Genomic DNA, 144,179 nt, shown 5'->3' on the forward strand with positions numbered 1-144,179 from the left:
ATTCTTTCTCAAAATAACGCCCACGGTGTGATAGACATTTCTCGTGCCGTTTTACCCATGCATTGATCACATTGCTGAACCATTCTTGTCCAAGTGATCTGTTGACACTTCACGACGAATTTCGGTCACATTTAGAAATCTTTATCCTCGCAAATGTCTTTTTCAAGGCAGGAAAATCCAGAGGAGCGAGATCTGGCGAGTAGGGCGGAAGTTTGAGTCTCCGAAATCCAAAGAGGTCTAATTCCAGTTCCGTGACTTGGAGCATTGTCTTGATGATAAATCAACTCTTCCGTGCTGTTTGCCAAAACCGGCCTTTTTTCCGCAATGGAGAAAATCAGGGCGGACAACCTGAATAAATAATATTCATGATAAAGATTTCTGCCTATCAATTTTCAGTGACCTTAAAAAGGATACAAGTTTCTTTCATAAAACTGCATCATTTATTAATTCTTAGTTTAACAATCTTAATTTTTTCTTTTACCAATGTCCTTTCCTTTTCTTGAAAATCTCTGTTGCCATCTCCGCACAGCCAATCAGAATCAAGAAAATATTGTCCGCCATTACCTCCGACAAAAGTATCAAGTCGGACATAGACGCTATGTAAATTTTAAAAACAATTTGAAAGAATGGTGAAGACCTGTGCTTATGGAAAGTGCAACAGTGATACCAGGTATCCCGAGAGGATACAAGGGGTTCGTTTTATTCCCTTTCCAAAGCCCAAGACTCAGAAAGACAAGTGTTTGCGATGGATAAGGGCCTGCGGGAGACCTCACTACCAGCTCAACGAAAGCAGGATCGATCGTCATACCTTTATCTGCACAAAAGTAATTCTATTTGATATAACATTTCCTAGTCATTTACATTTAAAGTGAAGAATCATTATGAATATGCAGGCATGCTTGTAGCCATATGGATTAAAAATAAAAGGAGAGTACGCTTTGACAGTTAACGTTAGGCCTATCTGTCAACTTGAGGTCCTACACGACGCGGTGTTATATTTTGATTTGTCGTTTTCTCCTAGTCCACAATCTGAACATTTCGTATCATATATGCCTTTATATTGATCTTGATTGTACATGTTTACAGTTGTATGACCATGATTGATGCTTGGTATTCTAATTCAGAATAAATTTTGTAGCATTTCATGGATTCTAGTGGCCCAACGGGGGAATATCCAGATCCAGTACCATGCGATGGTTCAGTTATTAAAAAAAGCAGACGTCACTGGAGAGAGAGGAGCAGGTTGGATTATTTTTAAGTAAAAATGAACAGAGTCAATCTGTGGCACATTTTCATTTTAGCACTTGTCAATGAGAAAATGATGCACCATTACTGGTACATGTACATATGAAAAATTTAGACCATTTATCTATGAAAATGCCCTGCCACAAATATGGACAGGACATAAAGTGTTTATTGTGATTGTGGTGTGTCACACGCACAGTTACAAGCTGCAATACAAATGTATATATTTACAATCGCTGTGTTTTTCTAGTAAGCTTACTGTGAAATTGATTTGAAAATCATTTTCGTGTATACTCACGCGTAGAAATATACCGGACAAATATGGACAGGTCACATAAAGTTGTTTGCAACGATATTGAAATTCAAATATTTAGCATATTTTAGTTGCTTCCAAACATGTGAAATGTGGTTTTTCAGTTTAGTGTGAATTATTGGTGTGTGTCACACCTGCACAGCATATTTCATGAAGCGCGCTAGCGCTTCATGAAAAATATGCCTACGTGCAAGTCTGTGTGATTCACACACCAATAATTCACACAAAACTGAAAAACATTCCTTAATTGTTATTCATGTCTGTAGGACATATTGTATTGTAATTATAATGATTTAAAGTCAATTCACTGAATTCAAAACTGTCAGATAATGTTCAAATCAAACTTTAGTTTAGATTAACCCTGTACCAGTTCTCTCTGTCAAATTTAGAATATAAGCAGCTCATGTTCAGAAAAATGATATTTTAATATGAATATATTTTAATATACATTGATATATTTTATATATATGATATTTTGATATAAATATATAACTTCAACATTTTGAAAACAGTCAAGTACTGCAATACAAAGAAATAAGGTAATTCATTAAACCTTTCAGACAAATCCATGAACATGATGAACAACAGAAAACGTGTACTGAAACGTCCATGGGCTTAAATCAGGCTGCTGCAACATCTGTGGGGTTACCGGTAAATCAGGCTACTGAAGATGAACTAAATCCAATTGAAATTGATTCATCATTACTTGCAGGTAATATGCCTCTGTAAAATGCAGGATTAAAATATTGATCTCGGATTTAAAAAAAAAAAAAAAAAAAAAAAAAAGCCCCAAAAGAGAGAAAAACAAACAAACACTAAATTCAAAAGGGGCCCCTAAAGTTTTTGTTAATTGATATTCACAAATACAAAAAAACTTCATGTTGTACTTGAGACTTTTTGGATGATTTTTCTTGTATAAACAGAAAAAGAAATTTACACGTTATCAGCAACATAATAAATACTAGTGCAGGGTGTACATGTACTTGAAAATCAAATTTTGAATCATTGTTCATTACATTTAGTTTTGAGGAGTTGGGAGTGGGGGTCTTTGGGGAGGATTTTTTTTCAGTCATTAAATTAGGATCTTTTGCTTAAGAAGGGAACAGCATAGTATTTATAAAAGTAGGACAGTTTCAAAAGCATGTCTGTCATGAATGGAGCATCTGGGTGAATTCGTTCGACAAACATGTCTTTGGAGGTGTATACTACAAAGTCACACCAAGGTGCACCAGACACAAGTAATTGACCCTGCACCTGTACATAATGATCATGAGTTCTGTTCATTGTTATCTGGCCATTTTCTTCTTTTAACATGAAATTTTTAATATTTACACAAGCTTCAGAGATAGAGAGATCTCTAGCCAAGTAGGGACATTTGATTTCTACGATTCCACACTCGCCATTTTCACAGCATTTACCATCAGGAGTGGCTGCAAGGAATGGAAACTGGTTGTTGATAATCAGTCCACAATCATGAAGATGTGAATTGTTCAATGATATTTGTTTGACCAATTTCTCTCGTGCAAGCTTTTCCCTACTTAGGCCATAATCTGTAGCTGCACATCTTGCAAAAGATTTATTTTGAAATAGGGAACCTAAAAGCAATTCATTTGGTAGCTTTTTTCTTTTGACAACACGATGCATCTGTGATGCTGTGATACGATTTGCCCTGTATTTAAACCATTCAGGATTTTCATACTGGTTTCTAGTTGTTTTTTCTATGCCCTCAGGATTAGAGGTTATAAGCTCTTCTGTAAGCAATTCATTGTACCATGGGGGAAGTTTTACCAAGGCTGTCTGTGGAAAGATGGTATCGCCACAATACATCAAAACCCCCTCATGCACACATAATCCTTTAGATTTTGACTGAAATTGATAAGGATAAAAAATGCAATTAAAAGATATGATTTCTCAAAGAAAAAAAAATTGAAATCATAAAAATAAAAAAAAAATGATATCAACTGGCCCTATTTATTATTAGCATGTAATAAGAAACAAACATTTTTTTTTTTTATTTGGCCTAATGCAATCAAAAATTATAATTTTGTGGTTTATATCAATGATAACTAATGAAGATGGAAGTTTTTATGTGACATATTAGACTTGTTGAGAAATTTTGTATATTCATGAAAAGTTAATATGTGTTTGTTTTGTTTTGTTTTTTTTTCAATCTAATGCATACACAGCATCAAGCCACAGAAAAACTAAGTTCAGGCTAATTTTATTATCCATGGTTTAATTAAATGACATATTGGCTTTGAATTTGAAAAATTCATAACCTGCAATTTTCACAGTGACTAAAGTTAACTGCTCTTTTATTACAGGATCATTAGATTTACTGACTGCTGCAGCACAAGTACAAGAACTGCAAGATAGCCTTAAATCAACGGTTGAGACTCTCCATCAGCAGAGAATTTTAAATCATCACCTGCAGCTTCAATTATCCGCAACATCTCAACACTGTACTGATCCAGAGCCTGAATTTACCGTTGAAAAAATTCTTCAACAAGAGAAAAAAAATCCTGGATTATTTCTTTATTATACCAACTTGAAGTACTGTACATTTGTCACTCTGTTAGAATTTTTGACCTCTCAACAGTTACCAGAATATGCAAAAAAGAGAAAAGAAATCAAGAGGATGAATGCAGCATCGCAACTCTTGTTAACACTGATGAGACTCAGACATAACTTCGGCCTAAAGGATTTGGCGGCACGATTTTGTATTTCTAAACAATCTGTCAGTGAAGTATTTAATGCATGGGTTGATCATATGTATATGATGTTGGGTGCAGTACCAATATGGCCTCATCGTGACCATGTCATTAGTAATATGCCATTACAGTTCAGATCTGAATTTCCAAGAACCATTGCTATTGTTGACTGCACAGAATTGAAAACACAAAAACCATCATCTTTAAAGTTACAATCACAAATGTATTCTGATTATAAATCGGGAACAACTTTAAAAGGACTGGTAGCTTGTGATCCAATGGGTAATATTGTGTTTGTCAGTGAGCTATTTACAGGGTCCATGTCAGATGTGGTTATCACTCAGAAAAGTGGATTTTATAAACTCCTACGTCAACTTTTGGAGGCAGGCTACATTCTGCAAGGTGACTGTATCATGGCGGATAAAGGATTCACCATTGAATCAGATTTGAAATCTTTGGGGTTACACCTAAACTTGCCATCATTTGTAAGTAGTGGAACACAGATGCCTCAATCTGATGTTGACTTGACACAGAAAATTGCAGCTCATCGCATACATGTAGAACGAGCTATTCGTAAAATAAGAACTTTTAAGATCGTATCACATTGTATTCCAACCAGCATATTTGGCTCAATCAACAAGGTATGGACTGTGTGTGCTTTACTCACCCTTTGGCAAGATCCAGTATTGAAAAAGAAGTAAAAATGTACAAGTGGTGTAAAGAGTAAATGTACATGTATTTTGCTAGTTTTTATACATGTATAAGTAAAGTAACAGCCTATAATTTTTTTGATTTTAGAAATGCACTTAATGATGTTAAATATTATGGTATCTGTGTTGTGAATCTAAAACTTAGCTCATCATTTTTTATGTGAATGACCAATGGACTAAAACCCTTGATTATGAACTTGTGGAACTCTGGAAAACTTAATAGAAAAAGAAAGGTCTCTACATTTGATGGAAAAAATTATTTTTAGAATGTGTTGTTCATGAAAATTGACACTTTCAAGTGAGATTGTATGCAAAACTGCATAAATAATTTTCAAGATTTCTACTGTAAATTTTAACTGAGCTACTGGTACATGTATATAGGGAGATTCTGTGAAAATTATTACAAAATGTGAGACATAGCTTTCCTTAATCTGATCAAACACTAAAATGAATAACTTTTGATGAACCATTGTTGTACTGATTTGCCTTTGCTTTGACTTTCATGATTGAAATTTTATAAACCCCCCCAACCCAAACCCATTGTTAAATGTTAATACACACCTGATAACTTAGTGTTGATCCAAGCTTTACATCACCAAATTCACTGCTTATATTTGGGACTTGTGATGTAATTAATTGTGATATTGGTGATCCTTCCACTGACTTCAACAAGTGAAACGACTTATCACTTAACTCTGGGACTCTGTTAGTGTATCAATGATATCAAATATGAAATTTTATGGATTTTTTTCCCTTAAATTTGTTAAATGAAGTTGCATGTATTCCCAAAGTACAGTGAATTTTAAAACAAATAAGTTTTTATAAAATGTTTATTCATCATTATATAGAATCAGTATGAAACTTTGTTCATTTATAATAAGTAAAAACATTAAACATTTATTCTGTACCTGGACTTGATTTCTTTTGGCAATATAGGGACTTTTTTGTGGATTTCTTTTGATTTTACAACTATAATTTCATTCACAGATGCAGGGTTGATCTTGTTTCCTCTAGGAATGTGCCATTGTTGGGGAAGGCTTGTTCAGTCCCAGCAGTTTAAACTGCTGGATACACTTAACCAAACCAACAATGTGTGAGCACTTGCCAGAGACCCTACAAGGCGTTGCATTCACATATTGTAGCTCCTTATAATCATGCATCAAATGAACTTGTAGTTTTATTAATCATTACGTTTACTTATAAATTATATAGATAATAATTTCTGTGTCTTTTTATGTCATGATGAATTTTATAGATAATGAGTAGTCTCTTACTGTTTAAACATGAATGTATTAGATCCAGTATGAGAATGGAAATGGAATACATGATAATGGAAACAAAAATTGATAAATTCTTCCAGCAAATAAACATGACAAAGGCCAATATCTGAATCATCATGTTGGCTGAAGAAGGAGAATACGCAGTTAGACTCAAAGTGAACAAAATATCTGGTTAACGATAGAACACTCAATGCAAGTGTCAGTTGAAGTGGTTTAATGCAATCATTGAAAACAAAAATAAATAAGTAATTATTAAAATATCAATTTATTAACCAACAATAACGTCTGAACGCATTCAAAACGAACTAGTTTTTTACCCGGCTGTGCATGAACAATAGGCATCTGTAACTACAGACTCCGCTAAATCTATATGTAATCGATGTGGTGCCTCTCCCTTCCTCATGCTCCGATAGCATCTCGCAGCAATAATTACAGTGCTACCTGCGTTTTTGGATACAGTGATATTATGAATGTATCCCTCTTTATAATAAATTAAGCCTTTTGATTGACTCTTCTGTGAAAAATTGAAATTAAATGAACTAAGAGTAAATTCATCCGGTACAAGTTGTAAATCACCCGCCATGATGTTTACATTCTGTTGTCGGAGGTGCGGGTCACGTGATTTTCGTTGCCATCGGTGGGCGGAGCGTGGAAGCGTGAATTCCGATTATGTCATCGACTTCACGGACAGTTAGTCGTTGGTCTTCTTGAATGACGTCAAAAACGAGACTCTTTTTGTTGGTCTTCCCCGCAACTCTTTCATCGGATCACAAGTCCAACCTTTCTGGAATCTTTTGTGCCACGTATACTTGTAAACTAGAGTCCTAGACAAGTGTTTGTGTTTTATTGTTTCCATCTCCCTTTTTAGTCTGTTTAGGGACGAGTCATACCTTGCTCAACGCAGGATTGAATAATAATGCGACGTGACATGTTGTGAATTGTGTATCTACTGCCACCGGGTAAATTTAAAATTTACATGACAATTCGCTGATGTTGCCATTTTTGACAATATTAAAAGGTGAGTTTTTGGATAAATAACGTCATATTATTGCCGTTTATTAAGTCATTTTAATGAATTTTCACAGTTAAGGTAGGATTCTTCTCTGGTTTCTGAGTAGATGAAATATTCAATGTATATTTGCTTATAAGTCGTATAAATTTAGGTGAAAGAGATTTAAAAGACCATATTTTTCTTTTCTCATCACAATTGCACAACTTAAAATAGAAATGGTAAATTGTGTTCGAAAACTAACAGGGACTATATTTTTGGCGGAATGGTGGCGTATGAAAATATCTTCTTTTCTGCCTCTCAAAATTATTATAGAACAACAAATTTGGTTATAATTTTTAAATAATCAAAGACTTGAAGAATTTTTCAAATGTTAGCTAAATTAAAAATAACGGTCTAAAGTTTTAAAATATATCAAATAAATATGATTTTCCAAACAAACTACAATTATGTTAGCATTTAAAAGCTTCCAATCTAAGTACAGATATGAGCAAAAAATCTGTAGAAAGTGTTTTTACTCTCTTACTAAACGGTCAAAACTTTTCGTTTTTAAATCAATTTCTATCTTTATATGACTTCTTTACCATATGTGAAAATAAGACAAGAGGCCCACGGGCCTTATAGGTCACCTGAGTATTGTGCAACAACTTTCAAACAATTAAATTTGGTTCGTGTTTTAAACCAGAGGCCATGAAATTCGCAATTCAAAATTTTGAAAGAGGCACCATTGTTTATCATAATTATAGACTTAGCATGCTTACTCTATCTACCTAATACCCAGATGTAGATCAGAGTAACATTTTAAGAGAAAATGCACTTCCACTTTATAACCAGTTGTACACCTCATCCCAAAGGACCCACTGACCCTGGGGCCACATATTTCAAAATTTTGCAAATTTTATCATAAAATGGTTGATTAATACCAAAGAGCAGATTTCAAAGCATTAATTTATTTTCAGACTATGTACCCCCCACCCCCACCCCCGACCCATAAGGGGGCATAATAAATAACCATTTTGCTAGATGCACCTTTCTTAATCATAAATATATATACTTGGATCATTGGCATAAACCCGGGAGCAAAGGAAACATTTTCAAAGAATTAATGTATGTTCACTGTATAATCAATAGAGCCCCGCCCTAACACCAGAGCCCATGACCCTGGGGTCATAAAATTCACAATTTTGGAAGAGGCACTCTTGCTTATCATAACTATGTACTTAGTTTATTTAATACCCAGGAGCAGAGAAGAAGATTTTCAAAGAATTACTGCATTTTCACTTTATGATCAATAGAGCCCCGCCCAACACCAGAACCCATGACCCTGCAGCCATAAAATTCACAATTTTGGAAGAGGCTCTCTTGTTCATCATAACTATGTGTTTGGTTAGTTTATTTAATGCCAAGGAGCAGAGAAGAAGACTCTCAAAGAATTAATGCATTTTCACTATATGATCAATAGAGCCCCGCCCTAACACCAGAACCCATGACCTTGGGTCATAAAATTCACAATTTTGAAAGAGGCACTCTTGTTCATCATAACTATATGCTTGGTTAGTTTACTTAATACCCAGGAGCAGAGAAGAAGATTTTCAAAGAAATCATGCATTTTCATTATATAATCTCTATAGACCCACCCTAACACTAGAACCCCTGACCCTGGGGCCATGAATTTCACAATTTTAGTAGAGGACTCAATGTTTTCATTACATTCATGCCAACAGTTTGCCTGCTTGATGTCCAGGAGTAAAGAAGAAGATTTTTTAAAGATTGCAATAATTTTAGTGGTTTTGGCCCCACCCCTCAGGCCCCGGGGGGGGGGGGGCGGGGACCATGAAATTCATAATTTTTGTTTCCCTTCACCCATAGATGCTGTATACCAAATTTGGTTGAAATTGGTTAAGTGGTTTCAGAGAAGAAGCTGAAAATGTTCAAATGTTAACACACGACGACGGACGAAAACGGATAGCAATTGGTCACCTGAGTTACTCAGGTGACCTAAAAAAATTTAAATATAGGGTGCATATAAAAATAACTTAAATGTCCTAAAAATTTAAGAAAAAATAGAGAAAATTTGGATTAGCCAAACTCCATTTTTGTTAATCTATTTGTGTCAATTTGGTAATATCATCTTATAGACCATATATGGTAATATCTTTATATGCAAAAAGAAAAACATTTAATCTTTTGAAATAGAAGACCCCATCGCATGATTGAATGCAGTGATTTTTATTCTTAATGTCCAGGGAAAAGGTAATGACCTTGACCTGACCTTGACTCTAATACAGAACGGTCAAAAGTAATCTAACTGATACCATCATATAGTAATACTGTCATCTTGATTCTGTGAAAATTTCATTAATTTTTAAATACAAGAAATGTTTTGTGAGAGAAGAATCCTACCTTAAGTGTGCGAGATTGAATAGTTTTATTGATATTAATTTTCATTGAGAGTATCATCATAAACCAGTAATAAACAAAACAAAAAAGAACGTTGACGATAATTTTGCTCTGATTGAAAAGATTGCCGTGGGCCCACAACCAATATCTAAAACTCTTTAAATGGGTGCTAGACAACATAAAATGATTTTTTTGTTTTCATGAAGAAAAAAAATATTTTCCATCATCATACGAAAAATGAAAAAAAAAATGATTTGTAGTTTTTGAAATATTGAAAAAGTTTGCGTTTTTCAGGGACAACCCTCGTACATGTATGTGAATACGTACAAATTTGGCTAATACATAGCCCTTAAGAAATTAAAGTCATTGGACCCCTTTAATTTGAAGTGTGACGTAGTACCTGATGCGTTTTGGTTATGGCCTGATGGTAAAGGGGACACTGACCAAGCCATAATTCTTGGTCAACATTGCCCCAGGGTATTGTCGGATCTAGGCTTCTACGAAGTCTGAACTGCTTGTCGTAGTTTTTCCAACCTAGTCTCCCATTCCGAGGTGCCCTCAATCTAACATCATGCACAAAGCCCTTGTACTGGCTGAATAAGAACAGATCAATAAATGGTGCTGTATATTATGAAAGCGTCTGTCCATTTGTAAATACTGTCTAAGGCAGAAGGTTTAGACGCGTCTCTAGTAACCAATTATCCCTTCTCATTATTATAAATTGTTTTCTCAGTGGAAGGTTTTGCATATAAGTACTTTCCACCAATAATGCTAAATCTATGTATGCAGAAAATAAGAATTGTTGCTTTGAATGCGAAACATTAACCGCAAGCTTAATGTTAAAAGTTTACAATACTTGAGGTGCTTCTTCATAGTTGGTACCTGTCGTAGTCGTGGTCTCACTAACAGGGATGGCTACAGCCTGCTGCTCCTGCTCGGTGTGATCATCATACTCCCGTAGAGAGACAGCATCCTGTGCAGTTTTGGATAGCTCTCCTTTCGTCTTTTTAGCTCACCTGAGCCGAAGGCTCAAGTGAGCTTTTCTGATCACATCTTGTCCGGCGTCCGTCTGTCTGTAAACTTTTCACATTTTCGACTTCTTCTCAAGAATCGCTGGGCCAATTTCAACCGAACTTGCCATAAAGCATCCTTGGGTGAAGGGGATTCAAGTTCGTTCAAATGAAGGGCCACGCCCTCATTCAAAGGAAGATAATTGGGAATTAATCAAAATTTGGTGGCATGTTTTAAAAATCTTCTTCTCAAGAACCACTGTGCCAGGAAAAATGAAACTTATGGGGAAACATCGTCAGGTAGTGTAGATTCAAGTTTTTCAAATCATGACCCCCGGGGGTAGGGCGGGGCCAAATTGGCCGACCAAAGTTTTACATAGAAATATATAGGAAATTTCTTTAAAAATCTTCTTCTCAAGAATAGTAAAGCCATAGTGGATCATATTTATATGGAAGCATCCTCATGTTGTGTAGATTCAAGTTTGTTCAAATCATAACCCCCGGGGGTAGGGCGGGGCCAAAATGACCGGCCAAAGTTTTACATAGAAATATATAGGAAAATTCTTTAAAAAATCATCTTCTCAAGAATAGCATAACCATTATTATGGATCATATTTATATGGAAGCATCCTCAGGTAGTGTAGATTCAAGTTTGTTCAAATCATGACCGCCAGGGATAGGACAGGGCCACAGTGGCCGATCAAAGTTTTACATGGACATATATAGGAAAATTCTTGAAAAATCGTCTTCTCAAGAATAGCAAAGCCATGACTGGTCATGGAACTACTTTTGGATTTAAACTTTTCATTAATAAACCAATTTCTACTTTTCCTATCGACAGTGCTCAGGTGAGCGATGTGGCCCATGGGCCTCTTATTTGTGGATGTTATAGTTTTGGTCTCCTTACGCTTTCTTGAGGAACTACCGGACTTTTCCCGGGGCATAACTACCTCGTTTCCCTTCTGACCACGTGTCCCCAGTTTCTATCTAAACACGCATGACGCAAAAAACTCCAATTAATTAAGAAATATTGATTCAATTATATCAATCAATTTAATGTTATTTTAAAATGATTTATTTTTCAATGAGAAAATTATATGTATACAATTATTCCGTGAGATGTTAGCAATTATTTTTCTAGATAGCCTCTTAAAAATTCATTCAAGGAGTGCGGTGAAATTAACAATGTGCCTACTGGGAAAAAAACATGGTCAAAATACCTGGGATTTTAACATAAAATTGGGTGCAGGTATTGGATTTATTAAGAACAATTTATTATTTAAGTCAAAATTTATAAAAAGAAATAGTCATAAAGATAAAATTTTATAAATTTCGAGATATATTCTGATTGTTTTGTAATCAGAACTCGACTTTCAGCTGTACTTTTTTGTAGCCAAGGAGAGCTCGAGATGATAATAATAATTTTCTTGCCACTCTTAATCATCAGTGACTTTTGAGCGACGAAAGAGAGAGGTTGGTGATGTTTCTGAAGCCATAGCTAATGAAACATAAAATGATGCTCTAATCGAGGAAAAGAATAGGTAAGAAGGCTATGTAAATGAATTATGTATAAAATTAGTTTAAGCAGAGAATGTAATTGTCATATAAATTTAGATCACAAGATCCTGAAAATCATTCTGTGTTCTTTGATGCTGGATGGCATACCAATGGAAGTGGACGAAGATATGCAAGTTTATCAGGTAACAGCTATATCTGACTGCTTCTTATTTTATCAAACAACATCCAATATACTAGAATACACAATATTTGATTATCATAACTTTTAAAAACATTTAATTGATTTTTGTAGTTGAACTTGTAATTCCGTCTTCATTTCATCTTTCAAGGACATGCAAGTACGATTGGAAAAAAAACACAGGAAATATTCTTTCATATGCTGTTCGTTGCAAGAAATGCAGGTATTGGCTATATGTGATTTTAATACTATAATACTTTTAAATTTATTTGTGTATTTGTTAACGTGTACTTATCAACCATTTTTATGCTTCTGTAATCAGGGATTTTAAAGCAGACTCATAAGTTACCGAACATGATTGTCAAAGAAATTCGGAAAAATCTTCCAAAGCGATGGAATGTGATTTGGCCTCAGAAATGCTACAAGACTTGAAAGCACGCAATTCCCAAGTAAAAACTTTCATCAATGATAATTACTCGACAACCTTAGCAAAGGCAAAAGTATTTTAATCATACGTAAACAATTTTGCAGGTAAATTATATGACATGAAGAAAGAGAAGAAGTATCATTTTTAGGTCCAAAACCAATTCCACATTTACTGAAATGTTTTTCGTATAGGCAGTGAAATCCTACAAGGACAGGACACACGTAGAAACCATACCTTCTCATGTATTTGGAGACCATAAGGTCTGTGAAAGTGAATGGTGCAAATATCTTCAGGACCCAGACAACTACAAACCATTACACTTGCCTTATGGGAAGTATCTGTCTGGTATGGATTTATACAAAGATTTGAATAAAGTATTTACAGATATGGCTAAAAATGCAAGCAAACTTTCAAATCTTGGAAGCACACAAGCCAATGAAAACTTCAACAGAACTGTGGCTTGCAAGAACCCAAAGCACATATATTTTGGTGGTTCTGAAAGAACAGCATTTAGAGTAGCTGCTGCTGTAGAATATTGGACACATGGCTATTGAAAAGGTATTGCTTTCAAAGACTGAAATTTAATTACAGGTTATATGTCAGCATATAAAATTTTATTCCATATATATGTACTTATAATTTTCTGGGAAATACATGTACAAGTCTTTCTGCACATTTATATTCATTTGACTTTGTTTTTAGGTATATGATACTTTGATGCTTTCACCAGGACTGCACACAAAGGTACATGAGAGGAGAATGGCCAATAGGAGAGACAAAGATAAATCGAGAAAAAGCAGTGTTGAATACAAGAAACGTCGCGAACTAAAGAAAATGAAATCAAGCCATGTAAGTTTAAATGTTTACATTTCTACCTTATATATACAGGATTAATTTGATATTTTCTATCTTTTAACAATTTAATATTAATTTTCTATATCAAAATATTAATTATAATTCAGAGAAGAAATGTGCGAAAATAAAGCCAACACATCAGTTTTGTCAGCCCGTGCTCAGTGGTGTGTGCAGAGTTTAACAATTGAACACTGAGCACGAGCTGACACGGGTGTGATCAATTTGTTCAACTCTGTACACAACATTGAGCAGTAGCTGACATTACAAGGGAATGGGTTTAACAGTACGACATTTAACTCGGAACACGACATAGGCCAGACTTTTTACTACCATTTCTAATTATATCCAAAATATCTGTATATCACTTGGTGGGGTTTCTTAGCAGTATTTCACGGTCTCATGTTGAACTCGCAAACATTTCCACTTCTAAAGATATGAAGTCCTAAAACTCAGAATCCCATGGGAGAATGGTGGGATTTTAAGTCCCACCAACTATCCCACGTTTCTCCCATGGGAGAAAAATGTTAGATGGGATATTTTCTCCTAGGGGATTTTTTCTCCCACAAATTTGTTTAAATGGGATAAATCCCTTCTATATCGAAAGATATGACCAAGGTTCAAGTTTTTTGAAAAGTAGGCCAGACTTCAATGTCACGAAGTCAAAATTTATAGTATATTGAAGAAGGTCTTGTCTAATATGAAAGCCCTATCTCTTCTCGTTCAAAAGTTATGGCCAATTAAAAGTAATGTTTAAATTTTTAAAAAACGGGTCAAACGTCAAGGTCACGGGGTCAAAAATCAAAGTCTATATGGAAAGGTCTTGTCACAAACAATTTACATGTGTAATATGAATATCCTATCTCTTCTCATTCAAAAGATAGAACAAGGTTAAAGTTTTTGTGACGGGCGGACAGACTGAAAGACTGACAGACGAATGAGATTTAATGTTCCCTCGCTTTCGCCTAGTGATAGGGACTCGGAAAAAAAATCAGAATCGATTATCGGTAATAATCGGCTGGGCATAATCGATTAATAATCGATTATAATCGAAATTTTGAACTTTAATGAAATTAATATAGAAATGTTTAAACTAAATATAACAAGCAAATTCAAAGAATTGTGGTCCCCCGCTTTCGGTTTCTTTCTGGGTGAGATGTCCTTTTTATGACATATTTAGTCTAATATGAACACCCTATCAAATGTCATTTATTTAGAAATTATCACTGAAGTTGATTTTTTTTTAAATAAGGTCAATTGTGCATATCAAGGTCAAGGGGTAAGAAATCATAGCATGCTCGGAAATATCTTGTCACAGGTAATGCACATGTCAAATATAAAAGCCCAATCTCTTCTCAATATAGGGAACAAAATGTGTTTGTGAAACAATGTAGACCCCGTATGGCAACATAACGAAGATTTAACTTTTCTTAAATGCAAATAAAATTTATTATTACCCAAAGTAGGGTTTTCAGACAAGAAATACGATTGTGAAATACAAAATCCCTAGCACCACCTGTTCAAAAGTTATCGTCAAGGATATTTTTTTGAAAGGTAGGTCAAACTTCAAGGTGAAAGGTTCAGAGTTGTTGATTTCTTAAGAAAGTCACAAGTAATACATAAGTGAAGGATGAAAACCCTAATCGTTCAATACTTATGGCTAAGGTCAAAGTTTTTTAAAGTAGGTCAATCTCCAAGGTCAAGGTCAAAGTTCTTGGTATCTAATGAAAGGCCTTTTGGCAAGAATTACATCTGTGAAGTATAAAAGCCCTAGCCCTTACCGTTCAAAAGTTATGGTCAAGGTTAAAGTTTTTTCAAAAGTACGGAAATCTCCAAGGTCAAGGTCAAAAGGTCATAGTTGTTAGTATCCAGTGAAAGGTCTTGCCACAAGAAATACATATGTGAAATATGAAAGTCCTAGTTTCTACCATTTAAAAGATATGGTCAAAGTAAAAGTTCGGAATTTTTGTGTAAAAGTGGGTCAAACTCCAAGGTCAAGGTCAAAAGATCAAATATGGTGGTACCCAAAGAAAGGTCTTGTCACAAGGGATACACATGTGAAATATGAAAGTCATAGCTCCACTAAATCAAAAGTTATGAGCAAGGTTAAAGTTTTTGTGACGGACGGACAGACGGACAGACTGACAGACTGACGGACAGACGAATGAGATTTAATGTCCCCTCGCTTTCGCGAAAGCGGGGGACAATAATACTTTGTTCACTTCAAACAATGTAGGACTATTGAAACAGAATGACTAATTATGTTTTCCTTTGTGTAGTAAAACCTTGCAATATCACCGTTTCCTGGTTTTAGTCTAACCCCAAATTTAATCATTGCGGTAAAAGTATCAACAAGACACGGAATCCTTCCATGTTTTCCACATTCATCACCACTTTTATGCTTTTTGCACTTGAATTTGATAATAAATTAAAGTATGACAATTTAATTTTTCGACAATCGTTCCATCACTACTTTTGCGAAAGCAGGGGACAACAATATGTGTTTGTGAAACACTGAAGCCCCTGTATGGCAACTTAAAACGAAGTTTTAACTTTCTCATATGCAGATCAAATTGAAATATGTTGGTACTCAAAGGGAGGTCTTCTCACAAGAAATATACTTGTGAAATATGAAAGCCCTAACACCACTTGTTCAAATGTGAGGGCCATAGTTAAAGTTTTTAAATTTTAAACTATTGAAAGGTTTTTTCACAATGAATACCCATGTGACGTATGAAAACTGTAGCACCAACAGTTTAAAAGTTATGACCAATGTTAAAGTTTATATTTCTATGTAAAAGTGGGTCAAACTCCAAGGTCAAGAGTTTAATTTGGTGGTATCAATAGAAAGGTCTTGTCACAAGGAATGCACCTGTGAAATATGAAAGACATAGCTCCCTCCATTCAAAAGTTAAGAGCAAGGTTAATGTTTTTTGCGGACAAACAGACGGAAGTATATACCTCCGAATCTTAAATTACTGGAGCATGAAAAGTCGATCAAACTCCTAGGTCAAGATCTAAGGGTTTGGTACACAATGGAAGGTCTTTTCACACGGCTCAAGTATGTGAAGAATTAACGTCCTCGACGTTAAAAAGTTACCGGTATGTTGAGGGTTAAAGTTGTGTAAAAATTTGCAAAACGGGGTAGTCTAAGGTCAAGGACAGATTTGATGGTGCCATAAAAAGGTCTTTGTCATAAGGAATAAGAAAGCCATAGGCTCAACCAATCAAAAGTTATGAACATGGTTACAATTCTTGCGGAAAAAACAGACCGATTAAGAGACAAACAGGGCAAAAAAAATATACCCCCGAATCTTCAATTTTGGGGGCGGCATAAATTTTGTTAAGGTTATATATGAAAGGCTGTTCAAAATTCTTTCATACTGAGCTAAACACAAAGTGTGACAGACTGGAAGACGGACATGACAAACTATATCCCGGTTAAATTCAAAATTCATTTTATCAGACGATAGGAGCGCTGATGTTGGCAGCATACAAGCAGCACAGCACTGTTTTTTTTTATTTAGGAAATAGCGGTACAAGACAACCTCACAAGAAAATATAACAGTCGAAACTTAACAATATCTTCAGATCAAGCATATAATTTTCTTGGATTAAAAACCTATACAAAAATCAGTGCCATGTCCAGCTATTTATAATAAATGTACACATTATCAAGCAGGCCTGGAAACCATAAACTGAGAAAAGACTTAAGTCAAACTTTTGATTCTGAATATCTTTTATATGTTCTAAACTTTTGCGATGTATAATGTTCAAATTCCAACAAATTGCGCAAATGTTTCATTATCAATTTTTTTTTCAAATGTATATTGATGTGAAATTTTGACTTAAGTCTGTTCTCAGTTTATGAGTGGTACAAAATATACAGTCATTACTGTCTTAAACTTAATACTGTCTAAACACCTGAAAAAAAAACAACTGACACGTTCATTTTAGACAGAAAGGTGATTTATCGTTCGTAGTAAGGGTGTATACTCCTGTTTTATTTCGATTTCTATCTGCATGATATCCCATGATGGCACACCCACGAGTACCACATGAGTCACATCCGTGATTTCCTAGGAGTTCCATTGTGCAAGGGTTCGACCGGAAATGACATGGTCCATTTATAGACTCTGTAAACAGTCTAAGGACTCGTAGGTGATTGCATATAACCAGGTGCATAAAATCTGAAATACATTTTTAAAAAATACAATAAGAACAGGTACATGTAGTAAAAGAGTTGTTAAATATTCTCGAAGTTGCTTTATGGAAAAGGTAATATCTTGCAGAATACAAAAGACTTGTCTTGAATCACTTTAATACACATAATCGGTAACTTGAGCCACTAAGTCCATAATACACAATCAAATTACATGTATATATATTTAAATAATATCAAAAAACTAATATTTCGCCGAAAAATGTACAGTATACATATTGATGCTTGTCACCGATATGACAATTTAAAGTTCTAATATATTTGATACCTACCATTGAGATGACGAAATGTTTAACTGCTAGTACATCTATTCCAGAAAGCCTAGTTAACACAAATTCCTTTTCGTAAAAAACACAGAACTCTTGCTTTGACTTATCGTAAACCATGAGTTGAACAAACTAAATTCTATCGACCTGATGATACCTGTGACTTTATACACATGTAGCTCCTACATGTAATAGTCATACATTATAAGATTTTTATATATTACTCAGGATCACTACCTTCTATGTTGAAATTATAACAGCTATAACGCACACATTAGACTACTTTTAACAGTGCTTTTCATTTGATTGATTGATTGTATACGGTTTAACGTCCCTCTCCAGAATATTTCACTGATATGGAGACGTCACCATTGCCGGTGAAGGGCTGCAAATTTAGGCCTATGCTTGGCACTTACGGCCTTTGAGCAAGGAGGGATCTTTATGTGCCACACCTGCTGTGACACGGGGCCTCGTTCATATTCATCCGAAGGATCGCCCCATTTAGTCGCCTTTTACGACGAGCAAGGGGGTACTGAGGACCTATTCTAACCCGGATCCCCAGCATGTATCCTTATGTTCTCCCTTGATAAATTTTGTAACTCCTATTATAGATGCATCATGCCACGTGCAGCTTCTTCCTTAATAGTGTCGAAATTTGAATCTACTCTTTTGTTTTTTTTTTTGTTGTTGCCCGCGTCGTGCGGTGGTTTGAGCGTTTGCTCTAAAGTTGGTCCTGGAGTTGATCCTAACGTCGCGGGTTCGAATCTTACTGTGGGACGCGGATACCGGTCCTTAATTCGGAGGAGACCGTATAAACCGAGGTCCCGTGTCACAGTAGGTGCTGGCACGAAAAAGATCCCTCGCTGTTCAATGGCCCTCAGTGCCGAGTATAGCAAACAGCTCTCCATCGGCAAGTGACGGCGTCTCCATATGAGTGATAAATTCTCGAGAGGGACGTTAAACAATACACAATCAATCAATCGTTTAATCTTTTCGGATCTAGTTGTTCCATAGATCAGTTTACGTGTACATAAAGACCGTTTTTATTCTTCGAAAGCACCATCCTTTATAAAGGATTCCCAAACTTCATTAGCTCCATTTGTACCTTGTTCATTTTTGAAGAAAAAATAAAGGGGGAAAAGGGAAAACCTTACCGGTAGTTCACTTGAAGCCTTTGCTTATATCAGCTATTAAATAACGGACTCCAATGGCTTATCAGCATGTTTAAATTCTTACCTGCATTTCCAGAGAAGAATAATTTGAAGTGATCCTGAACGGAATTCGCACAGCCTGGTTGGTTATTTCCGTGGTTTGGGTAAAAATCAATGTCTCCCATTTGCTGTTTGGTCCCAAATCCGGGTTGTAAATCTTTAAAACGAGACAAGTTATATACAAAGGGCTAAAGAGCCCGATATAGGAACCTGTTTATTGGTGGCACTGCAAATTACAAAAGTCTGAAATACACACCTGTATTTATAAGAGAATCAGAATCCGTATGTATTACGTCTACAAAATCTGCATCGGAAGAATCCAGACGGACTTCGGAATCCGTTCCCTCGAATGCAGGGCCAGCTGGATCTAATCCTGTAAATATGACATCGTTTCTTTTAATTTTGAATTCTTTGAATCATTTCATAGATTCCAATTTTATTGATCATTATTCTTTCCCCATATTTACTTATAGATACTAGTATACATGTACAGTGCTTCGAGACGTGTAATTGTAGAATAGCCTAATGTATTACAGTGTATTCGGTTTGGCATGGTATTTGGATCCTGCTGTAATGTTATAGGTTTTGTTTTACAAATTATGTTTTTATTCGTTTTAAAACTCAAAAGAAATTTTTTTTTGGGATGAATGCAGTGAAGAAAATAGGTTTAATATAAAATATTGTCTATTAAAAGAATTTAAACTTTTGAATATGTAATTATTCAATCCTTAAACAATTACCAAGAGCAATAACTCCTTCTCAAGTGTCTTCATTCGGTATTTACCGTTCACGGTAGCTCAGTCGGTAGAGCGCTCCCTCCGTGATCGGGAGGTCGTGAATTCGTATCTCGGCCGCGACAGACCTAGTCGATAAAATGGGTAGCAACTGTTCCTTCGCCATGCGCTCGGCACTTTGAAGTGAAAGTTGCGGGTCCTTCGGATGAGACCTTAAAAACCGAGGCCCCGTGTCAGCGGCAGGCGTTGGCACGATAAAGATCCCTCACTGCTCAATGACCCTGAGGGCCGAGTAAAGGTCAAAATTTGAAGCCCTTCACCGGCATACGGTGACGTCTCCATATATGTGAAAAATTCTCGAGAGGGACGTTAAACAATATACAATCAATCATTCGGTATTTTCTTCATTGTTTTCAAGTCCGTCGGACGGGACGTTAAATGGTGCCCCGTGCCAAGGATAACAACCCCCTTGGCAGGTAAAAGATCGTTTCACTGGAGTTCGAAAAAGAGTAGGCTCAATGGGGGCCGCCAGAGAAACCAAAAACTTTCAAAAACTGATTTAAACTAATGGTCCGCCAAAACATGGCTGAAAGATTGCCGACTTGGCCTTAAACAATATTCAATCAATCAGTCAATCTTCATTGTTTTCTTTATTGTACTTCTTATATAAAATTTAAAGATTCAAATATATGATTTTTGAATGTTTGCATATTAAACACTGTACTTCTGTTTATTTATGTCACACATCCTGAAGAATTCTCGCAACCTCTAAATTTTTAGCGATGATTAGGAAATTGAAACCAATTAGACCAAGTGAACTTTATGTATGACCTTTGGAAAACTTCACAAAGAAGTTTTTCGCCCTTTTCATGTTTCTGCAATTAATGAAAGATAGACAACAAAATGTGTATATACATATAAATGTTACAGTCAATTGGCTTGAAAATTATAAATGAAAATGACCTTTTTATAATGACATTTTACCCGTTATTCGTGCTATTCCAGGGACTCGTTCTCCAATATATCCCGCTATGTGAGCTCCAAGACTATGACCTATGATATGGATCATTGATGGTGCTATATTGTATGTGTAGTTAAGTTTCTCAACCATTAGAGCTGCGATGACCCCCACAAGGCGCGTGTTAGCGGCGGCCTGGAGGTAGTTGAGCGTCATTGCGCCGCGCTTCCAGTCAACTACTACCACGTTCACATCTCCCTGTATAAATCAACAAAAGATGTTTACTGAGCTTCTAATTAACACACAAGGTAGGATTTCCCTCATAGCCAGACTTCACCCCAAAATCTGAAACTGAATGGAAGTATAAATCACAATAGAACTAAATTTTGGTTCCCCCTTATTTTTAATTTGAGCCCCTCTCAGCCCTCATTCAGCCCCTCTTTCATCAATGCAAATCATATTGACAAAATTTGGCAAAAGATTTTCTTAAAAGTCAACTAACTGTTTTAATTAAAATTTTAGTATTTGTTCTCATGAACTGTCAAATTCAGCATGAAATCTCAAAATCGTTGAGTCTCAACCTAAAATTTATATCGTGCACGAAATTTTAAAGAAAATCACACAAGAAATCGAAAGATTCGATATCTCAATACCCTCTTTCGTTGATGCTGTATACTTTTGTCACGAATTGTAAAATATATATCATATTATCGGAAAACCTTAACTGGTTTGATGATTTGTTGTACTGTGAAAGGTGCAATTTATATATCTTTTTATAGGAGTTTGTGCGAAAAGTTTAAAATTTATGTTACTGAAAGGTTCGGCATACTACTTTGTGAGCATTTGAATCGATTAGTTCTTCAAAGAGGAAAATAAAAGGAAAAAAAACAAAACCAAAACCAAGCGATACATAAAAAAAACTCCTGCAACAATCCGTAGCAAAAGCACGTCTCAAACCCAGCATGCTATTATAATATCTCATTTGAAAAAAAGCAGCCACCAAATACTTTGCAAATTCAATTTTTACACATAAATGACTTATTTTTAGTTCGATGGCATCTGTGGCTTTTTAAAAATATTTAAACAACAGGCATTAGGGAAACACATACATCAACATCAAATGTACATGTAGTTTAAAATACATGCGGAGAAAAAAATCCATTTAACATTCTTTTTTGTTTCCATGGATGCTTGTCCAACCGATTATATTGTAAACTTTTTTTAAAGATAAGAAACCATTTTGTCTAGATTTTAGAATAATATGTAGAGTAACTAAGAAAAAATGAAATAGTAAATTTCTTACTTCGTATGGAAATGGTCGCCATTTTAATTTATGGACTCGCCCCCTCCCCCTCATACATAAGTACAACCATGATATTTAAATTTCCTGAAAATTGAATCTGATGTCCACACCCTTAAGTAATTTTTCCATGTGGGAAATCCTATTCTATGAACCAGTTTTCCTTACGGATTTTAGAGGGGAAGCCTTAAATACAAACCTGGTATATCATCAGTATAAACGCTTTCAATGTTCAACTATATTTATATACACCTTGCCTTCGCTATTTTACAATTTTCATTAAGAAATTATATTTCAATAAGCATGATACTACCACCACTTTCATAACGTAAATAGAACTTTATTTATGATGACTGCCTGTTGCGTTTTCTTTTTGGGGTCCAATTTACTTAATGTTTTTTTTTTAAAGAGAATTGAATTTATCTTAATCTCTTTATTATCAGGATTTGAATCGTGCTGTGCGACTGGGCATTAATTGAATTTATAATCGAATTTATAAATATAATAAGAGTAAATCTGTTTTAATATCAATAATTATCTCCTTGATGTGAAGAACATATTATTTTCAGTACTCTGAAAAGAGTTAATAAAAAGTAACAAACATACGTACGTTGATCTGACGATATCATCTCATCATCCCAAAACCTAACCATTTTCAAACGTATCGAAATTCTCTTGACGTCAAACACACTTTAATTCTGAAAACTGATAACGGTGTGGTTTCAATGCAATAAACGCGTCATATTGCAATGGGAAAAAAGAGAACATTTCTTTGCAATAAATCACGTCATATTTTATCAAATAAAAATTATGCATGATTATCAATCTTCTGATGGCAGACATAGATTATATTTCCAAAGGTCACAAAAAGATAACAAGGAACTAAACATGCCCAACAAAAATCTGTCGAAGGATAAAGGAATTTTCAGTACATAAATGGTTGGATAGGAATATATAAAAGTAATGCATCGTCGTGTAATTTCAATGGTAATACTCGGACATGCCAGAAAATATCTTTTAAAGTATTATTTTTCCAATGAAATAAAATAGGACAAGCTGAACATTTTGTGGATATTGACAGGTTGTCCTTTCTTTCACACAAAGAATGGATTCAATGTCTTTGGACTTGGCAAGACTATGGTAATTATAATCAACTTGATACGGGAATGAACATCTTCCCATACAACAACCAGGTTAATTATGATATGTCAGGAAAACCTGAAAATCACCACAATCTACAAAATTTCTCATGTTGACTACTTCTCTTTCTGAAAGATGGAAATACATTGCACGCCTCATTGTAAGGTGCAAAGAGTTCTGAATTTAAAAGTATTTACTTTAACAATAAAATGTTTTCGTTCGTTGTTAGTACAAGAATTAATGTCGCAGCTGTTGCAGAAAAAAAATACATTACCGCGGGTTACTTACGCGGGTTATGTAGTTTTTTTTTTCTACAATAGCTGCGACGTTAATTCCCATATTAACAAAGACATTTTATTGTTTATATTTACATCTGTATAAAAAACATCCATAGTAAAATTTAAGGGGGGATAGGACATATGTCACGACTCAAAAAACCGAAGACGAAAAAGTTCCTGTTGATGTACATGCTAAACGTTATAAAAATCATAAGTTTTTGTATAATTTTAATTTATTCTAAAATTGTTTTGTTTCATCATTTATTACAAAATAATTTAAGAGTTTTTAAAGATTTTGCCAGCATGTATTTATTTTATTATTACAATAAAAACCAGGTCCCCGTAAAAACTCGTATTGAATAAATTCAAACATAAATGAAACTGGCAAAAAAAATCGTAAATCGAAGATTGTATTTTTCAACAAGAGGTACTTTTTCACTTCTCATCTTCATGTTGAAAAAAAAAAGTAATAATACTGACACACGATTACAGTTTATATTTTTGTCAGATTTATTTTTTCTAGAAGATACTGGGAACAGGTGTCTTGACAATCAGTTATACTCGAGGCCATTAACATTATGTAACGTGTAATTTAAGTTTTCTGCTTAGTTTTATTATATTACTCATTTATTTTATATTTTGTGTGTTATCCCTATATACAAAGAGGTAAAAATATTTGTTTGCATGGATGATGTTCGTGTTCTTATTCAATTAAATAATTTGTAAACTGAAAATGTTATTTAAATCATAAAATATTAAAATAAATTAAAAATAAAATATAGAACAAAAGTTGTATGGTGATATTTTTTTCATCAATCAAACCCATTTTATAAGTATTTATATCAAAACAAAAAAGTAGGATGCATTTGATGAACATAAGGTTTACCCTCCAAGAGAGTTAACTATAAATATATAGTATTCCTCTATACAATAGTCAAAGATCAATTCCATCTACTTTTGCCCCAGAGGTGTGCTGAAAATTTCCATTTAAAGTATAAATTATACCAGAAGTTTAAAGGCATTTTTCACGAGTTGAATCTTAAAAGTGATTTACTTACAGATTATTTCCCTTGTCTTTGTTTTGGTTATTTCCCATGTTCTTGATTAACTATGTAACATATTCACCACATATTGATAATATACTGTCTATTGCTTACAAAAAATTGTCTCTTTTGAAAAAATTAAAATTTAAAGTAAATCGAAAAACACTCTCACTATATACATCATTCATAAGACCGCAACTTGAATACGCTTCAGTGGTCTGGGGGTGCTGTCAACAGGGTGATAGTGATAAGTTAGAAAAACTTCAACTTTATGCAGCTAGAATTGTAACAGGGTTAACAACTATAGCTTCCAAAGATTCACTTTATTTTGAAACGGGATGGGAACCGCTTAGTTGTAGAAGACAAGAAGCTAGATTAAAAACAATGTTCAAACTTCATAATAATTTAGTGCCAGAATACTTAATGGACATCCTTCCAAAAATGCGCTGTAACACATCTATCTACTCGACAAGATATTCTCAAAATTATGATATTCCAAAGTGTCGATTACAAACTTATAAGTCTACGTTTATTCCCACTGTAGTTAACGAATGGAACTCCATTCCACTTGAAACTCGAAATTTACAGTCAATGTCGAAATTCAAATCTAAAATTAGTAATAAAAAATCTAAATCTGCCCCACCTTCTTACTTTGATTACGGTAACAGAAGACTTAATGTTCTTCAAACCAGACTACGACATAATTGTGTATTAAATAACGACCTTTATAGATGCAATTTAATATCAAGTCCCTTGTGCACGTGCGGTAAAGTTGAGGACACATATCATTATTTTTTCGTATGTCCAAAGTATGCGAACGCCAGGAATGATTTTTTTACATAATTTTTTACAATTTGATACAATCCACAATCTAGATACACACGTTTTATTATGGGGGGTTGAATCACTGAGTGCTGCAGAGAATGAACATCTCTTTTCTTTAGTTCAAACATTTATTAAGCATTCTGGTAGATTTCCTTGTTAATTACTGTACCAATATTGATATATGAATTTATTTAACTTTTATATATTCATACATATATGCAAAATGCATCATTTTGTTTACTTTTGCAAATTCTGAATACTTTATATAGCATGTTTAACTGTGACAATATAAATGTGTAATTTACATGTATAGGGAGAGGGCGTTATAAGTATTCAGTACTTGTGCTCAATCCCTTTGTAATTATATTACAATAAAATATGTTCAAATCAACATATTCCCCTTGTCTTTTATGAAAACTTACATTTTTGATTATCTCCCTTGTCATTCTTTTCACCCACTCTTTTCGTCCTCGATCAACATAACCGTGAATAATGACTTTGGTCGGTTTAGGAGTGTCTACGTCGAGGTAATCTTCTTTCTTTCCACATCTCCTTAGCTTTTTTGCTTTTCGTGGGTTTTTCCTCGTGTATAGTAGAAAACGAACCCCTAGAGACAGCGGAGTTTGTGGTAAAATTCCCTTCGTGTTGGTATAAGGTGCCTCCGTGCCAAAACAACCATATTTCTTGTAACAAATTTCAGTCGGCGTTGAAGACTTGAATAGTGACAAAAGTCCCCAAGCATCTACAAACAAAACGTTTTATTTGACAAAATATTGAAAATACTCCTTTTAATAGAATAAATTAAAATTTGGAAAAACCAAAGCAACATGTTCTTACCGCCACTTTGAAGAAGTGAACATAAAAAGACTGCTACTGAAATTCCGACACTAAAGCTGACGGCCATGATCAGAAGTGAAAATTAATCCGCTGGATTTCCGGACAGTAAGACGGAAATGTCTGATACTTTGAAAGTTTACACAGCTCCTGTGTTATTACAGAACGACTAATGAGTAGTACTGAATAAAACGTTAAATATTGATACACGCTTTGTTATTATTAGAGCGCAGGCGTACTCGACCTCCAGGAATTGTCAAATTTTCGAAAGATCACTTGCAGACTTTGGATTCGCAGATGTTAAGCCTTTTTTATTGCAATTTTTTTTTGTGAAACATTAAATAAATTGCAGGGTATATGTCTTTATTATCTTGTAGGGTTCTTGAATCAAATGAGAAATGTTTGTAAATGCCACAATCTCAAACGATCAAATCAGTCGGTGCACTTTCATGTTTTCTTCCGTCAAACCACCAGATGTTGATGTTTTCCTATCATCTGAATTCAATAAGGTTTTAAGTCAGTGGAATTTTTTTACGACTGAGGGGTACACTGACACTGATGCAGCGGCACGGAATGAACATCAGGTTAATTAGAACTAGCAAGAATTCTGTTGCGATAATGGGAAAACTATAAGCAAGGTCATAAAATATCTCTTTATGCAGTCTGTTACGTGTATATAGAAAGTCAAATATGTAACACGTCAACACAAACGTCACATTCTGTCGTCTGATTCCCCCAAACTTTGGACGACTACAAACACACACCCTCGCCATGGACGTTAGCTATTCCTTACACCTTTCCAATTAGTCGAATCTACAAGTAACTGTCAGATCTAATGCTTGCAGACTATAAGAAGTTGTACACACCCACTTAGTGATGTCTGGGACATGTAGAGCAAAATGGAATTGGACGCACTGTTTGATAGACGGAGAAATGATCTCTCGATAATTGTTATTTATTTTGTTTTGCATTTCGGCAATTATGTCGTTATTTGTACGCACTGTGAATAAAACGTAAAACAGATAAAAATTTGAACTTCAACACGATATTTATGCTATGAAATATTTTTTTTTAAAAATACGGCATTAGAAAGGTCTCATAATTGTTTATATCTTTGCTCAAATTCTTAATATCTTAATCAAATACAAATTTTGGACGTGGCGATTTACTAGCAATCTGAGGCAAAGAGTCAAAGTTCTGCTAGCTTTAGAAAAACCACTCAAAAGGGATGGAGACTGGGGATATCGATAAATTTGTTTATCATACAATTCATTTTTGTATCAAGCGAACAAGCGACATGTTTGTTTGTTTTTTCAAATATTTAAACAAAAACAAGATACTGGCTGTTAAAATCGTTATTTCATTATTTTCTATTTAAATAATGAAAGCAGAGATCACGAAAGGCAATGTGAATAGAGAGAAGAACAAACACAGACCTCTAAATCTCAGGAGGTATCAGGTGCCATGGAGGAATAATTATCCCATATCTGTACACATTCTGTGTCCTCCCTGTCATAATCGCCGACAATGCAGAGTAAATAATTGTCTAACAATTGGTAGAAGATAACGTAGGTCAGCATTCGACTTAAGGATAGAATGTATTGCTAACAAGTTCATTGTATCGATTTTAGAATTTGATTTGGGAAATGTTGACTTTTAAACGAGACTGATGAAATACGTGTTTGTCAATAGCTTGCCTCCTTACAGGTCCAGCGTATTCATTTGAATCCTCTTGCATATCGAATGAACTGGAAGACATAAACTCTATATGCAAGTGATAAGCATATAATGTTACATAAAATGGGAAAATTGGCGATACAAATGTTGAAGTCACCATGTTATCATAAAGCTTTGTATTTAGGTAATCATTCACGTCGTTTTAGTAAAATATTCAAATATCAAACAGATGTGTCACACTCTGGTAGTTTTTATTTCAAGTTCACTAGAATACATCTAGTCGAGACATATATGGAGGAACTAAAAAATTAATATGTTTTTGATGAAAATACATCAACGATATAGTTGAAGGACGAAGCAAGTTTTTCTTCTTCTCATGTGCAAGTTTTTAAATAAATTCTGCTTCATATAAATACGCTCACCTGAGTTCTGTGCTGGGTAAAAATCAATAAAGTATGAAAAGCTTAAACGCAGAAGTTGTCTCGACCTACCCCTAAAAAGGGTATGTGCATGGGGTGTGGTTGTACATTTGAATTAACTTGAATCCACACACACTAACTAAATGTTTACATTTAACTGTTTTTCCTTATCAGTTTGAACTTTAATTTTCGTTCCACCCTTCCACCAAAGGTCATGAATTTACACTACCTTAGCATGCTTCCTCATAAATATGACCAATCATGGGTTTGCTATTCTTAAGATTAAGATTTAATTTTTCTTTTTACAAAAACTCGAATGTTAATTGTGGCCCCATCCTACCTCCAGGGGTAATGATTTAAACAAACTTGAATCTACACTTCCTAAGGATGCTTCCATAGAAGTTTCAAATTTCCTGACCCAGTGGTTCGTGAGAAGATTTTTTAAAGATGTCATTACTTTTTCACAATATTTTAACTATCACCCTTTGGCCCTTCATTTTTACAAACTTGATTCTCCTTCACCCAAGGTTACTTTGTGGCAAATGGCAAGTTCTAGAGAAAGAAGTAGAAAAATTGAAAAGTTTACAGACAGACGAACAAAAAGACGGTCGCCTGACAAATCTTTATTATCAGATGCTGTTTTATCAGAAAAGCTCAAGTCTGAAGAACCACAGAGATATTGTATTGAATAGAATGTGCAGATGGATATGCCTTACATTGGCTATATCTGTGTCAATTTGATATAGTTCGGCATAGCTTGAGTAGACATACTACATGATTGTTAATTCCTCGTTGTGTCGCCCGCGTGGCGCAGTGGTTAGAGCGTCTGCTCTAGGGTCGCGAAGTAAGGAGTTGATCCTTACGTCGAGGGTTCGAATCCCACTGTAGGACGTGAAGACCGGTCCTTCGGATGAGACCGTATAAACCGAGGTCCCGTGTCGCAGCAGGTGTTGGCACAAAAATAATCACTCCATGATCTATGGCCGTGAGTACCGAGTATAGGACAAACTTTGAAGCTCTCCACCGGCAAGTAGTGGCGCCTCTAATTCTCGAGAGAGACATTAAACAACATACAATCAAGCAATTCCTCGTATTGCTTAATTTACCTGTATTAATTGGAACGAATATTTTACAGTGCCCCCCTGTGACGAGAAAAGAACATGACCTCTAGTTTCCGCCAGGAAGTAGGTATTTATTTATGGTATTTAGCCCTCTGTTGCATCATACACAGAGAAGAGATCTATAAAATTTGCCTTAGTACTGGTAAAGAGAGACGAGACAACAAGAGTTGGGATTCCTCTCACAGAAACATCACCATCACATGGAAATGTGAATAAGAAGATCCCCTCCCTAAAAGTTATTGTGATGATGCACATATCTTCTTAATTATGTATACTAGATGATATTGATATAGAGGCAACACTACATCCATATCTTTATGATGAATAGTTGAATACCACTTATTGCCTGTTATAATCAACTATATTACCAAAACGAAGATAAGCAGTTGTGTTTAATTCTGCTTGTGGTCACAGAGGATCCTTGTAAAATTTTTGAGTGAATCAGAGAAACTGTTGAGTAAGATTAATTTACCAATATGACATCACTGCAGAAGAAAGACAGGCTTGTTGAGACATGTGACCGGTCGGTAGGGGATGCTCACTCTTCCATAGAAGCTGATCCTACCTCTGATGTTTCGGAGGTCCGTGTTTGCTCTGTTACTATTTTGTTGTTTAATGGTCTTTTGAGCTTATATTCAGATAATTTTATCAAGACCTCTTTACAGCTATTGATTTAGACATCGTCACATTTAATATTGTAAAGGGGCAGATTGAATTATCTGATATTATCTTATTTAAGCAGAAATATCGGAGAATACCACCAGCATTAAAGAGGAATTGCTGCCCCATATCAAGGATCTATTTGCTGCTTGGATAATTTGGTTTTAAATCCGGAAAAGTAATGGTTCACTTCTCTTTTGAATTTATTATAGACAACTCTACTCTCGGATCATAAAGGACAATTATACCTATCCTTACCAAGAATTGAGGAAATTTAATATTTACCTAGTCCGGCTATCGTCAGAATGTATACCCCTCATAAACCGCTGCACAGAATATCGTCAGACTTTGTAGTTATTTAGGGATTTCAGGAACCTCCTAGAGGTTATTTTTATAATTTTCTTTACGTCCCATTGTAGAATTTTTAACTCGTATAGAGATGTCACATACTGTTGAAGAACTTCAGACTTTAGACTTAAGCTTTTACTCGGCACTCAGGGTAATTTAACAGTGAGGGATCTTTATCATGCAAACGCTTGCCGTGACACTGGGCCTTCTTTTTTCTTAGGTCTTTCCTGAATGACCCGCGAATTTCACTTCAAAGTACCAAACACATGGGGAAGGAGCTGTGGATACCTAATTTTTTATCGACTAGGGCCAGTCGCGGCCGAGATTCGAACTCAGGACCTTCGATTATGGAGCAAGCGCTCTACCGACTAAGCTACCTAGAATTTGATGAAAGTAACACCATAAAAAGAAAACCGTATTCACAAAATGACCTCTAGAGTTCGACAAATTGAATTCAACAGAAGTTTCGGTTTAGCAAATTTCCCAGTCAGCAGGAAGAATATTTTTTCTCTCACACATCATTTTCACTAGCTCCAAAAGGTTTTTCAATGTATCCGAAATTATGGTCTTTAACTTTTTCCTACAAATGTTCCTTTTTCATGATAAGAGTCAAGTATGTGGCACATACTGTCTCAACAGATGGGATAGGGTCAGACCCAGATAAAATTTCCAAAGGCCAAAACTGGCCAATATCTGCTAGTTTTGAACATGTTAGACAAGTTTTAGGTTTAGCCGGATACTGTAGGCCACTCATGAATGTGATTGTTGACTGTAAGATACCCAAAAACAGAAAACAAATGACACATCAAATGTAATGATGAAACCAGGAGCAACAAACAGAAATAAACAGAAATTGATATTCTGAAGGAAAAGCTGACATTACCCATCCTAGATTATCCGACTTCAGTCAACCATACCAATACGTTCTGTTTCCACCAGGGAAGGGTTATAGTTCTTAATACGCTCTTTCGTGAAAGAGTATGAAAAGGTACACATCTCTCGAGATTTCCTTGGCAAATATAACAACGCATAAACTAAAAAATGTTAACGAAGTGTAGAATTTTCATAACCATAAATGCCAGTGAGACACTGCATTGCTGTTAATTGTACAACAGACAGCAGAAAAGAAACAGATATCAATTTTTATGATTTACTAAAAGTAGAATCTACTCTTTAAAAAAAAGTGTTAAAGAGAGTAAGACGAGAGGAGTTGAATGTCGATCTGACAGTAGACAATCCATAGTCGTCGGATCCGCCCCCATCATCTTTTCTATCTATAGAAAAAACCACAAGTCATAAATTTATTCTTTAATAAATTAGTAATGTTTTTGAAAGCAATAGTTATGTCCAGGCGGCGCAACCCCGAAAACGACTTTTTTCCGACCTAATTGTTACTGAGGAAAACCCGTTTGATATGAACATTTGACATCCAAAAATCCCGTTAATTCAGGTACGTGTTGTAACACTATTGTTCTATAAAATAAGGAATTTTTAACTCATTCTGGAAGTTCTTTAAAAATTTATCGTAATTTTTACATGGAGTGTCTCGAAAAATTAGGCATTGAAAATGAATGTCAAAAAGGAGGAGGGGTTTCCTTTTCCAACATTCTATAACATTCTGTCCCCCCCCCCCCCCCAAAAAAAAAAAAAAAAAAAAAAAACAACTGGTATAGACCTAAGAAATAAAATAAAATTTCCAGCATGTTTTTATTTTTTGTTGTTTTATTTTCCTTTTAAATTTCGAAAGCACAGACTACATAGTACTAAGTTTATAGCCTCAGTCCACGAACATTTTGATAACCCCTCGAACATTCTAGCATAATTTACACTATAATCAATGCTACAAAAATTAATAAAATGTAATTATAGAAACATTGTTCATTTCCACATATTTGATTCATTGTCATTTTAACATTTTCAAGTTCATTTCACAGTGTTTTCATGTCTCAGTTCAGTTTCTTTTCAACTTGCAAAATATCTCAAAGAATTCTCGATCTTGAAGAGGCATAAATTTTAACATTGATTTAAAATCTGCGTTCTTCTCGTTGGACAGAACAGGACTCTTTGTTAGGTATTTTGGCACTGGAAGGGAAAATTCGGGCAGGGATCCTTACTTCTTGTTGTTTGTCCTCTGATGGATACCTCTGTGTACTCTGATTCTGCAAATGACATCTTAAAAAGCGCATGGAAAGGTTTTTCTAACACGTACTCAAGCTCCTTCACCTTTGAGTTTGGCACAGAACTATATTTCAAAGTTGTTGAGAGACTTTATATTGATGAAGATGCTCTACAATAGTGTGTAGGCATCCTCGGGAAAGACTCTATGTTCCCTTATGAGAGTTTTTACATTATACTAGTACTAGTATGTAATTTGTGACTTAGTGTGTTTTCCCCTTTTGTCAGTAAACTCATTTTATGAAACCATTCTATTCTTCTTTGACTTGTATCAAGAGTACTTAAGTAAAATTCTTTGCAAACTCTAACATTTTCCTCGGCCTTAACAAAAAAAATATTTTAATATTTGAGTATTTTATTCTTTATCTCGCAGCCGTAGTCTTTTCTCGTTCCTTCAGTGCTCTTTCTGTAGTTTTTGCATAAAATTTATGTTTTCCATCATCTGATAAATTCCAAAACTCAGAGAAAATAGCATTTCTTTCGTCAGAGGTAATGTTCAAACTGCATCGAAATTAACATTTTCTGTCACAATCTTTCTTGTTCGTTATCTCCCTTTTTAGCTCTACTGGTCAGAGACCAGAAGAGCTTATGCGATAGTAATCTGTCCGTCTGTCTGTAAACAATTTTTCAAAATGCTACTCCTCCTACAGTTTTGGTCTGATTTCAATATAACTTGGCACACAAGTAGACTACACTAAGATACATAATTCTGTTTATCGGTTTTTGATTTCGATGAACGGTGTTGCCGTGGTTACTAAAAATAGAAATTTCTTTGAAAAACATTCAAAATGCTACTCCTCCTACACTTTTGGTCTGATTTCAATTTTACTTGGCACACAAGTAGACTGCACTAAGATTATTTAAATTATCAGTTTTATGTTCTTGATTTTGATGATTGATGTTGCCAGAATAATTTAAATTAAATTGAAAATTTTGTAAAATTTTATTAAAAGCTACTCTTACAGTTGTAGTCTTATTGCAATCTTGCCACAAAAAGAGACGTAATCAAAGATCATTATTCTATCGGTTGCTTTTGTAAAGTTTTAAGTCCCAACTGTAACATTATCGAGAATCATTTTATGTACGAATTGATTTGATTTATGGAAAAGGACTATGTTCTAGGAAAACAAATTAGAGTTGCTGACTCTTTGTCACGCAATTTTGTTGATGAAACATTCCCAAGTCTTTCTAAAGACATGGAAGCCCATGTACACTCTGTAATGGCAAACCTCCCTATCAGTGACAGAAAACTGAAAGAGATTGAGAGAGAATCAAATGCTGATGAACAATTTCAGTTGCTTAAGCACACCATACTTAATGGTTGGCCTGAATGCCGTAGAGACTGCCCCCCTCAAATTATAGAATTCTGGAATCACAGAGATGAACTGACCATCACAGATGGTATCTTGCTTAAGGGTACCAATGTTTTGATTCCCCACTCACTTGGAGCTAAGATACTAGAATGCATAGGTCTTATGGGTATTGAGAAATCACTCAAGACGGCACGCACATCAGTATTTTGGCCCAAAATATCATCTGATATCAATGACTTAGTGTCAAATTGTGATGTATGTCTGAAGAACAGATACTCAAATCCCAAGCAACCCCTCCAACCACACCCGGTGCCTGATTGTCCCTGGCAGATTGTTGCCACAGATTTGTTCTTTTGGAACAACAAAGATATTTTAATTGTCACTGACTACTATAGTCGACACTTTGAAGTCGTCCAGCTTCGAGATACCCAGAGCAAAACAATAATTACGAAGCTTAAAAGCATGTTTGCTAGGTTAGGCATCCCCCAAAAAGTAGTGTCAGACAATGGCCCCCAGTATTCTTCTCAAGAATTTGCAAGTTTTTCAAGAGAGTATGACTTAATTCATGCAACTTCCTCCCCAAGGCATCCTCAGTCAAACGGTTTAGCAGAAAAGTCGGTGTAAATTGCCAAGCGTATTTTCGAGAAAGCCAAACTTGATAACCGTGACCCATATTTAGGTATTCTCGAATATCGAACTATCCCATTAGAGGTTGGTTATTCCCCATCTGAGCTCCTCCAGGGTAGACAATTACGCTCAATCTTACCAACTCTTACTGATCAATTTATTCCAAAGGTCATTGATTACCAAAAGGTCAAGGTCATGTTAACCAAAAACCTTGACAAGCAGTCAAAACCACTTGCCCCTATTGAGATAGGAGATAGTGTTAAGATTTCAACAGGATGACAAAACTTGAAAGGCTGCTACTGTGTTTTCTAAAGTGAATGATAGGTCATACATCATCAATGCCCCTAATGGTGGTACTTACCGTAGGAATAGGCGCCATCTCATGAAAAAAATGAATCTCCTTGCAGTTTTGATGCTAATATGCCTATTCTGGCTGATGCTCAAGCAGATGACTCAGAGTTAAGCCCCATTAAACACACACCAACCAAATCGCCTGCCTCTTCCCCACCTATTCTAAACTTTGAAATGTCCCAATCCAAAAGTGTAAAAAAAAAAAAAAAAACCTTTATTACACGCTCAGGCAGAGTTTGTGTTCCAAAGATCAAACCATCAATGTAATGTTTATTTAATTAAAAACTCTGTACATCAGATAATTCCTAAACTTTTTATTGATTTTCTCTGTTATATCAATTTCGAAAAAAAACATTGGAAAAGGGGAGATGTAACATTATCAATCATTTTATGTACGAATTGATTTGATTTATATAACGAACGTTTTACGTTTTTGGATTGAATAAACGTGGACGCACGCACATGGTGTTCTACTGTTCTTAGAGTCCTACTGGCGGACCTATCATTTAGTATTGAATACCCGATAACAATACACCAACTGCTACCTTTCCTCTTCCATTATTATAAGTATAAACCAGGAGAGCTACAGTCTCGACAGAGACTTCTGGTTCTTTGTACATTTGCCTTCGAGTCCTTGTATTGTTTTCCTGATTGACGACGTTTTCTTATATTTTTTCTCCATTGATCTTCCTTCCTTGTCCGCTTTCTGCTGCTCTTTGTTTCAGTATCCTCTCTGAAATCATTATCCACATTAGAAGCATTTTGTTCAGAATCATCCTCAGTATTGTCATTTGGCTCTGCATTTTCTCCTAAACCAATGTCAAGAAGAGAAACAATTGGTTCAGAACCAGACTCAATGTTATCATCTAATTTTGTATTTTCGGTAAGAAGGATTTGTTCTTCGGTGCTTGTTGTCACTTCTACAGATGCAGCTAGATTGGCCTTACCATCTGAAGAATCACCTGCCTCTTCATTGTATATTATTTTTGGCCTAGAAAAAGTGAACGTATCCCCGAGAGCTGGAAAATGCAATGACTCTGTATTCTTGAAATATTAAAAAATTGTAGAATAAGAAACAGAAGGATTACCTGTAATTTTTAGATCACCTGAGTAAACTCAGGTGACCTATTGCTATCCGTTTTCGTCCGTCGTCGTGCAACGTGCGTTAACATTTGAACATTTTCAGCTTCTTCTCTGAAACCGCTGAACTAATTTAACTAATTTAAGAATATACCATCTATGGGTGAAGGGGAGCAAAAATTGTGAATTTCATGGTCCCTGCCCCTTGGGGGGGGCAAAACCACTAAAATTATTGCTATCTTTAAAAATCTTCTTTACTCCTGGACATCAAGCAGTCAAACTGTTGGCATGATTATTATCAGCATTGAATCCTCTACCAAAATTGTGAAATTCATGGCCCCAGGATCAGGGGTTCCAGTGCTAGGGCGGGGTTATATTGATTATATAGTGAAAATGCATTATTTCTTTGAAAATCTTCTCTGCTCCTGGGTATCAAATAAATTAAGTACCTAGTAATGATTAGCAAGAGTGCATCTACCAAAATTGTGAATCTTATGGCTCCAGGGTCAGGGGTTCTAGTGCTAGGGCGGGGCTCTATTGATTATATAGAAAAAATGCATTAATTCTTTAAAAATCTTCTTTTCTGATCCTGCGTATTAAATAAACAAACGAAGTACATAGTAATGATGAGTAAGAGTGCCTCTTTCAAAATTGTGAATTTTAGTGCCCCAGGGTCAGGGGTTCTGGTGTTAAGCGAGGCTCTAATGATTATATAGTGAAAAATGCATTAGTTCTTTGAAAACCTTTTTCTTTGCTTTTGGGTATTAAATAAAAAAAAATAAGTTCATAGTTATAATGAGTAAATTTTAGGGCCCCAGGGTCAGGGGTTCTGGTGTTAGGGTTCTAGTGCAAGGGCGGGGCTCTATTGATTACATTGTATATAGAAAAAATGCATTAATTCTTTAAAAATCATCTTCTCTGCTCCTGAATTTTAAATTAACCAGTCATTTTTTCTTCTAAAATGTGAAACGGTTTGGGATTCCTGAATCACCAGTTAAACATAGACAAAATAACATTACAGAATCCCGTTCCAATGAAAAATATGTAGTCTAATGAACAAGAGTGCCTCTTCTAAAAATGGATATCTGGCGTCCGGATATCTTAAGGTCCACTGTATATAGAAAAAATGCATTAGTTCTTTTAAAATCTTCTTCTCTGCTCCTGAATTTTAAATAAACTAACTTAGTACATAGTTATGATGAGCAAGAGTGCCTCTTCTAAAATTGTGAATTTATGACCCCAGGGTCAGGGGTTCTGATGTTAAGGCAGGGCTCTGTTGATTATATAGTGAAAATGCATTAATTCTTTGAAAATCTTCTTTTCTGCTTCTGGGTATTAAATGAACTAACTAAATATATAGTAATAATGAGCAAGAGTGCCTCTTCCAAAAATGTGAATTTTATGGCCCCAGTGTCAGGGGTTCTGGTGTTAGGGTGGGGCTCTATTGATTACAAAGTGAAAATGCATTTATTCTTTGAAAATCTTCTTTTCTGCTCCTGAGTATTAAAAACACTATCTAAGTTCATAGTTACGATGAGTAGGAGTGCATATTTTAATATTGTGAATTTTAGGGCTCGAGGGTCAGGGGGTTCTTGTGTTTGAGCGGGGCTCTATTGAATATGTAGTGAAAAATGCATTTATTCTTTGAAAATCTTCTCTGCCCCTGAGTATTAATTAAACTAACTAAGTACATAGTTATGATGAGCAAGAAATCCTCTACCAAAATTATGAATTTCATGGCCCCAGGGTCAGGGGTTCTGGTGTTAGGGCGGGGCTCTATAATGATTTTATAGTGAAAATACATTAATTCTTTGAAAATCTTCTCTGCTCCTGGGTAATAAGCCGATGAACTACCTATATAGTTATGATGTGCAGGGGTTCTTCTTCTTCCAGAAGCAAGTGTGCCTTTTCAAAAATTGTGCAATGTGTGAACCTGGGGTCAGGGGTTCATGTGTGGTAGGGGCACTTCTGATTATTGCTGAATATTATTGATTAGTTGATATGCATTTTGTTCCCCTACCCTGCCTATTGGTATTAAGGAAGCTAAGTAACTAAACTAAGTAATTGCTAAGTTCATAGTTATGATTAGCAATGGTGCCAGCGTCTTTCAAAATTGTGCATGTTGTAGCATCTATCTTAAAACATGAACCAAATTCTATCATTTGAAAGTTGTTGCATGATTCTCGGGTGACCTATAAGGTCCATGGGCCTCTTGTTTAGCTCTACTGGTCAGAGACCAGAAGAGCTTATGCGATAGTAAGGTGTCCGTCGTCCGTCCGTTTGTCTGTCAACAATTTTTCTGCTTCTCCTACAGTTTTGATCTGATTTCAATATAACTTGGCACACAAGTAGACTACACTAAGATACATAAAAAAGTGCATCAGTTTTTTATTTTGATGAACGGTGTTGCCATATATATATATATATATATATATATATATAAAAAAAAAAAAAAAAAAACCTTTAGGCCTTTCATTTATTTATTCAAAATGTCAAATAATCACAACCCGCACTTTAGATAAAAGTTTGAGTTTGTCATTTAAATTTTAATTTTATCTCTATACCAAGGAAAAATAATTTTTTTAATATGCATGTGTATACTTTTCAAAATTGCAACTCTGTTATTTGAAAATGGTGTTTTAAGTTTATGAAAGAAAGAAATAAAAATTTGATGGCAAAAATAAAATTAAGTTTTAACCAGCTCGTACTCCATTTAAATTAAATTGCAAGTAAAATGTTTAATATCTTGCTACATATACATCCACCAATATACAAACCCTAAAGGAAAGAAACAGATACACGATTCCTTTATCGTTTTTTAAAACATGAAAAACATTTTATTTAGAAATAATTAAGAAAAAAAAAGAATTCTTGCGATAGAGTCACTCTTCATCTCTACTCCATATTTAGTGGACACCTGTGCTTTTATCACCTTCAAATACATGTAGTTCCTTTTCAAAAATTTTGTAGTGCATGTTCATGTTTAATTATGTGTTATTGATTGTTGATATGCATTTTTGTTCTACCCTGCCTATCTAGGCTATCGATGCAATTGTTTATTTTGATTAGCAATGGTATATATATATATATATATATATATATATATATATATATATATATATATATATATTGTTATATTTATTTTTTTTTTATATACATATTTAGAAGACTGTGAAAGCAGGCCAATATAACTTGGCACAGTAATTACATAAAATCTATCAGTTTTTTATTTTGATGAACGATGTTGCCATATATATATATATATATATATATATATATATATATATATATATATATATATATATATATATATATATAGAAAATAAACGGGGAAGCCTTCGCCATCTCCAGCTGACTATCCATATCGACACTAATACCCTCCAAAAAAGACAGAACTCGATTCCTGTTCCTTAACCAGTCTATATACAATGTATATAAAAAATCATAAGAGAGAGGGGGGTTTGGGAGAAGGGGGTTAAATGTTGATTTTAAATAAAATGATTTGTTGAATTTCATGTACAACGTGTATTTTGTATAATACCGGCGAGTTTAAGGTCCTGTAGGAAGATGTCAATATTATAGAAATTTCTGTGGTCAAAGGCATCTTTACTCATGGAGGATGAAATCGTCCTACCAATACAATTGCATATTCTTGAAAGGTCCTCCTCTTTAAGATAACCCCTTTCAATGGCATTCAATACGTCCTCGCAAGAAATAGATGATTTTGATGTTGGTTCTGTTTATAAATCAAATAATATTCAAATCAATATAAGAGACACCTTGCAAGTTTGTTTTTTTTATTTTTAACAAAAAATTTCACTTTATACTGAACATATTTTGTACCATTTAGTTTTCTTTTCTTAATTTCCATTAGGTTTTTCTCCGCATTCTCGGCTCATCCTTCACATATATAGACGGATCTATCTGTCAGGGCTCCGCATCCAATAAGACTTCCGATGACATCTTCTTTAAATTACCTAGTATCCACACGGTGGATACGATTACATGAATCTTCCACGTCAGTGCAATATTCTTCATGCCTTATGCAGCAGCATAGTTTCCGTTTTGGAGCGATTGTCTTAACAATGAATGAATAAAGAAATTTTATAAATATTATTTATAGAGTAGATGATATTATACATGTAATTCAGAAGTTAGCACGGTCAAAATACACTACTTTATAGGTCTGTGGGATTTAAATATGTGTTTTATTAGAGGCAAAAAAATTGAAATCGAGAAGGTAAAAAATCTACATGTATATTATAGTTTATACTCTAGTTACAGATAAATTATATAATTATAACAAAATCCAGATCGTACATTGGACAATTTTTGTAGGTGGGTGTGGTCAATATTCAAATTTATTCAAACGATGGAACCAAATGTGCATGGAAAAGAAATTAACCAGTTGTTAAAAGAAGATCCGTATTTAATAGTACGACACTGTCCAGGCATTACTATTACCATTTCTAATTGCGATGTCAAAAATATTTTCATATCACTTGATGGGATTTCTAAGCAGTATCCAGGGTATCATGTTGAACTCACAAACATATCTTTTTTGACGTTGCAAAGTTTAGAATTCCATGAGAGAAAAATGGTGGGGTCTTTAGTCTCAACAACTTTCCTAACTATCTCCCATGGGATAAAAAAATCACAGAGGGGGAAATTTTTCTCTCATTGGGATTTTTTGTACATAAATTTGTTCAGATGGGATAAATTCCACGGATATTGATAATCAGCTGTTTTCTCCAAAACATTGTGAAACATGGGACATACAGTGTACTTTGTACGTTATGACAATGCTATACCACTCACCGCAATTTAAGGGATGTATTCCACGTTTAACATCGTATTGGAGAAAATTACTCATTGTCAATATCTTTAGGATTTATCCCATTTTAAAAATATTACGGGAAAAAAAATCCCAATGGGAGAAAATATCCCATCTGACACTTTATCCCACGGGAGAATGGTGAGATAATTGTTAGGACTAAAATTTTCAATATTTTCCCATGGGATTCCCGAATTATAGGACCTCATATATTTGAAGAAAAAAAATATTTGTTGGTTCAACACGAAGCCCTGGGATACTGCTAAGAAATCCCACCAAGTGATATAGAAATATTTTGGACATCAGAATTAGAAATTGTTGTATAAAGTCTGGACAATGTCGTATGCGGAGTTAAATGTCGCACTGTTATCCAACTTTTATGATTTTAGCCTCTGTTTCATTGGAGGCACCTGTAGCTGTAAAACAATCAGTAATTAATTCATGTACATGAAAGAAATTAAATTTTTCCACATGGATTTCTCTAATGTTTTGTGCTAGGAAGCAAACTCTTCCCTACCACCTAACCCCACCCCCTTCTGATGGGAACTTAATAAGAAATTTTCACATTTCTTTGATATTTTAGTGTTTGGAAACAAAGATTACCCCCTCCCCCCTCCTCTTCATCCTGTCTCAATTAAAACATTTTTATAGAGTTCCTATTTTATATTCATCTAAATATTGTTGTACTTGTGCATTCAGGCAATTTGTGATTGTTAGAATGTCGTTCAATGATAAAAATTTATGTATAAAATTATTCATAGCATACATGTAAGAATAGATATAAACAGTATACACAAATGTTACTGTTTTAGTACATGAACGAACTAATATTTTCTTTTTTTTATTGCATATATTAGCTTTCCATACTTTATGAGTATTCCCGAACATCAAATCAATAATTATTTGATCATAGAGTCACGTGAAGTTTACCTATGTGAATGGTGCAAAGCTGAGAAATACACGAACTTATTCTCGGTAAGTTTTTCTTTTTAAATCAAATTAAATTCAACTTGGAAGTGAAAAACCCAATGCCTATACTAAATAATTGTTACGATTTTTACTGTTCATCACTAGTTTCTTCCTAACTGCAGCTATGGAGACTGAAAATTTTGGCTAGATACTCTATTTTTATAGAGTAAATTCGCGCCACATCGCATTTCTTTTACTGAACTGCACGAGGTTTTCACCTTTCTTGAAAAATAACAACAAAGTCCTTGAAAATGGGAATGTTTTTAGTACCGAAAAGAGTAATAGTTCCTTTATATGGTAATACATCCCCAAAAAAGGAACTGTGCCCAATCTGTTGTAAGGAGCTGTAGCCCATCCACAGCAGTTTTGTCGATATACTGCTATATCAAAGGCGTCTAAGATTGTCAGTCCAGTTCAGCTGCCTACTGGTGAGCGGATTCGGGTACGTTTTACCTTTGACGGTCCGTTTTGAAATAGAACATGCCTTGGAATACTCGTCATTTTGAGTAATATATGCCAGTAATATATGGTAAATTCCGGGCTTCTGTGCTGCCACAAAGACGTACACATTTTTCTTTTCTTTTATTGGAATGAGGAATGCTTTTACTTTTTGAAAATTTGACGGAGAGCAGAATTGAAGGCTTTGATAATTTATAGTAGATGCCATACTGTTAACGCGTTGTCCAAGTTAGACGACCAAAGGCGTCTCTAATTTGAAGTAATGGAAATAGGACATATTACAAGCAGATTCATGCCAAACTTTCTAAAGTAATATAGTGAATTTTCTTAATCTTTTCCCTTAATTTCAACATTACCTAAATAAGTATTTCCAACTAATTTCCATGTCACCGACTCGGTGAACCACTGGACAGATGAATCAACTATGACTGATTACATGTACATCAATGAAATAATTGTTCCATACCTAAATCGTAAGCGTGATGATGATTGACAACCTCCCGACAACCCAAGCTTTCAAATGGTTCCTGGGCAAAGAACAGACAACTTTCTGGATCTTCTTAAAGAATATCGATTAGAGTAGGTCACCTCACTACTGTATCAACAAATTGCATCCTATGGATTTCGGTAAATGAATGAAAAAGTTAGCAAGCTCACATACCCCCTACGCTCCCCCAAAAGTTAATGTGCTGAAATTCCCGGAAAAAATAAAGGAATCCGAATTACCTGGTAATATGAACATCTACACACTGTGTCATAAATATCTGCAAAGTTTGATAAACTGATAAGCTGATAAACTTTTCATCTCTATATTCAAGATATGGCCAAAAATCTAAGTGTTCAAGTGCGGAAAATCCCGGAAAAAATAAAGAAATCCGAATTTCCTGGTAATATGAACATCTACACATTGTGTCCTATATATCTGCAAAGTCTGACGAAATTGTGTGCAGCGGCTTATGAGGAGTTGCGCTGACAAAAAAAGACAGGACTGACTGACTGACGGACGGGTCAAAAACATTAAACCTCACGCAACTTGTTGCGTGGGGTTCAATAAATGTGCATATCTTTTAAAAGTTATCTGTCATGCATGTAGCTGAACGGATAACAGGTTGGGAAAGATAACTCTGCTGTCTTTATAAACATTGAATACATTGCACGTTTTTCGGATGAGACCTTAAGTTTCACGACAGGCGTTGGCACGATAAATAATGGCCCTGAGTGCCTAGAAAAGGTCGAAATTTGAATTCTCTTTACGAGTCAATAATTCTCAATTAGAACATAAAACAACAGACAGTCAGCCACAATGCGCCCACACTGCTGGAGCTAACTGCTACGACAAACCGAAATAAGGGATCACTGTATTCCGCATTCCCTCCTTCTGAACTGTTACGGGGGGATCCCCGTTGCTAATATTGGACTATGGAGCAGAAAAGGTCATCTCAAGTCACCATAGCGGGAACAGACGATAAACGACAAGACAACTTTTGCTGCTGGGTACTAAGAAATCACAAATTTTCATGGGGGTTTAATATTCGTTGTTTTCGAGGTGTTAAGAGACCCACGAATTTATGTCTACCACGAAATGTAAAATATGTCATATATACATAACTTCTCAACAATGCGACATCCACGAAATCAAATCCCCAAGAACCGAGAGTTTTTTCTCAAACCACGAAAATTAAACCCCACGAAAATACGGGATTTTACAGTATTACAATGTCTGAAATACTATTGCCCCCTCATCACATTTATGCCAGGAAACAGACCGATAATCCATATGACTCGGTTGTGCACATCACGTATTTTGAATCATTTCGGAGTACAGAGGACTACATGCTTTCCGGTCGTCCGCGTGTCGCAGTGCTGAGAACGTCTGATCTAGAATCGCAGAGAAGGGAGTTGATCCTTCCGTCGCTGGGTTCGATTCCCACTATAGGCCGTGGAGACCAGTATTTCGGTTGAGACCGTATAAGCCGAGGTCCCATGTCGCAGTAGGCGCTCCTAGGAAAAAAGAACCCTCACTGCTCAATTGCCTAAGTGCCCAGTATGGGACAAAGTAAAGTCTTAATCATCTTCGCTAGCCAAGGGTTTCTGATACGCTACTCTCCTCATAAACCCTTGGCCTACGGTAAAGTCAAGAGACGGGATTGTTTTCCGTCACGTGATCTCGAATCTATCAGGTACGCACAGATTGCGTCATCGCCAGAAATAAAGACACGTGTTAAAAAAAAATTAAATCAAAGTTTTTTCAAGAATAATTAAGAAGCAGTAATTGAGTTATGTTTATTCATTATTTATAGAACAAATCTGAAGCTTCAATAAAGATTCTTAATCACATATTTAGAAGATATTGGATGAAACCATGGCTATTCATAGAATTGAATGTTATCTTACGGATCGTTGTTTTCTTGCGTTTTTCATTTCCGAGATTAAAGAGTGAAGATGTATCCCGAACGCAAATATCGTCATTTACAAAAAACAATTGCTGATTGGTCGACCTGGGTGTACTGAAATCCAATCAGAACTCTGGAAAAAAATCCCGATTTCTATGAACACCATAGGCCAAGGGTTTATGAGGAGAGTAGCGTATCAGAAACCCTTGGCTAGCGAAGATGAGTCTTAATATTTTTCATTGATACACAACAAGATTGCCACTTTTCCTAGGTTTTAAGAATAAAGATAAAATTTGTGGGGGTGCAAGGATGTGTCAATCAAACCCACCCAAAAATTATAAATTTCCTTTGAGATAATTATCTCCGAGCATCATACTTACCTGTTAGAGTTAACAATAGCTACTCATTCCCGGAATTTGTTACCACCGCCGAGTCAAATTTTATACACTCCCCAAATCCAAGCAGCGCCACCTACTTCCGCGCATGCTCATCTTCATTCGAGTTACCATCTCTTAAATACTTTTAAGTGGAGAGGTTGGGAGGGAGTCTAACAGGTAAGTATGATGCTCGGAGATAATTATCTCAAAGGAAATTTATAATCTCCTTCGCATCATACTTACCTGTTAGAGTTAACAATAGCTACAGATTTTGAAGCTAAAAAGGAGGTGGGTGTACCTCATCAATAAAATTATACCAATCTATTAATTAAATTATGCAAGAAAGGTAAGAATTTTAACTTACCTTGACAGGAATTTAGTGTCCATGGGCAGCAGACATCACCGCTCTCCCAAAAACAGCTTTTCTACACATATCTCTCATGTTAAAGGATGTAAAAGTGTTTTCTGATTTCCAGGATGCAGCCTCCATGATGTCCTGAATGGAGGTTCCTTGAAACAGAGCCCAAGATGAGGAAAGGCTTCTGACATCATGTGCTCTAACTCCCTCCAAGTTCTGGTCTGAATATGCCAACTTGATAGTTTTGACAATCCATTTTGAAATAGAATCTTTTGAAGCTGGATTATGCTGGTTTTTCTTAAAACAAATAAATAATTTTTTTGACCCGGCTCTTAAGTGCCTTGTCCTTTTAATGTACATTCTCAAAGCACGTACTGGACAAAGCAAATCATCCTCTTTAATGGATGAAAATTTTGACATTTTTGGCAGTGTAATTTTGTTTGTCATGTAATTCAAAGAGTCATTTTTTGCTAAAAATTCAGGTGATCGTATAACAGAGACACCATCTCTGTCCCATCTTATATGTCCTTCATCAACTGTAAGTGCATGTAAGCAACTAACTCTTCTACCTGAAGCAGCAGCCACTAAAAAGAGTGTTTTCAAAGTCAAAAATTTAAGATCTACCTGATCTAGTGGCTCAAAAGGATGTTTACATAAACATTGTAATACAAAACCTATATCCCATGTTGGGATAAGTCTCCTTTTTGGAGGGACGAGCAATAAAATATGCTTTTAGAAGTTTTTCCAAGCTTTCTGCCTGACCAATAGTTTTTCCATCCCAACCTGGATGTACAGCAGCAATTGCTGATTTATATCCTGCAATGGTTCTAGCTTGTAGTTTCTTTTCCGAGAAAAGAAACTCAAGAAAATCAGCTATTTGAGGTTCAGATGCTTGCAAGGGATCAATATTTTCTCCCTGGGCCCAATCAAAATACAGTCTGAGTCTGTTATTATATGTTTTGTTTGTGCTGTTTCGTCTACAAGCTGATGCTCTCTTAGACACTGATCTAGAAAACCCTTTCTTAATGTACTGTTTGTGGATAATTTCCATGCTGTCAGCTTTAACATTTCTACGTTTTGGTGCAGAAACCTGCCTCCTCGCTGGCTTATGAAGTTGTGCAGCATTGGAAGCCTTACTGGGTAATCTATTAGTAGCTGAGCTAGTTCTGGAAACCAGGGTTGTCTTGTCCAAAAGGGGGCTATCAGTATTATTATGCAGTTTGATGACTGAATTTTTTGCAATACTTTTGGGATTAGAACCACAGGGGGATAAGCATATCCTATTATCCCTTGCCAACTGAGACTCAAGGCATCCACTGATAGAGCTAGTTCGTCTGGGAACGGAGACACAAAGGTCTGAACTTGACAATTCCATCGAGTTGCAAACAAGTCTACTTGTGGTCTGTCCCATATATTGAATATTGTCTGTGCAACTGTCTTGTTTAGCATCCACTCTGCTGGAAGTATTTTTGATCTCCGAGACAGAAGAGTTGGCCTTCCCTGCTATGTGTTGGGCAGTTAAGATGACATTGTTGTCTATAGCCCACTGATACATGTTCCAGACCAGAATGCAAAGGGATGGAGAGTGTGTCCCCCCCTGCTTGTTGATATAAGTCATAACAGTGGTGTTGTCTGTCTTGACTAACACTCTTTGGTCCTTCAGTATTTCCTGGAAATGCTTTAGTGCAAGGAAAACTGCCATCATTTCTAAATAGTTGATATGCTGTTGAGTTTGATCCCTTGACCAAACACCTGACACTTGCATCTGACCTAGATGCGCTCCCCAACCTGTCATGGAGGCATCTGTTACAAAGGTTTGAGAGATTGGTTTGTCTTTCAGAGGTAACCCTCTGAAGAAATTTTCCTGGTTTTTCCACCAGTTGAGGTGCTCCTTCACATGTTCTGTTAGGGGAATCTCTAGGAAAATATTTTTTTCCATTGTTTTCTAGTAAAACAGGAGATGGAGTTGAATGGGCCTCATGTGTAACCTTGCCAAAGGTACTAGATCTATGCAGGAATTCATTATTCCTAACAGTCTTAAAAGTGTTCTTACTTGAATCTTTTCTGATTTTCGGCACAGATAAATCAATTCTCTCAAAGCGTGGTAACGTTCTGTAGTTGGAAAAATCAAACCTTTTTCCAAGTCTATGAATGCACCCAGAAAAACCAGTTTTTGAGTCAATTGTAGGTTTGATTTTTCCCAATTTACTATGAAACCCAAACTCAGAGTCTGTTCTAAAATGAACTGCTTTTCTGCTCTTAGTTGATGATAATTTTGATTTTTGATGAGCCAGTCGTCTAAATACGCATGAGGATGTAATCCTCTTTGGCGCAAGTGGCCCAATAGAATTGACACTATTTTCGTAAACAAGCGTGGGACAACAGAAATTCCGGAGGGAAGTGCTCGATACTGATATATTTTTCCCTCTACTGCAAATCTGAGATATTTTCTGCTTTCTAAATGGATAGGAACGTGCAAATAAGCATCTGAAAGATCTATAGAAAAGGCCCAGTCCCCTATATTTAGTGACTGAATCACTGACCTTAAGGTTTCCATTTAGAAATGTTGATTTCTTATAAATCTGTTTAGTTTTCTCAAATTTAGAATTGCTCGAAATCCCCCTGATTGTTTTGGAACAATGAAAATTGTTGAATAGAACCCTGCATTTGAGTCTTTGGGATCTACAACTTCTATTGCATTTTTTTCTAATAGGGATTTTATTTCCTCCAGAATTACTTTCCGTTTTTCTGGATCCTTCGGAATTTCTGTGTGCCTGATGCCTGTGAAAAAAGGTGGCTTCTTTAGAAATTCTATTTTGTAACCTTCTGATATGACCCTGAGAATGAATTTGTCGTTTGATATTTGTTCCCAATTTTGAGCAAAATGTTGGAGTCTTCCTCCAACTTTGATATTGGGTTTTGGTAGCTTCCATGACTGGCTGGGGGCATCTAATATTTTCCCTTTTTTTGGAACTTAGATGGTTGAAAGGTAGATTTTGATTGGGTGCTCCAACCAGAACGCCTATAGTTATCAGATTTCTTTGAATCTGAATTTCTGTACGAGTTGCCTAATACACTAGTTCTGCCACTTGAACTGAAACTACCTGACTTGTCCAGCCGTTTAAATTTTTTATCTGGAGGCTTACCAGCATCAGATTTCTCAGAAAACGGGCGTTTCTGCCCACTGTGTTGTATGCCGTAGGCTTTAGATGTTTCTCGTACATCACGTATCATCTCTGATGATTTGTGAGTTATTTCCTGAACCTGACCAGCAAATAACTTGTCCCCTTCCAAGGGCACTTTTAACAGTTCATTTTTGGCTGCTGAATCTGGAATATTCATAGCGTCTATGTGAATATTGCGCCTGGCAAGCACACAACGTGCCGATGCTTTAACTGACAAGTCCCCAATGTCTACAATAGAATTTGCCAATCCTCCTAATAACTGAGACAACACTTCATCTGAAATTTCAGATTCACCTTTCAGTCCTTTTGACAAGGCTGATAGAATCAGGGAAGCATGAGACACAGCTCTCTGTTGGAATCTTAAACTTTGATCAATGGCTGAAAAAAGCAGCGTTGGCCTTGCGTTCAGATGAAAACAGTTCTCTGGGACCATGATCATTTTTGAGTCCTTTATTAGTACTGATATAAGTACTGACTGTTGCATCTATATCTGGACTTTTCCCTATCTTGTCAAAGTCTTCATCTGGCCATCTATACTGATATCTGTGACGATTTTTAAAAGATGCAATTTTAGGCAATGGCTTTTCAGTCTCTTTCCAAGCATTAACTATAATGCCATCTGCAGGTAAACTAGGCCCATCAGATTGTTTTTTACTGGACGGCAGGCCAGAGAATGACTGGGATAGAAAGGATTTTCTAGCCATCTCTTGAGGCTCTTTGGCTTCAATGCCAAGTATATTTTGCACATTGTGAATCATATTGTCCCAAGATTTTGGAACCGATTTTAATTCTTCGTCTTCCTCCGCTGTATTACTATGCAGAGGTGCCTCAACTGCTATATTTACACTGTCAGGTACATGAGGGACCTGTCTAGAACTTGTGCAAGTACGCTCACTCTGCCACGAGCGGCGTTTGTCTGGAGACGATGTGTCTAAATAACTGCAAGTATCGTCATCATCAGCCATTACATTTAAAGGGGGCTCATTGACTTCGGCGTTGTTACTTGCCGAAGAATCTTTATTACCAACAGAAAGAAGATTGATAATTTTATTTTCAAATGCTGAAAATCTCGTTTCAAACATCGCATCGACTTCACGTCTAGATAAATACACTGAAGAATTTACTTCAGGTACGATGTCGGAGTTTACCGGCTCCGAGAAATCAGGAACAAGGGGAATAAATTGTCGTTGAGACGATGAGGACTTCTCATTTTTAGAATCCTTACCAGGATTCTTAGTAGTGTGGCTCTTACCAGAACCACGAGGTAGTTGTTCCTTACCAGGAACTCTGGTATCATTTGCCTCTTTCATTGGCGAAATAGCTTCCCCCGACTCCTTAGAGCATTTAGACACATGTTTTTCTTTATCTTTATCTTTACCCATCATGTAGAAACATAAAAGAAACACTGCCGCGATCGAAAATATTCTTCACGATTTCGGTAACAACTTTCTTTAATGGCGCCGAGAATGAAGATGAGCATGCGCGGAAGTAGGTGGCGCTGCTTGGGTTTGGGGAGTGTATAAAATTTGACTCGGCGGTGGTAACAAATTCCGGGAATGAGTAGCTATTGTTAACTCTAACAGGTAAGTATGATGCGAAGGAGATTTGAAAATTCAATGACTTAAAGATGAATTAAAATTTTTAATATATTTTTTTGTGAAATGCTATTAAAATATATAAGTCGTGATATTATACAGAAGATATTAACTTCAAATCTGTGTCCATTCACCTTCAAGTTATTAAAAAAATGGTACAGTAAACATAACTTTAATGTGCAGTTCATATGAGTGCATCTTTAAATGCTCATAAAATCTAAATACATGACGCTTAAGGCAAGTGCTTGATAACTTTTTTGATTAATGAAACGTGAGAACAACAGCTTAATTTCAATACAGCGGTTTTGCAAGTATCAAATCTGAATTCATTTATTCTTGTTTTGATAACGAATGATATAACGCAGGTGTTATTTGGAAATGTGTATTATTAGCTCTACTGGTCAGAGACCAGAAGAGCTTATGCGATAGTAATGCGTCCGGCGTCCGTCCGTCTGTCTGTCTGTCTGTAAACAATTTTTCAAAATGCTACTCCTCCTGCAGTTTTGGTCTGATTTCAATATAACTTGGCACATAACTAGACTACACTAAGGTACATAATTCTGTTTATCGGTTTTTGATTTCAATGAAAGGTGTTGCCGTGGTAACTAAAAATAGAAATTTCTCTGAAATTCTTTCAAAATGCTACTCCTCCTACAGTTTTGGTCTGATTTCAATATAACTTGGCATATAACTAGACTACACTAAGATACATAATTTTATTCATCAGTTTTTGATTTTGATGAACGGTGTTGCCGTGGTTACTAAAAACAGAAATTTCTGTGAAATTCTTTCAAAATGCTACTCCTCCTACAGTTTTAGTCTGATTTCAATATAACTTGGCACACAAGTAGACTACACTAAGATACATAATTCTGTTTGTCAGTTTTTGATTTCAATGAAAGGTGTTGCCATGGTTACTAAAAATAGAAATTTCTGTGAATTTTTTTCAAAAATGCTACTCCTCATACAGTTTTGGTGGGATTTCAATATAACTTGGCACACAAGTAGACTACACTAAGATACATAATTATTTATTTATCGGTTTTTGATTTCGATGAATTGCCGTGGTTACTAAAAATAGAAATTTCTGTAAAATTCTTTCAAAATGCTACTCCTCCTACAGTTTTGGTCTGATTTCAATATAACTTGGCACACAAGTAGACTACACTAAGATACATAATTCTATATATTGGTTTTTGATTTCGATGAAAGGTGTTGCCGTGGTTACTAAAAATAGAAATTTCTGTGACATTCTTTCAAAATGCTACGCCTCATACAGTTTTGGTCTGATTTCAATATAACTTGGCACACAAGTAGACTACCTAAGAACTTAAAGAGATTTTATCAAGGATCATTATTCTATTTATTGCTGTTTTAAAGTTTCAATTCCCAAAAGCTTCAGTACTTTTCTCTTCCTTTGCTATAAGTACAAACCAGTAGAGCTTCAGTCTCGACAGAGACTTCTGGTTTTTCATATGGATTATATACAATATATACTCGGATGTTTGAACGAGTATTGTTCTTGATATTGCTACTGAAATTGGAACATCATATGGAAAGATGGGGAGTATTTTGAAGTATGAGTGAAAAATGAAGATAAGTTAATGCGAGAGGCTTTTTTTGGAGAAGAAATGGAAAAAGGGCAGCATTTTGTAGATTAATGTATTCGAATTGGACTGCTTCTATTACGTAACGTTCGTTCCTTCTGCTTCGTTGGTGTGGTCATTACAAACGTGCGTAGCAGATTGATTAAAGCGTCTTTGCAAACAAAAAAATGTAAATCATTTGTAATTATTGGTTTATCAGATTGTATCTTTTTAAATAAAGTACAATAAATATTTTTCGTCGGACTCTATGATTTTGAACATGAACTAAAACGTATCAAACAAGAGGCCCATGGGCCTTATAGGTCACCTGAGCATCATGCAACAACTTTCAAATGATTGAATTTGGTTCATGTTTTAAGCTAGATGCTATTGCATTCACAATTTTGAAAGAGGCACCATTGCTATTCATAACTATACACTTAGCAATTGTTTAGTTTGTTTACTTAATACCCATGGGCAAGGGTAGAAGAACAAAAATGTAGTCAACTAATCAGTAATATTCAGCGATAATCAGGAGTGCTCCTACCACACATGAACCCCTGAGCCTAGGTCTACACATTGCACAATTTTTGAAAATTAATACCAAGGAGCAGATTTCAAACAATTCATTTTCAGTATATAAGTACAGCCCCACCCCCACCCCTCCATTTTGGTATCCCTGACCCAGGGGCCTTGAAATTCACAATTCTGGAAGAAGAGCCCATCATAAATATGTAAATAGTTCATCTGCTTATTACCCAGAAGTAGAGAAAATGATTTTCATACATGTAATGTTTTTTCGCTATATAATCAATAGAGCCCCGCCCTAACACCATAACCCCTGACCCTGGGGCCATAAAATTCACAATTTTGGTAGAAACATTCTTGCTCATCATAACTATGTCCTTAATTAGTTTATTTAATACTCAGAAACAGAGAAGAAGATTTTCAAAGATTTAAAGCATTTTCACTATATGATCAATAGAGCCCCGCCCTAACACCATAACCCCTGACCCTGCGGCCATAAAATTCACAATTCTGGTAGAGGCACTCTTGCTCATCATAACTATGTACTTAGTTTATTTAATACCTAGGAGAAGAGAAGAAGATTTTCAAAGATTTAATGCATTTTCACTATATAATCAATAGAGCCCCGCCCTAGCACCATAACCCCTGACCCTGGGGCCATAAAATTCACAATTTATGTAGAGACACTCTTGCTCATCATAACTATGTACTTAATTAGTTTATTTAATACTCAGGAACAGAGAAGAAGATTTTCAAAGAAATAATGCATTTTCACTATATAATCACTAGAGCCCAGCCCTAACACCATAACCCCTGACCCTGGGGCCATAAAATTCACAATTTTGGTAGAGGCACTCTTGCTCATCATAACTATGAACTTAATTAGTTTATTTAATACCCAGGAACAGAGAAGAAGATTTTCAAAGAATTGAGGCTTTTTCACTATATAATCAATAGAGCCCCGCCCTAACACCAGAACCCCTGACCCTGGGGCCATGAATTTCACAATTTTGGTAGAGGACTCGATGCTGATTACAATCATACCAACAGTTTGACTGCTTGGTGTCCGGGAGTAAAGAAGATTTCTAAAGATTGCACTAATTTTAGTGGTTTTTGCCCCACCCCTCAGGCCCCAGGGGGGCAGGGACCACGAAATTCATAATTTTTGTTCCCCTTCACCCATAGATGCTTTATGCCAAAATTGGTTGAAATTGGTTCAGCGGTTTCAGAGAAGAAGCTGAAAATGTTTAAATGTTAACGAACGACGGACGACGACGGACGAAAACAGATAGCAATAGGTCACCTGAGTTTACTCAGGCGACCTAGAAAACAACATTGGGGTTTACCAGAGCTTAACTGGGTTTAAGAAAATTAACAGAGTTGTATTTACAATTTTACCGAGTACCCAGGTACTCGATCGGAAAAACGATTATCAAATCTTTAGATTATTTACCGATATGATATCTTATAAGCTTTTTCAAAACCTCAAACTTAATTATCAGTACAATGAATTTCATTATGTGTACAAAACGATATCGCTACTATATGTTCCTCGGCAAGTTTTCTCCCTTATGCCGTTTTGTTGAGCCTATTTACACAAGGTTGTTTAGAGATCCAGCCATCCCAAACTCTGTATTTCTCAAAAAGATATGCAGTCTGTTCTCGAAGATCATCCCTAGCATAAATGGTCAGGGTTAAATTTAAAAAAAGATGCGAAATATTTGGAAAGTTTTTTCTTGTCTGATCTGTAACATCATTTTCATCATCCTGTAACATAATGCACACCGTTCCCAATTCGGAGTCCTTTATAAACACTAAATCTTAGGATTTCAAGTCGACAACATCAAAACCTACAAGTCTACACTTTATACGACTATTCCTAACGATAAATTAAGTCTTAAGACAATATCACTGACATCTTTATGAAAAACGGGACTCGAAAAATTTTTGTGATTGGTCATCAAGAAAAAATTCATTAATTGATAATTCCGATTCTACACACAGGCATTCCGAAGTTGAATATTAAAGAGTGAAGCACTTCATCATTGACAACCATTATGTAGACAACGGATACCAAGGGTTCATGGTGAATGTCGCTGGTCAACAGGGGATGCTTTTTAATCTTAGGCACATTACCCTATCTCTTAACACTTCCGGTTAAGTGGCATGAAGTCCAGGATGAACTGTCAAGGTGGGAAAGGGCCACACACTGCCCGTAGTCGTCAAGCAGATTAGAATTATTAACTTGAATAAATAGCACCGGTGTAACGTTGAATTTTGACCCGGGTTGAAAATTGACCCGGGGGTCATTTTTCAACGTTGAATACTGAGACTAAAGGTGTTGAATTTAGACCCTAATCCGTTGAAAACTGAGCCGGGTCGTTGAATTTTGATCATGAAACCGGTTCAAAATTCAACAGCATAAAAACACATATTTATGATTGGGTTTTCACTACTGTGACTTAATTCATAGGTATGAGGCCCCGTTTTGGTATTTACTGCAAAAAGTAATATCCCCTATTTGAATAAGTGAAATCACCTGTTCCAATAGATGATATCACCTATTTGATTTGAATTTGTGATATCACCAATTCGAAAAGGTGATATCGCCTATTCGAATGGGCGATATCACCTTTTCCCATCAAACAGCTGTAGTTTCTTTTTGCTTACAAATTAATTTATTTCACTTATATATCATGTTATCAACAAGAAAATCGTAGAAAACGCATGAAAACTGGGTAGTCCGAATTTTCTTGGTTCCAGTGGTATTCTATATACAATGTATTACAGGGAGCATTCATTATTGACTGTTGTAAGAAACTCAAATAGGTTATATCACCATTGCGAATAGGTGATAGCACTTATTCAAATAGGTGATATCACCTTTTATTCTAAGCTCTCTGACTTGATCACATGATTAAGTATATAACAGCATAAAGACTTGAATTTCTATTCATAGAATCTGAAATGCATATTGACTTTATGTTTTTTTTTCTTGTGATCATATGCTATATTGCAGGAGTCCTTTTCGAAAATTTCATTAAAGTGAGTGACCCCCCCCCCCCCCCGCTTACTTTTTTTCATAGAACAAGTGTTAAAATGGAGATAATTTTTTGTAAAAACAGAAATAGTATTGATTTCTCAATTAAAGATAATACAGAGTATATGACTTGATATTTCTGAAAAAAAAATTACTACAACTTGTATTAATATATTTTAATGTTCCGTAATTGATGAGACGTAACAATGCCTTGAAGTCTTGAATTAGGATCTTCATGTGCTTTATATTAAAACATATTGGATACCTTTGTCAAAAATTGATACGAGACACAATCAAATAATCAAATTAGCATTCTGAATAACTAAATCCTCTATAATTACTCCATCAATGTATAAAACGAAACACATTTATTAAATATTAAACAGCAACAGCTTAATTTATGCTGATCCCTAGTCTCTAAGTCTTGAAGAGAGAAAACTTGTGCCTTATTCCCAAAATTTTCAAAGAAGATGGTTTTTTTGTTTCATTTAGTTTGAAAGACATCGTGGAATTGTTACATTTATGTCATTTTTTTTCTAGGGGGTACTATAACATAATATTTCACAAAAAATAAAACCTAAAATATATTTAATGCATACATGTAGATGCATGATACGTGTACATGTACATTATAAAATAGAAGATTAGAATTGATTTCGCTTGAGAACCAAAATGAACCAAAATTTATCTAATTCAAAATTTTAATACATCAGTACATAAAACGAAACTGACAAAATAAATGGTTGCTTGCCCGAATAAAAAAAAATAACGCCCCATGCCAGGCTCGAACCAAAAACCTTTAGCTTCGAGTACACTGAACAGGTAGCTTAACTTTCTGAGCTATCACCGCTACACATATACAAACGTCTTTAAAAGGACAAAGACGCACCACATTGACACATTTGGATTTTTTGGGGAAAAGTTCATTTTTCGTGGTCTCTGTGTCTTCTCTCCATTTTTTAAAAAAGTGTAATCGTTTCTTTGAATTAAAATACACACAACTAAAACCATGGAGAGAAGACCCAGACATAGAAAATTTTTAGAAAAATGTGTTTCAAAATGTACAATTTTGTACCAAATGTCTGATATGGCCAATTTTCAAGTTATTTTTTAGCAAATCAAAGCTCAATTTCGGGAAAATATTTTCCGTTCCTATTGCACAGGAACCCGATAAATTGAAAAAATGTTAAAATTTCATGTGACATGTCAATAAAATTTTCACTTTTCAATTACGCCCAGGTTCCTGCCGAATGCCCATCAAAAGCGCCCTCGTTCTTTTGTTTTGTCAATCTATGTGATAAAATGATTTATATTCGATAATAATGTGTAACTTTACATTCCTATTTAATTGATTTTACAACCAATTCTAGTTTAATTTGTCATATTTCCCAGAATGCAATCATGACAATTATTGAAAAAGAATTTAAAAAAAAAACATCGCATAGGAGATCATAGAGATAAAATTATGTAAATAAGATGAAAAGTTTATCGAAAGGAATCGTATTTTTTCGAATAAAAATGGATGCTAGTATGTTTTCGAACAACAACTTTATTGCATATAAACCAAATAACTATCGAATAAAAAAAATAAAATAAATCGAATAGGAATGACAAAATTAGCGACTAGCAACCGATTGTTTTAAATATTAATGACATCGAATAGGAAACACGTGTTTTCGAGAAAAAAATATGTAAATTTTATGATATATGAATCATATTGTCACATTTCCTGTAATTGGAATAGCAATTTATCGAATACAAATTACAAATAATGGAATAGAAATAACAAGTAATCAAATAGAATCACATTCCATAGAATAAGAATGTTTTAAAATAAGAATAATCTCATGCTCAAGTTTATGGTCCGAAAGCGATCAATTTTCAAGCCGAGACAGTCTATTGACAAATAAGTTAATTGTTACAGGGATTTCAACAAATTATTTAAAGTCAGCATTACTTACATGCTATGGTCGCTATATTGCTCTTTTCACAAATATAACCTATCATTGGCATCATTTTCGTCGATGTGTTTCATTCTAATTTTTAGGCTATAAATTTTGTTACTTTTATACTGAATTTGACTAGATGGGATGTTCCACCCACCTGATCAATAAATATAGGGCTACTTTCTAGACTGCAGATTTTTAAGATTTTTGTTTTATGCCCTATTCGTTGTTATGTAGTTATTTATGGATGCCATGGATTTTGGAAAGTATTGTCAAAAATAAAGTTGTTATGCTTGAAGATAACTGAAATCGTGCACTGTTCAAAATGTACATGTATACACGGGGTGATACTGTATGTTTATTTCTATTATTCTTGAAAAGGGAAAAAATTGAAACCGAAATATAAATAAAGTGATGCTGATAAATCCCGTAAAACAACTTCCCAGCTAAAAAAAATGTTCAAACTTTGAGGTGGGGTCAATATTCAACAGGGTCAATTTTCAACTTGTTGACGTCATCAGGTGTAAGAAAAAAAATATCAAGCTGTTGAAAAATGACCCCGGGTATAAATTCAACGACTTTTGGTCTCAATATTCAACGTTGAAAAATGACCCCGGTTCAATATTCAACGTTGAAAAATGACCCCCGGGTCAATTTTCAACACGGGTCAATATTCAACGTTACACCGGCACTCCGGATACTGAATTATTTGCGAATTTTTTGGGGCAAACCCAGATCTATTTGTTAAGGTGCTCCCTCCCCCCTTACAAACGCATTGCCATCCTGGGTTTTTTAGGAGAGGGTCGAAAATTTTGTTGTTTTTTTTTTACGATAAAAACTTCAGACTTCTATGGTACGTAACATGATAAACATGCTTTCGCTGAATACGCCCACTACCTGGAAAAGTCATTTTGAACAGTTTCTTTGATTTTCTGTTGTCACGAAGAAACAGTATATTGCTTAAGTTATTAATAACATCAGCAAACCAGAGGTCTCTGTCGAGACTGTAGCTTTACTGGTTTGTACTTATAATGATTGATTGATTGTGTATTGTATAACGTCCCTCTCGAGAATTTTTCACTCGTATAGAGACGTCACCGTGTGCCGGTGAAGGGCTTCAAATTTTGACCTTTATTCGGCACTCGGGGCCATTGAGCAGTGAGGGATCTTTATCGTGCCAGCGCCTGCCGCTGACACGGGGCCTCGGTTTTTAAGGTCTCATCCGAAGGACCCGCAACTTTCACTTCAAAGTGCCGAGCGCATAGCGCAGGAACAGTTGCTACCCATTTTTTATCGACTTAGGTCAGTCGCAGCCGAGATGCGAACTCACGGCCTCCCGATCACGGAGCGAGCGCTCTACCGACTGTACTTATAATGAAGGAAGAGGAAAGAAGCAGTACTGTTGGGACTTAAAACTTTACAAAAGCAATAAATAGAATAGATCCTTGATTAAGTCTCTTTTTGTGCTAAGATTGCAATAAAACTACAACTGTAAGAGTAGCTTTTAATAAAACTTTAACAGAATTTTTAATTTGAGTTACCATGGCAACATCAGTCATCAAAATCAAAAATACAAAACTGATAATTATGTATATCAGTGTAGTCTACTTGCATACCAAATTATATTATAATCAGACTTGTAGTATAGGACTGGCGGTAAATTCAGATTTTACTTTGATGTTGCTGTGGTGTATTGCCAGAAGAATCACGATTTTGAAGTCACGCCCACACTTTAGCATCAAGTCATAATGTGACAAGACCTTGCCTGATCAATAAATGATGTTAATTTGAAAACTTTGGTTATGAAGGAATGACTCTAATTCTTGGCCAAATTATTCGATATAACCTGGTTTGGGTCAGTTTACGCTTTATAATCCGCGAATATAATACTCGAATAATTTGGCGGAGAATTAGAGTCATTTCTTATAGTTTCACCTTAAAATAATTTAACAACTGTGGATGTAAAATAAGTTCAAATTTGCCGCTCAATAATAAACGAGGGGAGGTAATAACTGATACACAGACCTAGCAGCCATGATGTTTGTTAACATGAGGTAAGATCGAGTTACTGTTTGAAGTTAAAGGTACCTTTATTAAATCTGGAATTTTCCATGAATCCCGAGCACTGGAAATGAGGAGATAGCATGGATATACAGATATCAGCTGGTTGTCAAAGGGGTGTGTCCCCATACCAAACAGAATCCGGACCATGGTTCGACAGAATGAAGTGGGCGGTGCTGTCAACCAGCTTTTCTCTCATTGGTCCTCTGGTACGTAATTTACACAATAGGTATTAATTGGATATCGGTAAATACACTCATACTAGTGTATGCTGGTCTTTGGTTTTGTTACTCTTACAATGATATATGGAATACGAACAGCAATAAAGACATAAACTCCATATGCAGGTGACAAGGTAAACCACTACATAGATGAGTGAAGTGGATCATAAGAAAAGTTTCGAATATGATGCTATATATTAATTTTTATACACCCTGACTCATAGAATTACAATCCTTCCATTGAGGATGGTGGGCCAACATTGGCCACACGCCATACATGTCTTAGGTCACATGCCATCCCTAGTGCAATTGTTGCAATAAGTAGATTATGGGAATTTGCTATGAAACTAACAATTTCCTGATTTAGCTGAAATGAATTTACATACATGTATATATACATAAATTATAAATATATATTTCAACCCATAATGAAATACCAATATATCTATATCAATGATGAGCAAACACAAGTTGTATATGTATACATGGTAATGTATACATTGTATGTTTTTGATATATTGATCAATTCATTTCTGTTCATAAAATACTGTACGCCAAATATCAATGTATTCACTTAAAGTTGTTTAACGTGGTTTTCCTGAACAATAGGGTTCTTTAAAGGGATGTATGTTCCTATTAATATAGAGAATCAGGCGCCTCGATTTAATAAGATCTACTACCTCCTGACCTTCCAATTCCCCTAATACCCTACCGCCGGTGCACTTATTCTATTTCTACCCTAGCCTTACTCTTACGTTTGTCTGTCGTCTTCTATCTTCGACGACCTCTGACTTCACAGCAATACCCCTCTTTTGTCAGCTGCACTGACTTCTATACCCTCGGAACAATTTATTTTCAAGGGGTGTCAGGATATTCCATTTCATGGGCTGTTGTGCACAAGCACAACTCGAGAAAAAGCCAGTGATGGGGTTGAAGATGGTTGAGGGAATGAGTCTGCTTGCAAGTTCGACTCCATTGCCACGCCACTGTAGTTTGCAGTAGACAATAAGGAGATGAATTTTTTTTCCTTCAACTTCCACTAATCCAGCAGGAGAGGTTTAAACACAAAATTGTATGCATCTGTAACATTGTGATCACCCGATGTAGATGGTATTCTTTTGAATACGGAAATAGTGACATTGGGGTTCAACGCAGGAGTGCAAGTAATTTGACATACCAAGGTGATCGGGAGGTCGTGAATTCGAATCTCGGCCGCGACTGACGCAAGTCGATGAAAAAAAGCCATCGAAGGTAATGCAGCCCCAAAACAAACAACTTATGTTTATGGGTGTTATCAGTTAATTGAGGCAGTAAGGCTTTCATTTTCCGGACAATTTTCTCATAAACTCACAAAATAATTAGCCTAACTACCCGTATTTTGTATGAGTATATAACTTTCTGCGACTGTTCAGAATTCTGGTATCTATTGCCGCTGCCTCATGTGTTCTCCGTTGTCGGTTTGTTTTGGATATTGTCAGAGTTTTCTAGATTTTACCCCGCCTGTATCCTTCCCGATGCAATCTACGTAGAACATTTCTACTGGACACATTTGTTTGCGCATTTCCATTGAACGTGGCGCAGTGGTTAGAGCGTCTGCTCTTGAGTCGCGAGGTAAGGAGTCTATCCTTACGTCACCGGTGTGAATCACATTGTGGGACGTGGAGACCGGTCCTTCGGATGAGACCGTATAAACCGAGGTCGCAGTAGTCGCTGGCACGAAAAAGATCCCTCTCTGCTCAATGGCCCTGAGTGCCGAGTATAGGACAAATTTGCAGCTCTCCACCGGCGGTGGCGTCTCCTTCTGAGTGAAAAATTCTCGAGAAGGATGTTTAACAATATGCGATCAATGAATCATATCCGTTGAAAATTGATTTTTATCTCCAAGAGATTGTCGGCGATTTGTTTTAATGATAAAGCTTCCGATCTATACACTTCCCTTCAAGATGAAATTTCACCAAAAGTCGACCCACCATTCTCAATGAATTCCCAAATGCTTCACTTACTATGTTTTTTTTATTTCCTTTGAGTTCAAAAGTACGATGCGCTCCTTTAATTTACTAATACATGTAGTTGTAAATTCTCTCTTTTTGTTCGACAACACTCACCGGAAATCATCTACATAAAATGAAATAAAAAACAGCCCCGAAAACAAATTATACGCCGATTAATTCACACCTGAATTTTATTTTCCAAATATAATTCGTTGAACGTCAATATTGAAAACAAAATTTGAAGCGAGCTAAACATGATGACGCCTGAACATTGTTTGTTTCAATACTTTTGGCCACTCAACGATGACAATTCTGATTGGTTCCCCTTTCAAAGATTTTGCCTGCTTTTTTGATTGGTATTGGTTAACGCCGAGGCGGCAATATATCGGCGGTGTTATTTAAATTGCTGCAGCAAAATGGCAGAATTGCTTTTACCGCCCGCGTGGCGTAGTGATTAGAGCATCTGTTCTAGAGTCGCGAAGACAAGTAAGGACTTTTAAAATCCTTACGTTGCTGGTTCGAATCCAAGTGTGGGAGGCCGGTCCTTTGGATTATATCGAGGTCCCGAGTCGCTGTGGAGCTGGCACGAAAAAGATCACTCACTCAATGGCAGTAAATGTCGAGTGTAGGACAAACATTTGCAGCTCTCAGCCAACAAGTGGTGGCGTCTTCATATGAGTGAAAAATTTTTTAGTGGGACGTTAAACAATATTCGAATAAAGAAGCGGTCATAGGAGATAAATTTCGTCTGAAAGAGGTTAAAATATGATGCAGTTGTTGATACTCAATCGGCACAATAATATTAAAGACATACAATTTGTCTCATAGATTGTAAAAAGATCGTGACAGTGGAAGTTTTTCGTGTTGATTTTGATGTTTCAGCTGACGAAATAAAAGAACATTTGGTTAGCACTGTCTCCATTAGACATTCAGAAAGAGAATTGAAACACGTTGATGGGTTAATTAAGAACTGCTAACGATAGTATTGTTCTCCTGACCATGACCACCTCCAAGTCGATTTCTTAAAAGTTAATATATTTGAATGCTTTTTTCATATTTATATAGGTCTTTATATGCATTTTCATAAAACATTAATTATTGGGGAAAACCATGAGAGATAACTCTAAAATTTTCGTAAAACTAATGATTTTCATTAGAGAAATGAACGGAAATTATTTTTACAGGATATATGGACTGTCATTCCACAAATTCACACCACAGCTTTTTGTGTTTCACGGGAGGGGATATGTTTATAGACAAAAAAACCGACAAAAATTTTATTTTTTTTTCTGCAAATTTCCAAGTGGTTTACAAGTAAAACATTACATTTTACTAATACATAGCTTTTATTTTATATGCAAAAAACAAGAAAAGATTTAAGAAACGTTGATTCATATTCAAGACTATTTCAAAATATGGAGATGCTTTCGATTTTAGTGCAAAATACCGTCTACCCCCTTCTTTCATGAGCTGGTTTTGGGGATATTTTACTATTAAGTATTGGTATTAAAATAATTAATCAATTACCATTGAACTGTTCGTTTCATTAAACGTGTAGATTTTATCGCCAAATTATCATTTTATTACTATTATATTAAATGTAGTAAAATATAGGCGGGAATCAAGGGTTAGCGTGCGTAGTTCTTTACGTCCTCTTTGAAACTTTTTCATTAACAAAGTCAAGACAGTCATCATAAACTGGCAAAGTCTTTAAAATCAGACATTTACTCGGCAATCAGGGCCATTGAGCAGTGAGAGATCATGATTGCGCGAATTGCTGGCGTGACATGCTTTTCAGGTTTCGTCCGAAAAATTCTCAACTTTTAATTCAAAGTACTTTGCGCTTGGCAGTATTTGAAATCGGCTTTGATCATTTGCGGTCGAGGTTTGAACCAACGAACTTCCTATCATAGAACGAGCGCTACACTGAAAGAGTGTGAGTTGATAAACACTTAAATATCCGAAGAAGACATGCTACAAAACAAGGGCTTGGAAAAGAGAGAGTAATATTGTTTTGACTGACATACTAAAGAAATTGGTTATGGAATTTGCATTATGCAGACGGGAAGTTTCGTAGCTAATAAGTAAATTCTGCAGCAATAATCAAACTTTGAAAATTACAACACACACGATGTTTTCATATGATAAATGCTTCGAGCAGTGTCTGTACAGTTAGTGATTCCTTATCTTTCACTTTTGGGTCACAATTTTAAAGACCGCAGCTATGCAGGCTTTAGGGTTTATAGTGCTCAGTGTTACCCTCGGACATTCATTTGGTAAGCTGAATAGTTATTTTCCCTATATAATAAAAGTATTTTTACACCCGGTTTATAAGTAAGTGATAGAATGATTTAATCATCAACCTAATGAAGTCAGTGGGATAGCATTTATTATATTCTTATCAACGTACAATGTACTTTAAAGAGTACAAAGGCCTAGTTTCAAAGACTTTTTGAAAACACATCTGTTTCATACTTGGATATTTTACTTGAAAAATACGTAGGTAATCTAACAACCATGATCTATGATAAACGTGATGACTTTAACTTTTCTATCATCAACATCCCTTACTTATGCAGCAATATACCTTCATCACCTACATACGGAGTTATGTATATCAGTTGATTCGATACGCAAGAGCAGTCTCGTTTAAAGTCATAATTTCGTAAACTCTATGGTCAATACAATAACCTTGTCAGCAAATACAATTTATCATTGAGTCAAATTCTGACTGATGTTTTTCATACTAATTGTTAGTCCATTATTGACGACAGATGTTCCGTTATTTCCCGATAATGACGGAGCACACGGCGGGTGTGACCGGTCGGCAGGGGATGCTCACTCCTCCATGGCATCTGATCCCACCTCTGATGTTTTGGGGGTCTGTGTTTGCTCTGCTCCTCTTTTTTATTGGTTTATGGACTTTGATTTTGGGTGATGTTCGTTATCTCCATATCTTTCATATAGTTTTTAATTTGTTATTGATATTGAGTATATTCTTCATCCCGATCCTGTAGTTTATATCCCTTTTTGTAGTTTGTATTTCTGTTATATGCCTTTTTTCACGTTAGAAGAAGTACAGTGTATGCATTTTTCATATTATTGTTTAAAAGTAGTCTTAATATTCGTAAAATGTTTTAAGGGTTTTTCTTGGATGAACAAAAGAAGGTTTGTTATGGAGACCTTGGTTGTTTTGCCATTGATGATCCTTTCGACAATACCTTAGGATATCTTCCGCAATCACCGGAGTCCATACAGTTTAGTTTGACTCTCTTTACAAGAACAAGCTCGAGGAATGGTGTAAGGATAGGATACAATGACACTGCCTCCGTGTCTAAGTCCAGTTTCAACTCCAATAATCCAACTAAAATCATCATACATGGCTACATGAGCAACGCAAATGAACCATGGGTTCAAAATATTTCACAACTGTTTTTGAAAAAGGTATGCTTGCTTAAAACATTTATACCTAATAAACATTTACAGTAGATCATTGTTAATCTGGACGCATATAATACACACACTTAACATTACGGTCTAAATCACCTGCATACAGCGTTAAAATCTCTCAGTTGATTCAATACGCAAGAGTATATTTTACGCATGAACAATTTCTCAAACTATAAAGGATAGTTTTTGACAAAATAGTTGAGATAAGAAAATTAACAATGTAGTTTTAGAGTCATTATTTTCGTAAGTTCTATGGGCGATACAATGACTTTACCAACAAATCTATCATCTCAAATACTGACTGACATTTTCATAATAATTGTTTTACCATTATTTACACCCTGAATTGTCGACGATTTTTTCTTCCATTATTTTTCAGTCATAACACGGAGCACATCCCGATCATAACAAGGAGCACTCCTCCATGGCACTTGATGCCACCTTTGGTTTTTTAGTGGCTAATGTTTGCTCTTCTGATTTGTATTATTTGAATGGGCCTTTGAGCTTGAATACTATTCGTTATCTCCATATATATTTCTTTGTGTACAATTCAAGAATTTCATAAACGGAATTTTGAGCCCTATACATGTGTCATTTCACAGAGCTTCTCTGTAAATGTTGTGGTAATGTAATAATAGAATTACATTACATCTATGTTAAAATTATTTTGTTATGTGAAAATTCGTAATAACGAGCAGTGTTCGAGCGAACAATACAGATCGATCGGGAGTATAGCAAACGTAGACCAGAGATAGGATCAGGCGCCATGGTGAAGTAAGCATCCGCTGTCGACCGATCACACTCAACAATCCAAGAAGTGCTCAATTACACAACAAGTTTTCGAAGATTGCGTAAATACTCGTACACTGTAATATTCATGACACTTTAGATGATCCTTTTCAGGAAGACTGTAACGTTGTAACCGTTCAATGGAGGAACGGTGCCAACAAGGTTTACCCGGCCTCTGCCGCCAATACACGAGTGGTTGGAGCAGCGGTGGCAAAGTTTTTGGAAATGATTCGAGAAAAACACGGAGCCAAAATGGAGAACGTCCATGTTATCGGTCACAGTCTCGGTGCTCAAACTTCCGGTTATATAGGACAACGTACACCAAACCTCGGCAGAATCACAGGTTCTAAAGAAGATATTAAAACGTCATTTAGTTGGGCGTGCTTTTTTACTGAATTTTTCAACCTTTGTAACATGAATGATGGTTAATTGCAATCATATTCATACGGAACATCTGTTTTTGTTTGTTTATTTCTGTATATATATAATATTATTTAACTTAATCTTAAGGACTGGACCCGGCGGGACCATTGTTTGAGCGCTATGCTGAGGAGGTTCGGTTGGATCCTAGCGACGCAAAATTTGTAGACGTTATTCATTCTGATGCACTTCCAATCGAAGATGCAGGTACAAATGAAGAAATTTTACTGGACGTATGTAGCAGGGTTTATAGACTTCTTTCATTGATTAATAAACGAGTTAAGTTTTTTTTTTTTTCTAATATTCTGATTTTGTATCTCAAATATCTTCCAAATTACAGGAGTAGGAACAAGGAAGCCATGTGGACACATTGACTTCTTCCCCAATGGCGGGGGTCATCAGCCAGGCTGTCCACCACCTTATAAAACCAGCCTGGAGGATCTTCTGTCCTTAAGATTCACTGGTTAGTGCTTTTTGGGTGCGAAAAATAATTTCAATAAATGTCTTAAACGTTTTTGAAGTCATGGTTATCAGAAATCGTGCTTGTATAATGTCAAATTTCGATTTTGACGGACATGGAAAACCTTGTTAAAATTATTTTTTCTGTTTCCTCATATCTCTAAAATTCATGTGGGCACTGATTTATATAGCCAGGCTTTTCAAAATCCATTCAGAAATTTGTTTTTTATGTATTTTAACTTCTTGTGAATAGGTCGTTTGCTCGAGTCACATTGTGACGAAAAAAAGTAATTTGTTACATTGATTTGCTGATATCGTTTTAAAATTTATTTAAGAAAATTGTTAGGGTATTTGCCACGTGCACCGACAAGTAAATTTACAATATTTTGATTTTCCTGATTTTTATTTTCCGATAAAAATTATCACACCGCAGTATATGCAAGTTTATTGAGAGTGTTTGTTAATTTTACAAGTATTTCTTATCAACCATTCCCCGCTGTCTGTCCTTGGATTGTGAACTGTTTTATTTTTTTCTCAGCCGCATTCACATCAATCTCATGCAGTCATTCTCGATCGTACTTTTATTTTGCGGAATCTCTTGTCAAAGAACCCAATTGTCAATTCACTGCTTACCCCTGCGATACCTACAACGATTTTGTGAAGGGCACCTGCAATGTCTGCGGGGATTCTCCTTGTCCTGTGATGGGCGATGATGCCATAAAATACAGTTCCAGGCGAGGCAGTTATTACTTAATAACAAACGGGCAAAATCCATTCTGCAGTAAGTGACATTTTGAAATAAAGTTACCAATAATTTTGGATTGTATCTTTCAAATACAAGTATCTCATAATAAGGATACTCGATAGAAAAACTCGTAAATTTGGGAAAATGATTTATTGATTCTATTAATTTAAAGGCGTTTCCAATCTTAATCAGATAATAGTATTAAATTGTTTAAATTGTTTGTAAAATACTGATGCCCGCCCAGGGCGGTCCTTTGCCAAGATTATTTTGGAAACTGCGTAAAACTCTAAAGAAGACATCTGTGAGATGTGATTTTCTTTCAATTATTTAATATGGAATAAATCATATAAAATAGAAACAAAGATTAAACTTCATGCACTTGTGAATCTTTTAATATTTGTGATTTATTATCGATAATAATTTTCAATTTTATTTCAGAAAATTCCTGAAGAGGACCTTGCATTGATTCACCTACACTACCACAATAAAATCTATACGAAAGAAAAACGTATCTTATACTTTACATTTTATTTCCCGTTGACCGAATTTTATTCCATTCCTGAGTTCAAAGAAAAATTAGATACAAGCCATACCCCTAACACCAAAGATAGAACCATCTCTTCAGAGCTTACAATCAACTCTTGTGGCGTTTAACATTATCTGCAGCAATTCTTTAATTGAGGTCCTGTCCTGTTATCAGCTCCAAAGCGTTTTGCGTCCAATGTTCCACGCAAGCGCCGACACGAGATATGTACACACAGCCAAAATTTTAAAAATATATTAAAATTTGAAAGAGGCAGCTCTCGAGTCTGACATCATTTCGACAAGTCTCAAGAGCCTTAAATTGTTTGGTAGCACTCGTGTCACTAGACCTAAGGATGAGGGCTTTTATATACTCGCTTGGCTGAATTTTGCGCATTCACAAAACTGTGCTAAATCAAATAGACATTGTATCTATATTTTATTTATTTATTTTAATTTATTAGTGATATGGATTTACCAAAAACATTTCTGCACTTTTCATCTGTCATCTTCATTATTTTATATCTGGATTATACCAAGTCGGTCTTGTCAGGTAATTTTTTTTTCTTTTCACGGCTGCATGTCATCAAACCATTCAGATACAGAATCAAATTTTAACTAATTTATTATTAAGAATGAATTAATTTTCAATTCAATTATTTTGTATATGTTCTAATGAACTTTTTGTACCTTTTTTTCTGTGAAGTCCAAGTTTTTCCTCAGTAAATTAAATACTGTTGATGTGTAGATCATTTAGTTAATTAAGGAAGTGTTGAAATATAAATATATATAATTTTTTTATTTATAGATATGATTTAACTTAATTATCTTAATGTTGGTTTGTATTTATTATATATATAGTTCGACAACCACCCCCCCCCCCCTTTCAGAAAATAAATAAAAATAAAATAAATTTCAATCACAGTAAATTTTCAGTAATCTAAATAAACACTTCATATAAAGTCTACACAGTTGGCTAAAATTTTATATGTATTATTTTTTTCATATCCTATAACACGTTTGCTTTATGAATCAGTTATTGTTCTGAAATACAAATATCCCGGTATTCCTAAGAAAAGGTTTGGTTTAACAAAATCATGGACTTGAGACCGACTATACTTTTCAGGTAGTTATATTGTTATACATTTCCAAAACACGTATATGCGTATCTTTTCGAAAAATTACTCGAGTCCTTTCATAAGCAAGTTTTTAATGTCACTACCTGTGGTTTGGTTAAAAAAAAAATACTTGTCACATTGAATGTTTATCGATTAGATTCAATCCCCATGGATACCGCATTCTTTAAAACAGGAAAAAAAAAACCTTTTGGAAAAAAAGTTAAAAATGTCATACTGAATAGTAATTAGAACCTTGCCATTAATAATTACTTAGCTCGCAAGTTGAATTTAATATTCAGTCATTCAAATTTATATTCATTTCCCATCTTTATCCGCCTATGATATTGAGATATTCTGCTCATCTAAATTACTTATTGGAAGTTACATTCTCAGAATAGGTTGCAATCATTGATTGAACTCTTCAGTTCGCCATACTTTCTGTTTTAATTGACATGGTGCTAAGCTGTAATTGTCTTTGTTAAAAAAAAGTTCTGGAGTACCTCTTTTAAATAAACTTGTATTGGTCACGACAACAAACAGTCAAAGTAAGTGACAGCGGAAACCACACTGGGGGCTGGAAAGTTAAAGGGTCAATTCCTTGGTGTTTTCCTGTTCTTTATAGTTTGATCTCGAAAGTGTTTTTATACTAAAATAGCTTTTCACTCCCAGAAATTGTAAGAAAACAATCCGTGCTAAAAATTTCTTTAGTATTCGATAAATTACCCTTAGTTTTTATGATAGGTTATGTTTTTGTTAATACACTTTATGTATTTTTTGGAGCAAAGTCGTATTTAGATGGGTTTTTTTTTACTATAGAGGATAAAAGAAAACCAACAATTTTTAAATGCTAACTGTATGATAAACGAAATAACGTTAAATTTTCTATCATTCCTAATTTACATGTGTGTATTACTGGGTATTATTATTCCACTATGACACCTACATGTTGTATTTGTTCAATGCTCAAAAGCTTGCTCTTAGTGCGATCGATTTTTAACCGAGGCAGGGTACCGATAAATAAGTTGTTGATACGTGGATTTCCACAGCTTTGTTTGAAGTCAACATTTAGTTGATTCTCTGGTCCATATCATAACCATGTTAGCAAACACAACTGATCTCAGAAATATTTTATACCAATTGTTCAATTTAAATTTGACGGGATGTAGCTAAACAATACAGTACCTGTGACTGGTCGACAGGATATGCTTATATTCCTCCAAGGTACACAATTCATCCTCTGGAATTCCCAGGGGTCCGTGTCTTTTGTCCTGTTCATAGTTTTTTGTTTGTTTGTAGGTTTATCAAGTTTGTTCACTGCTAGTTATCTTAATTCATACCATTAATAATCTTTGCTACTTTTAATATTCAACTAGTTTTTATGTGTCATTCACAATGAAATATATGCAGATAACAAACAGTATTTAAGCTCAAAAGTCCATAAACAATACAAAATTTGGAGAAGAGCAACGTGGACCTAAAAAATATCAGAGAAAAAAAATATCGTTTTCTATCTTTTTGTCTGTCTCTCGGCATTTCAATATATCTTACACAAGTGGGATACAAATACAAATACAAATACAAATACTTTATTGGCAAAGGGAGGGGGTTTACATATTGCCGACGACAAACATGTATATAGCATAATAGTTCAGTAAGTTGTAAAGAGTTGAATGTTCCTTCGAGTATTTTCTCTCATATTCAGAGGTAACATCTTGTCAGGGGGGGGGGGGGTCAATTCCAGGCCTAATTAAGGTCTTTGAGCAGTGAGGGTCTTCCTGTGCCAGCACCTATTACGCTTTTTGTCTGTCAACAATTTTACAAAATGTTACTACTTCTACAGTCTTGATACGATTTCAATATATCTCTGTACACAAGTGAATGACATTAAGATACACAGTTCTTTTTATCGGTCCTTGATTTCGATAAAGGATGATTTTCATGCTTACTAAAAATAGAAATTTCTATGAAATTCTTTCACAACGCTACTAGTCATACAGTTTCCGTTTCATTTCAGTATAACTTGGAACAATATAAAATACACTAACATACATAATTCTGTATGCCAGCGAAAAATATAAAATTTAGTTCATAACCTCATGAATCTTCAAAAAATAAATTCATTTCTTAAATAACTTGGAAAAATATAAAATACACTAACATACATAATTCTACATATCGGTATTTAAGTTCTATGAGCAATGTTGCCATGGTAATTAGAAATAGAAAATTCTGCCTCAAGTTTAGTCCGATTTTAGTATTGAAGCATGTAAATGAAGACTTTAGACTACGTTAAGATTCATAATTCTGTATATCGGTTTTTGATATAGTTAAAGTGTTTCTATTGTTCTGTGAAATTCTATTAATTTTAGCTTTCGCTATAGCTTGAAGTAATGCAAATCTTTCCATACTTTGTCAAGTAAAAACAAGGAAAGCTACTGTCTCATCAGACTTTTGGTTTATCGAATTAGGTCAACTGCGGCAGGGGTTCGAACCTACGAAATTGAAAGCTAACAGTTGTCACAAAAAATTGTATTTAAGCTTATTATTAAGGCAAAAAAGTTTAAAATTCGTGTCCGGTCTGCAACTTCCCAATGGAGAAGTGTTGGAAGATCGTACCTAATGACCTGAAATCATCATGTCCTTGGCCAAGTGTCACTTGAACAAGTTCAACATCACTTTTGCAAACAACTAACAGGTGTAATTCTTGTCCTTATCATTATCACTTGCAGGAAAAGTATAGTGTCTTGTTCATTTTTTCTCTATTAGATAATTAATAGAAGTTGAAACTGCAAAGTTAAACAAACGGTTCCTAACTTAATTGATCCAAGGTCACTGTGGCAAGATTAAGGTCACTGGAAGAGGTTAAAAATAATTTTTGATGGAGAAACATTGGTGGGGTCATTGTTGCAAGTTCAAAAGTTGCAGTCTGGGGTGTAATTTTATGAGTTCTCTCTAACGGTTTACAGAAACATGTTTGCTTGGATAGTTAGTTTTTATACAAAAAAAAAAATCTGATTTTTTTGGAATTCATTTACCTCAAATAAAATGGTAACCAACATTTCACTTTTAAATTTCTACCATTTCTTTTATCCTGAATAGAATTTACCATTATTGAAATTGTAAACTAAAATTATCAAGTAGAACGTTCTCAGTAAGAATATTCATTAAAAATAAATTACTTGATCACAAAGCTGCACCAATATCTTTCCTCGTGGGTTCCTTATTATATAGCGATGACGAAGAGACAGATTGCACGTTGCCGTGTTAAGCTGTAACCAGATGATATTGTTATCAACGTATCCCTGATTACACGTCCCTACTTTTAGCTCGCTCGTCAGGCGTTTACACGCTGTCCGAGATGTTATAGCAAACAGATGCAAGGATTGTTCACTCGTATTTACGTAGACAAATTTATAATTAGTATTAATATCAAAATATCAATTTAAGTTAAGATATTTTTTAATGGTTTTAACACCATATCACTGACACATTTATTAAATGTCTTAATATCATTCAACCATCTACCTTTTTGAAGTTGAAGCCGAACTATTATAAGCAAGAAAGTGCATGCAACTATGACTTTAACACGATTATAGATATATGAAACCCAAAAAAGAAAAATAAACTAGCAAAACAGAACCAAAAAAAAACGAAGAAACAAAAGTACTTCATAGAATGTTAATTCTTTAAAAAAAAATTCTTAGAAGTCGTAACCCTTTTTGTCACTTAACTTTTAAACAAGTTGGTGTTTGGGTTTTCATATTTCACATGTGTATTTGATGTGACAAGACCTTTCCTAATGTATAGATTTTTTTTTGACTTTGAAAAAAGTTTGAACAAAGTTTTTAAAAAATTGCACCTTGGTCATTACTCTTGAACATTAAGCACTAAGGATTTTAGAGGTTAATTTTTGTGAAATGAGCTCCATTTGAATACCAACAATTTTGACCTTGACTTTAGAGGTCAATTGGATTTTTCGAATCAAAGTCTGAATGATAGAACGTTGTCATTGTATCTGAGTGTCAAATTCTAGGCTATCACAAGATACTTCTTTTTCATGCAATTGTTTTTTCAAAAAATAAATTCTGCCTCCCCCAAAAATGTGTTTGTGAAACACTGATGTCCCTGTATGGCAACTAACAGCGGAGGTTGAAGTTTAGTTTCCCAAATGCAAGTCAAACTTCAAGGTCAAGAGATCAAAATGTTATTTCCCATAGAAAGGACTTATGAAAACGAATATACAGTGGAAAATGAAAGCCTATAACCTCTGCCGTTCAAAAGTAATGGCCAAAGTATTTTTTTTTAAATATAGGTACGGTTAAAGGGTCATAATTGATTAATATATGTAGTACCCAAGAGGAAGGTCTTGTCACAATTAATAAGAATAAGTGAAAATAAAAACCTAAGCACTAATTGTTCATAGTTATTGCCAAAGTAGAAGTTCTTCAGTCACATGATCCCAACCCTGACGTTTCCAGTGGTCCGTGTTTGCTCCGCTCATGCAGTGTAAAGAAGTTAGACTTTTGATTTTTATTACATTTTTTTCGTTATCTTCACATTCAAACTTTTTCTAACAGAATTTAACAGTAGTGAAGGAGAAACTTCAAGAGTACTGTGTACAATATATACAAAAAGTGGTGTAAATCAGATGTGGAAACTTAAAAATTCCAAAGAACCTTTGAACAATTTGAAATCACAAGATTTTACCAAAATCAATAGCTTAAAAATGTTATTAGCAGACCTGTTTCTATATTCATATGAAGCAGAATTTGAGCAAAATCTTATGCGTGCAAAGAAGAAAACACTTGCTGTGGTCTCAACGCGACATTTAGATATATCGACGATCTATTGTCGATTAACAAGTGTTATTTCCATTCTTATGTCGAGTTGATGAAACAAGAATATCAGCATATCGGGAAATAATGGGAAATCCGCGGTCGTCAATTAAGTGTATAAATAATGGACTAACATTTAGTATGAAAACGTCAGTCAGCGTTTGATTCAATAAATATTTGCTGACAGTCATTGTATCGACCATAGAATTTACGAAATGATGACTTTAAACGAGACTATTGAGACAGGGAGCACACGGCGGGAGTGACCGGTCGGCAGGGGATGCTTACTCCTCCATGGCACCTGATCCCACCTCTGATGTTTTAGAGGTCCGTGTTTGCTCTGCTCCTATTTTGTATTGTTTTATGGACTTTTGATCTTTAATACTATTCGTTATCTCCATATGTTTCATTCATGATTGTATTAAAAAAACTTAACTTGTAATACAGTATTTTACATGGGCTTGGAGTAAATTGACTCTTCTATGTGCTAGTGTCGATATTTCTGGTCAAAATGACCAGGAGAGTGTCTGAAAACAACCCTCTTGAAGAAGCAATAAATTTAGGCGTTGTTCATTGTTGCAACAGCAAAAACGATAACATCTTTGGTAACAATAGCTACTTGACTCAGGATTTATTTGTTGTCTCTGAGATAATTACGCGTTATTTTACTCACAACGCCTTGCTGAATTCGATACCAAAAAGCGCATTGTGTTCTGTTTTACTTCACTCTTTGTTAAAACACTATTGTATGCCAGTATTTGATTTTTACATGTATAAAAAGTAAACATAAGTTAGTTGTAATCTGAAAAAGCAGGAACATCGTGTCACATTTAATAATTTCCGTTTTTGAAGGGTTTTCTAATTATAAACAAATAAGCAAGACCGTTGTCTGAAGATGACAGAGCTTTCCGATCGTCAAACGATGTGTTTGTACTCTAAAATAATCACTTGATAGCATCGGCAACTTCTTCCCAAATCATTAAAGCAAGTATTTCGTCCGCCTGAGGTGAGAAATATACAAGACTTCTCACCATTGCATCGTGCTTTGCGAAAAACAGGCAGCAAGGTATTCGGTTTATAGGGTCGGGTTCTTATTTTATAATTATGATACAAAATGGAGGAAGTAGACGCTTAGTCCACAGTACTAATGAGCACAACTCTACTGTTTTATTTCCTCTGTGTCAATTCATTACTTTTAACAATCACATTGATCGCAAACGTTGGGGTATTTGAACTTTTTTGATAAAAGAGCTGAACGTGCAACACAATGCCTTGTTATCGAGCTATATAATCAGGAAATGTGATGTCTTTTGCATTACTCAAAACAAGGTCGTATGCATTGTGTGGACGTTCACGTCAAACCCTATAGCTCTGTTTTAAAACAACATGATTGTAAGCAGGCAACCGGTGCATTTTGCGACGAATTTAAGAGGAGTTGGTGAGAACAATCGCCTTGACGAAAATCAAGCAATTAACTACATGCAGTTTTTTTATTTCAATTTTACATGATGTATATTATGCGTGATAATGTGAAATTGAAAAAAAAAATGCATGATAAATTGCACAGGAAGGGAAAAGTTAATGTCAAACAGCATAGAATGTACAAACCAATATAAGATGCTGTTTTTGGTAATAATTGCCATTAAGTAATCTAGTAAATTTTGAATACCATCTAATTCGAATAGGTGATGTCGCTTTTTGAAATTGAATAAATTATTTTACCTTTCCAACAGGTGATATTACTTTATATTGGATTAGGTGATCTCACCATTTGAAATAGTCTATTTGAGATTGTATTATACATTCTAATAAAATAGGTGATATCAGCAAACAAATTATTTGAACATATTCGAATGGTTGATATCAGTTGTTCAAAAGCTGAATAGGTGATAGGCCTATCATCAATTGAATAGATGTTATCACAATTCAAATAGGTGGTATCAATTAATCGCAGTAAATACCTAATCGGACCCTCATAAAACAGCAAGTCTGAAAAAAAGCAAAAGTGCAAGAAGCGTGCAAGAACAAATGAATGTATTTGTGGGATTATGCAAAATGTCAAAGCTAGCATTTTTATAAGTGTTTTATTAATTTTATTTTGAAATCAGCTTTATTAAATATATTAACATTTTTGAAAAACTCAATTTTATGCGTGCTGTCTATAAAAATTCAATAATGAATATCACATTTGTGCCTTCAAAACTGCAATGTCCACACCTTTCAATATTAATACATGTACTTGGTACTTGCCGAGTATCGTTTAATGTGTTAGGCTAGGCTCAGCGGTAAACTACTGAAAAAACAGTAAATGCATCGTCCGACAAAATGATCACGTACTCTGGGATTCGAACAGGCATCTTTTGCTATTTTAGCCATGAAACCACTCCAACATATGAGTGAAAAATTATCGAGAGGACGTTAAAAAATATACAATTAATCAGTCAATCACTTAACACCACTTTGCAAATTGCAACGAAACTAGCTGATCTGAGTTGAGCTGGTTTGTTTACGTCTCAACACTGCTTTAATAATTAAGTACTACAAATTGGACTGTAGTGTAATTTGATTTGTATTTTATGTGTTTCTCTAAGTTTTTATTTAGATATTAAGAGATAAAATGCGGGAAATTGACACGCGGTGAGACTATCCAATAACAGCCGACAGAGGTCTGGACTAGAATTGACGTGTCAACACGTCCTCAAGTGTTTCCTATAGGAGTCTTATCTTTATATCTCTATCTGTTTTGAATATTATATATAACATGAACCTTACACGAATTGGGGGAGTGCACAAATAAAAGTACACGACATCCTGACCCTACATGTTTATGCGCTTCATTAAATGAATGGCATAAATGTAAGATTTACAAAATAATCCTTTATTTCGAACTGCCCTTTCATTATTGCTCTAGATCTGATATTTGTAATGTTTTTTTTTTTCCCATTTATTTACGTTTATTGCTTAAATGTGATATAGTATTTTAACTCCTTTTCTGAAGGTCAATATGAATCTAAGCTTTCAATAAGGAAAACACTTCAAGTAAAATCTAAGGATAAGTAACTGTCTGCTTAACAGACAAGATGTCATGTTAAATGGCTTCTTCAAGATGTTATTGTTCTAAAGTTCAATTGAGAAGTAAAATGGTTAAGTTCTACTAGGGACAGATTGAATGGCCTGGTGTTTTCTACCATCCTACAACCTTGACAGAACAGAATTAGATCTTTATTTTCTGCATTCCAGTTATTTGTTATTATACCCCAGCTCCGAAGTAAATGGTGGTGTACCGTTTACCATTGTATGTCTGTCCGTAACATTTTTTCTCGGCAACTACTTTTCTTAGGTGCTTAAATTTTAGCACACTGTTTTTGCATGCAATAAGATGGGATTCATTTATGTACGAATCCGATGTCAATTTACTATTTATCCGTGCGTCTGTCCGTACTAAATTTCCATCAGAAAGGGGGTGTATCTAACAAGCATTAGCTCACCGTCTTCTTGATTTTTTAAGGATCTTTAATTGTTTCTGTTTGTTGTTTTGATTTTTTCTTTGAAATAACTGAAATTGTTTGTGGTTATTTTTTTTAAAGATAAAGATTTATATAAAGCATTGCGTTTGACATATTAAAGATATCAAGCATTCTGACTGGAAAATATTTTTGTGTCTGAAATGAAGAATTGAACTAAAAACCATTGCTCTTGAAAAACCAAGGATAACAGAGAATTGTACTATTTAAAACAAAAGTTGCACAAAATAGACTGGTCTTGTTCAAGCTCTTCTTTTGAATTCAAACTTTATGTTACTGTATTTATCATATTCAACAATTCTAGCCTGTATCCCTGGAGATAACTGTCCTACCACTTGTCCAGAGAACTGCCTGGCTGGGTGCACACGGACGGAGAGGTGCCTGGGAGGGTGCCGACCAGGATGGCGGGGGGCCAGGTGTGACGAACGTAAGGACAAATATATGTATATACACGTATACTTAAAATCACATAGAGAAGGAAACATTTTTTCTTATTTTTAAAAAAGATCTTGGTCATGTGAGAATTTTTTTGTTAAAATATTAATATTGTCACAATGCTCGCTGGAGTCATTTTATCCCTACTATTCTTCGATCAACAGCAGATGATTTTTTGAAATTCCCTTTTGAATTTCATAAATTGACTTCCTGATCAAATCAGATCAACCCAAGGGAACTAAAACGATTTAAACAAAATTGAATCCAAACACAATATCAATCTATGATCAACATGGTCCAGCTTTGTAGAGGTTATTTTTTTTGTTTATACCTGTATACCCTTGTCTAAACTTAAGACTTGTTTTCGATTTGAAAGAATTTTTGAAGTTTTGCTTCAGAATTTACAATTGCTCCGAGACTACGAACTAGTCATGGCTCATGCAGTCAAATTTTTTATTGTAAACTACATGCAATTATGTTCAAATTTCAGAAACTATTTTTGTTTCAAATAAAAGACACGGGGGTTATAATTTGAACGAACTTGAATCTACACTACATGTATGTATCGAAGCTTTTGTAATCTTTCGGTTTAATTTTAAAATCTTCTCAAGAAAATTTAAGAGCATCTTTTTTTTTAAATAGTTGTTGAAAAGATTTTCAAGATTTTTTTTATAATTCCTCGTAGAAATAGGGCGAGGCACTTCAGTCGATAAAAACTTTATCCCGGGGTGCTTTTTGGCAATCTTGATTGACATGAACTCCGTGGCCATTTGGATGAAATTGGTCAACTGGTTCTTGAATAAAAACAAAACACTTGCAAACAACGCTCGGCACATGGCAGACTACAGGCAAACAAATTGACTTACGCTGACGCTATTGAGCTTTTGTACTTTTGACTCATTTGAGCTGTTAAGTCATTCCTCAATAAATGTACCATTTGTTCTTATTTTAGGCTGTGACCCTTTTACCTATGGTTCTAACTGTAAGCTGCACTGCGGACATTGCCTTGATGATAAGCCCTGTGACATGAAAACTGGAATGTGCGAGCACGGGTGTCTCCCGGGGTGGACGGGGAAACTCTGCAAAGACCGTAAGGATATAATTGTTTCTCCTTCTTGTAGGTTGACATGTTTTAAAGCGTTTATTGCATAGCTTACGCTCTCATTACTTGCTCATTTTCTTCTGTCAGCTTGCAAGGCTTTTACTTATGGTTTCAACTGTTCTGGAATATGCGGAAAATGTCAGTCCGGGGATCCTTGTAACAGAGAGACGGGAGACTGCAGTAAGGGGTGTGAAGTGGGGTACAGTGGGGACCGCTGTAATCTAGGTGCGAAAAGTCTAGTGTGTGGTCAGGTCTCAAGCCAATAAACTGAGAACATGCTCAAGTCAATAAACTGAGAACAGGCCCATTAAGTCAATAAACAGAACAGGCTCAAGTCAATAAACTGAGAACAGGCTCAATTTAATCAAAATCTCTCATTTTTGTACCTTTTAAAATGATTAAAAATAAAACAGAATTTTCATGTTTTTTGCTTTAAAATCATACCTGCAATATTTTGAACAAGTTCCTAAATTGAAAAATCAATAAATTTTAAAATATAAATATTAAATACAGACATAATCTAAGTGTATAGTCTTCAAGCAATTTAAAAATCCTGATTTAAAAGATAAATTTGAATGTTTCACATTTTTTAAGAAGGAGTGTAGAGGAGCTAAAAAAAATGCGATGTTTTCTTGTCACTGATATTACTGGAATTTTGCTTCGTTTACGACGTATTTTTTCTCCAATGCAGAATGTCCTCCGCAGTCCTATGGGATAGCCTGTTCTATGTCATGCGGAAAATGTAGGAATGGGTCATCCTGCGACACCGTCACGGGTCACTGCTCAGATGGATGCGAGCCGGGCTTGATCGGAGAAAAATGTGACCGACGTACGTAGTAAGATTCTGACAAGTAATAAAGAAGGAAGATAAAAAAATAAGACAATTTTGTAAATGATAAATCATGCAATCTTTATGTGAAGAAGATAACATTCTTCAGGAGGCGTCATGAACTGCGGAAGGGGCAAAGAGGGCAGTCATTATAAACCAATAAAACACCCCATGTGCAAAAACAATTTTATCGCCATAATTTTTGGTTTGTTTTCGTTGAATGAATTCGGTTATAGTGAGAAAATTATTTCGGTTGTGTTAACGCCCTATTACTATTTTAATAGCTCTGATTGATATTTTAAGAGCCTAACACTTGTAACTCTTTGAGAATTTCTTTGTAATTTGATCTTTATGTTAAACCTCTTAGTTCTGAAGATCCGGGAGAGACAGAATGTCATAATTTTTCACTCAACTATGCTTATCAGACACCTGTTAATATCAAATATAAGCTCCAAATTACATTTAGTGTTGAATTGTTTTTGGAATTAAGCAGATATAATTTCAGAATAAATTGATGAATGGTTGTAAAACAGAGAATATTTTGAATCTTATTTGATAGGATGCCCACTTGGTTTCTTTGGTCATATTTGTAAAAGCATTTGCGGGAAGTGTCAAAATGGTGCCTGTGACCATGTGACCGGAAATTGCTTAGCAGGATGCAAGCCGGGATGGACTGGTTCAATTTGCGCCGACAGTGAGTTATGTTTGGGGTTACTTAGTACTAAGAGAGTAATTCTAAAACAACTTCAAATCAACTTTTCTACTAATTATTAATTATTACACCTTCATTTAAATATTTATATATCAAAGTTTTACTTCAAATCAACTTTTCTACTAATTATTATAACACCTTCATTTAAATATTTATATATCAAAGTTTTATGCTTACGCTTAGAGTTTTTTGTCCCTTAACCTTTTGGCATTGTTTATTAATATCATAATAATAATAATATTACATTTCCTATACAAAAATACATATTCTTTCAATTTTATTAAAGTTCTGAATTTTGAGCGTGCACCCTTCAAAAGAGAATATTATTTGTAATAATAAGAAAAAAAGACTTATCTATATTTGTGCCATCTGGTTTATAGCAAATTAAGCTGCTATGGCGTCTAAATGCATGTTTTGTAAACATTTCATCACGATCTCCTAGAACTCAGGGAAAAGCTTTGTGTGAAATATGTAGGTTTCCAGAACTTCTCAATAACAGTGACATATTGTATTCTTATTTATTTGACAAATGGAACAAATTAAACATGATAAATCAAAACGATATGCACTTTAAGGTTTCACTCCATTTCGTGAATTGTAGAGTGCGCTAACAACACTTACGGTCCTAACTGCAGTCTGTCCTGTGGCCATTGTCATGACGGGGAGAGCTGCGACCCCAGCCGGGGAGGGATGTGTACCAAGGGGTGCTCCAGCGGGTGGAGAGGCCCCCGGTGTGACGAAGGTCAAATCAATTCCAAATCAGTTTACTACTCCTTGAGATATTGAAATATGACTGCAAATGAAAGATGTGAAAGAGATTTAACAATCAGTTTTCTACTCAATCTGACTGCTAAAAGAGAGATGCTAACGATATAAGTATATCCAGATGAATAACATTCAATCAATTAACAGATTATACTTGTATGTAGAAATTTGTACTTCTACATGTATTTAAAAGTTTTGCCTTCTTTAAACAATCCTCGAAATATTAATCTGGATATCTATTCAAGATCGATAGGTGAAAGTTTCTAGCATACTAATAGAATTACTTTTAATAAGTTAAAATACGTCTGTTTCATTAATTATGTATTAAGATTTTCTATATCTTTTTTCATCTCCACAGGATGCCCAAAAGGATTTTACGGGCTGGCTTGTGGTTACAAGTGTGGTCACTGCTCTGAAGGGGAAGCCTGTGAACCACAAAACGGTACCTGTACCAACGGTTGTGTGGAGGGCTTCAGGGGAGCATTCTGTACAGGTATGTAGTTCATGTCATTCTGTACAGGTATGTAGCTCATGTCACTTTGTACAGGTGAATAGCTCATGTCATAATGTACAGGTATGTAGCTCATGTCACTTTGTACAGATGTGTAGCTCATGTCACTTTGTACAGGTGAATATCTCATGTCATAATGTACAGGTATGTAGCTCATGTCACTTTGTACAGGTATGTAGCTCATGTCACTTTGTACAGATATGTAGCTTATGTCACTTTGTACAAGTATGTAGAGCATGTCCTTTGTGTACATTTAAGTGGCTCATGTCACTTTGTGTACATCTAAGTGGCTCATGTCACTTTAAAAAAGCGTATAGAAACTTTTTTTAGCTTTTGCCATGAACTGTCATATAAGGACACAGGTGTTTTTACAAAAATACTGATTAATGTGTTTTGCATTGTTTCAGATTCTGACGAGGCCAGGAATCCGTTGACCCACAGCTTATTGATGTCAGTACTAGTGTCAGTTATCGTGGTTCTCCTCTTGTTATTCACGGCCACAGTCATGTACTTCGTTTGTGTGCGGTACAAACATGGACTGTTTAGTCGCTTTTACAGGTTATCAACGGTAAGATTTCTTAATTTTGCAAATAAACCATATATTCGAAGTTAAAGATTTGCATCATTTGCAATGAAATTAGGTAAAAAAATATATACCAATCCAGGCATGTATAGAATAATAAGGATTGTTTCAGGAGGGTAGAATTTTGAACTTTACAGAAGGTTTACAATTTCTTTATACATGTATTCTAGAAATTTATTATTTGCATCATTTGCAATGAAATTAGGTAAAAAAATATATACCAATCCAGGCATCCATATTTTGTTTGTATCATCTGTCCTTAAGTGTAGGGCTTACAATACACTTCTCCGAAGTTTTCCTGGTGTTCTCTTGAAAGCATCCACTCATTGCATCCAATCTTCAGAGTTGCTTTTTACTGCACCTTGATAAAGGCTTGCGTTTTAGCTTAAAATTAGGTTCATCTTTGTCATCTTGCTATCTTGCAGAGAAGTTTACAAAGCCCAGAACTACATCTGTATGAACAGGTCTTGTCTGGCCCGTTTGAACTGAACAAATATAATCTGATTATAACCAATGAAAAACTCGGACACGGACAATTTGGAATGGTTAAAAAGGGCTACGTCAAGCAAGACAGAGATCACAAAATACCAGTAGCGGTAAAATCTCTAAAAGGTGAGAAATATGTCAATGGTGAGGCAAAGCAGTTATAATGGTTCCTAGAGACTTTTGTGTAATGTTCGACATTTATATTTTCAGAGTCGTCTTCGGAGAGAGATAAGAACGATTTTATGAATGAATTAAATATTCTGAAGAAAGTTGGCCAGCATCCAAATGTGGTGTGTCTGGTCGGTGCCTGTCATATACAAGGTATCTTTTCTTTTCAATGTTTTCATTCATGAAATTGTGCATATAGTAAGTCAGTATTTTGTTATTTATAGACAATCAAAATCATGAAGCAAGCATTAAAGTATACAAACAAGTTTGTTATCCCCTCTAGTTTTATTTTAAATAAAACTCCTACATTTTTTTTTTATTACACATAGGGACTATGTTTGTTGCAATGGAGTTCTGTGTGAACGGTGATCTGAGGTCATATCTGAGAAAGATGAAAAGGTGCAAAAATAATTTGTACGCAAACGCAAAGGTTATATCGCCCATACAAAAATCAGTCCTGCTGAAATTTGCACTAGATGTCGCCTCCGGTCTCTCTCATCTTGCAGACAGACAGGTATCATCAGTTACCCACATATACCAAGTAAATAAAGAAAATAATTTTGTCTTTTTCCAACTCTATTTAAAGTACAGTATTCTTTTCCTGTTCACAGATCATTCATAGAGATGTGGCTGCACGCAATGTTCTCCTGGATGAGCATCTTATCGCCAAGGTGGCAGATTTTGGACTGTCTAAAAACGACGACACCTACGTCAAAACTTCCAATGTGTGTATTATCTATCGAGGAATTTGTGTCATATACAATAAATACTATATACTTATTTTAGTTACCGGGAAAACAATTCATATAACCTTTTATTTATTTTTTACGATGATCATAGAAAAATTCATAGTAATAAGAGAGAAGGGTATTTTACAAGCTGTCCAGTAATTTCACATTTGGATGAAGTTTGTCTTGAAAAAGTAACTGTGTTTTCTTTCAGACTCGAGTTCCTGTAAAATGGCTGGCACCAGAATCGTTATTTAATGCAACCTACACGACACAAAGCGACGTGTAAGCTGAATATGTAGCATTGACCCACATAATATAGAACATTTTGAAACAAATAAGTGCTAATTAATGAAACTGGATTTGTTATTCAAAAGATCATAGTTAATTTTTATTCTTTTAGAACTTCAAAAATTTAAAGAATCTGTTATTTGAAAAAGCTAATGTCCTGGGATGGACTGATCATTCCTAATATTTAACAATAGCTATCAATTTACAGATGGTCTTTTGGGGTCCTGCTCTGGGAGGTTTGCACGCTAGGTGGCACTCCATACCACGGAATAGACACGGCCCAAATGTGTCATCTACTCAAACAAGGATTCCGCATGCGCAGACCAAGAACTTGTGAACCTGCTCTGTGAGTGATTTTTTTTCTTCTTCTTACAGTTCAAATATCTCAGCTTTCTGTGTGTATCTTTTTTTTGAAAAAATGTTTTTTCATTATAGGTACGCAATGATGTTGCAGTGTTGGAATGAAAACCCCGATGCTCGTCCGTATTTTAGTGACATTGTTTTGCGTTTACAGCGCATGCTCGACGATAGTCAGGTGAGTTTCCTGGAATTTACATATTGTATCAAACATTTCTTTTGTGCATACATTATTTATATATTGTGCCTTCTTTACAGGTGTACATGAATCTTGATGTCAATGAGGGAAATCATTATGCTGAAATCAAGTGACATTAGATTTCGAAAAGTTCGTCTCTAATCGACTTCTCACGCATGCGTCTCAAGGATGTTGTGTCAAGTTTTTCAAGCATTCCCGGAAAAAAAATGTGTGGTTACCCGTAGTGTTTACATGCATTTCATTCAGAGCAAGATTCGTGATTTTTGCTCCTGAAATGACCAATCATATACATACTTCCTGTTTTAATGATGGTGTCGAATGCTTTATAAAAGTTTGTATTTACACAAAGACCTACTGATAAGAAATTTGAGGATGACTGCGTATCAAGACACCTCTTTTTTGTTTCTTGGATAAGTTGCGTTTGAATATCAACGGACTTGCAATAAAACAGACATGGATGCAATCACTTGTGATATTAGTATTTATACATTACCTCCTTGTGCTGGACACTACTGAGGGGGTATTTATTTATTACATGTACATGTACATGTTTGTTTCTAACAAAACTGAAAATTTATTATACTGCATATTTTATACACTTTTTTTTCTTTATGACTATCTCGTTTCCAACGAATGACCTTAAAGTTGTTCAACTGCTTCTTATATAATTAAGGTCTTTCGTATTCTTCATGGTAAGGTTAAAACAGTGCAGTCTGGTTGAAATTAAGTGCCAAATAAGAAAAGCTGTATACAAACATTAAATATTATATTGATATACGTTATTAAATATATCGACATTAGTAACTTGTCATATGTAATTTTTGAACTTATTTATGCATCAATTTACATGATAAGATGTGCATGGTATTTGCCAAATAGATGTTTTGCAAAATATTTATGTTTTTCCTGTTATATCTCTTTGAAAGTTAGGAGAGTTGATTTCTCGACAATATTCAACCAAAATGTAAATTTCGCCAACCGAACGGCCAAGAACTGAGGCCTGATATGTATGTAAATCTCGTGCGACTCTCTTTGTGTCGTCAGTGTTTGAGAACTATTGAAATAGACACGGGAGACCTCATAGAATTTAAATCTATTAGACGACATTTTTTTAACCTAGATTTTAATTTTATTTAAGAAATTAATTTAAATTTTGAGAATTCATAAGGACATGAACTATGACATTTTACATTGGCGTATTTCATGAAGCGTGGTATGCAAATTATTCCACGTTTCCAGCTATCGGCGTTGCCCTTGCATAATCAACAAACTAGACAGTGATTTCTTTCAAAAGAATAAATTTTGTATCACTTGTTTCTTGCATACATGCATGTGAGTGCACATTCACATATTCATTACAAGTGTTCATTCGCAAAGTTTAAGGTTAAACACTCTGCTGAAAGTGTAGGTGTTACCACTTAAGAAACTCGTTTTGCATTTCCGATGCCGGTCCATTGGTGATAAGTCAAATTCATCGCAGAACGTGAAAGTGGATTTCAATTACAACAAGCAAATGTATATGTTTGCTTAGAGAAACTGGTGCATCTAGTTTAGTCAATCGGTGGACTACTTTCCCAACAATAGCTGTATAGATTGAACTTTGTCTTTGAAAAGCTACCGAACGTCCTATACATACATTACTTAAAAAGAAAACTTTCTTACACAAAACTCTATTTCCAACTATTTCCATTGTTCAAACACATTGCACTGCATATCTAAATATTCGGTCGATTTTTAGATAAACGTTTTTTGTCAGTCATCAAACTTTGCACGATGTATGACCATGATGGTTTTCCCGATTCAAACAAAAATGTTAGTACATGATACAAGATACATGTACATGTATGTACAGGAGACAGGTGCATTTGTAAAGATGAAAAAAGCCTCGACTTTCCACTGCGGCCTATTATTTCAACTGCATGCCAAACAGGAGCAACCCTCTTCAAAACATAAAAAAGAAATTCGTAATTTTTAATTCAGATTCTTTATATTAACCTTTCAACAGAATAAATTGTTGATATATTCAAACATAAATAACGGATCATTTCAGAAACACCGTGTACAGTCCTGCTACTTTAATTAACTTTGACACTCTCCCTTCGTGGCGGAGTGGCCGCCGCCTTCTGCTTCGATAGTTCCATATTCCTCCGCTCAACAAGTTGGCGGAGTTGTAAGGATTTTTCCGCAGCAGGGAAGAACTTCCTCACAAAGAAGATGTGGACCTGATGTGTCCAGAAGTTAAACTGCCGCGTGGCTTCGTCTAATTCTTCTTCCTCTTCTTCTTCCTGCTCTGCGATCGCAACGCCTCCTACAAAAATAAATACCGTCGTATTCAAAGGAAAAAAATTATTTTAATTTATTTTTAAAATATTTATCGTACATACTATAGAAAATTGAGTGTTTCTTGATTGTAATGCTTTTAACATCCATACTGCAGTTGTTTATCGCATCAGTGCGCATATATGCTACAGAATTTGGGGACAGATTTCATGTAATTCACATACACATTAAGATAAAAAATTATGCAATGCTAGATGATATCCTTTCACAAGTTCGATTAGGCCTAGTGATTAGAGAAATTCTTCGTCTACCGGATATTGGTAGTAGGTCAGTTGTACTTGAGGTCTCTGAACTATAGGAGAACCAAAAATTTCGTGTATATAAATTAAACTACATTTAAATGACAAAGGGCCTTGAAGATGACATGAATATCTTGCGTTTCTTTGGTTATGGCCACTTGGGCCCCAACTGGAACTTTGATCTAATATAAATAACAGTTCGTTGATCGAAGACTCTGTGGTCAGAACCGTATTCATGCAGCTTTTCTCTTAGAATTTGTTTTTCACAAAGAATAAATTTAAAAATACATGTTTGATAAAATTTGTCCCATCGAAATCATACACTGCCGTATTGCATACATATTTCTTGCTTAAAGTACAGGAAGAAAGGCCAAGAAAGTTTTGTTTTACTTTACCTATATAGTTATTTTATATCCTAATTCAAAGAAATTGTTCAACAAGAGGCCCAGGGGCCACAGCGCTCACCTAAGCACATCAGGCTTGAATTTACTCCCACCCACCAGGCGTTCATCATTTGAACAAACTAGAATCTACACTACCTGAGGATGATTCCATATAAATATCACTAATCATAGCTTTGAAGTACTTGTAAAGAAGATTTTAAAAGGTTTCCCTATATATCCCTATGTAAAACTTGGGTCGGCCATTTTGGCCCCACCCTAGCCCCGGGGGTCATGATTTGAACAAACTTAAATCTCCTCTTCCTGGCCCAGTGGTTCTGGAGAAGAAGATTTTTAAAGATTTTTCCTATATATTCCTATGCAAAACTTGGGACGGCCATTTTGGCCCCACCTTTGCCCCGGGGGCCATGATTTGAACAAACTTGAATCTAAACTACCTGAGGATGATTCCACATGAGTTTCATCTTTCCTGGCCCAGTGGTTCTGGAGAAGAAGATTTTTAAAGATTTTTCCTATATATTCCTATGTAAAACTTGGTCGGCCATTTTGGCAAGACCCTTGCCCCAGTATATCATGATTTGAACAAACTAGAATCTAAACTACCTGAGGATGATTCCACATGAGTATCAACTTTCCTGTCCTAGTGGTTCTTGAGAAGAGATTTTTCTTTATATATTCCTATGTAAAACTACATAATTAACGACCATTTTGGCCCCACCCTTGCCCCGGGGGTAATGATTTGAACAAACTTAAATCTGCTCTACCTGAGGATGATTCCACATGAGTTTCATCTTTCCTGGCCCAGTGGTTCTGGAGAAGAAGATTTTTAAAGATTTTTCTATATAGCTATGCAAAACTTCCGGACATTTTGAAGATGTGGACCATGATGTGAACAAAGAATCTAAACTACCTGAGGATGATTCCACATGAGTTTCATCTTTCCTGGCCCAGTGGTTCTGCAGAAGAAAAAATAAATTTTTCCTATATATTCAATGAAAAAAATTATTTTAATTTATTTTTAAAATATTTTGAACAAACTATATCTAAAATTGAGGATGATTCCAATGCTTTTAACATCCATCCTGTCCTAGTTGTTTATGAGAAGAAGATTTTTCTTATATATATGTAAAACTAGGGTCGACCATTTTGGCCCCACCCTTCACGGGGGTACACATTAAGATACAAAATTATGCAATCTGCTCTACCTGAGGATGATCCTTTCACAAGTTCATCTTTCCTGGCCCAGTGGTTTGGAGAAGAAATTTTTAAAGATTTTTTTCTATATATTCCTATATTGGAAGTAGGCCATTTTGGCCCCACCTAGCCCCGGGGAACTATGAACCAAAAATTTCGTGTATATAAATTAAACTACATTTAAATGACAAAGGGTTCTTGAAGAAGACCTGATTTTTCCTATATATTCCTATGTAAAACTTGGGTTAGCCATTTTGGCCCCAACTGGAACTTTGATCTAATATAAATAACACCTGAGGTTGCTTCCACATGAGTTTCATCTTTCCTGGCCCAGCGGTTTGGAGAAGAAGATTTTTTAAAAATTTAATTTTTAACAAATTCATGATTAAATTTAAAAATACATGTTTGATAAAATTTGTCCCCTTCGAAATCATACACTTTGTGCCAAGTTTGCATACATATTTCTTGCGAAAAAGTGAAAATGTGAAAAGTTTAAACGACAACGACAACAACGTTTTGTTTTACTTTACCCATAAATTTTATATCCTAATTCAAAGAAATTGTTCAAGAGAAGCTGAAAAAAGCCTACGATCAACAGAGGTCTAGAAGCAAATTGATTGCATAGATCACCTGAATGACTCGCATAACTTTAGAAGCCTACAATTTACCGTGAAACACAGTATAGTGCTTGTTTCTCAAAAATAATTTTTTATGTTTTTATTCAACTTCTGAAATACAGTACTAATAATCCATGAATTAATACTATCAAATCCTCGGAATAACGGGCCGTGTCTTACCTTTTGTCCCCTCCTCGTCCTCATCCCCCATCTCCTGACCCTCCATCGTGTGACCCCCAGCAGACACGGAGCTCTGCATCAGACCCCCGTCCTCTGTGGCGTTGGTGTGAGTACTATAAAAGGAGTTACTTTTCTGCACATCTCCCGCAAGATCTACGACAATAAAGACATTTAGCATTTTTGTACATGTGCAAGTACCAGGTTTAATGCGATATCATACTGTAAATCAACAATAATTCGCGTCATCTTTTATTCGCAATTTGTCAGTTTGAAATCCGCGACAATTAATTTTCGCGAATAAGGAAACATTCTCTGACAATATAAAGCAAAATAAATGGTTCACACTGATAAATTTTTAATATTCGTGAATTACATTAGGTCGCGAAACTCGCGGATATTTCTCGCAGGCAAAAAAACGTTGGTTTATAGAGTATGCAATGCAAGTAAAAATTCACCTTTTGTAGACTCGTGGCGACTTGTTGTCCCTCCTTCAACGCCACCACTTATAGATCCGCCTCCCGTTACGTTCGATATTGACTGTTGAACCTTATTAACGATGGAAATATATGACATTACAGAAATTTTAGGACTTTGTATTAGGCCCAATTTTTACAATATAAAGACAGATAACTACTACAGACCTCTGGTGGTTTGATGTTCTCTCCGTTTTTGGTGGTGCCCTCGGCGGAGGAGACGGCTCTGGTGGGGGACTGGAATTCCGGGGAGGCCGTGTTCTGTCTCGGTGAGACCCCACCCTGGGACTCCGCCCCATCCATCCCAACCTAAAACAGGGTTGATATAATGGAACTGACATCTAAATAAATTTAAAAATCTTTTCACAAAAGTTTATGATCAGTTTATTTGCAAAATAAAACATAATTTTGTTCCTTTTCACAAAAATTCATAGGAACATCTGTTGAAACTTTACGAGAGCTTAAACCCTCTCACAGGAACCCAGTATACACTAAAACCAAAAGAAAAGTGTTTTAGATATTAAGATTTTATTTTCACTGAATAATTTCCCCGTAAGAATTTCTTCCATAATTGTGGCGCCACCCTTTCTACCTCATGGTTTGAATAAATTTGAATATTCACTCTTTAAAGATTAAACTTGCATAATGAAATTCATAGTATGTCATAAAGATTTCCTATGTTAAACTTTGATTCAAAATCGAATTGAAGAAATCGAAAATGAGAAAATTTTACATTTGATAACAAGGGACAATGAAGGAAGGTTGAATGAACATAAAAATGTGTTAATCAGGAAAGCCCACTTGGGTCAGAGCTATAAACATGAATTAAGATGATACATGTAATGAAGAAGATTATGATGATGAAAATCGAGTTTAATCAAGCACTAATTTGAAAATTTTGGACGTTTATATGTCATATCAGCTGTTTGCTGATAAATTAAAGAACGTGCACTGGTGCGTTATTAAAAAAAAAGCCATGAAAGTGTTCTTGGTAGACATTTGTCGCATATTTTAGAAGTGATTTCTTCTTTTAAAAATCAACCAATGTTTTGAAATGCAATAAAAGCTAATACATTTGTAAACTCAAATTGCACAATAAGGATATTTTAATGGCAACAGCTGAGATCAGCGGGATTAAACGGAGCACGCGTTACGTATATCAGTAGTCTGCCTAAAAATGACAAACGGTTGCAGATCACAAGAAAGCAGGGAAAACATTGAAGTTATTCTAATTTACCATGACAGCCCTTCATTATATTTAAATAATTTTGGTAAACGGTGATCATATCGAAAGTGAAAAGGAATATATATGATAAAATTCTCCGTATACTAAAGATTTAACAAACTTACAAGAAAGGACTGTCTTAGCGGCCTACTCGTCAATTTTCAGAAGTTATCAAATTCCAAAGATTTTGTTTTAATTCATGAAAATAAATGTTCATATCAATTTTCATTTTTGAATTAACTGAAACAAAGAAAGGTAACTTCAATTTTGCTAAAACTCAAGAATGTTCTGAAAGAAAAGGAAAACAGTGATGTTAAACAAATCAATCATAAAACTCTTATAATTACTAGAAGAAAATTATGTTGTTATATATTTATTGTGATATAATTTTATCACAAGAAATTAAAAAGTCCTTGTCCATTGATTTATAGTCTACTTTAATTGTAATTTGTTAGAACTACTTTATACCTATGAATATGTTACTGTTTGAATACAGGGAATATATCATCATCATTAATGCTAAAAAAGCATCTAAAACCCTTTGTTAAATTCAAATATATCATAAATTATAACTAAAATTAAAAATTGCCTGACCTACTTGTCCCACAAAATTTGAAAACTTTTTCAAAAAATGTCAAATATGAGTTGTAGAGAGGAGGAGATTTACATGGGTTTCTATATAAAATCATAAGATTATAAATATTATGTTCACTATTTTTGGACTTACCACAATACTGACTGTTGTTGTAAATAGGCTAAGTTGTGTTATCTCCTATAGAGATGTAGTCATACAATTATCCAGCATTTAAATGTGTTTTATCAAATCATTACTTAAACTTTATAGTATTGTACATGAATATACAATAAAGTAGAAAAAAACTGGACTAATTTTGAGAAAGTACATTGATGCAATTATAGTTATGTAATCAAATGTGCTAAATATTTGCAAAAGCAATGCAAGATTGGCATAGATAAAATGCTCTGAGGTCAAAGGTTACCTGGCTGTCTAGGCGTGACCTTGACACTGGAATGGAGAACATGCTTTGTTCCGGAGTCAGCACTGTGCTAGGGCGGGGAGTGGTGGGGTCCTTAACCACGGCTTCTGTCACAAACACCTCAGCACACCCAATCAGAGCCTCAAAAAACTCCAGGAAGGTCATCTGAAAAAGATAATAGAACAAATATTTATATATTGTAAACACACATGTAAGGCACAAGATTTATGAAGTATAAAACAACATATTCGGTAGAACCAGTTTAAACTTGCATATTTTTAACATGTAAAAAGAATTGTATCATGACTCACCTCCAGTTCAAGATTACAGCACCCTTCTCCATCCGCCACATTGGGGTCGTCTTTGGATAAAATATCAATGATGGCTTTTGGGGTCAGATCACTGTTTATTAATTTTAAATCCTAAAAAAAAATTACGAATTTGATGAAAAAATTGTGGTTGTTGAGAATTTTTTAAATGAGAAATTGTAGTTTCTGTTATATCAGATTCAAAATTTATAAATATACCTTCATTAGGTAGAGGAACTCCCTCATTTTAAATGCAGAATCATTTGGCTTCTTCTAAAAATACACATAACAGGGCAATTATTTGATACATTTAAAAATATATATATATATTTTTTCAAATATGCATACTCAATTTTCATTTTTGAATTAAATACCTTACCTTTCTTGGGGTACAGAGTGATTGGTAAATCTCATAGCCCTGATCTAAGTGAACCAAGGCATTAATGGCTCTCCTAGGCTCAGTATAAAAATGTCCTGAAAACAAAGTCAATGATATGAAGTTTTATCAATTGTATTAAACAAAAGTATCAGTAAAAATTGAAGATTTCTTTTCATCATGTACATATTTTGCAAATGTACTAATATTGGTGTAATCATACATGTTAACCTATTGTGATGAAAAAGAGGGAGATTCAGACCTCAAAAGCGGTAGCATTGCGCGCGTGTTGTTTAACGCTTGGATTAAATCTTTCATGTAATATAATGTATATTATAAGCCTTAAATGAAATTAGGTACCTACACTAAAATCTTAAATATCAACAGCAAAGAAGAAGGCAGAAACACCTTAAGTTTGACATAAATTTTACAATTTCAAATATTTTTCATGCTCATCATTTTGCTTGGATCGGCTGCTTTACTTAGCCTTTTGAAAAGTGATCTTTGCTGATATAGCCTAGAAGCAATAATTCTGAATGTTCATTCAGTTTTTAAACAAAACAAATGATGACATGGTTTAATCTAGATCTAAAGCAAGTTCGTATCTTTCCTTATAAAATTTCCCGCGATGATCGAAAAAAAAAGATGTGCCACATGGCTTTAAATCAAATGATTTCTATTGAATTTATTGATAAATATATATCAAATGTTTTCACTAAAAAAATCTCCTTTTTCATGGCAGGGATGTTGATTAATTTATCGTATCCAATGTAATCACTGGTAGTCTTATGTTGTTGTCGTTGTCAAATCCGTGCTTGAAATCTATGTACAAAAAAAGCGTTTGTATATAGTCAAATCACGCGATATCTAGCGAGATTTTATGAGAGTGGCTTCAAAAATGGATACCCAAGCGAACCAAAAATACTCTAGAAGCAGCTTCGTAGAAAAGCTTTCTGAATTAAATCGGTAGGCGGGAGATGGAGTGAAAAAGCGGTAGACTCCCGCCTAAATCGGGAGAGTTAACATGTATGGTGTAATCAAAATGGGATACAGGAGTTCATTGAAAAGTTTCAATAAAATTCCTAATGAAAATGCAAAAAAAAATTTTTTTTTTACCTTTAACATTGCATGCATGTCTCAATATTTTATCTGAAATTAACTTTGACATGCACCAATGCAAAATGGTTCCCTTGCACTGTCTGAAAAATAAAAAAAAATATCAATTTAAAATCAAAAGCACTTTAATTAATAATATCACACATAAAAATTCCATTTTCTTGATAGAAAGAAATGCACCAGTCGTTGGTTTATTATTTTTTTCTAGAGACTGAGTGATTATAGCCTTACTCTCTGGCTTCCTCTCTGTACATGTAGTAGGATAAGATGATGAGATTGTTGACAAACTGTCGTAGTAGAATCTTGTCATAGGGGTTATGTAACTCAAACTTCTCTTTGTTGAAACCTAAGTCATACAAGAAAAATCTCTCATTTATTACAGCCTGCAGCTCTGTTAGAATTGAACATATTTTCTCTTCAATAGGTTCATCTAAGAAAAATATTTGCAAATGTAAATATTCAAACATGCTGTTCTCAATAAGTCCAATTTTTCAGTTTGATCTGTAAAATGTTGGAGGAATTTATCTTACCCAGTTGCCTGTCCATTTCCATGAGAGTTGTCTCACAGTGATGAAATTCACAGTCCACCAGAAATCTCCAGAACTGCATCTTATTCATCACGAAGGTATTATCAGCACTCTCATCATAGCCCAGACAACTGTAGAAGTTATAGATCTTCCTCAGAGCACTGATGTGTCGCATCACAACATACAACACCTACATTAGGTAGTATCAAAACAACAAATTAAATGTATGTCTTCTTATAGAAAATAAAGATTGTTGCACAAGATTTATTTCTCTAACCAATACTTATCCTATAAATTTGACCATCCAAATCAAAAAGTTCTTTAGCTTTGTAAATTTTCATCAAATTTGACCCCAGAACAGTTCATTGGCAATTCAAAATAGAAGCATGTAAAAAGTTTGTAAAAATAAAACTTGTAAAAATTGAGATACATGCAATGAATATTTGCCCTACTAATGAGATCAAAACTGATCAATTGTTGTTGACAAAACTAAATCAGATCAGGATTTTACCTGGCTGGCCTCTTCCTCCCTGTCTGTTTCTGTAAACTCGGACAACAACTGGTCAATCTCTAGTTGGAAGCTTGGACCAATGGTGTTTCTGCTCTCGTTGCTATGGACAGACAGGTTGTCTGCAATATTCAAAAGATTTTTAATAAAATCTTCATTATTAGAGAAATGTGTCAGTGAATTTTTAATAGATAGAAAAACTTTAGTTTTGGACATTTTTAATTATATACAGGGGAAAAAAGAAAGGGTTATATTTGCTGTTCTGCATTAATAAATACATCTTTATGAAAATGTATTTGAATATTAATGTAATTCACACAGAATCAATGTATCAGTGTACAAGAAAAGTATTTCTTACCATAAGGCAGAGGAGTCCTTGTTCGAATCTGACTGATATCTGGAGTGGTGGTGCCATCCATGGTAAAATCCGGATACTCCACAATGTGGTCATTAGCAAACATCCCCTCATAAATCCTTCCATTTTTGAAAACAAATTTTCCCTAGAAACACAGATTAAAAGTTAAACTTAAAACTTTCTAGAGGTACATGTATTATGATCACTCAGCTCACAAAATGACAATGCAGGTGCTTTGCCTGCTGCCCGATCCCATTCACTAAAATTTTGTATAAATAAAAAAAATGACACCTCCTCCAAAATATTTCAAATAGAACAGTGATTTTTGTCCAATCTAGATGCTGTGTATTTCAAAATTTTGTCTAATATGATATATTTACATTTGCAAATATCTTTCTTAGATGAACCTATTGAAGAGAAAATACGTTCAATTCTGTGTGTCAATTTCATTTGGGGGTCAGAGGTCATAGCGCTACCGGATCACAGAGCGATGTGATATTTTGACCAAACAACGTCGAGGTCATTGTGTGTCACTACATAGCATTATTATGCTTCCTGTCAGTTTGTCTCTATATAACCCATACCCTACTATTCTCGCATAGTGGTCTAAGGATTTATATAGCGTAAGTATACTATGCCGAAATAGTGCACGGCTTTATTTACTGAATAAAATTCCTCCATGCACACGCCGGGAATCGAACTCATGACCATGCGGTTGTCAGTCCGATGCCTTATCGATTACGCCACAGAGACGATCACTAATTGGCGGGATTTTATTACATATATAAACTTAATTTATACAATTGACACAAGAAGGAGAAAATAGACAAATATTATTTAAAAACAGTTATATTATTCTAAGGAACCTTAGATAAATGTGTACAACAAAGTTTCAAACTAATTACATACAGATCGTTAGATGAACTGATATCATGGGGTCATTAAAACGCTTTTTTATATAGCGCTTGATTGAAGGATGCAAAAGAAAAATATCAATGAGAATCGACGTCTGCAAACAAATCAGTCTTACTAACACAACGGAAAATAAAGATGAGTTGCTTTGGGACAGAAAATCCCGACTTATTTAAAGAAAATACTAGTAATCAAAATAACTAAGCATGCAACAATTTTAGCATGAAGATTTTGAATCAGTTCTTGCAGGTGCGCTGTGTTAGCACCGATGTTTTCAGGAAAAAGTCAAATGGATTGCCGCATAAATAGTAATTACAACAGTCAGCATAATAATAACAATAGTGTTGCATTATGCATGTACTATGCCTAAATAGTAGGCAGGGTTTGACACATAGTGCACTCGCCTCCGGCTCGTGCACCATGTGTCAAACCCTGCCTACTATTTAGGCATAGTACATGCATAATGCAACACTATTATATAAATATATGTTGGCCCATTCGTGTAATAAATACAATTTAACTCAAAATGTATTCGTTTCAAATGTAAATATGAGTAAAAAATTACAATGTTAAAAAGTTCACTGGGAAATGAACTTTTAGTTGGTACGTGATCAAATCTACTGAGAAGCCCTTTGGGCTTCACAGATTTGATCACGTGACCAACTAAAAGTTCATTTCCCAGAGAACTTTTTAAAATTGTTGTTTATATCTTTAGTAAACTATAAGTTATTTTCAATAAAATTCAGACGTTTAAATCTGGAATTCTGTCTAATCCAGGCAATTTCTATGGAACCAGCTAGGTCCATATAAGGCATGTTTCACTGTAGCAATGCTGATCAACTGTCTTTACTTCTGTACTACCAAGTACATTTGTATTTATATAAGGATTTGTTGTAAGTACCTTTCCATGCTTCATGTTATCTTTCCAGCCCCCTTCATACTTTGCTCCATTAGCATAGTAAAATGAACCAGAGCCGTGCCTAAGTCCATTGACAAAGTCTCCATCATACATGTTCCTCAGTGGATACTGTGATCCTGTCACCCTCTTCAGCATCCAGATGTGTTGTCCAACACCATGCTGCAAGGAGAAATCCAAATTGTTTGCAATAATTGACTGACATTATAGGTTCTGAGGTATTTTTCCCCCTTTGCGTTGAATATATATTATAAAAATTGCATAATTTTCAACAAATTTCAGCCCCTAGATTTGTGGTTCTGTCCTACATATACCACAAGGGATCGTGATCTGAAAAAACTTAATCAATTTCTGCACCGCCTGGTACTTAGGGTGCTTGCTAATTACCATGGACTTATCTTGATTTTACAGTCTTGAGAAGAATTTAGATTTTTAAAAACTTTTCCCTACATACATGTAATCCTACATAAGGTGTCACAAAACTTTGGTGCCTTTACAATATAAATACCACCAACCTGGATGCCATTTTCCCAGTTCCCTGTGTACATTTGATTCCGATCCAGCCATTTCATTGTTCCTTCTCCGTGTCTGATATTGTTGAACCACATTCCTTGGTAGATGTTCCCAGATGGGTACTGGCGAGTCCCCCAGCCATGTTTGACATTACTGATCCAATCTCCATCATAATACGACCTACCCTCACTATCGTAATCCATCTTCCCCTAAAAAGTGATATGATAATGCAACTCCTTTAAAATGTCTAAGCTGTAGAAATTAATGAAGTGCAACAAATCTTTTGAAAAGTCATTGTCTTAAAGTAGAAGTTGACAATAAATGTAAAAAAGGACTGAGACTCATGCAATCAAACATGTGCACCTTGGGACCAGGATAAGAATTCTGAAACTCACTGCACACAGCAAAATATAAATGTTTTAAAGAAAATCTGTTAACATTCACAGAAGAATCTGACCTTGCCATGACGTTTGCCCTGTGACCATTCCCCCGTGTAAGATAACTTGTTGTTCTTACACCTGTAGGAACCGATGCCATGTCTCTTCCCATTCAACACCTCACCATCATACATACTGACAAAAAATAAATAAACAATCACACTGTAATATCAAGTCTGAATAACTTTTCATTAAATCTGACATCTTTTTGAGTTTTTAATGATTTTATTTTCGAGAGATAATCATTAATTGATTTTAATTACCTTCCATCAGGCCATTTATAGACACCTTTTCCAGTCACCTGATTCTGGAAGAATTCTCCCTAAAATAAAAATAGAGCTTTAGATATTTAGTCAATAATCCTTTTATTATATCCAAAACATTTTTTAAAACTTTATATGAAAGGAATGTCTTTAGATTCTAGTCTGTAAATAAGAATCTTCCAGTTTAATGAATATTTTTTTTTTACATCAAATACATGTAACCATGCATGTATGTTATATCAATAAAAATGGAGAGATTGGAAAATAACATAAGTCCTCAAACATTTACAGTTCACACCAAAATATGTCTCATTAAATATCTTGGTGCTCTATGTTCTGCACAGTAGAAATATTTTACTTAAAGTTAATATTAATGCCCTTTATCAGATTTCTACATTACCTGATACTCCACTCCATCGCTCCAGGTATAGTGACCTTGACCATGCATGAGACCTTCACAGAACTGGCCCTATTACATAGACATAATATAAACATAAATAAATTCAGAAACTTATGGAGGTGATTATGATAAGTTTACTTCAAAACTCCAGAAATTGTAAGCTTTTGTATGTTATTTTTCTACTGAATTATTGAATTGTATACATGTATATGTTGTTAGAATTATCTAGCATCAACTGTCTCACTATATTCAACTGACCTTGTAAGTATGACCTCCTGTAAATAGAGCATAGCCCTCCCCTTCATACATCCCTCTTGTCTTCTCTCCTTCAAAGCTGAAATCAATTATGCCTGAATTATTATTCATGATAAATAGTGTCAAGTCTTACATGTATAATTAGCTTTCCTAAAAAAATGTTTGATGTGAACAAATATAAATTTATTCCACTGAAAACCAAGAAGAATTCAATCCAGAAATATTCATTCCTTTGCCAAGGGGAAAAAATAAATTCAGTATCATCTACCTAAAATGTTACTCAGACTTGAACTTATTCTGTAAGTATATAATTCCTTGCTATGTATGTATAAATCAAATGTGACCACAGGGGCTTGTCACAAAATATTTATCTTCTTTTAATACAGAAGGGATAACTATATATATTAAAAGAAGATAAATATTTCGTGACAAGCCCCTGTGATGTAACATCAAATAAAAACATGCTGGACATAAATACTTTTGTGCTATATATTATTTATATCTTAATAATACACTTTTATAAAACGGAGATAAATAACCCTTACGTTTCAATTATGAGTTCTGAGAGGACAGGTTCGTCATACATGGGCTCGGGGGACGGTTCTTTTGGGGGGTCAATAATCTCCGTTTGATCCTCCGTGGGTGACGACTCTGTCTCCAGTGCCAAAGATTCATCTTTCTTGTCTTCTTCGGCAATAGAATCTTCGCTCTTTTTCGCACTTGTTTTCTGTTTTTTCGGCATACTGCTTTTGCCTTTTCGACTGTTCGTTGTCAAGTCGGAAGTTAATGTAAACAATCGGTATTAAATAACTCGTGCATAGTTGTTTCTTGATTATTTTTTTTTCTTTTCCTTTTTAAAATGTCTTTTTGTAAATAATGTGTATAAATCATTGTAAAGTAACAATGTGACATTTTTAAATACAACCTTTTTAATGTAATTTACTTAATTTTTTTTTATATTCTTGAACATGTTGAAGGGCAGGGCACTTGAATGAGAACCAGTTTATACAGGCACACAACAAACGTGAAACGAAAGTTGACAGACGAAAATATGGATATAGTGACTTTTTCTCATTATCTAAGCTACAGTGTTATTTTGAGCAGTCTTTTTGTAAAAGTACCACAAATTATATCAGTTCTGAGTGCAAAAAGCACAAAGGGACTTAGTTTAAGTAGTGTTTTGTTGGAAGAAGTTGGGTATGTTTTTTCCTCTTTGCACATGGTGTATCACTGTATGTATCATTGTCAGCTGACTGTGTTTAATGTTCATCTCCGTAACGTGGCAATCGAGGCCATGCCCTTTCTATTGTTATTATAAGTGTTTACATTTTTCCATAACAAATAAATTTGATAGGCATTCACAGAAACACTTGAATCCCCCAATCTGTTTTTGTAATGTACGTTCTCTCCATAATATCACATGAATCATATGATGATGCAAAAAAATGAAAAGGGTGAAGTAAAAGAACAGTAATCAGTCTAATAAATCTACAAACTATAAATCTGTTAAGAGACACGAAGACCATTAAATGAGAACATGTATCACAGTATGCAACTTGCACGTCAAAATTTAAAAATAATATAATTTTAATTGTGAATGTAAACAATGCATGTTTGTGTAACAATAACAATATAATCAAAATATGCACCACTGTATTTGTGTGCAACTTATCAACACACTGATATTCTAAACTTGATCAATAATTCTAATAAATGGAGTACTTTAATATAATTTATTATAGTTTATTATAATAAATCATACTCAGTAAATGTATTTCAGGTATTCTATTATGCTGACTTACAGTTTTGCTATGGGATATCCTCTGGCTTCCTATTTTGAATACACAGTACTTGTTCTTCAAGGTATGTTATCATTGTCTGATTAATCAAGGGTTTATTTTAGTTAATTAAAAAATCATTTTATAGCATATTTAATTAAATAGTAAAAAAATATTTGAGGACACAAAGTTTTATGGAAAAATTATTCTTTGAGTGAACTTTTGTAAACTTAATTTTCTAATTCTGTCTAATATTTTCAAAAGCCATCCATTACATGAATGCCTTTTATTAAAGGTTATAATCTGCTATTGTTGTGAAGCATTGAATTTATGATTTAAAAAAAACAAAAAAAAATCTGTTTAGTATATAAAATTATATGGGTGAACACTATCAGTTTTAATGTAATCCTTCTATTTTTGTGTAAAATTTACAGGAGCTAGTACTTTAGATATACAGACAGGGTTCGAAATTCACTATATATAACTCGCAAAATTCGAGTTAGAATTTTCAAATTGCGAGTTTAAAAATTTGTAACTCGCAAATTTTTGCGAGTTGACTTTTTTCACTGTAAATTTCACCAGGGGAAAAATTTATATTGACATCCCCCATTTTTAAACCCATGTTCGACAACCAGGCCTAAAAATAACGACCGATCAATTCAAATTACCTCCAGGTGGATTTTTTTCTCCCAATCTGCGTGGATTGATCAATCAGCTGATTGGGAATCCATTTATTCGAAAAAAAATATTAATTGTATGTCAACCTAGTTAACATTTACCATAAATATAAAGAATAACCATAATGTTTTATTGTAATAACAATTTCCCGCACAACTTTTGAAGTTCGTTTTTTGCGGCTAGGCAGTCATGTTGGTTGCCATATTAGGTTCCACTGTAAATACAACACCTGGTTTATTCAGTCCGGGGATGTTTGGCTCTTTTAATCATAAGGAAACAAAATCTTGACCTTCTGAACAATGATTTTTGGGGAATGTTACAGGAAACAAACATAATTTTTTTTAAACCTCATGTAGAAAATTTAGAATTTTTTTTAATGGATGTATGGTGATTTATTTTTAAAAAGCTTTCATTTTAAAATTGCCAGTTGTCTTTTGAAATTGCGAGTTCATATTTTTGGAACTCGCAATTATTTGCGAGTTGTAATTTTAGGGAGTTTCTACCCCTGACAGTCAAATTTCAACGCTAATATCCCTATGTCAAAATGATATTAAAACCCCAAACCCTTTTTTGAATGTATTTAACCCAAATATCCCAGATCCTTGGATATTTCAAAGTTTATTAATGATCCCATTGAGCTCAAGTTAACAAGGTTTGCCTGTACTTTAATTTATAAATGTATTCACGTTAATATATGAATTTGAAATACAAATCTTTTCACTGGTTACTTCTAATTTTATCAAATCATAATACTATAGTGTCCACAACATAATAACTTTAAGGTCCTTCTTTTCTTAAGTATTTAAACTCAAGCACATCCATGCTCAGGGAAGCCTCCTAAGGTAAAACTAGTATTCAAGACTTACCTCAGCTTTTTTATGAACTTTTAGATATTTTACTTTTAGAATTTTCTTTTCTGAATCTAATCACTTCCCTTAAATTTTGTTTTGTTGTTTGGTATTTTGTTTATTATATAAATATTGCATGTAGTTGAGTGTAACATTTAAAATTTTCGCCCCAAGAAAACCATTGTCAACCGAGGTGCAGCCTCAGTTGACAATGGTTTTCGAGGGGTGAAAATTTTCAATGTTACACTCAACTACATGCAGTATTTATTATATTATACTTAATGTTTTATACAAATGCATATTACAGTGAACCGTGCGCGCATAAATTCCGCGCAGTCGCTATTTTTTGGAATACCACCCGTCGTCAAGCAATGTTGACTGTTGCTACGCAGGAGGGCGTGGCTTCATTATTCAGCGGGTAGTAGTGTTTTTTATCAAATGTTTCTCGATGAATCAGATTCAAGTAATTTACATGAAAGTATAATATTATACAATAGTTTAACATCATTAAATGTTTGCAACTTTACTTATTTTGCCTATTTAACTGTATCTTAATTGCCTGTCTCTTTCGAAGTGGGTTCACTTTCTTGAAATTTATAAATGTAACAGAGTGACTGAAATATTATAATAATTAAAAAAATGTAATCAAAAAATATAATTAAACACATCATTAAGTAAATTAAAACACACATACATGCCAAAACGTTTGCTGTATGTGTATCCACTAACAATTCTTGAAATCATGTTTTTAGAATACATGTATGTACCATATTCTTTCTTTGCAGACTTGATTTTGATTGTTGCCATACTTCACTTTGATGGTATCCTGAAAATGAAAACTATACCAGTCTTTCTGTTGTATCCTTTTTAAGAAGTAGAGTTGTCTTTCTTTGCCCATTTATACAAGTGTGTGTGGTGTTCAGATGGGTTCAATCACCTGTGGTCAGATGAGCACCTGACCATAGATTCAGGCATCTTCACCAGTCAAGGGGATTTTCACCCTTGGCTAGCGAAGATGAGATTCAGAGGGTCTATATATAGATTCAATTCTCAGTCTGGTCTATGACATTTTTCTCCTCTACTGTTTCACATTAAATAACTTAACTTGCCTAGATATTTCTTCGTGTACACGGGGATAGCATTCAGATGGTTTCCAGATATTATTTTAACGGCAGTGATTGTGAGTTAATTAATCAACACAGTAATCAAACATGCTGATTTATTGTTTAAAAAGCAAAATCTGCAACAAACTATTTACTATTTAGTAATTCAATAACATACAACTAAAAAATAATTCATGAATATAATTTGACTATTTCTTTACCAATTATTCCACTTTTCTTTTGATAGAGTCTGGTGACCCCCCTTTCCTTTACCAGTAAACTTGCTCAAATGAAGTTATTGTATTCAAGTAAGAATCCAGGACAAGTTAGCCTGATGACCTGGTGTATTGTTACATATGGTGCTACTGGTAAGTTCTGATCAAATTGCAATAACTCTATGTCTACAACTTAATTTTCTCTAATAAATTATACATTTAATCAACACAAAATTGTATTATTGTTAAGTATAGTTTAAAATAAAATCTAGCACTAAAATATTTATAGTAGCCTTTGCTGCATTTATATAAGAACCTGAAGAAAGTATTCTGTGAAGAGAGTATCTGTTGCACTGTGTGAAGAGTAATCCATTGCACTGTACCCTTGCACATGTTCCCATACCCCTCCTCCCCAACCATACACATAAATATGTATCTTTATCATCAGAGGATGGAAGAGTGCATGTGTAAAAGTTACCGTAATTTGCTGTAATTTGATATTAAAACAATGATTAATTCTAACCAAATACAATGATTAATAACAAGAAACTCCTCCGATTTCTAATACTGTAATTTAAATTTTCTTTACTTGAAGCTCGTATACTGACCTCGTTTTTCCTGACCGGGGACATTGGAGTCATCCTGAATTTCACTGTAGCTGCTTCTATGAATATGACCATCTCATGCATGGTCATTTACTACAGACAGCTCACAAGAGACAAAAGTGAATAAACTTTGGTTTTGCTCTATATACACATTATACCTCGGCAAATTTGAAGCCATGTAAACCATTAAATTTGATTATGAATTGATCGATGAAAATGTTTTGCAAAATAATTGTGTGACATGCTTTCTTTTCTTGAGAACTAAAATCGGTTTTCTAATATAATTATGTGTCTTAAACCATTGCAAAAGTGTATAAGCACATTAGAAACAAAACACAAGCACATTAATGACAACGTCATATTATAGTTATAAAATTCACAGAAACATTTTATCTTGATAGATTCAAATAAAGCGCATCAATGACTATGTAAAATTTTCTCCTTAAATTAATGTGCTAGCACGTTAATGACAACAAGTTGTGTGCTAGGACAAAAAAAAATTGAAACACAAGCTAGCGCGTTGAAATTTTACTCATGTATTTTCTATAATCTATTTTCAAATAGCAATATTTTTCTCGTTGATGACAACTAGTTGTGTGTTAGTGCAAAGTTGTGTTGTGAACTACAAAGTTTTAACAGAATTATGGTGATTTTTCGCTAGTGCATAAATGAAAACAATGCAAAATGACGTCGTCAATGACGAGTTGTGTGTTAGCGTGAAGTCACGTTGACATTAATACAACAATACAAGAATACAAGAATGCAACAATACAACAATACAATACAACAATAGGGTAGTGTCATTAACACGCTAGCATGTTGTCATTAATGCGCTTGCGTGTTGTTAGAATACATTTGTTGTTCACAACACGACTTTGCGCTAACACATAACTCTTTGTCATTAAAGCGCTAGCACAACAGCGCATTGTCATTAATGCGCTTGCGTGTTGTTTCTAACGCGCTAATACACTTTTGCAATGGCCCTATTGGGACACCATTTTATAATTCCTTGACGTCGAAGATTTTACGGCTCCGTTACGTTATTATAAGTCCTGTTAAATCACCACAAATTGATAGAAATGTACATCATTTTGATATGAAATTTTGAAGACCATATGAGTCAAGATTCTTCAATGTTAAGTGTGACATTTTGCCCGATTATGTCGTCATGCAAATATTTTTTTCTGTACAACAAGGCCGCATAATTTTTGAACGGTCCTCGTATGTATGTTTAAATATATTGTACATGTATTTATATTATCTGTATCTCTGTAAAAACAAAGAAAGCATCCTACTGTTAAACTATATATGTGCAATAGATTTTATGATAATGAATAATAAGAAATGGATAATTGTTGAACTGTGTTGTAAGTTATATTAATTAGCCAAACTGAATGAGCATTTTAAAAATAACTTGGAAATGATTTCATTGTCGAAACAGGATTTTAAAAAATGCAAAAGGGGCTTATTTACGTCAAGAGACAAGCATGGATAACTAGATGCTGTCACAAGACAGTGATATACACCAACACTTAGGTTTGTGTCTCTGAATGTACTCACCTCCATGTCTTAGTAACAAGGGAATATGTCTTATAATATCTGGTTTACAAAAATATCAGTTTCAATCATTGATCATTCACTCAGTTTAAAAACCTAAATGCAAATCTAGGTACAGGACACATCGATACTTCTAATAAAAATATGATTGGTATAATGTGAGAATTAATGTTCACAGAGGATAGATTTTGTTGAAAAGAAAACGATTAAAACAAAATTCTAAAACCTTATGTACATCTACAAGACACCACCAATCATATTCCAAAAGATGTGGTGGCTACTGCAAAGAATATACAAGAGGTCCAATTGGGCCTTATAGGTGATCCAACAACCTTCCAACAATTGAATTTGGTTTTAAACAACTGGCCAGGAAATTCGCAATTCTGAAAGACGCACCATTGCTCATCAAAACTATACTTGTAGCATGCTTAATAAAATTACCAAGAGGTGCAGCCGAGGAGCAAAGAAAAAATGCACCTCTGTTATATAATCAGTAGTGGAAAACCCCAAAGGAACCCCTCACCCTGTGGTTACACATTTAACAATTTTGGACTGAAAAGGCACCCTTGTTCATCATAAATCTTAGATTAATACCAAAGAGCAGATTTCAATGCATTAATTCAATTTTATTATATAATCATTACCCCATCTCCCCCATTAGAACCCCGCCTTGACACCAGCTAGGTGCCATGATATTAACAAATCTGGAAGAGGCACTTCGGCTCATCATTATCTCAAGCAATGGATACATGTTCTTCTATTTATTTTGTCCGCTTAACCCAGGAAAAGTGGAGGAGATCTTTACAGAATTAATGCATTTTCACTAAAACATCATTAGAGACCAGTCCTTAACCAGAACCCCTGGTCTAGGGACCATGAAAATCACAATTTTGAAAGAGGCACTCTTTCTCATCATAACTATGTACTTAGTTTATTTCATACCCATTAGTTCATCAGGAGCAAACGAAAAGAATTTTCAATCAAGAAATGCATTTATGTATTTAAATGCATCATAAATTGATATTTATTTCATCAGATAGAAACCCAGGAGCAGAGAAGATTTTTAATGAATATAGTGTATTTTCACTTATAGAAAGGGAGGGGGCAGGGCTATGAAATTCACATTTTTTTAAGGAATCACTGTGTAGTTAGTATAGTATGCCAGGGCATTAACAATAGTGGGAAACATGAGATAATTTGCATAACGAGCGAAGCCTAAGGTTAAATTTTTTTTACAAGTTACAAGTACGGAAATCTCCATGGTCAAGGTCAAAAGGTCAAGTTTTTTGGTATCCAATGAAAAATCTTTCAACAAAGAATACATATGTGAAGTATAAATGTCCTGGTGTCTACTGTTCAAAAGATATGACCAAAGTAAAAGTTTTTTTAATTTTTGTCTAAAAGTGGGTCAAACTCCAAGGTCAAAAGGTAAACTTTGGTGGTACCGAAAGAAAGGTCTTGTCACAAGAAATACACATGTGAAATATGAAAGTCATAGCTCCACTAAATCAAAAGTAATGGGCAAGGTTAAAGTTTTTGCGGACAAACAGACAGACAGAGAGACAGCTAGACGGACGGTCGGACACGACAAAAACTATACACGTATACCCCCGAAACTTCGTTTACGGGGGCATAAAAATTGTAAGAGGAATTCATAGAAGTGAAAAATATGGACAGTATCTAAGCTCAAAATTCCTGAAAACAATACAAATTTAGAGCAGAGCAATCACAGAACTCCAAAACATCAGAGGTTGGATCAGGTGCCATGGAGGAGTAAGCATTTCCTGCCGACCGGTCAAACCCGTCGTGTGCTCCTTTAGCTTGTCATGATCGGGAAACAACGTAAAAATTCGATCGTCGACAATTCAGTGAGTAAATAATGGCCAAACAATTAGTATGAAAAGCATCAGTTAGGGTTTCACTTAGATAAATTGTATTTGCTGACAAGGTAATTGCATCGACCATAGAACGAAATGATGACGAGACTGCTGATATTCTTGTTTCATCAACTTGTTTGTCAATTAATTATCCCGTTTTAGAAATTACCCATGCGTAAAGCATGCTCTTGTGTATCGAATGAACTGAGAGATATAAATCCCGTATGCAGGTGATGAAGGTATATAGCTGTATGAGTAAGGGAATTTGTTGATTTAAAGTGAAGTCATCACATTTATCAGTGTTTCCAATTTCAATTCATCTCAATTAGGAGTTGAATTCTAGAAAAACAAGATGTGTTTGTGAAACACTAATGCCCCCCCCCCCCGTATGGCAGCTTATGGCGAGGGTTGAATATTCTCATATGCATGTCAAACTCCAAAGGTCAAGGTAAAAAGCCCAAAGGAAGGTCTTCTTACAAGGAGCACACCCGCAAAACACGAAAGCCCTATTTCTTACTGTTCAAAAGCCATGACAAAGGTCAAAGTTTTTAAATCCTGGGTCAAACTCTTAGGTCAAGGTAAAAAAAAATATACCAGGTCCTGTCACAATGAATACACATGCGAAAAACGAAAGCTCTAGCTCCAACTGGTTAAAAGTTATGGTCAAGGTTAAAGTGTAGTATTTTCATTTTGTAAAAGTAGGTCAAACACCAAGGCCAAGAGGTCAAATCAAATTTGGTGAAGCCGTAGAAAGGTCTTGTCACAGGGAATACACCACGTGAAATATGAAAGCCATAGCCTCACCTACTCAATAGTTATGGACTAGGTTAAAGTTGACAACAGACAGACAGACAAACATACAGGACGAAAACAATACACCCCCGGGATCTTTCGATCTGGGGGCATAATAAATACTAGGGCTGTATCAATATATCGATACGTATCGATATTCAAGAAAAATATCGTATCGAAAAGTAACTTCCAACAGATGGAACACATTTCTGCATATTCTGTTTAAAAGATGGGAATTTCAATCACCAAAGATTATATTTTACTTTTTTGTTATGTAATTATATAATTTCTAAGCAAATAACACAGTTTTTATAATTACTACAAAATACATAGAGAAGTTTTTGAAACATGTTGATTTTACTGTCATCAAAAGTTTTAATTGAAGTGTTATTTTTAAAGACAATGTAAACAAAACTTTAAAATGGATAATAAAAAAATTGTTATGAAATGTAAAAATAAAATGATTTAGAAACCTTATACTGATGGATTTGTACCAAAATCCAATATATCGCATATCTTTTTAAAAAATATATGTTTATAAAATTAATTTTTGGTGGATAAAGCCTTTTACATGTAGTAAAAATAAACATCAAATATATTATTTGTTTGCGTGATCTAAACAAATGGAATTTTTAGATTTTAAGTGTTAATTTTGTTATGTCAAGAACATGCAACTCGAAAAAGGCAATAAACAGTTCAATTCCTGCGCAAACATTCAGACAATAACCAGAATTTCAAAAATTAGAATCAAAATAATTAAGATAGTATGTAAGAATGTCAGTGTAAACTTCAAAAATTAAAATTGATACTTCAGAAAAAATCGTATTACATATGCTAAAAATAAAATGTGATTCAAACTATATACGACGGTTGTACCAAAATTCCGTAGACTGAGCTCATATCTTTTTAAAGAAAATGTATCTTTATAAAATTAACTGGGTGAATAAAGCCTTTTCTTGGCAGATAAATTACGAAATTTTATCATGTTTGCTTGAAAACAAATCGAATTTTTAGATTTTAAGTGTTAATTATCGTTCACTAACACCCCGAGCAAACTGCAACGTCGAAAAAGGCAATTGTCAACGGTTCAATTCCTTGGAGAAAACATTCCAATAACCAGATTTAAATTCTTTAATTAATCAAAACGATTATAAATATAAATGTAAGTTGCACTATGGCACTTTTGCGCAGTTCTTAGGTCTGTCTTTTTTTTAGTGTCGTAGGCGTCGGAAGCAAATCGAAAGTGGGGGGGGGGGGTGCTAAAGCAACAACAAAAGGTTAACCCCAATTTTCAATGCCTATATTATGTATGTATTTGCAAAGAAGTGGGGGGGGGGGTTTAAACCCCCCCCCCCCACCCCCGGTTCCGACGCTTATGAGTAATTGTTTTGAAGATGACATTACTGAGAACATGATTTTAGAAAAATATAACTTTTCCGTGAATTTGGAAAATTAAGAAAAAACTCAGAGCGGGGGAAAAAACTGACGTCTACACGTCAGTCCAAATTTTCAGTCTCTACCCATCTCGCTGAGATTAAGCGGGGGATTGTCCACACCTTGTGAAAGAGAGCACAACTCACAGGTCAGTTCACTTTGATGCTATAAACAGATCGATTGACGAACCTTGCTTTTCATTGGGCGCACTTTGATCATTTGATCCTTGGTCACGTGTTCATTTTGGTGGGAATTTTTTGTTGATCTTTCCGCTGAATGTGCGTGTGTGATGTTTCCGTTGAATCCCTTGTGTGTGACATGGATTTTTAAATTTTTATCCCAGGTGAGTTGTCTTGAAATATATGCATTTTTGTTCCAAGTAAAAGTGCAAGGTTGATAGTTTTTTTTGGTTCTATCAGTAATATGAACACGTACAGGGGAGTTTGGCTATGGTATGAATAGAATATATTTATTATTCCTTGTGGGCATATTCAACATGATTATTAAACAGAGCATATAATAGTTATTAACAAAATGTGATGTAATAGTATATAGTATTCAGCATATTCTTAGTACATACATGTATGTTTTAATGATTTTCCCTTGTTTATCAATGTGAACACAGGAGAGGTGGGCAGTGTTTCAATGATTTTTCCTTGTTTATCAGATGTAAGTCCTGGACGATGTGATGAAATGGGAAATGCCCAGTTGACGGTATCTCTTCATTCGAGCAGCGGTCCCTAGAGAAATGTGTCTCTGCAGTCCTCAGCAGGTAAAATCACATGACAGTTACAAAGTGAACAAACTTGACACTGTTTAACTTTTAGTAGTTATGTGGCAGTTTCTCGGAATAGGGAGATAACAAAGAGAAGTCAGGTGAAAGAATCAATTATAGTCAGAAGTCAGTGTTACAGTCACGACACTAGATTTGGCCACACACATTGAATTAGCTATATTTCTTTCTCTGGCTTATCCAAAATACTGTAAACAGGTAAATGTATTCTATTTAGAGTGTACGATATTTGGCGGAAATTGAATTTTGAATAAAGTTAGTGTAGATTTAATTTAGCGCATTTCTTCATATTCATATTTATGTGTATATGTGCAAGACAATTAGCAAAGTACTTGATTTAGCAGTTGTTGAGTTCCACCAAGCCGCTAAAAAGAATACACAGCCAAATGTAATACGTTTACAGTAGCTTGTTGTAGCTAATTATTAGAAATGATTCTGAATATAAAACGAATCTGAATCTGACATGAATATATCTTATTATTATTATTATTATTATTTTTTTACATTTGAATATGATACTTTTTTTCCCCCTGTGGTAAATATATTTAAATAATAAAATGCCTTTTTAGGGTTAATAGGTGTGGAATTAGGTGTGCGGAACGAAGGTCTATTGCGCGCAAAACGCCTGCACCTGCGGGCGCGGATATTAGTGAAATGGCTAATTTATTTATTTATAGCCATAACAAACCCACCGCTGAAATGTTTTTGAAATTTACAGAAAAATATATAAAATTAGAAAAACAGAATGTGACGATGTCAAATTTAGCACGAACTCACGCGCGTGCACGTGCGCTTCGCTCGGTTTTAAACAAACATGGCAGGTAAGGTCTTGAAGGGAGATTTGTGTCAAATGCATTGAAATTTAAAACATAGTCATTAATGTAAATGTTTACAATATGATATAGAAAACTTTTCAGAGAGCAATAAAATGCCACGACTTTGTTGCAAAGTGACATGTTGGCTGACACTTTAAATGATATATCGCCTTTGTCAAAAGTAAATGCTTTGAAATTTAAAACATAGTCATACATTAAAACTGCCCATGCAATATGATATTGTCAAGAATTTTAAGAAATTTCTGTCATAGCTTATAGTCTTGGCATCATTCTTGAAAAAATGACTATATCATCAGATGTTTAATGAATAAAACTTTGAAATTTAAAACATAATCATTCATTAGGAAGAAATAAACAATAGCCCAAAGAAATAAAATATTTCAACTATTTAAAAACAAGAATATACAAATATATACAGGCATGTAGTATCGTTTATGGCAGCCAGAAAAATTATTTTACACTTAATTGAAAAAAATTTACCCTACTCCTCAATACTCCATGCAATACGCACCTGTCTGTTTTATGAAAGGAACTATTACTTTTATAGGTCTTGAATGAGTATATTAATATTTCAGAATAATTTCTACCTAACACACATTAAAAACAAAAATGAAGATATATTAAAAGAGATTTAAAAAATTGATTTTTAAAAAAAAAATCTGTATTTTGTCCAACATCAAAAGATTTATACCACTGCTCCCAACTGGTAGATGATGAAATAAACAATTAAAGGTTGTATTTTCCCCTTTGTAATATGTGTATGGCAAGAAGCCTGTTGGAGAGCAAAAAAAAAAGAAAGCAAAAACTAATGTAGAAAAGTGATATATATATCCAAAATATAATTTAATTTTTTTTTTATTTCCTCCTCCTACGGGACTTTTTCATTCTGATGTTCGTAAACCTAAAAATAAAAAAATGCTGGCCTTATGTAATTTTTTTTCTGTGATTGCTGCCACGTTAATATCCATACAAAGAAAGCATTTTATTGTTTATATTTGTATCTGTAACAAAAATCATTCAAAGTAAAACAAAATTTGTTAACTATTATTTTTAAGATGAATATGTCATATTCTATGCATGTAAAACTGATGGAACAGCCAAGAAAACTACACACATGGCTTGTTCAGTGCATGTTGTTCATGCACTGATTAATGGCAATGGTCTTCATAAGAAATAAAAGAAAAAAATATCAGTGGATGTAAATATCAAACTATATTTTGCATGAAATTAGGTTAAACTATTTGTGCCCCCACCATACCCTCAACAAGTCCAAGGCAAGACAAACAATCATATGGATTTCATGTTTGTATAAATTAATAAAATGTAACAATGGGGGAAAATAAGAATTTATGAAGTAAGTTAGTTTTATTTTTTGGGTGTGTGTGTGTGTTTGATTCAAAACATACAAAAATTTATGTAACATTATAATAATACTTACATCATGTACATGCAGGTTCAATTTTCTTTTGAATTGAATTGCTACATGTACTTGTTCTCTTTTTCTGTATATATGTCATATCCAAATGACAAAAATCTGAACACCATTCAGTATTTTTTCACTTTTGTTGCAGAGCATTTTCTTTTTGTCATAATATTTACATCTCCAAAGTGTTTGTCCGAGATAAAAATTCAAATAGTAAAATTACTTTATTTCAATCTACATAAATTTACCGGTTCATTGATAGATGCAATTAAAAAAAATCATGAACCAAGCGGACAAATGCAAAACGAAGCGGGGGTTGCAGCACATGTATGGATTTGTGAAATCATGATCAAGTATTGTAAATATAAGGAATAAAGTTCTGTTAGATAATTTTATGCAAGCCAATCAATTGATCACATCATGAAAATCAAAAATTAGACAGTTATTCCTTAATGAAACATTGATACTTGTATTTCAAATGTTAGGTGACTAGTTAAACCCAGAAGGGGGCGAGACTCAAAAACTTTTCAAAGAAGTCGGTTCACTTTACGCATAAAATGGCCCTGTAGATATACCAATTGATTGATTAACACTTGATTTTCTATTTGAAGCATTAAAATAAAGTAGAGACTTGGTGCTTTCATATCCTATTAAAAGTTTTCTCCTCAACGTCCAGGTCTTGGAGAAGTGCCTTTATGAAATTGCAATGTTCTTGAATTTTTAGGTAAACAGGTATAATTCAGTACTTTCAGTGAAGAAAAATAATATGAGCGCACTCTCTGATCTAAAAAATAAAACATGTCAATTAATCCTCAGAAACAGTTCTATCATTTAGTAGTTGCAAATTTTAGATCAGAGGTTGCGCTCTATATTAAATATCAAAAAATAGATTTAAAAATTGGCCGTTTTTGTACACTTTTTCAGTATATGAGGAAATTGACGCATTTTGTGACGTCATAATGCATTGACTAGCTAGAAAATGACGTCATTTTTTATAGATACGCAGTCACCGAAGATCTAAGTGATGTTTGATGCATTGTTAGTTGAAATTTTAAAACTAAAATTTATGAAATTTTTCTTTGCCAAATGATGGTTGACAGCTAAAGATATCACATCTTAAAAACTAGCTTATATCTGATGGTTTATTTATTGACCCCTCAAGCTCCTTAAGTCCTCTGTCATCATACAAGTGACATATACTTAGTAATGCTTAGTTATTGTACATTTAATTTTGTGCAAATCATAACCACCCCACCCACACATCCCATCTCCTTTTTAGGGGTAGGTAGGGACCACTTATGCATTTAACCTTTTTAAAACAATTCTGATTTTTGTCTTTTTTCTAGCCAGTGCTCAGGTGAGCGATGTGGCTCCTGGGTCTCTTGTTTGTAATCGATGTTTGCGAAAAAGGACTTGCTTGGATGATGCATTTGAGGATGTGCACTATCAGGCTTGCTCCAGATAATAAGCAGCACAGTCAAGGTTACAAATGGAAATATCATCGGTTTTTAAGAAAAAAATACATACTTTGTTAGGATGGGCAATTCTTTTTAAGACTTCACTGATATCAAAAAATGTAATGTGGTTTAAATCTACATGTTCGGGACATCTAGATTTTTTATTTAGACTTGTCACGTGATGTCAGTGTCACCTGATTTTAGCAAGTATACTTGCAGTTTAGAGGTCATCTATAAATTCCAATATTGCAAGGGCATATAAACAAGTTAAAAATCTTAGTTTAATGTATAATCCTTTTCAACACTATATGTAGTTTTTGAAAAGTGCTGCAAACGTATATAGATTCCATTTTTGAATTGCTAAAATTCAGTTTGTTGGATGGCAGGTTGAATATTTTGCTGGTCAACTACATTAAATTTAGCTATAATTAATTTATTTGCAAGATTTCATGAGGTTCGCAGCACTTTTCAAATATCTAACTGCTTCTTGAGTTTATGTGTAAAAACTTGACAAGATACATTGAGGGTATGCCCTTGCAATAAATTGAATTATTAGGGCCCTTCCATTACTTTTTCAATGAATCTGCATACAAACACACAACAGTATCACTTGTCTGGGGAATGTACAGACAGTTTATAAATAAAATACTAAAATAGACATCGCATCCAACTTAATGGCCTTTATTTAATTGCAAATAATATTTTATTTGAGAACAAAAGACATTTTTCATTGTACAAAATGTGACTTGATCAGCCTCTCACTGTGTACACTGTACAAACTGCGTCATTTTTGCAAGGTGACGTCACATTAACAAGTGCATTGCGACTGATGCATCACTTATATACTGTTGTGTTGGATTTAACAAACGACAAAACTGCATGTACAGTGAAATATCAGTATCTCGAAGTTTTGGGGACCTTGACACGACTTTGAGATATCCGGGGGTTCGAGATATCCGAAGTTATTTCTAAAGTCGAATCAATAATTTCCTGTTTTTTCGTATATATGTTCATGCGTAACACTATCCTGTATTACCAAACATGCAGTCTTTATGGTAAAAACTCAAGCATATTCGCAATAATTCAATATTAAGAAAAACATTGTTGTTGTTTTCTTTATCGTGTATAATTGTAAAACAATTTGAAATACATGTCTTATTGCATATACAGCGAATTTACATTTTCCAGGCCATGCTTACGTGGTCAAACGGGATGTATCATTAGCGTTATAGTTGAAGAACCTTCTCCGTAAGGAAAAAAAAAAGACAAATTTTTTTAAAACATAATTTGCTGAAATTTAGTGCAAAATTATTTTTAAAAATAATCAGTATTCAAACTGTGTACTTAAATATCATTAATAGCTTGCAAGTATTATGAAGTACTACTAAGGAACATATAGTTTATGAAACTAACAATGCAAATCTATTTATACGCAGATAAACACGAATGTAATCAATCACTGTGCATTATGCACTGCAACTTAACTGTTTAATATTTAACTTTATTGTGAAAAATATTTGAGTTTATGAATTTACGATTTTAATTACACAGAGCATATTATTAAATGCAATATCGGTAATATTGTCTGTATTTAATTTCTGAGTTGCTGCGAAGTGGTTTGTTTTATCGGTTGTAGACTCCCGTACGAAACAGTCCGGGCGGCTTGGACACAGCTCAGGCACGGATTCCGTCTCCAGAAACCCGTGCTTTAGCATTCCGTGCTCCTATGTAAAGTATGTATGGAAAGCCGTGCCTAAAAGTGGTCGAGGCACGGACTCGGCACGGGATATTGGCCGAAATATTTAAATGAGATCACACGATTTTACAAAACCCGTGTCAGAAAGCCTTGCTAGTTTCCATATATGGACTCACGGATTTTGTAAACCCGTGTCTGAAACCCGTGTCCTTTTCCATATATGGAGACACGGTTTTTTGGAAACCCGTGTCAAAAAAGCCGTGCTGTATACCATATAAGGAGTCACGGGATCTGTGCATTTGTTTAGATCTCGGTCATGGCCTTTAGAGAATCCCCTGATGTAACTGTGGATGCCAAAATGGTGACGGAAACCAAACTAACTTCACATTGCTTTACATTAATGCTTAGTTTTAGAATTTCAAAAGTTAAAAATCTTATATGAATGTGTCCATTTACTTTCTGTTAAAGATTAACTTTATCAGTCAAAACGCTACTCCTACTGATTTTAATATAACTTGGCACACAAGTAGACTACACTAAGATACATAAAATAGTGCATCGGTTTTTGATTTCGATGAACGGTGTTGCTGTTGCTGTGGTTACTAAAAATAGAATTCTCTGTGAAATTCCTTTAAAATGCATCCTAGTTTTTAATTAAGATTTTAATGATAATGTACTTGGCACATAAGCAGACTACACTAAAATACATAAAATAGTCCATCGGTTTTTGATTTTGAAAAGGTGTTGCCATGGTTACTAAAAATAGAATTTTCTGAGAATTCCTTTAATATTTAAATTTAATCTCCTACAGTTTTAGTCTGAAGTATTGCTACAATCTGAAAAAAAATTATTTTAAATATTAAAAACTTTCACTAGCACAGTTTTGCTATTGTTCTAAAAATAGAAATGTGTGTGAAACATGGCAAAATATATACTACATCGACAGAGACTTCTGGTTAATTAAGATTTTAATGATAATGTACAATATTTAAATTTAATCTAGTACATGTAGCTAAGTTTGCACAATCTGAGAAAAAAATTATTTTAAATATTTAAAAACTTTCACTAGCACAGTGATGTCACATAAAATATATACTATAAGGATTAGTGAAAGTATAACTAAAGTCATTCAAATAAACCTAAACTATTTCATCATTTTCATTAATTGTCAACATCGCAATAAAGGAAGATCATGAAAATTGAAAAATTGACTTATTTATTCTAGATTACACTTACTGCATTTAATAGTTCAAAAGTGAAGAAATAATCCCAGACTGACATAAATACAATTCCAACTGACATCTATTAGTTAAATATCCTTTAAATAGAGCAAAAAGACACATTGACGTAGCTCATGACCATGAATCCTTCCAATTTAATATTCAAATAAAGGAAGTTATGATTGAGCATGCTCAGTAAAAAGCGGTGAGATATAAATAAATAGTTTGAAGCAAAACCTGCCTGAGTTAAAAACCGTCTCCCTGGGACAGGGATTCCGTGCCTCCTCACGGGTTTCTGTGAGTGAGGATTCCACACTTTCAGACACGGAAGCCGTGTCCGTGTCTTGGACATGCAGAACCCGTGCGGCTTTTTAAAAATCCGTGCGGATTCCGTGTCTTAGTCGTGCCCAAGCATTGCCTATTCCTCCTCAAACTTTCGTACGGGCTACACCAAACACCCAAGCTGTCATACCAATTAACCTGTCACAGATACCCAACATGAGCTTGGGATTAATTAAGATTCCCCAAGTTTGAAGGTGTTAATTAATAGCCACTGGCGAGAGTGTGTGAAGTCACGACGCCAGGTGTGTTCAGTAGACCGAAAAATTCACTGCACTTCGAGATAAGCCAGGTAGAAAAGGGCTTGGGACTTTGAATATACTTCGACATAAGCGGGGTATTCGAGATTACCGTGTTCGAGATATCAGTAGTTTTTTTAATCATACATATAGAGAAAACTGCCGGGACTGGCGATCGACTTCGACATAAGCGGGGTATTCGAGATAACCCATGTTCGAGATACTGATATTTACCTGTAATAGTAAGTTAGTAAGTTTGTATGTTAGTATACAGCTATCCAGCTGTTTGAAATAGCAAGTGATATTTTGAAGACCTTATATTATGTGTGATGTCATAGTAAACATTACCCGCGTACAAATTAGGCCTTGCCTCCTTACTTTAACCTTAACTGTGCTGCGTGCCTATAATATTTATATATTTGCAAAAAAAGTGGGGAGGGGCGGCTAAGTCCCCTAGTCCCATGGTTCCAATGCCTATGACCTGACCTTTATTTTATGTGATCAAATTAAAAGTTAAAAATTTTAGAGAAATTTCTTTCCCAAGGCCTAAAATAAAAATTTGTTTGTTTGCAGTTGCCTACCAACCCACTTAAAATGCACCTGACCCAAACTTTTTTTTTAGCCATGGTGGAATTTTATTTATTTTTTTTCAATTTTTCAGGATATTAAAAATGTTTCATATCACTTCAATTTTTGACTTGTTTTTTTAATCAATCAGTGGTTTATAACAAGAGTGGAGCCTATTATCCTAATCATGTTTAGTGGGCATATGAAAAGCTCTATTACATGTATTTGATATCCAACAAAACTGAAAAAAAAAAAGAATGCCTACCTACCTACCTACCTAACTACCCAGTCTATTAACTATAGGTCGGCAACTTATAACAAACAAAGAATTTTTTAAGCTTGGCCCAAATAACTGAATGGTGACAAAACTTGAGTTTTTTAAACTCTTTATTTCTCAATGAACTTGAAACCAACTTCTTGTGACCAATCCATTTTAGCATTTAGTAATTTAAATCTATAAGACAACATTTTTAGCTCACCTGAGCTGACAGCTCAAGTAAGCTTTTCTGTTCATTTATTATCCATCCTTCTGTCTAGCTGTCCATCCATCTGTAAACTTTTCACATTTTCAACTTCTTCTCAAAAACCACTGGGCCAATTTTGACCAAACTTAGTACAAAGTATCCCTAGGTAAAGGGAGGTTTTAATTGTTAAAATGAAGGGCCAAGTCTCCTAACAAGGGAAAATAATCAGTTCAGTTCAGTTTATTGAAGTCGAGAGACATCCATCTCATAGACATTATTACAATCGCACATTCTAACACATGTAATAATGAATTAACATGCATCTTAACACATGTAATATTTAAACATACAACGTACATGTACAAAACATAATATTTCTGATAATCTATAAATTTGATAAAGAGACTGTTCTTTATGCACTTAATTGTTAATTGCAAAAATTGTCCTAAATTACATAATTCTTTTATATTCTGTGTACTAGTAACTGTACCAACTATTGTTGATGCCCTGCTTACCCAACAAACTAGACGATTCCTTAAATATATTCATTTATGAAATTATCACCAATCATTTGATTTTTTGTTTGTGACTTTTCTTCTGAAGGAACATCCCATATCCCATATTGAAAGGCACTGATTGGATTGGAACAGCATGCCAACAGCGCTGGAATGGAGGTATTTCGACGTTAAGGAAAAGCAGAGGTGAGATCATTTCATTATTATTTTGGCACTCTTACTAATTACTAACATTTCCCTCCCCTCCTGCACTCTCTTCACATTTTTTGTATGGTTCTTTCAATTTGGTTTTTGTTGTGTTTCTGTTTCTTTGTCTAATCTTCTCTGTTCTCTCTTTGCCGGGACTTCATCGTTGGAGATGGTTGAATAAGGATTTGGAGTTGGCTGGCTCTTCATCGTTGGAGGAGGCTGGGCATATTGGATTGGAACAGCATGCCAACAACGCTGGAATGGAGGTATTTCGACGTAAAGGAAAAGCAGAGGTGAGATCGTTTCATTATTATTTTGGCACTCCTACTAAGTACTAACATTTCCATCCCCTTCTGCACTCTCATCACATTTTTGTATTGGTTCTTTCAATTTGGTTTTTGTTGTGTTTTTGTTTCTTTGTCTAATCTTCTCTGTTCTCTCTTTGCCGGGACTTCATCGTTGGAGATGGTGGACTTGGAGGTGTGTGGCTCTTCATCGTTGGAGGACTTAGAGGAGGCTGGGCATATTGGATTGGAACAGCATGCCAACAACGCTGGAACGGAGGTATTGCTTAGTTGTTAAGGAAAAGCAGAGGTGAGTTGGTTTCATTATCATTTTTGCACTCTTACTAATTAGTACTAACATTTCCCTCTCCTCCTGCACTCTCATCACATTTTTTATATTGGTTCTTTCAATTTGGTTTTTGTTGTGTTTTTGTTTCTTTGTCTAATCTTCTCTGTTCTCTCTTTGCCGGGACTTCATCGTTGGAGATGGTGCACATGGAGGCTGCTGGCTCTTCATCGTTGGAGGAGGCTGGGCATATTGGATTGGAACAGCATGCCAACAACGCTGGAACGGAGGTATTGCTTAGTTGTTAAGGAAAAGCAGAGGTGAGTTGGTTTCATTATCATTTTAGCACTTTTACTAATTAGTACTAACATTTCCCTCTCCTCCTGCACTCTCATCACATTTTTTGTATCGGTTCTTTCAATTTGGTTTTTGTTGTGTTTTTGTTTCTTTGTCTAATCTTCTGTTCTCTCTTTGCCGGGACTTCATCGTTGGAGATGGTGTACATGGAGGCTGCTGGCTCTTCATCGTTGGAGGAGGCTGGGCATATTGGATTGGAACAGCATGCCAACAACGCTGGAACGGAGGTATTGCTTAGTTGTTAAGGAAAAGCAGAGGTGAGTTGGTTTCATTATCATTTTAGCACTCTTACTAATTAGTACTAACATTTCCCTCTCCTCCTGCACTCTCATCACATTTTTTATATTGGTTCTTTCAATTTGGTTTTTGTTGTGTTTTTGTTTCTTTGTCTAATCTTCTCTGTTCTCTCTTTGCCGGGACTTCATCGTTGGAGATGGTGCACATGGAGGCTGCTGGCTCTTCATCGTTGGAGGAGGCTGGGCACATTGGATTGGAACAGCATGCCAACAACGCTGGAACGGAGGTATTGCTTAGTTGTTAAGGAAAAGCAGAGGTGAGTTGGTTTCATTATCATTTTAGCACTCTTACTAATTAGTACTAACATTTCCCTCTCCTCCTGCACTCTCATCACATTTTTTATATTGGTTCTTTCAATTTGGTTTTTGTTGTGTTTTTGTTTCTTTGTCTAATCTTCTGTTCTCTCTTTGCCGGGACTTCATCGTTGGAGATGGTGCACATGGAGGCTGCTTGCTCTTCATCGTTGGAGGAGGCTGGGCATATTGGATTGGAACAGCATGCCAACAACGCTGGAACGGAGGTATTGCTTAGTTGTTAAGGAAAAGCAGAGGTGAGTTGGTTTCATTATCATTTTAGCACTCTTACTAATTAGTACTAACATTTTCCTCTCCTCCTGCACTCTCATCACATTTTTTATATTGGTTCTTTCAATTTGGTTTTTGTTGTGTTTTTGTTTCTTTGTCTAATCTTCTCTGTTCTCTCTTTGCCGGGACTTCATCGTTGGAGATGGTGCACATGGAGGCTGCTGGCTCTTCATCGTTGGAGGAGGCTGGGCATATTGGATTGGAACAGCATGCCAACAACGCTGGAACGGAGGTATTGCTTAGTTGTTAAGGAAAAGCAGAGGTGAGTTGGTTTCATTATCATTTTAGCACTCTTACTAATTAGTACTAACATTTCCCTCTCCTCCTGCACTCTCATCACATTTTTTATATTGGTTCTTTCAACTTGGTTTTTGTTGTGTTTTTGTTTCTTTGTCTAATCTTCTGTTCTCTCTTTGCCGGGACTTCATCGTTGGAGATGGTGCACATGGAGGCTGCTGGTTCTTCATCGTTGGAGGAGGCTGGGCATATTGGATTGGAACAGCATGCCAACAACGCTGGAACGGAGGTATTGCTTAGTTGTTAAGGAAAAGCAGAGGTGAGTTGGTTTCATTATCATTTTAGCACTCTTACTAATTAGTACTAACATTTTCCTCTCCTCCTGCACTCTCATCACATTTTTTATATTGGTTCTTTCAATTTGGTTTTTTTGTGTTTTTGTTTCTTTGTCTAATCTTCTGTTCTCTCTTTGCCGGGACTTCATCGTTGGAGATGGTGCACATGGAGGCTGCTGGCTCTTCATCGTTGGAGGAGGCTGGGCATATTGGATTGGAACAGCATGCCAACAACGCTGGAACGGAGGTATTGCTTAGTTGTTAAGGAAAAGCAGAGGTGAGTTGGTTTCATTATCATTTTAGCACTCTTACTAATTAGTACTAACATTTCCCTCTCCTCCTGCACTCTCATCACATTTTTTATATTGGTTCTTTCAATTTGGTTTTTGTTGTGTTTTTGTTTCTTTGTCTAATCTTCTCTGTTCTCTCTTTGCCGGGACTTCATCGTTGGAGATGGTGCACATGGAGGCTGCTTGCTCTTCATCGTTGGAGGAGGCTGGGCATATTGGATTGGAACAGCATGCCAACAACGCTGGAACGGAGGTATTGCTTAGTTGTTAAGGAAAAGCAGAGGTGAGTTGGTTTCATTATCATTTTAGCACTCTTACTAATTAGTACTAACATTTCCCTCTCCTCCTGCACTCTCAACACATTTTTTGTAGCAGTTCTTTCCTTTTGTTTTTTGTTGTGTTTTTGTTTCTTTGTCTAATCTTCTATGTTCTCTCTTTGCCGGGACTTCATCGTTGGAGATGGTGTACATGGAGGCTGCTGGCTCTTCATCGTTGGAGGAGGCTGGACATATTGGATTGGAACAGCATGCCAACAACGCTGGAATAGAGGTTTTTCTTTGTATTACTTTGATGTTAGGTTTCTTTGTTATTTTAGTTATTTATTGTTTTTATTTTGTTTTAGTTGTTAGTTTTAGTTGTTATTGGTTTATTAGGTTGTTATTATTGTTATTTCCTTATTATATTGTTATTATAGTTTTTTGTTTATGAGTGATGTAAAAGTTGTTAATTTTCATGTTTTATTTGTTACATTATTTTTTAATGTTTTGGTTATTTCTTGGTAGAGAAATAGTCATCTATTGATTTAAGTTTTGTTTGTTATTTGTTATGTTTGTTTGGTAAGATAGTTAATTGTTATTGTTAAGTTCTATCTTTTGTTAGTGTTGTTAAATGTATGCTGTTTGTTATTGTAATGAGTCATAATGTTATTGTTATGATTGATAGATATTTGATATCTATCAGTATATAAGTTATTTGTTATTGTTTTGAAAGTGTTGGTTCTTTGTCATTGGTATGAGGAACAGTCATTTGATATATTTACATGTATAGGAGGATAGTTATTTATAATGTTATAGTTATGAGTTTTAGTTATTTGCTGTTTGTATGAGTTTTATTAGTTAAAATTGTTATGAGTTTTAGTTATTTGTTATTGTGACAGTTATGAGCATTTGTTGTTATTTGTTTTAGTTATTTGCTTTTGTTGTAATTTTTAGTTATTTGTTATTGCAATGAGTGTTAGCTAGTTGTTATTGTTATGTGTTTTAGTTATTTGTTATTGTGACAGGTGTTATGAGTTTATGTTAGTTGTTATGAGTGTTAGTTAGTTGTTATGAGTTTTATAGTTATTTGTTTAATATTGTTATGAGTTTTGATAATTGTTATGAGGTTGTCATGTTGGATAATAAGGAAACAGTGTGTTTCAGCCAAAACATCTGGTCTGATTGAGGACCTTTATATATATTAGTTCAGCTCTATTTTAAAATTTTATTAGTATTTTGTAGTTGCATGGACATTCACTTCAGATGAAGAGGAATAAGCCATATCCTAAACCATCATCAATAAGGTAAGATAGAAAGTATTGAATTGATAAGAATTGAAAAATATACAGAAAACTGAAATGAAGTGTAATTGTTATATTGGTTCATTTCAAATCAAAAATTTTCAGTCAAACTTCACAGTAGTCACCTTTATATAGCAATCATCTTTCTTAGATGGCCATTTTATTCTTTCCCAATGAAATATCATATAAAATTTTATTCTTTGAAGTGGTCACCTGTTATATGTGATCATTTTTTAAACAAGTTAAAGACCAAAAAATTAAGGAGCAGAATAAAAGTTAAAAGTTAAGAATCGGAGAAATTACGGATATTGGAATTTTAATTGAAAGGAACTGACTAGGGTATTAAGTGTAAAATGCATGCAGTGAAATAAAACTTAATATTTTTAAAGTATTGAAAAAATCTAATTCCATGTTTAAAAAAAACTCATTTTTCAAATATTTTTATTAAAATGATAGGTAAGTGGACATCTTGAAATTTTTTGTTTGTGAATGGCATGATTAACATCAGTTCTTTAAGAGGGGTTATAAAATATGTATAAAATATGCTTTTAATTGATGTGTTAAATGCAGGAAATTAAAAATCAAATCTTAATTAATATTTTTCTGATATTTTTTTTTATATAAATCCTTAGTTTATTTCATATTCTTTTTTGTGACACTCCATGGAGAGGGAGACTTTTTAAATTTTAACATTTTAGATACCTCCTGTATTTCTTATTTATAATGTACACTATAGAAATACACTTTTGAAGTCAGAATTTGAGCAAAGAATCTTTTGTGGTATTTGTAAACTTGCTTTGAAGTGCAAAACTCTTGCCCATGTACCCCCGGGTAATCCTAAAATAAATGTACCTATATAATTTGATGGTACTTAAAATTATTTAGATGACAGAATATCCCAAAATTTGGCATCTACACTTAATTCAATGGATGTAATTATACAATTTGATGAAAAATTGTATGTTTTCCTATGAATATTATGTTAATTTTACTCATGAGTACCCCATTTAACTCCCTTAATCAGTAAAACTCACTATATATAGCCAGCACCATGCAGTCTTCACGAAAACTTTTCAAACAAACTGGCCAGTCGGACCAGTGAACTTTCAAAATATACTAGCCCACCAAAATTTTTACTGGTCCCTTTCATAAAAAAATAAAATAAATACATTATCATAACTGTAAATTTATACATGTTTACGTACTTCAACTTTTGAAATGCCGCCATTTTTCACCCTTTGTCGCATCTCTGTAAGTTGTTCGTTGGAACTTTGCACATTTTACGTACTAGTTAATAATTACTAGCTACTTCCGGTTGTTACGTAATACATCCATGTTATAATAGGGTTATAATAATAGGATTCAACAACACGAGCTTCTTCTTTTTATTTTATATATTAATGAAATTTACGCAAGTAAGTCAGTTGAAATAAATTTTGACTGTATGATTTTTATGATCAACAAGCAAATTCAAAGAATTGTGGTCCCCCGCTTTCGGTATCTTTGTGGGCAAGATATCATTTTTAGGGTTAAGGTCAATAGGTCAAAGTTTTTGGTATCCCATGAAAGGTCTTGCCATAAAGAATACATATATTTAAAATATGAAAGTCCTAGTTTCTACCGTTCAAAAGTTGTGACCAAGGTTAACGTTTTTAAAAAGTAGTTAAAACTCCAAGGTCAAGGTCAAAAGGTCAAAGTTCTTGGCATGCAATGAAAGGTCTTCTCACAAGGATTACACACGTGAAGTACGACAGCCCTAGCCCTTACCGTTTAAAAGTTATGGTCAAGGTTAAAGTTTTTTCAGAAGTACGTAAATTTCCAAGGTCAATGTCCAAAGGTCAAAGTTGTTGGTATCCAATGAAAGGTGTTGCCTCAAAGAATACATGTGTGAAATATAAAAGTCCTTGTATCTACTGTTCAAAAGTTGTGACCAAGGTTATAATTTTTAAAAAGTAGTTAAAACTCCAAGGTCAAGGTCAAAAGGTTAAAGTTCTTGGTATCCAATGAAAGGTCTTTTTACAAGAATAACATATGTGAAGTGTAAAAGCCGTAGCCCTTACCGTTCAAAAATTATGGTCAAGAATATAGTTTTTTCATAAGTACGTAAATTTCCAAGGTCAAGGTCAAAAGGTCAAAGTTGTTGGTATTCCTTGAAAGGTCTTGTCACAAAGAATAAATATGTGAAATATGAAAGTCCTAGTACCTACCATTCAAAAGTTATGGCCAAAGTAAAAGTTTGGAATTTTTTAGTAAAAGTAGTTGAAACTCCAAGGTCAAGGTCAAAAGGTCAAAAGGTCAAATTTGGTGGTACCCAAAGAAAGGTCTTATCACAAGGAATACACATATGAAATATTAAAATCATAGCTCCACTAAATCAAAAGTTATGGGCAAGGTTAAAGTTTTTGTGACGGACAGACTGACGGACCGACGGACAGACAGACGGACCGACGGACAGACGAATGAGATTTAATGTCCCCTCGCTTTCGCGAAAGCGGGGGACAACAAGCCCATCGGACTTCTTGAATTTTGATTTTCACTGACCCGACCTCAAAATTCACTGGCCTCGGTCTTCGGACCAGTGAGTTTTCGTGAAGACTGCAGCACAATTACAGGTTACAGTGAATCGATGCTTCGCGATTTTATTTCACTGGACTTTATAATACCTGGTATATTGTACAAATAACAGATGTAATGAAGAACACTTGAAACGAAGCCAAATTGTCCATCTCTGGGACCTCATTATATGTTTGACTGTAATTCCTAATATTAAAAACATTACAGCAGCAGCACCCCTACTTAATACATGTAGTCATTCCATGAATTTGATAATTATAGATATTCCATGACATCCGATCCCAGCTGATGTTTTAGAGGTGTGTGTTTGCTCTCCTCCTGACTTGAATTGTTTTGAATATAGGCCTCTGACCTTTTTAAACTATTCTTATTATCTTTAAATATTTCATTTAATCAATTATTAGCTTACAATCTCATATGCCCAACTCCTGTAATTGTGTAAATTAACTCTTGACATTTTTTCACAATTATAGAAAAATGTAAGTTTTCCATGTAGAGAAATACTTCTTGTAAACACGGGTTTATAAACATGGTGTTGTCAGTTAGCTTGTGAATATCACCTGGGGAAGATGAACATTACAATTAAAAACTCTTTATTGGTATTGTGCACTTCTTCGATATTCCAAATGTACAGTACATAATTACTATGCAAAAATTTATAAACACTTTTCAAAGATAAAAGTTGTTCCTTTTGTCTAATGGAAGATCCACCCTGAAAAGGCAGGGCTTATAGATATTAACTCTCCAGAATCTGAAAATTGCAGATGCTCTCAACAGGACTTGGTGGAAACAGCAGATGCATCCAATAGGACTTGGTGGAAACAGCAGAATTTTGCACCCACCAAGGACTTGGTGGAAACAGCAGATGTACCCAACAGGTGGAGACAACTGGAGGATGCAGGGCCAATGGATGCAGATCTTCCAAGATGTGAAAACTGCAGATGGACCCGGCATGGTGGATACAACTGGAGGAGAGTTGTCTGATGATGTTGACCTTCCCGACAAGACATATCAAAGGAGATAACTGATACTGATCAGGTACATGTAAATGACATAATAGTGATTCAAGATCATCTAATTAACCATGTCAAATTAACTAGCTGACTTTATTTTAAGCCTGGCTTATTTTTAGCTCTACTGGTCAGAGACAAAAAAAAAAGCTTATGTGATTGTAAATATGGTAATGGTGGAATTATGGCAGATGGACCCAACAGGACTTGGCAGAAGGAACTGGAGGAGGCAGGGCCCATGGATGCTGATCTTCCAAGATGTGGAAACAGCATATGCACCCAAAAAGACATGGTGGAACAGCAAACATAGTGGAACATCAAATACACCCAAGAAGACAGGACAACGGGACTTGGTGAAAACAGTAGATGCACCCAACAGGACTTGGTGAAAACAGTAGATGCACCCAAATGGACCTGATAAAAACAACTGGATGCTGATCTGACATTTATTAGGTATGTGACATTATCCAAGATCATTTTATTTACAAATTCAAGTTAACTAGCTGGCTTAAATTTTACCTGGTCTTATTAGCTCACCTGAGACGAAGGATCAGTTGAGCTTTTCTGTTCAAAATTTGTCTGTTGTCTGTCATCATTGTTGTCGTAAACTTTTCACATTTTCATTTTCTTCTCAAGAACCACTAGGCCAAATTCAACCAAACTTGCTACAAAGTATCCTTGGGTAAAGGTCTTGCACAAGGAAATATCCAATCAAAATGAATTTAGTCAATTAAAGTTTCATATATAGAGAGACAAATTTTTTTTATATTTTCATTTTTGGCATTTTGTTTTAGGCCTACAGTATTAAATTTGGACTCATGTACTGATACATTCAAATTTTTTTTTTTTTATAATTTATTGCATTTTCAAAAACTTTTCTAGACAAAAAAAAAACAAACATTGAGAGAGAGAGAGAGAAAAACAGAGAGAGAGAATGAAAGAGATAGAGAGAGAAGGACAGAGAAAGAGAGAGAGAGAGAGAGAGATGGTTAAGAAAATAAATCAATTAATGGCCTCCAGCTTTCATCAAAACATTCTTTTTCTTTATTTTTATGAGATGTATAATTTTGTAATTCATACATTGTCTTAATATATGATATCAAACCACCTAAGGAGATGTTTCTGTTTGTACATTTGTACAGATAGATATAATGTTTTATTTGTAAGGTGATGATATTTTTAAGTTTATCAGTTTTCTTCGTGGAGCCCAATAAAAACTCGTTTTTTGAAAAAGTTAGAGTAGAGTGTATTTTATTGAAACAGTAGTTTGCAAAATTCTCTAAGAGGGACTGAACATGTTCACATTCCCACAACAAATGTTCTATTGTTTCAGGTTCTTCTTTACCAGGAATATATCTTTTAATAGATTATCCCACTGAATTAAAAGAATTTTTCAGGTGCGCATGATGCAACTTCCTGGATGGTGTGTAGGCTGTTTGTCAACATGTGAATCCCATGTGCATTTTGGGGTAGGTAAGTTTACTGTCAATTTTCTTTCTTAAAAGCCGCATAAGGCATACTTTTTCTGATCTCAAATTTTTGTTTAAGCATTAACTATTTTTTTCTTTCATGAATTTTCTGCTGAGAGTCTAATTAATTAAATAATTTAATTCAAGCTATATAGTAATATATAGTGAAATTATTTCCTTGTGTGAGACCTAAAGAGGGAAAGGTAACTCATTTTCACTAAAATTTCTCTGATTTCAGGAGTTGTCTCCCCTTGAAAAGATCAATAATGGCGAATAAACAATGCGGCATGCAGTCTGGTCATCAACAGACAGTTTTGACACCCATAATACCCGTATTTCTACCAATTACCTCTGTAACCTTTGTAGTGTTCATCACACAGGTAAGAAAAACAAGGTTTTTAATTCAAATTATTTTAATGAGCTAAATAATAAAGAATATAACATTTTTACATGTACAGACTCTCTCGTATAAGAAAATATCACATTTTACACATACTGTAATACATTTATTCACATGTCCACATTTTCCCCATTTACACAGTTGAAAATAATCAATGCATTATGAACCATGAAAACAATTATTACATGTAAGATAGTTCACAAAATATATTTTAAATACAAATTTTACACATTTGAAATGTCCCCCCTTCACAGTCTTATACAACTTCCTTTTTAATTTTGGATCTGTCAATGATTTACAGTAAGTGTCTTTATATTTTTTTATCGTACAGCTGATATTTGTTTGATCTGTAGTATTTTCTTTGAGATTCGTATTTTAACAGTTTTTGTTTCATTTTAAAGTAATTTTGTCTATTTTGTTGTTGTTTTACATGATGGACCACTCTACTTCCTTTTACAACAGGTGCCCCTACAGATTCACAAAGTTCCAGTGTTGAGTTTCCATGAACCCTATTCAGTGAGTGCACAACTTTATGTATTCTACTTTCAAAATTTCTACTACTTGTAATACATTTTGGATTTGATTTTAAATATGCCCTATTTACAGATTCAGATTTTTGTGTACAAGTATGATATTTGATTTTATCAAGATTACTTTGTCCTAAAGTCAAATTTATACAGTCTTTTAACAAACATTTGTCTTTTTCTGTCATGTTTAATTCAAAGTCACTAGGCAACACTGAAAATTTCCACTTATTGCTTTTCAGTCCACGACAGGAAAAGGAATAGAGAACTTGACAGGACTTCCCACACTGTCCCTGGTAGCAGTTTATGAGGGAACCAACCACATAGACACAGCACGCTTCATCAAAGGTAAGTTGCCGGAGTAGTGTTTGTAGCAATTCTCATACTCTGTGCTGGAAGATTCAGGTCCAAGGCAAATCTTATGGCCATGGTTCTTCCCGGAAACATGTGACTGCTGAATGGAGCCTTAGAGTCAAAGAAGTGACGCAAGTCCTTAAGGTTTTCAATCACATTTCCTTGTTTTTCAGATGCACCAGATGCAGCGGCACTGTCTCCATCACTGGTGAAATGGGATATTACTAGAGGACGGTCATCACTTTGTAACTCACCAACAGAATTAGCAGCCCATCTCTTCTCGTCTCCAATGGTGGTCTCCGGAGGAATGGTTGCAGTGCAGTCTTCATGTCCTGGGCAGGTAACTTCCTTTCCTTTGCTTCTTAGGTGTGCGCCTTTCTTACATAGTTTATTCCCACAGAAAACTGCTACATGTACCACATTCTTCCTCTGGGTTACATTTTCACTTACGTTATTCGTCACTTGGGTGGCAGCTTGGAATGGGGTTTTCCCCATGGCACTGAAGCTGGCATTATTGTATCAAGCATCTCCTTCCGCTCTAATGGGGGCATCCGGAAGTCCACATTTTTCATTAAGTTCATGAATATTCTGCCGAATTTTCTTCATACTGTTTTTATTTACATTGGTAATAATTTTCCCCACTTTGTTGCAGGTCTGTTGCATGTTGGTGGCTGACACTGGTTTTCAATATTTGCACCAAGAAGCATACCACGCATACCCTCTGTTGTAAGACTGGTACCCAGGTGACCGACAGCCAAGGCCACATTCAGCTGTGCAGCTCTTCGTCCCCTGCCAGATCTTCTCACCTCTTCGTAAAGCTTTTCTCAGTGACTGGTATAGTAGCACTTCTTACATCGGATGGAAAGGAGCCATGCCAGGTGTCGTTTTTCCTCCCCATGCTGATTCCAGTCCAGTGGACCATCACAGTCTGGAAACTTATGTGAGTGTTCTTTAAATGCATTGTTCCACAATTTAGCAGTCTTTTCTTGGTGAAGTTGGGTCATCTGACAAAGATTCCATGTAGGTGTCTACTGGCTGGGCCTCACTTGGCCCAGGTCGTAGAAACTTCATCTCACTGCTTCTGCTCTCAGCATCTATAACAGCAAACGTTCCATTTTTCTGTGGGCGTACAATGTCCTGAAAATCCTCTTTACTTAGTCTTCTCATGGGAACTAGAAGTTGGTCTGGGCTGGTGGTCCCTATTTTCTTCTGGCCTTTGTTGTGAGGAATACTTTCTTTTTTGTATTGATGTTGATGCAACCATTTTGGTCCTTTTTTGGATGATAATTATTTAACTGTATACTTGTAGACTTTTTCTAAAGAATATGCTATTGTATGTGGTGCACATTTTTAAGTATTGTAAACTTTCGTGTTGTTTATTTATTTTAGAGCTGCCAGGACTTCTAAGAGAAACTCCATTCTTTGATGACTGATGGAAAAGCCTCATCACCCCCACTGCTTAAGAACCCCTTATCTTAATCACCAGCCATTAATCAGTGATCACTGTTACCAAAGCTCCAAGGTACATTATTGAAGTCTCCTTTGACACCATTTTTTCCAGTCTCTGACTTTGTTTAAGAATTTATTAAGATTTTCACTTTTTTGCTAATTAATTCCTTAAAAATCAGTTAACTTCCTGTTTCTTAGCTAATTAGAGCTCATTCATTAGAGTTGAAAATTATTTTTAGCAGATAGCCAAAAACTCCAATATTTCAGCTTTCATTTCATTCATTTTTTTTTCTCAATAATTCACTTATTAATTTTTTTAAAGTGTTGAAATCAATATACTATAGATGAATTTGTAAAGAAATCTAGCCTAAAATTCTAAAACTGTTAGGAAGAGTTATCTCCTATTTTTCATCCCTTAAGGAAAAAAATTAATTTTTTTTGCACTAGCATATGAAAGGTAAATAAATATTAGACATTTTCTGCAATTTTCATTTTATTTCATTAACTTTTAATTGTCTTAAAGGTCTTACGCAAGGAAATAGCCAATCAAAATGAACTTAATCAATTAAGATTCCATATATATAGAGACAATTTTTTTTCTTTTTTCATTTTTGGCATTTTATTTTAGGCCTACAGTATTAAATTTGGACTCATGTACTAGGAATATCATATCTTTAGCAGAATTATCCCACTGAATTAAAAGGAACTCTTTTTTTTTCAGGTGCACATGATGCAACTTCCTGGATGGTGTGTAGGCTGTTTGTCAACATGTGAATCCCACATGCATTTTCGGGTAGGTAAGTTTACTGTCAATTTTCTTTCTTAAAAGCCACACAATGCATACTTTTTCTGATCTCAATTTTTTGTTTAAGCATTAATCTATATTTTCTCTTTCATGAATTATCTGCTGAGAGTCTAATTAATTAAATAATTTAATTCAAGCTATATAGTAATTTATAGTGAAATTATTTCCTTGTGTGAGACCTAAAGTGGATGCAAGTTTGTTCAAATGAAGGGCCACACCCTCTTTCAAGGGGAAATTATTATGAATTGGTGAAAAATTAATGTCATTTTAAAAAAATCTTCTCAAGGACCACTGGGCCAGGAAAGATGAAACTAATCAAACCCATGTGGAATCATCCTCAGGTTAAGTGTAGATTCAAGTTTGTTCAAGACACCATGGGGTAGGGTTGGGCCACAATGACCAATCAAAGTTTACATAGGAATATAAAGGAAAAATCTTTAAAAATCATTTTCTCAAGATCCTTAGGGACAGGAAAGACGAAACTCATGTTGAATCATCTTCAGGTAGTGTAGATTCAAGTTTGTTTAAATCATGACCCCTGGGGGTAGGGCGGGGCATAATGGCTGACAAAAGTTTTGCATAGAAATATATAAGATAATTCTTTAAAAATTTTAATATCTTTAAAAATCTTCTTCTCAAGAACAACAAAGCCATGATTGGTCATATTTATATGGAAGCATTATCGGGTAGTGTAGATTTAAGTTTGGGCAAATCATACCCTCTCCTCTTTAAGGAATGGTTGGGATTACTTTTGGGTTTGAACTTTTCAAAAATAAACAAATTTCTTGTTTTTTCCTAGCCACAGTGCTCAAGTGAGTAATGTGGCCCATGGGCCTCTTGTTTTTTATTCAAACCTTACAATTACCTATTGCCTTGTTTATTTACAGAAAATAAAAGAATTTTTAGAAGTAACATATATGGATGAAGAAGCAGGACTTAATAAATGCAGGATCAATCCAAATCTTCAAAACACTGATGTGAATTATGCAATTTCTAGTAACAATGTTTTTTCAAAGTCTATTCTAAAAATATTTTTGTAAAGGGTGTCCGAATTATGTTAGGGTATGGGGTCGCCCATTCGGACACGTGGGTTCTCTACGGGTACTCCGTCTTCCTCCCACACTGACCCCCCACTTTTCTCTTTTTTTCTTCATTAGCTATACATGTATATACATGTGTATATATATATATCCATATTATTAAGATGAAGTAGTTGAAGGCTAGTTGTAAGTAGGTTTTTACGATACCCTGGGGCATTACTGGCTGGAACTTAAGTTCCTTCGCCGCCACGGTTGCCAGGCTGGCTCGGGGAGGAGAAGCTGAAAGGGACTAGTTGGAGGCTGCTTTGTCTTTCATTTTCCTTTTATTGTTATGCCAATGAGATAATAGTTAGTTATTGGTATTGTTTAGATGAATTTAACGTTTTTCACGCCAAAGCAACAAAAAAGTCGCTTTCTAATAAATGTTTTACTTTTTCTTTTATTAATCATTATCTCAGTTTAAATTAAATACAGTGATTATAATCTATATTCTGACAAAAGTATATAAGTCTTTATTTTTTAAATTGGTACTGGTGTAAATACGACGTTTTATTTCTTTGACGTAAAGTTATGACGTCAGTGTAGGAGTACGCTAGCATTGTAAATAAGATATGGCACACCATACCATAAGTTTTTTTTAATGATTCATTGTCCTCTGACAGTTTACTTATTTTTCCTCGGCGATACATATATATGTTTATTTTTTTTCATAGAGAGAGTTAAATGTACATTTTACACAGTCTTTATTTTCTCTATTCTGAATAATGTCTTATAAAATGCATTTAGTATTTCAAAAAAAATTTTTATTTAAAAGAATTAAAATTGTGTATTAAATACATTTAAAAGTAGTAGTTCATAATAATATTAAAATCTTCTGATACAAGTCAGTTTGAAATTTTATTTATTAGAACTCAAATTGTGAAGAAAATTACAGCTAGATACATATATAGATGCAGTTTTAGTGTTCATTTGTTTTGTTTGTTTTCTTCTGTTTTGTTTGTTTTGTTTTTGTAAGCATTATACTCATTGTTGAAGAATATTTAAGTTATACTGGCAGTGATTTTATGCTTGATAATAATTGGAACAGAAGAAACTATAGATTTTAAAATGGATTAAGCTGAGAAGACAATATGGCATTCTAGGGGGTATTGATATTCTGATAAAAGATTAATTTATATTCACATGGCGACATCTTTTAAGAGTAAATTAATGATAGATAGAAAAAGTATTTTCACTTGTATAAGGTGGGACATGTGAGTGTCATTCAAATGTTATGAAAATCTTCAAAACCATCAATCAGTTAACATTACGTAATATCAATCATACAACAAAAAAAAACACTATCAAGAAATCTGGGCCTAAATTAAAAATTGGTTAGTTTTCAGCTGCCTACTGCTATACTGAAAATGAACCTGAACACCCCCCCCCCCCCCAAGAAAAAAATCAAACATTTCTCATTATTATTAAAAACATGCCAGCATACCAACTCTTAAGATTTTTGATCGTCAATTTAAAAAAAATAATATGGGAAAGATGGAAAAATAAAATCAACCTGAGGCCATCTCTAAAAAATGTTTGGTTTCCTAGCTTCCCCAACCGTTGGACTAAAAATGTCATGACTCAAAACTTTATTTTAACATTTCAGGACATGATAATTTTTTGGGGGGTCTTATATAATATATTATTTTATACAATGTATATAACAAATATGTTTTCAAGAAAAAAAAATCCTACTTCTGAGACAGGAAAGGACAAACAAACATTATTTTAAATATAGCCTTTCTAATAAATTCATGTTATATCAGTATATACTAATAATAAATGACCTCTTTAAGCATTTATGATGAGTTTCAACTCTGTTAATACTGAAAAAATGAGATAAATTATTACATATTTCTAAAAGTTATTCATATCTACATTAAAAAAGTACCAGGCTTATATATAAGGGCTCGTTTTCTTGTGATGCAGTTATAAATCAATAACATTTAGTAGAAATAATATTTAAAAAAAAAAAAAAGATTTGGTGTCTCTTTTGTTATATATAAAGTCTGTCATTGCAAATACCAGCTAGGATTAATATTTGCTAAATTTACTGTATGGAAATTAAAAATTATGGGACTAAATATTACTCTTTTCTACGCATTTTCCTGACATCCTATATCTTGGTTAAACAGGAGCTTGTTTCATGATCAGTTTGATGCTTTTTCTCTCACACAATAATTTTACGTCTCAGTTGACGTCATAGTACAGCATCCTTAAGGTTATATACATAACGTTATTCAGCATTGAAAGGGTTATTAGTTAATTATGTTTTAGATGTAATAATTGTTAAATATGACATAAGTATTCTTAGAACATGTAATTACTGTCTGACAGCTATTGTAGCAGTAATAATTTGTATTGTCTCTTGGTTATAATGGTTTATTGTGAAAATGAATGCATAATATAATGATGAGACTAGAAAATATGCAGTGAAAGAAATGGATGTAAAATTATGAATTGCATTTGAAAATGTAAAATAGTGATTTGCCTCTAAAAATGTTAAATTGTGATTTGTGAATGTTACGGTAAATTGTGATTTTTTTTTTAATGCAATTGTGAATTGTTGATGTGGAATGGTGAATTGTTAATGTAAAAATTGTGAATTGTTGATGTGAAATTGTTAATGTAAAAATTGTGAATTGTTGATGTGAAATTGTTAATGTAAAAATTGTAAGTTGTAAATGTGAAATTATTTAATCTCATTGGCAAGTTTTGTGCAAAAAAAAAACAAAACCAAAAAAAACAAGACAAAACAAAACAAAACAAAACAAAAAAAACAAAAAAAAAAAAAAGAAAAGAAAAAACAAAAAAAACTAAAAAAAAAAGAAAGATGAAATAAAAAAAAATGAAAGAAAAAAAAAAAGAAAAAAAAAATCCAAAAAATGAAAAAAGGCACAAAACTTTTAATGCTGCCTGCCTGAATTAACATATTTAAATGTTATTTCAAGCAGAAGGTTCCAAGCCCTTAAAAGCAGAGGAGAAGTTTTGGTTTTTTAAAAATAAGTACATTACTGAATGTATTGATCGAATTAGACAAAGCTGATCAAACTTTTTAAAAATCAATTATCAAATAATTTCTAGCACTGGTATCTTCTGTAATCTTGCAGTGTTTTGCTGAAATGATCAGTGTAAAATCATTAAATGTACTTCCATATGCAACTTTGTTGCTCTCTTTAAATGAATATTGATACTTTTTAGCTGATGCCTACAGGTTAAAAAAATTTTCATATTTAAACTAGTTTTAATTTTTCTTTTTCACACTAATTTTAAAATGGGGACATAGATTTGGAGTCCATATATATACTGTACATAATACATGTATCATATCTTATAATATTATTTTACTCTATATAGCATTTACCATAAAATAAAAACTACCAATTTTATGACTCATTTGATTAACACATCCTTGCACTTTCAGAAAGTACTGTAAACTTTATCCCTAATGCTAAGGAAAAGTAGAATTTTTTTGTGTATTAAAGAAATATTAAAAGTAAATAATCCAAAAAATTCAGGGTAGGGGCATCAGTGTTTGACAATTACACTTCTTGTATCATTTTGCTTATAAGTAAATGAACATAAGACAGCGGACGTCCATGTCCATCTCTATACATGTAGTTTTAGATTTTCTCAGTATAGATATTTGAATTCCATGTACAGCATTCATCCCCCTATTTTGTAGGTAATTCCAGTCTATTGAACGTACACCATAGCTGCCTAAAGTATGGTACATCATATTACATGGTGTGTTCAAAATCTTCCTCTCTTCTTCTGGGTGTTAACTAACAAACCAATTCAAGTGCATAGATACAATATAAGCAAGGATGTGCTTTTCCCACAATTGTGAATTTCATTTCTAGTGAAATAGATTATATATTTCTTTGAAAATCCTCCTGTTTGTCCCTTTTTGTCATTCAGCAGACAAACTTTTCATTTTGAAATTCATAATACCTGGGTCATGCAGGGATTTGGAGTTAGGCCTGGGCTCTTTTGAATCAATATACTAACTTTAATATAATTATATGATAAATCCATTTCTTTTCTGTCCATGGGTATTTACTATGCAAATATTCATTCTTCATAATGATCAAGAGGGGTAAAATATTTTTTAAAAGTCAAATTGTGTGTTTTGTAATTGGTCCCTTGGTCAGGGGCTCTGGTATTAGGTTTGGGGCTCTGTTGGATTATAATGATAAAGTATGTATTTCTTCAAAAATATTCATCTCTGTTTCTGAACATTTAAGAGGCAAACACAGCTTTAAAATATTGAAAAAGCAATTGTAATTTTTAGCAGATTTTTGAAATTGCACCCCTTATGGCAATAATTTTTTATTAAGTTGTTTTCAGTTTATGAAAAGTTTTGCCCTAGAACTTTCACCTATTATTTTAATAATTATACCCCCACTCCGAAGGAGAGGGGGGTATACTGTTTTACCCTTGTGTGTCTGTCTGTCTAGCTGACTGTGGGTCCGTATGTCTGTCCGTAACAAATTTTCGTTGCAGTTTTCTCAGCAACTACTCATCATATATGCTTGAAATTTTAACACAATCTTCTCGAAGCCATGCCATATGATGGGATACATTTTTGTTTAAATCCGATGTCAAATTCCTGTTTGTCTGTGCGTCTGTCCATTTCATGCATAACGAATTTTCATCGCAGTTTTCTCAGCAACTCAATTACTCATCGCAGATACTTGAATTTTAACAATCTTTTCTGAGGCATGCCATATGGTGGGATACATTTTTAGTCAAATCGGATGTCAACTTCCTGTTTGTCTGTCCGTCTGCCCATTTCATGCGTAACAATTTTTCGTCGCAGTTTTCTCAGCAACTACTCATCGCAGATGCTTGAAATTTTAACACAATCTTTTCTTATAGGCATGCCATATGGTGGGATTCATTTTTGTTCAAATCCTATGTCAACTTCCAGTTTGTCTGTGCATTTGTCTGTTTCATATGTAACAAACCTTCATTGCAGTTTTCTCAGCAACTACCTATCACAGATGCTTGAAATTTTAACACAATCTTCCCTAAGGCATGCCATACAATTCAACACATTTTTGGTCAATTTCTATATCAACTTCTTGTTTGTCTGTGCATCCATCTGTCTCATACATAACAATTTTTTGTCGCAGTCTCATTAACTATTCATAACAGATGCTTGAAGTTTTAGTACACTCTTTGTTGAGGCATGCCATATGGTGGGATTAATTTTGATATGAATCTGATGTCTACTTCATATTTTTTGTGCATCTGCCTGTAATTGAACTTGTGTATATTAACATTATAGTATTTATTTACATCATAGCGCGGGTATTACTAGTGAGCATTGGCTCACAGATTTCTTGTTTATTATTGTAATTTATGTAAGTGAAAAAATCAATTAAATAAGTAAATTATTTTGATATTTTAAAAAATGTAAAACATATTACATTCACCGGTTTTAATGATTAATAAAAATTGGAGTAAAATTCGTTATCTTTGTACATAAAATTTCATTTATAGGAACTAGGTTGACCATGTATTATGAGAGGCACTCAAAAAATATATTGTTTTGTTTAGCCCACATTTCTAAGGGACAAATGGGGGAAATACAGGTCAGTAAAAAGAACAGCTTTAAGGTTTGTTTATATAAGTGTATCCTCATTTTTATACCCCCCACAAACGAAGTTTGGGGGGTGGGTTATATAGGAATCACCTTGTCCGTCTGTCTGTCCGTCTGTCTGTGCAATCGTGTCCGGTCCATATCTTTCTTACAGAGGGACATTAGAATCTACTACTCCACATTAAGATTGCTCATGACCTAAGGGTGTGTCATGACCTTGATCCAAGGTCATTTGGGGAAGTTCAAGGTCACTGGAAGAAAAATTTCATATAATTTGTGTCCAGTCCATATCTTTCTTATGGATAAACTTGGTAGGTTCTCATTTCACAAAAAGATTGCCCATGACCCAAGGGTGTGTCATGACTTTGACCCAAGGTCATTTGGGGAAGTTCAAGGTCACTGGAAGAAAAATTTCATAATTCGTGTCCGGTCCATATCTTTCTTATGGATAAACTTGGTAGGTTCTCATTTCACTCAAAGAATGCCCATGACCCATGGGTGTGTCATGACCTTGACCCAAGGTCATTTGGGGAAGTTCAAGGTCACTGGAAGAAAAAAATTCATAATTCGTGTTTGAAACATATCTTTATTATGGAAAAACTTACTTCTGAAAAAACCCAGCGGGGGGTATTTTGTCCCGTTTGGACAGTTCTAGTTAGCTCTACTGCACAGAGACCAGAAGAGCTTATGCGATAGTAAAGCATACAGCGTCCTTTGTCTGTCTGTCTGTAAACAATTTTTCCCAATGCCACTCCTCCTACAGTTTTTGTCTGATTTCAATGTAACTTGGCACACAAGTAGACACACTAAGATACATAATTCTTAAATCGGTTATCGATTTAAATGAATTGTGTTGCCGTGGAAACTAAAAATAAAAATTTCTTTGAAATACTTTCAAAATGCTACTCCAAACACAGTTTTAGTCTGATTTTGATATGTGGCATGCAAGTAGACTACACTGAAATAATTAATAATTGTCTTTATTAATTTTTAAAAAAAATTTTAATGAGGCTGAGTCTAATTCGAGTGCACATGACTTTGTGCAGCATTTTTAGCTCACCTGAGCTTTTCTGATCACATTTTGTCTATTCGTCCCTCTATTCGTCTTTTCACATTTTTGCTTTTTTCTAGCCAATTTTAACCAAACTGTCCGTAAACCCACCCAAGGGGAGGTCAAGAAAAGACAAAAATATGGTGTAAAAAACTTTTCACATTTTGGAAGCAATCTGGGGTAGTGTAGATTCTAAATTGTTCAAATAATGACCTCCGGGGTTGGGCGGGGCCTCAATAGGGAATCCAAGTTTTTCATAGAAATATATAGGAAAAAACTTTAAAAATCTTCTCAAGAACCACTGGGACAGAAAAGCTGTTCAAAACTTATTTGGAAGCATCCTTGGGGTAGTGTAGATTCTAAAGTGTTAGAATCATGACCCCCGGCGGTTTGGCAGGGCCACAATAGGGAAATTCCTACACAAAGTTTTACATATAAATATATAGGAAACAAGATGCCCCCATATGGCAACATAGCGAAGTTTAAACTTTTCTTTAATGCAAGAAGGATATGGAGATAACGAACAGTATTCAATCTCAAAGTCCATTAAACAATATACAAAATAAAAGCAGAGCAAACACGGACCTCCGAAACATCAGAGGTGAATCAGGTGCCATGGAGGAGTGAGCATCCCCTGCCGACCGGTCACACCCGCTGTGTGCTCGTTGTCATGATCAGGAAATAACGGAAAAAATCCTATATATATACTCCGTATGCAGGTGATGAAGGTATATTGCTGCATAAGTAAGGGAAGTTGACGATAGAAAAGTTAAAGTCATCACGTTTATCATATAGCTTGGTTGTTAGATTACCATTAGTGTCTTTTTCAAGTAAAATATCCAAGTATGAAGCAGAAAAGTGTCGGACTCTGTGGTATCTTTTATCTCAAGCTCACCAGGATATATCGTATCGACGTAGGAATGGAAATAATCATTATTAATTGACAATACGTCGTCGATATATCTAAATGTCGAGTTGAAAGCCACAGCAAGTATATTTTGGTACCTAAAGTAGGGTATTCTTACTGGAAATACAATAGTGAAATATGAAAATAGGCCAAAGTTAAAGTTTTTTTTCATAAGTATGGATATCTCCAAGGTCAAGGTCAAAAGATAATTGGTATCCAATGAAAGGTCTTGCCACAAAGAATACATATGTATAGTATGGAAACCTTAGCTCTAACTTTTTGAAAGTTATGGCCTGATTAAATTCTGAAAAAGTAGGTCAAACTCCAAGGTCAAGCTCATGAAAGTAAAGGTCAAGGTCAAGTATTTTTTTTAAAAATGCCATTAATTTTTAACTAGGTTAACTTAATGAAAGACCTTTCATTGGATACCAAGTGCATTGACCTTTTGACCATGGAGATTCTGTACCTTTAAAAAATTTAACCTTGGCCATAACTTTTGAACGCTAAGGGCTAGTGCTTTCATACATGTACTTCGTATATGTAATCCTTGTGAGAATGCGCTTCATTGGATACCAAAAACTTTGACCTTCGTGTTTGACCCACTTTTAAAAAGCAAACCTTGACCATAACTTTTAAAGGCTTAAAGCTAGTGCTTTCATACTTCACATATTTAATCCTAGTGACAAGACCTTTCATTTGATATCAAGAACTTTGACCTTGGAGTTTGACCCATTTTTACACAAAAATTCCACACTATTTTTGGCCCTGATTTTTAAACGGTAGATACTGGAAATTTCATATTTTAAATATCAATACTTTTTGGCAAAACCTTTTATTGAAACCAACAATTTTGACCATTTGACCTTGACCTTGGAGATTTCCAAACTTACGAAAAAACTTTAACCTTGGCCATAACTTTTGAATGGTGAGGGCTTTCATACTTTAAATATTTAATCATGAGAAGACCTTTTATTGGATATCAACAATGTTGACCCTTTGACCTACTTTTTACAAACTTTAACCTTGGCCATAACTTTTGAACAGTAGGGGCTAGAGCTTACGTGTTTCATATATGTAATCCTTGTGACAAGACCTTTCCTTGGATATTAAGAACCTTGACCCTTTGACCTTGACCTTTGAGTTTGACCTACTTTTTACAAACTTTAACATTGGCCATAACTTTTGAACGGTAAGGGCCATCACTTTCATACTTCCCATATGTAATCCTTGAGACAAGGCCTTTCTTTAGAAACCAGCATCCTCGACCCTTTGACCTTGACCCCGGAGTTTGTCCTACCTTTTAAAATGTTAACCTTGGTCATAACCCTTGAACAGCTGGTGCTAGGATTTTATATTTAACATTTGTATTTCTTGTGAAAAGGCCTTACTTTAGGTACCAACATATTTGATCAGCATTTGAGAAAGGTTAACCTTCGCTATTCTGCCATACGGGGGCATCAGTGTTTCACAAACACATCTTGTTTTTTTTAGGTCTTCTGAGTAAATTGTTTTCGTGCGTCGTCGTGCGGTGTTGCGTCGTGCGCAACATTGGAACATTTTTAGCTTCTCTGCAACCGCTCAACCAATTTCAACCAATTCTGTTATAAAGTATCAATGGGTGAATGGGGAACAAAATTTTGAATATTATAGCCCCTGCCCCTGAGGGGTGGGACCAAATCCGCTAGAATCAATGCAGTCAAGCTGTTGCCATGATTGTAATAAGCATCGAGCCACTAATTACCAAAATAGTGAAAATGCATAAATTATTTGAAAATCTTCTCCTCTGCTCCTAAATGTATACAGTATATTAACCAAACTAACTACAATAGTATCGACAAGCAAGGGTGCCTCTTTCAAAATTATGAATTTCATGGCCCCTGGGTCAGGGGTTCTGTTGTTAAAGCAGAGCTGTATACAACGTATATGTACATTGAAAATGCATTTATTTAATTCTTTGAAAATCTTCTCTGCTCTTGGGTATAAAGCAGATGAACTACCTAAATAGTTTTGATGAGCAACTAAGATTCTTTATTCCAGAATTATGAATTTCAAGGCCCAATAGTCAGGGTTAGAATTGATGAATAAATGCTTTGAAATCTACGTTTCCAATAAATACGAAACTGGCAATTTTGAAAAAAAAATTGATTGGTCATCTGTGATAGGAATAGCGATTCTTCATAAAAAATTCTCTGAAAATATTGTCTTCTACAAAAATTTAATTTTTGTAGAGGACAATATATTGGAAGATGTATAAGTTCCTTATTAGCAATTAAAATGTATGAAATATTTTGAGACCAGGTCAGGGCTACCAACATTATCTTGGAATTTCCATTGGCGCAAATTACTAGTATGTTCCTTTTAGTCCTTTGTCAGTCTGTCTTCTGGGTTTTTTTTTCAAATACTGTGTATACGTTTTATATGAATTATAAAACATTATAAAACATTCACCGCGGTCTCAAACGTGTTATATTCATGTACATGTACTGGTTACTTTTAAGACACTGTATGAAAAAAACATTTGATTTTCATGTAATTGCAAAATGACGCATTAACTAAACAGAATAAAGTCTGCCCAAACTAATACTTGGTTTCCCTCTCAGAAGATCCCACCTTTCTTGCCTTCTATGAACTAACAAGTGACTTACCAGAAAGTAAACAAGCACTTAAGGCGGGGGTCATCCGAGCACTATACTGCTTCCGCGACTCCATTTCCTTTTGGACGCTTGAAGCTAATTAGCAA

The 144,179-nt window shown here is 34.6% G+C and overlaps 7 protein-coding genes and 1 long non-coding RNA gene across 10 annotated transcripts; 6 read left to right on the top strand and 2 right to left on the bottom strand.

The window, feature by feature from the left end:
- Positions 1–1,101: 1,101 nt before the first annotated feature.
- Positions 1,102–5,911, top strand: LOC134259012 (uncharacterized). 3 transcript variants are annotated; one of them, XM_062741607.1, is made up of 3 exons: positions 1,102–1,242; positions 3,883–4,551; positions 4,614–5,910. In XM_062741607.1, the coding sequence occupies exons 1-3, from the start codon at positions 1,104–1,106 to the stop codon at positions 4,628–4,630; spliced, it is 825 nt and encodes a 274-aa protein (XP_062597591.1). In that variant the 5' UTR covers positions 1,102–1,103; the 3' UTR covers positions 4,631–5,910. The 3 variants fall into 3 exon arrangements, with proteins under 3 accessions (XP_062597591.1, XP_062597589.1, XP_062597590.1); XM_062741605.1 differs by having other exon boundaries at positions 3,883–5,910; XM_062741606.1 differs by lacking the exon at positions 1,102–1,242 and adding an exon at positions 2,122–2,270 and having other exon boundaries at positions 3,883–5,911.
- An 11,177-nt stretch (positions 5,912–17,088) lies between these two features.
- Positions 17,089–27,249, bottom strand: LOC134259016 (inactive pancreatic lipase-related protein 1-like). Its single transcript, XM_062741610.1, has 6 exons — positions 26,468–27,249; positions 26,053–26,372; positions 21,071–21,302; positions 19,609–19,725; positions 19,378–19,509; positions 17,089–17,843 (listed from the first exon to the last, which is right to left on the bottom strand). The coding sequence occupies exons 1-6, from the start codon at positions 26,532–26,534 to the stop codon at positions 17,602–17,604; spliced, it is 1,110 nt and encodes a 369-aa protein (XP_062597594.1). The 5' UTR covers positions 26,535–27,249; the 3' UTR covers positions 17,089–17,601.
- Positions 27,250–33,964: 6,715 nt separating this feature from the next.
- On the top strand, positions 33,965–34,801 carry LOC134259015 (uncharacterized protein K02A2.6-like). Its single transcript, XM_062741609.1, has one exon. The coding sequence runs from the start codon at positions 33,965–33,967 to the stop codon at positions 34,799–34,801; it is 837 nt and encodes a 278-aa protein (XP_062597593.1).
- Positions 34,802–63,852: 29,051 nt separating this feature from the next.
- Positions 63,853–68,244, top strand: LOC134259018 (inactive pancreatic lipase-related protein 1-like). The gene is made up of 7 exons (XM_062741612.1): positions 63,853–64,054; positions 64,921–65,222; positions 66,132–66,360; positions 66,528–66,644; positions 66,778–66,900; positions 67,435–67,677; positions 68,080–68,244. The coding sequence occupies exons 1-7, from the start codon at positions 64,003–64,005 to the stop codon at positions 68,088–68,090; spliced, it is 1,077 nt and encodes a 358-aa protein (XP_062597596.1). The 5' UTR covers positions 63,853–64,002; the 3' UTR covers positions 68,091–68,244.
- Positions 68,245–68,483: 239 nt separating this feature from the next.
- LOC134259017 (angiopoietin-1 receptor-like) lies at positions 68,484–85,700 on the top strand. The gene is made up of 17 exons (XM_062741611.1): positions 68,484–68,716; positions 77,945–78,067; positions 79,028–79,165; positions 79,265–79,402; positions 79,869–80,006; positions 80,566–80,700; positions 81,320–81,460; positions 81,842–81,976; positions 82,402–82,562; positions 83,003–83,189; positions 83,274–83,384; positions 83,561–83,745; positions 83,843–83,956; positions 84,174–84,244; positions 84,459–84,596; positions 84,686–84,785; positions 84,866–85,700. Exons 1-17 carry the CDS (start codon positions 68,632–68,634, stop codon positions 84,917–84,919), a joined length of 2,154 nt encoding a protein of 717 aa, XP_062597595.1. The 5' UTR covers positions 68,484–68,631; the 3' UTR covers positions 84,920–85,700.
- A 1,065-nt stretch (positions 85,701–86,765) lies between these two features.
- LOC134259019 (radial spoke head 10 homolog B-like) lies at positions 86,766–100,158 on the bottom strand. The gene is made up of 20 exons (XM_062741613.1): positions 99,902–100,158; positions 99,360–99,435; positions 99,102–99,170; positions 98,702–98,760; positions 98,459–98,573; positions 98,004–98,210; positions 97,474–97,650; positions 95,664–95,805; positions 95,309–95,427; positions 94,801–94,987; positions 94,502–94,616; positions 94,271–94,353; positions 93,158–93,252; positions 92,998–93,051; positions 92,782–92,892; positions 92,474–92,635; positions 90,419–90,559; positions 90,233–90,323; positions 89,778–89,930; positions 86,766–87,114 (listed from the first exon to the last, which is right to left on the bottom strand). Exons 1-20 carry the CDS (start codon positions 100,096–100,098, stop codon positions 86,882–86,884), a joined length of 2,586 nt encoding a protein of 861 aa, XP_062597597.1. The 5' UTR covers positions 100,099–100,158; the 3' UTR covers positions 86,766–86,881.
- Positions 100,159–100,376: 218 nt separating this feature from the next.
- Positions 100,377–104,857, top strand: LOC134259013 (solute carrier family 66 member 3-like). The gene is made up of 6 exons (XM_062741608.1): positions 100,377–100,553; positions 101,137–101,219; positions 103,446–103,518; positions 103,774–103,840; positions 104,011–104,131; positions 104,574–104,857. Exons 1-6 carry the CDS (start codon positions 100,408–100,410, stop codon positions 104,708–104,710), a joined length of 627 nt encoding a protein of 208 aa, XP_062597592.1. The 5' UTR covers positions 100,377–100,407; the 3' UTR covers positions 104,711–104,857.
- A 25,867-nt stretch (positions 104,858–130,724) lies between these two features.
- On the top strand, positions 130,725–132,787 carry LOC134259014 (uncharacterized). Its single transcript, XR_009990267.1, has 4 exons — positions 130,725–130,880; positions 131,193–131,480; positions 131,930–132,062; positions 132,711–132,787. It is a non-coding gene; the product is annotated as an uncharacterized LOC134259014 (long non-coding RNA).
- Positions 132,788–144,179: the final 11,392 nt, after the last annotated feature.

Source organism: Saccostrea cucullata, unplaced genomic scaffold (assembly GCF_032062105.1).
Source record: "Saccostrea cucullata isolate Sc308-1 unplaced genomic scaffold, CSIRO_AGI_Scuc_v1 ctg1071, whole genome shotgun sequence".
NCBI lineage: Eukaryota > Metazoa > Mollusca > Bivalvia > Ostreida > Ostreidae > Saccostrea > Saccostrea cuccullata.

What these genes read in the sequence shown, in the direction of transcription:
- LOC134259012 (XM_062741605.1), top strand. Translation starts at nt 1,104, where the DNA reads ATGCTTGGTATTCTAATTCAGAATAAATTTTGTAGCATTTCATGGATT. An exon ending in CACTGGAGAGAGAGGAGCAG is followed by an intron (nt 1,243 to 3,882) that starts GTTGGATTATTT and finishes CTTTTATTACAG; the next exon opens with GATCATTAGATTTACTGACT.
- LOC134259016 (XM_062741610.1), bottom strand. Translation starts at nt 26,534, where the DNA reads ATGGCCGTCAGCTTTAGTGTCGGAATTTCAGTAGCAGTCTTTTTATGT. An exon ending in CAAGGGAGATAATCAAAAAT is followed by an intron (nt 21,303 to 26,052) that starts GTAAGTTTTCAT and finishes TGATTTATACAG; the next exon opens with GGAGATGTGAACGTGGTAGT. An exon ending in TGGAATAGCACGAATAACGG is followed by an intron (nt 19,726 to 21,070) that starts GTAAAATGTCAT and finishes TCATATTTACAG; the next exon opens with GATTAGATCCAGCTGGCCCT.
- LOC134259015 (XM_062741609.1), top strand. Translation starts at nt 33,965, where the DNA reads ATGGAAAAGGACTATGTTCTAGGAAAACAAATTAGAGTTGCTGACTCT.
- LOC134259018 (XM_062741612.1), top strand. Translation starts at nt 64,003, where the DNA reads ATGCAGGCTTTAGGGTTTATAGTGCTCAGTGTTACCCTCGGACATTCA. An exon ending in CACAACTGTTTTTGAAAAAG is followed by an intron (nt 65,223 to 66,131) that starts GTATGCTTGCTT and finishes GATCCTTTTCAG; the next exon opens with GAAGACTGTAACGTTGTAAC. An exon ending in ACTTCCAATCGAAGATGCAG is followed by an intron (nt 66,645 to 66,777) that starts GTACAAATGAAG and finishes TCCAAATTACAG; the next exon opens with GAGTAGGAACAAGGAAGCCA.
- LOC134259017 (XM_062741611.1), top strand. Translation starts at nt 68,632, where the DNA reads ATGGATTTACCAAAAACATTTCTGCACTTTTCATCTGTCATCTTCATT. An exon ending in TACCAAGTCGGTCTTGTCAG is followed by an intron (nt 68,717 to 77,944) that starts GTAATTTTTTTT and finishes CAACAATTCTAG; the next exon opens with CCTGTATCCCTGGAGATAAC. An exon ending in CGGAGAAAAATGTGACCGAC is followed by an intron (nt 80,007 to 80,565) that starts GTACGTAGTAAG and finishes CTTATTTGATAG; the next exon opens with GATGCCCACTTGGTTTCTTT.
- LOC134259019 (XM_062741613.1), bottom strand. Translation starts at nt 100,098, where the DNA reads ATGCCGAAAAAACAGAAAACAAGTGCGAAAAAGAGCGAAGATTCTATT. An exon ending in GCTGTAATCTTGAACTGGAG is followed by an intron (nt 92,636 to 92,781) that starts GTGAGTCATGAT and finishes TATCTTTTTCAG; the next exon opens with ATGACCTTCCTGGAGTTTTT. An exon ending in TCGCCACGAGTCTACAAAAG is followed by an intron (nt 89,931 to 90,232) that starts GTGAATTTTTAC and finishes TTATTGTCGTAG; the next exon opens with ATCTTGCGGGAGATGTGCAG.
- LOC134259013 (XM_062741608.1), top strand. Translation starts at nt 100,408, where the DNA reads ATGGATATAGTGACTTTTTCTCATTATCTAAGCTACAGTGTTATTTTG. An exon ending in CACAGTACTTGTTCTTCAAG is followed by an intron (nt 101,220 to 103,445) that starts GTATGTTATCAT and finishes CTTTCTTTGCAG; the next exon opens with ACTTGATTTTGATTGTTGCC. An exon ending in TGTTACATATGGTGCTACTG is followed by an intron (nt 104,132 to 104,573) that starts GTAAGTTCTGAT and finishes CTTTACTTGAAG; the next exon opens with CTCGTATACTGACCTCGTTT.